The 109,452-nt window shown below is 38.0% G+C and overlaps 1 protein-coding gene across 1 annotated transcript; it reads right to left on the reverse strand.

Moving 5' to 3' along the window:
• Positions 1-6,329: 6,329 nt before the first annotated feature.
• LOC124167549 (protocadherin Fat 3-like) lies at positions 6,330-107,150 on the reverse strand. The gene is made up of 33 exons (XM_046545508.1): positions 107,052-107,150; positions 103,033-103,117; positions 96,748-96,894; positions 93,900-94,147; positions 89,583-89,672; positions 88,993-89,121; positions 87,100-87,216; positions 86,368-86,443; positions 83,437-83,714; positions 79,804-79,983; positions 78,782-78,975; positions 74,077-74,281; positions 68,461-68,630; positions 63,983-64,170; positions 61,434-61,593; positions 60,239-60,389; positions 59,209-59,344; positions 55,827-56,009; positions 51,666-51,787; positions 45,792-46,019; positions 45,532-45,669; positions 42,292-42,421; positions 38,156-38,262; positions 36,387-36,516; positions 35,126-35,224; positions 31,343-31,524; positions 28,526-28,627; positions 18,065-18,260; positions 14,595-14,704; positions 13,070-13,230; positions 8,457-8,654; positions 7,658-7,813; positions 6,330-6,529 (listed from the first exon to the last, which is right to left on the reverse strand). The coding sequence occupies exons 2-33, from the start codon at positions 103,103-103,105 to the stop codon at positions 6,373-6,375; spliced, it is 4,941 nt and encodes a 1,646-aa protein (XP_046401464.1). The 5' UTR covers positions 103,106-103,117; positions 107,052-107,150; the 3' UTR covers positions 6,330-6,372.
• Positions 107,151-109,452: the final 2,302 nt, after the last annotated feature.

Genomic DNA, 109,452 nt, shown 5'->3' on the forward strand with positions numbered 1-109,452 from the left:
GCCAGATTGGTGCCCATGCGATGCCACTCCACGTGACGTCACAGGGACTTAGTTTCTGTATGAGTAAATAGGAGTTTTACATCATCTTAGATTACCAATGCATGCATGAGGCACAGCACAGGGAGACATCTCTCAATAATCACCCATTAAAATTGCCTAAGGTCGGAAAGTTTCCTTCGCTTGATAGGGAAATAATAATCCTTATTTAAGCCAAACGATACCTCTTAGCAGGGTACTCCCCACACAGCACAAAATATCTTCTAGATGTCTTCAAAATATCTAGAACGTCTTCAGCTAATGCCTAGAAAATATCTTGTAATATCTTCTAGACATATTCTGGATATTTTGTTGATACATATATGAATGTCCGCTTTTCTGATATCTACAAGATATCTTTGAGAAGACACTTTCTAGACATTTATGTTCAAATTGGATCCATTGGGAAAATTTAGGATAAATGAGTAAAATATAATACTTTTTGGTATAACAAGTTTATTTTCAACTGACAGCCTACTGGTGGAGCATGAGGTGATGGTATAGGGTGCCTTCTGTGGAATTTTCCTGAATATTGGAAGCTCTCTGGCATTCACTTCTTACTAAAGGGGGCTTCCTCCTCGGATTCCAAATTTGAAGTTACCAAAGCAGCATACAATTTCCCTTTAGAATTCTCTTAGGAGTCTGCAACATTATCAATGAATGTTAATTCAGTGTCTTGCAATACATATAGTGTCTTGAAGAATTTTTAATGCAAGATTTTGCCAACGTATTTAAACACCTTCATTAGGGTTATGAATGAATGATATTTATATGAATGAGTTCATGAATGTGATACTTAAAAGGTTGTGGAAATATTTGTTATGATTGTTTAAAAACAGTTGTAAGTCAATTATAAAATGCAGATTCTACAATTTTGTCATATCTTTCATTCCATTGAATTGGATTTGTTTATTGATGGTAACTAAGCGGAGACAGTTCATAGTTTTACCTATCAATTTTGATTTCACTGGATCCATGTACAATAACATTAGTCTCCGCTCAATATGACATATATATGCTAGACATATATAGTTATAGATTTTTATAATATCCAAGACATTGAAGACATTTTCTAGACTCTAGTATATATTTAAAATATCCAAGACGTTGAAGATATTTTCTAGACATCTAGAAGATATTTAAGATATTTTCTAGTGCTATGTGGGTCTGCTACCTGGTAGCAGCCTGCATCGTATCAGCGCTCAAAGCCTCGCTCCAAGGTCACCTCACACGGTGACAGCTGGAACCAGAACGACGTCACACGGAGTTTTCCTGGCATTCCTACTAAGCCTTCACGTTTTCGCGCACTTGTAAATTTTCACTTTTCGTTTAATCGCGAAAAATAGATATCGTCATTTATAAGTCGAGCGTGAAATCCGTACTCCAGGAGTAATAATCTTTCAATTTAGGCAATAAAAAAATAATAGGAAACCACCCTATTCTAAGGGCTGCGATGATACACCTGAAATCTGTCTCATTGTGACCCAAGCCCAGGTCTCAGATTGTGGCCCAATGTGCAGCCTTTGATTGTTTTGATCATACAACTTGTTTCAAGAGTGATGAAGTCCATGTAAATATAATGGAATGTCTCATTTGAAACACTCTTTAATGCTTTGCTATGATAAATCATAGTACATATCTACCTTACCTGAGTAGTAATTGACAGGGGCAGTTTGGGGTGATTGGGGGCCCTTAGGTGGGGCTCATGATGGGGCCCTACTTACCAGGGGTCCTCCACTAGAAAGTTTTAGGAAATTGCATGCCTGGATATAGATTTTGACGCTATTCTGGCTCTTAGAAGCTAAATAAAAGGACATTTAAGTAGCAATTTTGCAAAAAAATATAATCAAAAGTGAGAATTTTACAGCTTATAAAATTAAATAGGTACTGTATTACGGTTATATTATCTATTTAGCAAATATATTTGAAACTGCACTTAAATCTAGAAGAAACCTCTAAAATAGCTTTTTCCAAATATCCCTTTAACCCTCATATGGATTAACAAATTTAGTTACGTCGTTGGATTTTCGGCGCCGCAGCGGCTTTTATCATTTTTTGCTGTTATCTTTCAAATTTAGCCTGAATTTATAAGGTTTCTGATTGATAATGATAAATACATCTATTATATTTATTTCCCACTGTGTTTTGCTAGATTTAACCCATTCTTGTGGAAGTTATAACAAAAAATCTTGAACACTGCATTCTTTTCCATTTTTTGCCGTAATGCTTTCTATTTCTGCTCCCTTTGTCTGTTATTTTCGAATGAAAGTTTTAATTTTGTGTGTAATGGTTGTTTGAAATATTTTTTCTGATATGCAGAGCTGGACTAACTCCACTTTTTAATGTTAATATTGTTTATATTTTTATGTATCTAAATACTAAAAATGAGTATCGAATAAAATTCGTTTATGCCCATATGACATAATTTTGCTTCACAGCGTCCACCCATATGTTTTATCTTTGCAGTGTATACAGAAGGATAAGTTTTTAAACGTTAATAATGAAACAGCTGTAGGTGAATTGAGAAGAGACGAGTGCTACTTTCGTGATTTTTACAGGATTCTGACGATAAAGGCAAATCTTACGAATATTCTGGGAGCTCATAACCTGCAATAAAAAATAAAGTCCTATAGGTTTTGAAATATAACGAATACGGTATATTTAGCGACGTGTCCAACAACCCAACGCCGCTTCGAATGTGGAGCTAGAAGAGCCGGTATTTTTTTCCGACCGCGGAGCCCCATTCCCTCACTGAGGACGTTTCCTTAGAGATGGACGAGTAAATGTGATGGTATGGGAGAGTACCAGATGAGGTTTTACTCCTGGATTGGTGGGAAATCCAAGAAAATAACTTCTTAGAAGTATAGGTTATAGGTCGTAGGGAAGAAGGAACAGGCGCCTATTTTCTTTCGTCCAGCTCTACGTGAGGGACTGAAGGAAGAATTTTCTGGGGTGACAAAAATACCTTCAAGCTAGGAGGACTTCCCTCATCTTTTCTTTCCGTAGCGTTTCATTGACCCAAGCATTGAGACCATTGAGACTATCCATACCTTCCCACTAAGCTTCCTTATTCGTCATTCACCGCCTTCTTCCCCCGCCCACAAAAGTTGATTGAACTTCTCTCCACCCTAATTACCCACCCGAGCTGGACCTTCTTGGAATGAAGGGAGGGCCACCGCGAGGCGTTTTGACAAGGCTTTTTTTCCCTGTCCCTCATGCAGCGATGGAAAGATAAAGAAAAAGAAGGCTATTGTATCTAATTGTCTTCTTGCACTCCCAACCTTATTTGCGATTAGGGTTTTCTACTCTTACCTGGCCTAACGATCTGGGTATTCCCTGATCCTTGGCAGTCAACACACTACCACCCCTTCACCTCAAAACAGCCTACCTGGCTTTCCCTCTCCTTTCTCTTCCTCACTCACCCCTTCACGTTAATAAAATCCCAATGAATAAAATATCTGTGCATTTGATTACACAAAGAAACGAGAAATATATTTACAAACTTTCACTTCACGGTAAATTGTCAATTCTCCTATTCATCATGAAACGATTTTTACCATGTAAATACTGAACTAATGGTCAGGAAAAAGAAATTATTTTCTATCACACAATTAGTTGGGTAGTAATCTAGATTTCACCCCAATGGTAAACTGTCGCGTCATCGGTAATTATATAAACGTCAGCAATTTACATTGACTATCGTAGTCTCAAAGGAATATTTTCGAATTAGAGGTACAAGACATATAACAGTAACCGTGCAATGTGTTCTTCACGGTAGTCGGTGAAACCTCTGAATCTCCTGGCAAGTTACAGTTGCTCATTCAACGAGAAATATTCACACGACGGTGAGGAAGCATTATTTTGATAATGCATTGTGTTAAAATTTTCTTATAATAGCTTCTTGGTGTAATTCTAAACAGAGTAACACTTGGATTTACTCAAAGGTGACTATAACCATGGCAGGTACGTGGACGCAGAGCGGAGGAGGTGCCCAAGCAAAACTAAGACGGAAGCCATGGAAAAAACAACCTAGCTTAGCCATGAGTTTCTATGAATAATTCTTGCAAAAAGATGAAGTTTTGTCAATTAACATTATAACGAGGCAAACATAATGATTCTTAGCTAAAAGAGAAAGCACAATTGATATTGTAACATTTCCCTTTTGTTAAACAATTTCACTTGGTTTATAAGTTTAAAAAACGAAATAATAGGATTATAAATACATTATAGAATTTCATACGAAACATAATTGCTCTGACATTAGCATTCAGAGTGCAGTCCCTGACGTAGCGACGAGGAAATTCTCGGCCCAAGCAAAACTAAGTAGGAGGCCCAGGAAAAAACAACTTTGGCTAGCCATGAGATTCTATGATTTATTCTTGGGAAAAGATGAATTTTTGTCAATGAAAATTATATCGAGGCAAACATTATTCATTCCTAGCAAAAATAGAAAGCAAAATTGGTATAGTTATATTTTCCTTTTGTTTAACAATTTCATTTTGTTTATAAAGTTTAGAGAATTAAATAATAATATTATAAATAGATTGTAGCATTTCATACGAAACATAATTGCTTTGACATTAATATTGAGAGTGCAGTCCCCGACGTAGCGACGAGGAAATACTGAGCGCCGCAGCGGCGCCGTAAATCCAACGACGTAACTTTTTTCATTAGAGGCCAATAAAATGTAAACTATCGACACTATGCAAACAAAATTTTATATGTATACGAAGAAAGCAGAAAAAATAGACTACTGAAAATTTCAAAATGATCCATTGGAATGGAAAATTTTTACACCACTTTTAAAACCGCGAGCGCCGCTAAGGCGCAGATAATCCATATGAGGGTTAAAAAAGCATCAGGTTTTCTTTTATTTTCTGATGCCATTAAGGTGTTCATGAGGATTCTCTTCTCTTCTACTTTTCATAGTACTTTGTCATTACTAACTTGGTCGATCCATTTCATCCTCATCATTCTTCTGTAGCACCACATTTCGAAAACATCTATCCTTGCTTTCTCTGCAGCTGTATTCGCCCATGCCTCACTTCCATATAGGAGCATGCTCCAAATGTTGGTTCTTATGAATCATTTGCTTACTTCCATATTTAAGTTTCCCGCTGTAAGCAGGTCTCTCTTTTGGTGGAATGCTCTCTTCACTTGGGCTATTCTGCTGATAATTTATTTCTTGCTTCTATTCCGTCACTGGTGATCCTGCTTCCCAAATAACAGAATTCATCCTCCTTCACCAGTGTTCACTCCCCTATTTTAATGTTAGTCTTGAGTTCTTCTCTTCTCCTGAATTATGCTGAGCTACAAAGCTAAAGCTACACTTTGAGACAGCATGCTGACTCATGTCTTAAAGTGGCCCATGTCTCATTGTGGCCCACTCTCCTCTAATTATTATTTTTTGCACATGGAGCTGAAAGGTGGCAATTTGAAAAAGCAACAACTTGATGTAGAAAGAGCCACATGCAGCTCGTGAGGCGTAGGTTGCTGACCTCAGCATATCTGATTGTTAAATTGTGTTTCAATGGCTACTTTTGCTTCTCCATGGAGACTGAGTTCCATTTTTCAATATGGCTACATTCCATTATGTCTACCAAAAATCAATGATGTCATAAAATCAGCCCAACCAACTTTCAGCACTACGCAAACAACATATAATGCATACCTATATTTTGTAAAAGTAAAAACCCAGGGACGCCAACTTACGAAAAATATAGGGGGGTCCCAAACCGGGGATCTTGCCCCGGGAAATTTTATAAGTAGTTAGTTTTAAGTTTTTTAAGCATTTTAGAAGAGCCTTATGATCAAAATTAGAACCCTGATAACTCGAATCTGGATATCTGGACACTACAGGGAAAATTGACAAGCCTGAAACATTTTTTCCTCACACCCATAACGAATTTTTGAGGGGGCCCGAGCCCCCTCAAGCCCCATGGAGTTGGCGCCACTGTATAAACCCATGAATGATATAATGGAATGCATTGTTTTCCAGAGTCTGTGAAATGACAACAAAATATCAGCAGAGGTAACTCACATAGCTATTAGTTTCCACCCAAGCCCCATCTGATGAAAATGTTTGCCATTTACTTACCCATAAGTTTTCTTTATGTATTTCGTGTTCTGGTTTAACTGTTAAAAACAAACTCCCAAACTCCCTTGCTGACTTTACCAAAAATAGCAAATCAACACAAAAAGAGAAAAACACAATTAGAAATACGATTAATTTATTTAAATATGAACAAATAAAGTGGATGTGAGAATAATTATAAAAATAAAATTACTATACAACATGCATACAACATTTTCCAAATTTATTGAATGGGAATATTATCACAGTTCAGTTGTTGGTTCTTGTGGCTTAGCCGCAAAGCTGAAATTCTCATTACCAATGTATTCATCATTCCCATTAGAAGTTCTTTCATCAGCTTGCTGCTTGAACTCAGGGCTATCTTCGATTCCAACCAAATCGGAATCACCACTACCCTGACTGAAAAAAACAAAGAATAACAACAAAATGAGGTTTTTTAATTATGTGGTGTTTATTAATTGCACTGAGAATGTCAAGGAGCTACAACACTCCCTCAACAATTTACTCATTTGGTGTGGTTCTAACCATATGCAATTGAATTTAAATAAGTGCAAGGTACCTTTTCCAAAAATAATGCGCCTTTTCTATGTAATTATGTTTAAGCTGGTACCCCCTTGAAGAGAGTAAATTGCTTCTCTGACTTAGGAATATTATTTGAAAATAATTTAAGCTTTAGAATGCATATTGAACATATAACTATTAAGGCATACAAAATGTTGGGGTTTATCAACCGAATTTGTGGGGATTTTAAAAACATAAATTGCTTATCACTACTTTATGTTACCCTAGTGAGATCTATTCTGGAATATGGCACTGTGATATGGAATCCATACTATGAGACACATATTAATGCTCTGGAAATTATCCAAAAGAAATTTCTCAAGTTACTTGAATATAATCTTAAGAAAAAGTCAGATAATGACCCTGGAATTGAAATTACCAAGCATTTGAATTTGCAATCTCTCTCACTTCGTAGAAGACATATTGGTATGTTCTTCCTTAATAATATTCTGAATAATAAGATTAAATCCCCTGATTTTTGTCCTTAGTAACTCTCCGAATCCCAAGCATCCATACGAGAAATCCATCTACTTTCTGTGTTCCTTTTCAGCCATCCAATTATACAAAAAACTTGATTATTTTCAGAGCAATCGCTGAAATTAACTTATATTGTGATAACTTCGATCTATTCCATTCTTCCTATACTTGTTTTAAGAAATATGTATTAAATAACGTAACAATGTGATACCGTTACATATATATACACTTCGTTATTATATTTCATATATTTTTAAATAAATAAAAAGTTCTTTGTATACTTATGTATTTTATGTATGTATCTTTTAATTTTTTTTTTCTTTCTTTGTAAAACTTTCTGTAAACTGGAAAAAGGGTGTAATCCCGTTGAATAAATATTATTATTATTATTATTATTATTAAAATTACGCATACACATATTGGCATGTACATATTTCCTCAATAAATTATGTAATTTTAATTGCATGCAGAGATTAATGAAATCCATACCTGCTGTTATCATCATGATCAATTTGCTCATTCCACACTGGGTTGGATCCTTCCAAGGCATGCTGATTTGTATTTGGGACATTCATATCCCTATTAAGTCCTGAATCCATGGATCCAAACTTGGTTGCACTTAGGGCTTCAAGTCGCCGGTTAAGCCTGTAAAGAATTTGTGACAGCTAGCTTTGTAGTAATTTAATAACACCTGTACCTGACACAGTAGAACATGCGAATCCTGATACCAAAATTATTATCAAATTATCAAGTACATATGTACTTCCTGTTGGCAAAGTAGTGAATAATGTGGTTCTACAAGTGAATCCACATAATTCTATTCTAATTAGAATTACTCTTAAGCGTAATAGAGATATGTAAGTACAAGGGTGTACCCACGATCAAAATTAGGGGGGGCAAGCCATGGTCGTTCAAGTCTTGACATTTTTGCACGGAAAAGGTGAATTAAATCAACATTTTAAGAAAATTATAACTGCTTAATTTATAAAACTATTTGCTTGTAAAAACATTTAGTTACATGTCTTATTCTAATATCATTTTTCATGGGTTAAAATAAAATTTGTTTCCATCCAGTTCTGATTTTCCTTAAAGACTTCTGCAATTTTTGCTTCTTGGGGGGGCAGCTGGACAAGGAACGTGTAAGCAATAAGCGATGGTCAACTTCTGAGAATAATGTAGACGGCTGCACCGGGTATGTGGACCAACTTTTGAAAGTGACTGTACATTGTTCTTGAAAATATTGGGAAAAGCTGCTAAATTATAAATGGCAAAATGAATATCTACATACCTTCGAGTTTTGAAGTAGAATGCAGCCAGCAGCAGGAAAAGTAAAACTGCTAAGATAGCTGATACAGCTATGAGTATTGTTGCTTGGATGCCATCATCTGATGAAATAGAGGTTGCCTTATTACCAACATAGTCATCCCAATGCAAACCTTCGTGGAGGAAAGCTACTTTAAGATCAACTTTTGTCTTATAAATGTACCTGAAATGAAAAATAGATACGCTCTTATTGATTGACTACCTATGTTCAGTTCAGTCAATATTTACCTACTATTCCACAATATCTGGAAACAAATAGAAAAATGTGCATATAGTCTACCTGAAACATTTTGCACTCATGCAATTAACCAGATATTATGGGAGACAGCTTTAATGATGGGTATTAGTGATAACTAGGTATAATCATAATGTCCATGATTCTACGTAAATTTTCCCATATAGGTAATATGAAAACATTGTAGGGTGTTGAGACTCATGAGGACTGAAGTAGGTATACATTTGGATGTTTAGAAGTATTCAACTTGAGAGTGAGATAATTAAAAGCGATAGAGGTGAAAAACATTGCTTCAATAGAAGCACAAGTTATTATTTCACTTCTAATCAAAGCCTTATTAGTAGTATATATCAGTGGTGCCATGGCAAAATTTGCATTACCGGAACACACTTACAGTGCAGTACATATAACGATTCACCCAGCCACCAATTTTTTCAGCAAATTTAGATGAAATAATTAAAAAAATATTATGCTTTGGTTACGAATGTATATACGTACATGTATATATGTATAAGAAACTTTGCAGCTCCAAAATTGATAAAAGTGTTATTTGACTACTGTCTTTTCTTAACCCTTTTCAGACGGTGAAGTTGACCCTAGCATGACTCCTGCATTGAGCCCCAAGACTATTTGGTGCGCTCTGTATGGAGCATTTTTGCAGGACATTTGTTCAGATGGGCCTTGTGGATGGTGACACACTCTCAGCACCAACCTTTTTCGGTCCTCCTTAGAGGGGACTACGCATTATTTCAGACTCCGAGGGTAGTTGGGCTCCCTCCTTTCTGGGTTTATAACCCTACCAGCGACATTGTTTTGCAATAAACTTATGATTTTTTATGTGAATTAGCTACATGGTTAATTTTTACTTGTACATAAATTGCAGACTTCGAATTGAATTCATTATTTTTTTCTGAGAATAGGGTAGTTTCCTTCATCAAAGAAAACAAAAGGCATTGATTGCGATTCGTTACCCACCATTAGTGTATTCATAATATACGAATTATTTCGTTTTAGAAATACCGGTTTAGACGAATGTCAATGGTCCATTTGTATCCTCATTTGAAAAGGGCCAGATTGGCGCCCATGCCATTCCACGTGACGTCACAGGGACCTAGTTTCTATACGAGAAGATAGGAGTTATACATCGTCTGAGGTTACCAATGCATGCATGAGGCGCAGAGCTCAGGGAAACATGTCTTAATAATCACTTATTAAAACTGGCTAAGGTCGGAAAGTTTTCTTCATTTGATAAGGTATTAATAATCCTTATTTAAGCCAAGCGCTACCAGCCAGCAAGGTACTCAGCTACCCACTAGCAGCCTGCGTTGTATCAGCGCTAAGCCTCGCCTCAAGGTCACCTCACAGGGCGGCAGCGGGAACCAGAAATACGTCACACAGAGAGATTCCCCGACATTCATACTTACGCGTCGCGTTTTCGCGTGCTTGAAAATTTTCACTTTTCATTTAATCGCGAAAAATAGATATCGTCATTTAAAAATCTATAAGCGTGTTATACGTACTCCAGGAGTAATAATCTTTCGATTTAGGCAATAGAAAATAATAGGAAACCACCCTATTGTCAAATTTTTAACAAAGCTCTAACATCAATGAAAACGTATTTATTGCAGCAACAATTTCATGTTGATTTTTATACTGAAATATAGATATAAGTTGGTAAAATTTTGTTTAAAAAATATTAGCATTGCTCAAAGGACAAAGAATTTAATTCTTAGTTTACATTTTTTGAGAAAGGAACATATATTTATTTTGCAATCTGACTGAATGAACAATTGTATGACTGCAGTCCCATTAAGAGGGGTAGGGTAATATAAGACATGGGGTCCGGGTAACTGCACCTCGATTTTGATGGTATATGGGCTAAGCCCTGCTGCGCTGGGTCCTGAAACTAAGACTTTGCGTACCTACGACTGACATAAATGGGGGGGGGGAAAGAAAACTGATATTTGTGGCATTTGTCAGCCTGCGTAGGAAAATCTTGGACGAAAATTTTCTGCTTTCGTCTCCCGGGTCAAGAAATGTCTAGCTGAATATTTTCATCGTTATTAGCAAAAGGGACTAGGGTTAGTTGCAAGGGGAAAGGGTTAGTAGCAAAAGCTAGGACTGGAATGGCGTTCTGGCACCATGACACCAGTGGTAGGAATATAATTTCATGCAGTGAATGACATGTTGGTATGTTAATATGCATATTACTGCAACAAGTTACTATTACAAAACACAATGCAGTTATATTGTTGAAATGGGTAGCTAAAAGATATAGGGAGAGCATTTTGAAACTTATACAACTGCTCCCCAATGTTGTTACAACACAGTACATGTTGAAGCAGAGGGCTGTATCAACATCCTGACAACATATATGGTTTATCGAGATAGGTTTAAAAAATCTTTCTAGCTATAGAATCTTATAGATTGGACAAATATGTTGTGGGTAATCAGGATTACTATGAAGGCAATACGGTTGTAAAACAAATGAAATTTTGCTTAAAAACAAAAATTTTGGTAATTTTTGATAGAGCTTTAGCAAGTGAGGAGGCTGAAGTGGTTTATACCCACAAAAATTTTTAGGGATCTCAAGTGTGGGTCTAGAGAAATCTTGGCATGGGCCATCTTGGTGTGACACCATCTCGGTACTGGCCACCATGGCAAAAGATATCCTGGCATGAGCCACTTTGGCACGGGCCACTATGGCACGAAAGTAGGCACGCTGTTATTACATTTTTTTGGTGAAATACGATGATAGTTTGTAGGTTTTGCTCATAACACACGATAAAAATATGAATTCAAATAATTTTATCATATATAAAGTAATTTGATACAACTGATAACAAAATTCAGTACAACTGGCAAACTACAATGTAACATTACTAATTTACACGCACATTTAGATGGAAAAATACCAACATAAGAGAATATGACCTAAATTCCGAGGCTTTTTCTTAGGTAGATCGCGCCAGCTTATGTTGCTAATATGAATTTTGCAAGGTAAAAGAAGAGTAAAGTTGAATTTACAGCCATTAGGAATGGCAATGTGGTGGCATGTATGTTTTTACCTCTATACACTTTCATAAGCCTAATGATATTTGAAGCAAATAATAATATTTTGAAGCAAAGTAAGCAAGAAGGAGACTGATTTCTCTTATCTGCCCCGTGAAAAAAGAAAGATCATGGTAGTAGTTGTATTGAGATTTAGGGTGCGTCGACGGCTAGGTCATTTTGCACCACTACTACATATATGATTTGATTCCGATATTTCAATGGATACAGAATAAAAAGATAGCCACTGTACTATTTGACTTCGTAAAATGGGTGAGTAAAGTTAAATTTTATTAAATTAAATTTACTTATTTCCTTGAGGAACCGAAGGATATTATTTAAATTGGTAGGGTGGTCCCCTAGAAGGGATTCTAGGTCTCCCCCTAGATTAATCCGTCTCTGCACGTCGCGGTACTTATCACATTCTATGAGGTTATGTCGAATACTTAATGGGCATCTATAATCATTGCATTGGGGAGGTTCCCTATCTCCAGTAAAGAGTTATGCATGAGTCAGAGGGCAGTGTCCTATCCTCAACCAGGGCCGGCCCTAGCAGGTGCGGGGCTAGGGTTGAACCTTCAGTGCGGGGCCCTTCACTTACAATGTTAAACTCTATACCCCATCCACAAACTCGAGCATTTTGAATCCCTACCACTCTCTGGCTAAGTATGTGTTCCCCTCCAAAATTCAGACTTCGTAATTACGCCGTTATGATACCTTGATTCAAAACTATCGTATATTTTAATTTTTTTTTCACGAACGCGGGGCCCCCCAAAGCGCGGGGCCCGGGGCGGTCGCCCCACCCTAAGGCCGGCTCTGTCCTCAACCATGTGATTACTACCTCCTCTCTCCAATTGATCCAGGAAGAAGAGGGCCAAGCTGCTGCTGCTAAGAAAGATTATAACGATAAAATTATTTGAATACTAATCTTTACAGTGCATTATGAGCCAATCCTACAAACTACTTTCTTATTTTGCTGAAAAAAAAACATAACCGTATTTTGCTGGAAAGGAAACGTAATGATACTGTGCCGACTTTCATGCCAATGTGGCTCGTGCCAAGACGTCCAGCACCAAGGTAGCCCATGACGAGATGTCCTCGTGAAAAGACCGCGCCAACATGTTCCATTCCCCTCAAGTGTACACCCTTCAAATGAGTTAAGTAACTCGCTACCTCCTCCTCCCTAAAATACACCCCCTCTCCTAATGAAAACCCCCCCAAGTATTTTCCATTCACAGTCTTAAGTTTTGGGTATTCACAAAGAGAATAATAAAAACTACAATCGAACATACATGTCTATCACTGATGCTTTCACAGGCACATGTTGCAAATCATCCATGAACAAAGTATCCACTACAGTGCTATCCGTAGGATTTCCATGGCTGTCTGGTTTAGCACCCAAATTAGATATGTGGCAAGAGTAATCCAGATAGGTACTCAATATTTTAGCTATCTGCAAAAAGAAGGAGATTATCAGTGGTTATCTTATTGAGTAAATCATTTTTAATATTTTACGGCTCCGAGATTACCCTTCAATGGCTGGGAGAGTCATACATAACTGCAGCACATATAGAAGTTACGTAACTTTTTGAGCCAAAGGGACTAACAGTGGCTGACACGGCATCTGTTAACAGTTTCTTTTGTCATAATTTCAACTTCATCTCTTGAGGCATATTATTCCTAGACTGGTAGCAGCAATGGAAATGTAATGCAGTTACACCATTTTTACACATCGCACAATATTTATGTGTCTACCATGAAGCTATGCATACCTACATGGGGCAGGTATCATGCACCACGTAGATTAGTACCTTTTAATACAGTTTGAAAGTGCTCAACAACCTCTTCAGGCCATATGGAATAATATGTAACTTGCTAAATAAATGAAAAAGTCATGAGCTTCGTTTAAAGATGTAATGAGTTCCACTCTGAAGAAGCCTCCCATACAAGAGGAAAATATCAGTGCAATTGATAAAAAATATATTGAAAACACACTAAAAAGAAGTTTATTTAGACTGTTATGAAATCTCCTGCAAGTATACATATTGTTTGAAAATTCCATTTTCCATGATTAGGATTCGAACCCAGGCTTCTTGAATTTGCCTCACTAGGTACTCTACCACTTATTTCCAATATGACAACTTTGAGCCCGTGTTAATTCAATAAAATGAGTTATAACAATCCCCCAAGACGGTATACCATTTTTAAGGCATGTTATAGGCAAACCAAAACACATTTTAATCTTTTTCTCCAATTAAAAAGTCAGTCGGTTAGACCATGTTATCATTAATAAAGTTAACTGAATAGCATCATTGGCCAATCAGCCTTTTTGGCAGGTGATAACATTGAATAGCAGGTATTTTCCTAACCACAAAAACAAAACACAATCAGAAATCAATAACACAGATTAAAGGTAACAATGACACATAGGTTCCCCATGAACATTTTTGTGCCTTTATCAACAAACTTTTACACTGTCAAGAAAGAGGTATCCCAATAGCTATCCCAATTAGCAAGCTTCCAGTCGAGGAATGAAAATTGTTACACTGGCTCTTTCCTTCCGACATTTGATCATTCTTAGCAATATTTGTAGTTCTTTCCCTTGAATAGAGTACATATTGCACCAGAAATTGAAGTGAAGTGTTTGGAAGGCTTCTTGAATATCCCATTACCAACAGACCAGTGATTACTGACTTAATGTTCTTAAAATTTAAGGACCAGCTTTGGCATTATCAAGCAACTTCTCTTTTCTCTTTTACTTATTTTTACATGCGAATTCAAGCAAAATAATTTATGTAAGAAACTGTCAACACTTACTGCTTCCGTTCGATTATCCACATATTGTATTGTGTTATTAAATTCAAAATGTTCACGATCATCATCTTTGATGACATATATCTGAACAGGCGCTACATCTTTATGGCCAACTGGAATATGAAAACAAAAATTAGTGTATAACATCAAAACCTGAAATACAGTTAATAGCCAATACTTGGGGCATATTTGATGTTCTAACATAAATAAAAATACTGTATGAAATAACAAAAAACGTCTAAGTGTTAACCAATACTCTCAAGAGCCCTTGCACTTTAAGATAAGGAATTGGTTAACCCACCACTATTTTTTATTAATTTATTTTTATTATTTTGTGGTTTCCCAAGTTAGGAATACCTCCCCTGGGACTTAGGACACCTTTGTTTTCTAATGCCAGTACCATGTAAATACTAAAATACTTTATGTTAAACATATATGAAGCGAGGTCAAGATATGAAGAGGAAAAAAATAATTATCTAAAATACTTTAACATGGGACACTGCAGTATGTTTTTTATTAACATTTAACATCACCAAGCCATCTTCAAATCCAGGCTAAGCCAAATATTTTTTCCATGATGAATTTCATCATGAAAAAAATATTTGGCTGTAAAACTTAATGTATATAACTAAGAACCCTTGGGTATGACTGTGTACAGAGTTATTTGTTTCATGCAGTGCTTTAAAAATAGGTCACTTTCATGTTCCACTAATTCTTCCCACAATTAAACCAATTCAAAGCACACTGGAGTTTTCCAAAAATATTTTCCATTCAGCATCCTGGAGAGAGATCCTTCATTGTTGTCTCCTTTATTTTATACTAGCAGGCCACCCGGCGTTGCTAAAGGAAGGGTAGTACCCAGAGGAGTGGGAAACTTGGAATTCATGGTCACATGGCAGGACTTTTAGGTAAAAGAGCAAAGCTCGTATGACGATGTTATACATAGGTAACGGCAAACAATGTAAAAAATGATTTCTATAAACCACACACAAGATCAGTTTATACCCCACTCCATAACTTTGATCATCATGTGTGTCCGTATGTGCATAGACCAAAAATGTCCCGTGAACTTATACCCCAGCGAAAAAGGTTTGTACCAAGAGGATTAATAGTTTACAGTAAAATCCTTTATATTTTCCATTTGAGTGCGTCAAGAGGATGCCCAACCGCAGAAGTTGTATGATATGATGTAACAAACAGTAATGACAAAACAATGCGCAGGGCACATTGGGCACAACCAGATGTAGCATTATGGGCTTTCGGAGTATGAGATGCACCTACATACGTACTAGCTTTCATTGCAATTCGTGCAGCCATATGGAAATGCATGATTGACAGATAAGCAGACATCCTCTTTTATATTTAAAGAAAGATAACTGTTCACCAGTTTTTCAAAGGTCATAGAGGTAAACGTTGGACTATTGTGACAACCAAGGCGTCGAATCATAGGTTTTAAAGGGTGCTCAATTAAAGGATGGAATGGCTCACAAGAGTGTGAACATGCAAGGACAATTGAGGCAGGAAGGAGTAGTTGAGATTCACTACTCTCAACTACTCCTTCCTGCCTCAATTGTCCTTGCATGTTCACACTCTTGTGAGCCATTCCATCCTTTAATTGAGCACCCTTTAAAACCTATGATTCGACACCTTGGTTGTCACAATGGCCCAACGTTTACCTCTATGACCTTTGGCCTCAGTATTAGCCTTGGAGGTCAAACATTGGATAAAAAAAGTATTTCGACAATACCATCAATGACTTGGGCACCCTTTAAAACCCTTGGATCGACACCTTTGTTGGTATCCTATTCATTATGCCACCCTTATGACTTTGACTGTGATCTTACTGGGTCAACAATTGAATTTTTTGTAAATAAAAGTGTTATTTTCGGTTATCTCGTGTCCGAAAACCTAAGAATTGACATCTTGGTCAATGAAATTCACACATTTTTTCTATTTCGAATTTTTTAACATTGAAACCCCATAAGGCAAATTCAAAATTTTGGTTTGGGCCCACATTGTGAGGTTAAAAGGTCAAAATTGTAAAATTATGCTTACACTCAACAAAACTTAGGACCTTTCCCCATAAGTATGCCAATTTTCAAGAAAATTGCTCGAGGGGAAGTTAATAAAATTAGAGGTCAAAAATGACAAACGACCCTTGGGACAGTGCGTATATTAACTTAAGGCTTGCATGGGCAAAATATCTAGGCAGAATTTACTGCAAAATACAGATTTAAAAAAAAAGATGGAGATTTTTCTCAAAAATATAATTCCAGAAACACAGCTCCATAGCCACTCCAACATTCTTCTTGTTCAGCTGTTTTATGCCTTACGTTAGAAGAGATGACATAAAAAGAAATTTATCATATATATCCTGAGGGGTAGGCATCACGTTTGACTCCGGAACTTAAAACAACTGGATGTTTGAGCTTACATTTCATACAGGATTCATTTATGCAAGCTAAGGCTTGAAAATGTGGGGTTTATTAGTGGTTTTGCCTTACTATGTATTAGAAATATTTGAAGCTGTAATATGTTGCACTAGTCAGGTGTACCATTGAGGATTATTATTGAGCATAGTAATCCTTGCCAAATAGTCTGCAAGTTAAGGTTATTTTTGTGCCCCTTCACAGTGGTGTAACTATGAGGGGGATGAGAGGGATAGATCCCCACCAAATCCTAAGGCAAATTTTGTAGTATACTAATGTTTTCCCTGTTGTGATGATTACCTGCGGAAACATGAGTGAAACCCAAATTTTAAGTACCAAAATGATGTAAAATGTATTTCCAGGAATATCATTTTTCAAAAGTTTTACTGGGGGCGACCCCCCTAGGCCTTCCCCTACCCACCCCAAAGCATATTCTTAGTTATGCCCCTGCCTTTTCGAATTGTATCCCTCCCCCAAATTTTTTTCCTGGCTACAGAAATGATTTTTATAATCTTCCAATTGGAGGAGACTAATCAAACGGGCCAATGAGAGAACAGCAGCCACAACTGGCAGGACTGAGTCTGTGTATAAGGAGGATGAGAATCTTGGACCGGTATCTTCGACCTGAAGATGCTGGCAGCAGTGCTGGTGAAACTGTTGTCATTAATCAACAACCAACGCCGTAGCACTGGAAGAATAACCTCAGCCCTAATAACCCCTTGATGGAGTGTAGAGGAAGGGTAGACATATGGTAAGCAGAGGAGTTCCCAGGAAGGGTAGAAGAAGGTTTTCTCCACGGAGTGAAGAGCGTGGGTTGAACAAGGGTAACTACCCACCATGATGGGTACTACCCTTCCTTTACCTTTCTTATATCCACCATGGGGAAGTTTATTTTTATCAGAGATTCAAAATTAGGAGGTAATTATTTATACACTGAGATCATCATTTTTGGTAATTACATACCACTTTGAATGACCCTACAAATACCCATTTTACCCGGTTAGCTACACCCTTAAATAAAGTATTATTCTATTATAAACTTACCTCTATCTGTTACTTGGACATCAAAATTTAATAACCCCGATATGGATTGCTGTGGCTCAAAGTTCAATTTCAGTTCTCCTGTTTCTCTGTTCAATATGAAACCATTCTTTTTATGAGATTCTAAGGTTCCATTAGCAACTATGGTATCATTCAATATGTCGAACGTCAGTACTTCATTTGTGTCGTTATCCTTAGCCTTTTAAGAAAAATGAAGCAAATTTAGCGTAATTAATATAAGCATAGATAATTGGTGAACTCTTTGTCACTTAAACGCAACTTTGTCACTCATGTAAATTTAATAGAGTATTCCCAAACACCTGCTACTTTCACTGATAAAAGATACCTAATTCCCATTACATATTAGTGATGGGCAGTGAGTCAGATCAAATGTGCGACTCATCAGATAGAGCTGTGAGGCAGAGAGTCTCGTTTGGTGAGACGTGACACCCTCCCCTCCGCAGACCGCACACGACTCCCTCCCCTCCGCGCACACTGCGTGCTGCAGTCGTGAGCGGTAGAAGTCCGCTCCATGCGCACACGACTCCTTTAACCATGGTCCTTAAATGCCTTTAACAAACATATTCCGTGTCAGGCTCATCGCACGTTTGTCGGGGCGAAGAGAGCACATGGCACTTTTCGCGGGTAGCCCACTGCTCACCTCTTCACGCTGCTTGAAAGATTCTCCTGATTCATTTTCTGGGTATTACTCCAAAGAATCTCATATGATCCTTATCATAATTCTCTCTCCTGCATGTTTCATGCATCGTGAAAGAAAAATGGAGGAAGATGCTCATGCAAAAGTTTTCAGCAACGGCAAATTAATGAAAATAATACAAGACAAAAATGAAAATTTGTTTCAACACTAACAACTAAGAGTAGTCAAGGAAATTAATTATGAATTTTTAACATGATCATGTAGTTTCGGAGAGAATATTTTGTGACAACAGAATTTTTTTAAATCATCTCCAAGCACAGGAGACGGAATATATTTTCTGTCTTCCATGAAAGATATTACGTATCGGCAGAAATGGTTTCTCAGTTATATATCATCTGTTAAACACTGTGACTATGCAATACTTATTTGATTTGAAATCAAAATTTCAAATTGTGATCTAGGAAATGTTGCATTTTAAATGTTCGTTCAGAAATCCCCTCCCTCACCACGTTCCCCTTTTCCTCTTTCTTCCGCTCCCCTCTTCCCCCTCTCAACTCAGAAGCGGATTGCTGAGTCGCACTGTGCGAGCGGCTCTCGGGAGTGTGCTGTGAGGCAGCTCCACAGAAAGAGTCGTTCATGCCATCACTATTACACATAAAATATTTTGGAAAAAATTTCATTTTTTTTGTACCTATTTTATATTTTTATGTCTATGGATCACTGTGCACCGCGCTGCTCTATCAACAGCACTTCTGGTCTGCCTTATTGCAGACAATGCGTAAGCTTCCCAAGTAGCAATTAATATCCCAATAACATCCATGCAACATTGTCGGCGTTAAGATATTACATCCGTGCAATATCCATGTTAATCCAATTAATATTGTGTGGAAATTCGCCGAATACCCAAAAGACCCGCCAAAGAACGTTGCAGGGATATCCAATAGTAGACATGGAGGTCCAAATTACAACATCTCTTAGATATCTTTACAACATCTAATGAGTAGATAATAGATGTGCTTATTATGGTTTTTGGTAATCCCCAGACATACAGACAAAACATGTGTGCTCTTCAATTCGATACAGAACATATACTAACTATGGATACTCTTTGGAACAACAATTTTTTAATATCACTTATGTTACAACTTGGACATCTATGCAACATTATTTTTACACCTCGTCGTAGATGTCAAAAGTTGTATCTCTATGTAACGTTTTCAAAATATTCATCGTGTAATAACAACGTGTTTTGGACATATCAACCATATTTAGATATCTGATGGATATTGTTTGCTGCTTGGGTCCACTCTAATCCACCACATCAGAGTGGAGAAAATCTCAAAAATCTGGACGAAAACCTTCCAATCAGCATATTATGTCCACGGCACATACGCTTAAAGTAGGGATGGACGGTTCCAGGATTATCTTCGGATCGGATACTTGATTTCAGGGGTTTCAAGTTATTTGACAGTATTCAAATTTTCCTCACGCATGTTTCCCTCGAATTTTGCCACTTTCTCGCTACATGCTGACTTAGGTTCCACCCGCAAATGCTTCAGTTAAGGTGAGGTAGATTTTGCTCTTTCTCGCGATAGTTTCACGCCACAGCATACGTTGAGCTCTCCTTATATCAATAAAAATGTTTCCACACAATGAAATTCATTTTTAGCAATATATCTTTAAATTAAATTGCAACTGCGCAATCTGCGACGTAATTGACAATTTTTAGTACAACATTGACTTTACGTGCGACGAGGTGCGGGAAGAGAACGAGACGACCGCTCAGCGATCTCGAAAGGAAGGGGTGGGTAGCAGAAGCGCGTAAAGGAGAGATGGAGGGGAAGGAGCGCGTTCCCTCAGTCTTTCTAGAAACGAGACTACGAATGAGGGAGTCAAGGACGAACATATCAGATCTCGCTATTTTATGACGTCGTTGCCATCAAAGCCAAGCCGGGCAAGCTACGCGATATATGGAATTGGCTTTAACAGTCCGTCTCTACTTGTTGCAGGGGTTAATGCCACTCCTTCGAAAATTGTGCTATTCGGACAATATTGCATATTAGTATAGTCTAGTTGTAGCTAGAAAACGTAGTGGCAATCAATTAGAGCTGAAAAACTAACATATCGTCAGAAATGCGTCGCGTTTGGTCTCATTCTTTTTTAATCTCGTGCATGTCATCCAATTGCCGAACCCATCGAGGCATCTTCGGGCCGAGAAAGTCACTCACCAACATAGTTACTTTTGACGTGGTTATTATCCTACGAAACTAGGATTGCCCCGATGATTATTCAATTGTACCATCCAGCAGCCATTGCTACGCGTTTGTCGGCACGTAGGCTTGCTAGTCCAAAGTGCAAGTCTACGTACCATCCAGCAGCCATTGCTACGCGTTTGTCGGCACGTAGGCTTGCTAGTCCAAAGTGCAAGTCTACGAGAGGACCCGCTCGTGATCGGCGGATGTCGGTCCAGGGGTAGATAAGAGGGTTTTTTGGACCTTCCCGGGTTAGATAGATTAAAAGGGTATGCCTAGCTTGGCTCGGGGCTGAGTTGTGGCGTGGCGACTGGCTGAGCTGGACCGGCCAGGAGGCTGGGGACATATTTGTTCATAAGAAAGGGGAATAAAGTCACTGCTTTTTATTCAGAGTGACTCCTTTTATTTCCGGCACCAGATCCTTCCATTCGAGAGACGTTCGTATTGTCGCTAATATCTCGTTCGAAGACGAGCGGGATACGACATAATAAAACTGGTGTCAGGTGTGGGGTACGCGGATTGATTGGCAGTCTTAATTGGCGTCGCAGTCGAGGACTCCATCACTCCCTGAGAGCTGTCGTCTTTGGAGAACACGGAAGGATCAACAGGAGTCGCCCGCTATCAGCCAGGAGGGAGCGTTGCCTGTGCCACCGAGGGGACCTTCAGAAAGAGCCGGACTCACCAGAAGAGAAAAAATTGTGAGTAAGCCACACTTGGTCCTCTAATTCCCCCCAATTCCCTCATTGTGTAAAGTGAAGTAAATAAGAGTGTTAAGATGGCCAACGCGGTGCTATCTTCTGAAAATGGCGATTATTGCAGTATCGCAGAAGCGATGAAAATTGTTAGTCAACCCTTTGATGGAAATAAAAGTAAATTACGGGAGTTTGTGGAAAATGTGGATGTAGTATTTGAATTAGTAAATCCCTCTCAGCATGATAGACTTTTAAAATTTGTGAAGGCGAGAATAACCGGTGACGCGAGATCAAAGTTAATGGTGCGAGACCTTACTCATACATGGGCGCAAGTTAAGGCGATTTTAGAAGAGAATTATGCAGTTAGGCGGACTCTTGACTTTTATGCTTGTGCCATGTTTAATGCAAAGCAGCACAAAGGGGAGAGTATTGCGTCTTGGGGCTCGCGCATTGATGCTATGCAAACGGAATTGCGTGACGCGGCTCGCCGAGTATCGAATGAGAGCGAAGAGGCTGGTGCCGTAGCATTGGTGAATCATTTAGCCAAGGCCTGCTTTATTCAGGGGCTGGAGAATGAGCGGATCCAAACCATAGTGCGAAGTAAAGGGGAGGCGCTGCTATTGCCAACAGCTGTAGAAGTAGCTCTAGAGGAAGAAAGCGCTATACTGTCTGCCATTGAGAGAGGAAAATCATCTGATGCTCGAAGTCGGGTACACTGCGATAATTGCGGAAAGCGGGGCCACCTAGCTAGCAAGTGCTATTATAAAAATAAGAAGCCCTGCGAAGAAAAGGGGATAAGGAAAATAGAGGGAATCAAATGCTTTCGGTGCGGGAAACAGGGGCATATGGCGAGAGAGTGCCGATATAAAGTGAGCACGCAAGGGTCCTCCTCCGCAGGAGATAAAGAAGAGATAAAAGAGGGCCAGAGAGGTTTCAACCCGAAAAAGCCTAAGCAGATACACGTCGGCAGCATATCTGGAGTCGGCGATGGAGATTCGATAACGCTGCACTGTCCTGAAAGTAAAAGCGGAAAGTTGTGTCTTTTGCTGGACACAGGTGCTGACGTAAGTTTAATAAAATCGTCAGTATTGAAAAGAGGGACAAATTATTATCCCGCTGAGAAAGTGAGGGTGAAAGGCATCACAGAGGATCTCATTGCCACAGAAGGAAGAGTAACTTTAACGCTAGAAGACCAAAATAAAGAGGCCATTTTAGATTTTCAACTCATTGATGGCTCCCGTTTCTCTCTGAGTTTTGATGGAATTATTGGAAGAGATTTACTGAGGGAATTAGGAGCTGTAATATACGTTGAGCAAAGAAAGGTGTTCATGAGAGGGTTGCAACTTGAGATGGATAAGAAAAAGAAATTTGAATGTGATCCCGTCGTGGAGCGAAGGATTAGAATCCCCGCTCGCTGTGAATGCATAGTAAAAGTACCTACTACTTCCAAAGGAGAAGGAGTATTAGCAAAGGAGAAGTTAGAAGATGGTGTGTATCTGGCTGAAGTTCTGACCAATGGGGTGGACGGAGAATGTACGGCCAGCGTAATGAACACGACCGATGAGGAGGTCGAGTGTAAATTGTCTCCAAGGGTATTGCAAAAAATTGAAATAACTTCCCAAGACGCTTCATCAAAGCTAAAAGAGGGAGGCGCCCGGAGAAATGAAATTTTAAAGAGAGAATTGCGATTAAGCCACCTTTGTGGAAGGGAATTGGAAGATTTTTTGGATTTATGTCAGAATTACAGTGATGTATTTTTCTTGCCGGGCGATAAACTAACCGCTACTACGGCAGTGGCCCATGAAATTCCTACACCATCGCGTGAAGGAAATAATGCCATTAATACACGCCCTTATCGCATCCCCGAAGTGCACAAAAGGGAGGTTAGCCGGCAAATACAAGGCATGCTGCGAGATGGAATAATTGAACCCAGTAAGAGCGCCTGGAATTCACCTATTCTGGTAATTCCTAAGAAGGAGGATGCCTCCGGCAAGCAGAAATGGAGAATTGTGGTGGATTACCGCAAATTAAATGATGTGACGGTGGGAGATGCATTTCCGTTGCCCCTCATTACGGAAATATTGGATCAATTGGGAAAGGCCAGGTATTTTAGTACATTGGACCTTGCTAGTGGCTACCACCAAATCCCTATGGCAAAAGATGATCAACACAAGACGGCTTTCAGCACGTTTCAAGGTCACTATCAGTTTAAGAGGATGCCGTTCGGATTAAAGGGAGCGCCTGCTACTTTTCAAAGATTAATGAACACCGTCCTAAGTGGCTTGCAAGGCTTACGATGCTTCGTGTATTTGGACGATATTGTGATCTTTGGCAATGATTTTCACTCCCATAATGACAGGTTAAAAGAAGTCTTTGGGAGATTGAGGGAATATGGACTTAAATTGCAGCCTGAGAAATGTGAGTTTTTAAGAACTGAAGTTAATTATCTGGGGCATGTAATTTCGGAAGAGGGCGTGAAACCCGATCCAGGAAAGGTGGAAATGATTCATAAGTTTCCACGGCCGAAAAATACTAAGCAGCTGCAGAGTTTCCTGGGATTAGCCGGTTACTACAGGCGATTCATCCACAATTTCAGTCAAATTGCGAGGCCTTTGCATGAGTTGCTGAAAAAGAAAGCGGAGTTCGAGTGGGAAGGGGAGCAAGAAGAAGCTTTCCAGAATTTAAAGGAAATTTTGATGACGGAACCGATATTGCAGTATCCGGATTTCTCTCGCCCTTTCCTCTTGACTACGGATGCCAGCAATAAGGCATTAGGAGCCATTTTATCACAAGGTACGCCGAGAAAAGACCTGCCGATTGCATATGCATCAAGAGCATTAAACAAGGCAGAGAAAAACTACTCCACCATTGAGGAGGAGTTACTAGCTATTGTTTGGGGAACACAATACTTTCGGCCATACTCATACGGCAGAAAGTTTACAATAATAACTGATCACAAGCCGTTGACTTGGATTTTTAATGTGAAGGATCCAAGTTCGAGGTTAATGCGCTGGCGAATTAAGATGGAGGAGTATGATTATGAAATCATATACAAGAAAGGGAAGCTGAACTCAAATGCGGATGCACTAAGTCGCATATGGGCGATAGAAGCCTCAGAGAACGAGTCGTCGGAGGTCGAGACTCGTGAGCAGATCAGTAAAGAGAGGAAGGAAGAAATTCTGCGAGAAATACATGATTCACCCGTGGGCGGCCACCAAGGAATGAATCGAACCTATGAAAGAGTGAAATTGTATCATAAGTGGCAAGGGATGAAGAGCGATGTGGAGAAATACATACGCTCGTGCGATAAGTGCCAAAAGAATAAACTTACTAAACCAAAAAACAAGATGCCAATGGTAATTACTCAAACGCCAGAGACAGTCTTCGAAAAGTGTAATTTGGATATAGTGGGGCCATTTCCAGTGACGTCGCAAGAAAACAAGTATCTTTTGACGTTCCAGGATGATTTGAGAAGATCCAAGATCCAGAAGGAGTTGAAATCGAGAATGCAGGAAAGTCATTTTAAGGCCAGAAAATTATTGATGGAAGCGAAGGAGAGGAACAAGACGGAATATGATAAGAATTCCAATCCTCAACTGTTTTTGAAGGGTGATAAAGTCTTACTGTTCGACGAGACGGTGAGGAGGGGGCGGTCGAAGAAGCTTTCCTCTCAATGGGTAGGACCCTTCTCGGTTGTGGGTGTTGACGGAGTAAATGTGAACATAAAAAAGGCGAAAGGAAAGGAGGTTAAGGTTCATTCTAATCGTCTGAAGTTGTTCTTCTAACTATTCGCAGGGCAAGAGGAGATGACCGTCTTACCCTTCCTGTTTTTGTGTGTGGTGACAGGGGCGATAACAGTAGATTATCTCCTAGAGAAATATGGACGAACTCTAGGGCTATGCCGACGCTGGAAAAAGATAAAAGTGTTTAATGTTAATAGATAAAAGGGGTTTATTTCGCAGTTAGCTGGGAGCAATGCGAGAAAAAGGAGAGGATTCTTCAATTTTGAGTGAAGTGAGTAAGGTATTATTTGGCACCTTAGATGATATTGACGCATCATATTATATGGACATATATCAGCCAATTAGAGAAGGATAAGTCAAAATTTCTGACTAGTGAACAGCATCATGTGACCCTAATCAAGGCGACTGTAGGCGCTGTGAATAGCACACTTGCAGACGTGCAGACCAATGAAGAAAGATTATCGAAAGGTCTGAACGAGCTGAAGGGATACGTGAATGAAGCGACTGGAGAATTAATGAACGAGACTAACTACTTAAAGCTGGCACTAACGGGTCAGGAACATGTGAGAGGACTTGCGTTTGTAATAGAGGAAGTGACCCGTAATTACGAGATTATACTGGACGCTATAATGAACGCGCGACAAGGAGTATTACAACCACAGATAGTTAGTCCAGGAGAGATCTTCAGTGTGTTCAAGAAGGAAGAGACGAAGTTGCCCAAGGAACTGTCCCTTCCCTTCCCGCCAAGTGTGGCTTACAGTAACGCTATGTTAAAATTGTTAACTTTAGATGTATTTTTGTCTAAGGAAGTTTTAGGGTATGTGCTGTATTTACCTCTTTGCAATTCATTGAGATTTAATGTATATCGTGTTTTACCCTTACCCACTTTGGTAAATGGAACTTCTAATAAGTTTATTTATATCAAGCCCCAGAAGGAATATTTGTTAATTGATAAAATGAATAGATATTATGTTAAGTTTTCAAGGGAGGAATTCTCTAGGTGCAAGAAAGTTGCAACAAATTGGAGAGTTTGCAAGCAATTATATCCATTGCAATTATTACAGCTTCACGAAGATTGCGAAGCTAAAATGATGCAGTTTATTAATGAGATTCCTTCTCTTTGTGAGCGTCGACTTGTTGGGTTAAACCAAACTTTATGGGTACAAGTAGACGCAAATGAGTGGTTGTACACAGCTCCAAAGCCGGAGAGTGTGACTATATTGTGCAATCAACAAGATCCGTATGACGTGGTGGTGAACGGTACGGGAAGGTTAACTTTTCTTCAATACTGCAAGGGTTATGGGACGGGGACTGTCCTTCAAGGAGAAATGATAGCTACAATGAATCGCACTAAGAACGATTTCATTCCCCCACTCTCCTTAACATTTGATTGCTGTAATCCAGAGCACGGGTATTCTTTGGATAAAATACATGATCATTTGCCCCTTATTAATTTGGTACAACATGTGGATGATTTAGACTATGCTAGTACTAAAGTAAGGGACCTTGAAAAAATAATTGAGAATGAGAGTCGTGAAAGAAGTAACGTAAAACATCACTTTAATATGTCAGTACTGAGCTATCTGTGTTTGGGATTCATATTTTGCTTAACTGTGTATTGCTGTTTATGTAAATGTTGCATGAAAAAATGTTGTCCAAATGCAAGAGGACGAAGAGGTGAAAGTTGCAAGGACTTGTGCATAATTTTCAAACCCAAGATTGTGAGTAGGTCAGTGGAACATATCACAACCTCAAATAGGGCTAAAGACTGTGTTAGTGGTGAAAGTGCCGAAATGATGAACCTGAGTCAAAAGGAATTAAAACCGCAAGGTTATGAGTCAGGAGAGCCCTCACTTAATAAGAGATAAACACCAGATTGCTATCTGATGCTTTATAAATAATAGTGGTAATAAAGCAATTCAAACTATTGGTAGTGAAATGTTTAGAAAGACAATTAGTTGCCAAAGTGTTTTTGCATTGTTAAAAATTGTGATGTAATCCAAACTTCTAAAGGACCTTTATATTATTGGTCATTGTTCTTTTACGCATTTTTTAAAAAGGGTATAATTTGTGGTGTATGGACTACTTGCAGTTATTTGACATATTATGGGTTCGAGAGAAACAACTTGTCGTGTTTCTCTCTTTCTAAGGGGGAAGGTGTACCATCCAGCAGCCATTGCTACGCGTTTGTCGGCACGTAGGCTTGCTAGTCCAAAGTGCAAGTCTACGAGAGGACCCGCTCGTGATCGGCGGATGTCGGTCCAGGGGTAGATAAGAGGGTTTTTTGGACCTTCCCGGGTTAGATAGATTAAAAGGGTATGCCTAGCTTGGCTCGGGGCTGAGTTGTGGCGTGGCGACTGGCTGAGCTGGACCGGCCAGGAGGCTGGGGACATATTTGTTCATAAGAAAGGGGAATAAAGTCACTGCTTTTTATTCAGAGTGACTCCTTTTATTTCCGGCACCAGATCCTTCCATTCGAGAGACGTTCGTATTGTCGCTAATATCTCGTTCGAAGACGAGCGGGATACGACACAATCTCTTGGGAAGATAATGAAACACTGACTTGCAATTTTCCACAAAAATAAAATTTAATTCGACTCGAGTTTCGATGTTACTACATCATTTTCAAGGTACAACTTGTACCTTGAAAAACCAACAGTTGTACCTTGAAAATGACGTAGTAACATCGAAACTCGAGTGGAATAAAATTTTATTTTTGTGGAAAATTGCAAGTCAGTGTTTCATTATGAATCGATTCCACTCCATCTCGCTTGATTCTTCGAACTCTTGGGAAGAGTCCAACTATGTTCCAGTCGTATTTATCCTTTTTTATTTTCCACGGTAGAAATTCTGCTATGCAACCCCTGCGAAAGCTTTTAAATAAAATAGGTAGTTCATGAGTAGGACAAGCATCGCAGAGCACCGGCGCATTCGAAGAGAGAATCGGAACTCTTTCCACCCCACTGAAGCGATTATTTAAAATTTCGGATCAAGATCCGATGTCATCCACGACTTTCCAATATATCCGATTAAGGGATCCGCGGATATTTGGATCCGAGATATCCGATCCGACCATCCCTAGTATAAAGATATAAAAACCAAGAATTAGGAATACATACCTTCAATGTAAAAATCACCCGATTTATGGCATCACCAGCAGCAATGCCTCCGACAAACGGCTTTTCTGTGAAAGATGGTGGACAGTCGTTCTGATCTATCACCTACGTAAAAAAAGACCAAAACCGTATCTTAATTGTCTGATGATGCTGGCTCCCAATTTATAATGTTTTTACATTTTTTCATTTCTTTGACGTTTGTCACCTTGTCCGGGTCAAATTTTGCGATTCAATTTCAACCCACTTTTCAAAAATTTTACGATAGCTCAAGACCGGATGTCAATGCACAATAGCTATTCCAACACTTTTATCATCATTTTAACTGCATTTCGAATGTTATTCAGAATGTATGATTAACTATGGAGATTCGTTCAAAAAATGGCCACCAAAATCCGATGATGGCGCAGCAATTATTAAAAGGAACGAGACTGATAGAAATTCATAACAGCAAATTTCTTTAGATCAAGTTTATTGAAAAATTGATTGAATAAAAATGTACTAGCAAAGGGAGAAGAAGGTGCTAATACAAAAAGAGGAGCATGTTACACCTAACTTACACCTCAATTTATACTCGACATCATAACATAATGAAACTACGAAACACAGTGAGCCATTAAACGAGTGTTACGGTGGAAAATGCGTCCTACGTTTTAGTGTGCTTGGCACGCGCTTACTAGAAGCCTGTCTTTCACATTCTCCTTCACTAACACTGGAAACGTTACACTGGTCCTTATACCCTTATATTGGCATTATTTAAATCCCTGCGTGCGCACTTTTTCTCTCCGCTGAAGAGGTGGTACATTAATGAACCGTTTATTTTGAAAGTGGCCTAACTTCATTCTTACTTAACTAACATGCTAATAAGAAAACGCTTATTATCCTGACATGTGCCAACTTTATTAAAGCAAACCTTGATAAATTTCCTTCTAATGCCACCTTCCACCATCACCACACAAGATCAAGTAATAATATACACCACAAGCAGTACTCCAGCTCCCTCTGTTTAAACTCTGTGGTACATTAATGAACCGTTTATTTTGAAAGTGGCCTAACTTCATTCTTACTTAACTAACATGCTAATAAGAAAACGCTTATTATCCTGACATGTGCCAACTTTATTAAAGCAAACCTTGATAAATTTCCTTCTAATGCCACCTTCCACCATCACCACACAAGATCAAGTAATAATATACACCACAAGCAGTACTCCAGCTCCCTCTGTTTAAAGGGTCCCAGGCATTCAGCCTCTGCTATATTTAACAAAATCCCTGACGAAATAAAAGATTGCACCTCAATTTATGTATTTAAGAACAAGCTGAAACTCCTTCTTTCTAAAAAGTGCTATTACAGCATATCCGAATATATGGAAGATAATTTGTAAATATGATAATCTCCATGATGCTAGTTGTGACATCTTATTTTGTCCATACTATTGTATTGTACTTATTATTTTCATCAATTCTTATGTATTTAGAAAAATTATTTTTATTGTTTCTATGTAAATTGTAAATCTTGATGACACATCATCATTGTATTTTTATTTGATATTATTATTAGCTTTTTTATGACGTAGCCATGCAATTGTACTTTTGCCAATCGGTGAAATAAATTATTATTGTTATTATTATTACTATCCACTTAATAAATGCCACTATTTTAACAGGAACTATAAATTTAACACCCTTAGATGCGCTTAATCAGCATGACTCATCAGTATCCTATTCGAATATCTTTAAATTCATTGAAGCGCTTAAACCCTTAAATATCTCGATTTGAAGATAAATGGAGTTAGGCCACTTTCAAAATAAACGGCTCATATACCGAATGTCCCACAGGTCGTGTGTCATTTTTGACCTCTAATTTTAGTAACTTCGTCTCGAGCAATATTCATGAAAATTGGCATACTTATGGGGATAGGTCCTAAGTTTTGTTGAGTGTAAGCAAAATTTTACAATTTTGACCTTTTGACCTTACAATGTGGGTCCGAACCAAAACTTTGAATATGCCTTATGAGGTTTCAATGCAGTGGTGTCATGGTGTCAGAACGCGCCGGAACGCCGTTCCGGCACTGGTTAACGAAAGACATAATAATCAAATGACACTTTTATCAATTTTGCTGTCTCAAAATTTCCAATATACAGGGTGTCCCATTTATCTTGACCACACGATGTAACTTTATGTCCAGATGCAAATTCAAAAATATTTGCCAAGCAAACGTTCATGAGCCGTCAGGGGGAATTAATCAGTATGACTGCCTTCCTTGTAGCTTTGTTATTTACAAAGATATGAATAGCGGTATGTCTTTTTAAATGGAGGAAATGAATTGCCGAATAAAAAATATAGGGTGCCATTTATAAAAGAAATACCGCTGTTCATATCTTGGTAAATAACAAAGCTACAAGAAGGCAATCATGCTGATTAATGTCCCCCTGACGGCTAATGAACATTTGCTTGACATATTTTTGAATTTGCATCTGGACAAAAAGTTATTTCGGGGGTTCAAGATAAATGGGACACCCTGTATATACATTCGTGACCAAAAAAATAAAAAAATGTGAATAATAACTATTAATAAAAAAAATCACACAGAGTAACATTTCAAGCTCCGTCCAACGGCATTCGGCGCCTGATGATGAGCGCATAGACGGAGCTTGAAACGTTGGCCGTTATGAAAGAATTAACCCGGTGGGAATCCCGAGAACAGTTTACCCACATAATTCGCCGGGAAAGCATCAAATCATATTTCGCAATACGCAGCTGCTACCATATACCGTAGATACCATAGCGGATACATTTCTGCTACGATTTGTTCTCACTTACAAACACAGTAATATTTAACACTCCATATCCAAACGAGTCAGCAAATGTGTCCTCCTCCGTATCGTTGTTAGATGCTGTGACTAAAACGGAATAGCTGTGCTGTTCTTCATAGTCCAGTCCCTTCACAATACTTATGGTCGCGTTTTCATGGTGCTTAATGGTAAAATGGGTAGTGTCTCCATCTGTAAAATGAAAACGACATTCCTAAATGTATAAAACCTATTGAAATTTCCTATTTCTGAGAAAAAATGTAATATAACAAAAATAAGGATTTATTCCGAAGACGACTCCTAACATCATATCTGATAATTACAATCTTTACGCTAATTTAACTGGAAAAAACTTCCAGCTTGCCGATAAACGTAATGGATATACATTTGAAAATGAAAAACAATTCTTGAGTTCAGATAGTGAAAGTGATACGTACTTGTCGGATAGTAAACGAAAAAAAGTAAGCTTTTTATTGCTGAAAGTGCCAATTGCTGTATTTTAGCTGGGAAAAAGAGTAAATTGTGCTTCCTTTGTTTACGTATTGTTTGTCCAGTAAAATATTTCAAAGATAATGCGCTACTATGAGAAGCGCAGTATATTAAGAATAACGACTGTGATATATACTTAGGGGATTTAAATCAATACTTTAAAATGAGCGTAAAGTATAAATTACAAACTAATTGTATTGCTAAGGAAACATATATTATCCGATATCAGTAATATGCCTTCCGAAACTTGTACAGCTAGCAGGAGACCATACCAAAAACAAGGTCGAAGGGCTCCGCACACAGTGCACGACCCTTGTCGGCAGGCCTTTAAATAGGTATGGGAGGCTAGGAAGAGGAGGCCATGGATCATGGACGGCTCTTAGCTAGAAAGAAAGTTTTTTTTACTAATAAAGAGTCCGTTTTCCTACGTTAAGCACACGATGTAAGTCCATTCTCCGTAGTAGTATATGGAATGCACACAAAGAAAGAAGCCTTTCAGAGTGCCTCTTGCAGTGACCAGCGATTGCATAATAAGAGTCATTCGTAGCGATGTTATTGATTTTACTTTCTGGTGATTATCTTCTTTCCCTTTTATGTCTATTATCCAGATATAAAAGTGAATGTGGCCATATCGCATCCACACGCTTGCCGCGCCGCCGCGCCGTACTCTGGGCGGCCGCGGCGGCGGCGGCCAGAACTGAAGACGACCGCACGCTCGAAAAAACGATGTAAAATTCGGGGTTGCAAGTTGGTGCAAGATTTTTCTTTAGAATCACGATGTAGAAGCTTCATAGAACGACGTCGTATAAGTCACTTGGAGGAAGTATCTACTTATTCTCTACGTTTATGTATAATAACTGGCTGAAAACAGGCTCCGCCATTTTGTCATATATCTATGGTTAATGATGAAACAAAACCTTTGAAACCCCCTAATGAAATAAAAAGAAGTGCTAATTAAGATGGTATAACAGTTTTGTCGATAAAACTATTCATGGAACCACTGCGCGAGAATAAAGTTGGCAATTTTCAGAAAAAATCGAGGGTGGTCGTTTTTTTGCCTAATTTGTTCAACTTTGACCTCAAATATATTGTTAACGTGAAGACACAGAAAAGGTATAATCTGGCAAGTTATGCACAATTTATTTGAAAATATTTATGCGAAGTTGCAACTTCTTAGCTCAAAAAAATCGTTTTTGAGGTTTTGGCCAGCTTTTTTTTTATTCTAGCCCACTGTGCGTCGGCAGCGATGGAGATTGACGAGATAATCCGGATGAAATCCCAAGAAGTTATTGCCATATTTTACTCCTGATATTCGTAATAATTCGATGGAAGAATAGCGATTTAAACATTTCCGTTCCACTATACACTTCGAATTTGTCCATCTCTCGAGAGCTGCATTACGACCCTCGCTGAGATTCTGTCATTAAAATGTTTTCTTGGATAAATATAACTATCAATGTTCCATTTTACGCCAATTTCATAACATTTTAAACAAAAGGTGAGTGAATAAACACAATTACGAAGGTAGTTCAATAAGTCTTTGGAAAAAGTTATAAAAAAATTATATTTTGTCAATTGTTTTATATTTTTCATTATAGTCTTCTTTTAGCCGTATACAATTTTTAAAGCATTTTTAGCCGTCCAAAAAAGTAGAGTTTCGGGATAACCTCAAAATAGGCTTTGGTTTGGGCGATGACATCTTCCTCAGACGCAAACCTTTGTCCGCAAAGCCATTTATTCAAGCTTTGAAATTATTAAAAGTCGCCGGAGGCCAAATCTTATGAATGCGGTGAATTTTGTAATAATTGAAACTTTAAATCTGTAAATGCGATGGTGGGTGGCGTAACATGGTGGAACTCCTTCATGATGCACAAAGGGTAAGAAAAAGACTTTGCTGTTCCACAAAATAAAATATATTTGCGACCGGTTTCGATATGGCGTATGGCCAGTTGATGATATTCCGTATCGAAACCGGTCGCAAATATATTTTATTTTGTGGAACAGCAATGTCTTTTCTTACTCTTTGTGCATTTAAATATGTAATTTTGACTATTGGCTGTGAACAGGTGTGCAGCCGTGCACTGTCTTGTTGAAGGAAGAAATTTTTTGCTTCAAATGAGGGCGCTTTTTTATTTCTAACATAAACCGGTCCAATAACGATGCCTACTACTATTCTGTTATCGTTTTTCCCTTTTCCGACCAATCGATGTTGATGATTCTGCATAAATTCCAAAATATCGTTACCATGACTTGACCGGCCCATTTCAACATCTTCGCCTGCTTAAGAGCCCGTTCATCCTCAAATTTCCATTGTTTACCTGTTATTTTGTCTCTGTAAAGTAGTGATGAATCCACATTTCAGCAAAATTTATGAATTGATGTGGAAAATCCTCAGAATCGCGAAGGAAAAGCGCCGAAACAGCCTTTTGAGTTGACCACACGATTTCGTTTACTCTCTAATGTGAGAAAACGCGGCAGCAATTTTGCCGATATTTTATTCACACCCAAATTTTCGAGCAAAATTAAAGCCATTGTGGATTTCGATATGCCCGCGGCCTTACCTATATCGCGCACATTGATTCGTCTAGCACTTAAAACCATATCGTGGATTTTGTCTATTATTTGGGGGGGGGGGGGGTGGACACTACCACAGAGCGTCCGGGACAATGTTAATTATTTTTGTAGGTACGGCCACGTTTTAACTCATTTACCCAATTGTAAATAGTTTCAAGCACAGGAGCAGAAATTCCATAATCTTCATCAAGTTAGCTTTGAAATATTTCGGCGGTAACCCTTTCAAAAACATGCGTTTGATCACCGCACAAAACTAAATTTTATCCATTTTTAAAAACAAATGAAAAAGGTTCACTACATTCGGCAACAACAATGAAACTATGGGATGAATACAGCTGAAACTTTAACCGCTGACTCGTCACGAGTGCTACTTTCTAGTCAATATTAATATTTTAAACTAGGAGAGTAATTTTATGGATATTCTAAGGACTAATTGAACGACCCTCGTACCACCACTTATGAACATGCAATGCGAATGCGAACAGGTGACATGCCGAACCGAATTTTAAATGTCAGAAAATTTTATTCCTGTTAACTTGAAATATGACGTTCTTCGTGGTTTTGTTTTTTTCATTTATTCACAGTATTTACGTTTTATTGAAGGTCCACCCGAAAATTATTTACTGACGGTTGTTAAGACGAGCAAATTAACCTGTTTTACCAGATGGAAAGTAGTTTTTGATTATTTCTATTATGGTAAAAAATATGACTAAATGGTTACTAAACTTACCCACAATCCTGTAATAAATCTTCTCCTTCTGATTATCAGGTTTGAACAGGTTATCAGCATCATAAGCTCCATCAAAATTGATATCTGTCTTAACGTTTTCTGGAATGAAGCGTTCATACTGATAAAAAATAGTTCAATCAAAATAATGAAAAATAAAACTTGAACAACTCCATCATCGTTGCTTAACTCTCCAAACTTCCTACCGTTGGAGCCGTAGATGTTGGTCACAATTTATGTATGGGTAGTAATTATCTCAAACGTAATGCCACAAGATAGTTTAACGAAAAGAATCTGTGCGTAGTTCATTTTCACTTTTGCATAACGGAACGTGCCTTGAGTCTTTATATATCTCCGCCCTTATCGTAGTAGAGTCGTTATTTTCGCCTCAGTTTTGAGCTCATACTTTCCTCAAGACATCATATTTTAAATTAACCAATTTAATTCACATTTAATTGTAAAACTTTTACTTAACTTATTTCATATAATCGTTATCAGAATAGGGTGTATCTTCTACTTTATGATGTAAACACAATCACCTAAATATAAAAAACCATGGAAAATATAAATGGATTTTTTCAATCTTTAAACAAATACAATTCTCTTCCAAGTAGCGTTTTGGTGTTCAAATTAATTATAAACTCTAGCTGTTCCGTTAAACTCTCGAAAACTGATGCTTTGCGATTTAAAAGTGAATTTATGATTTGCATCCAGCACCTGGGTTGTTGTCATCAAAAGATATTGATTTACTTTGATCCGTCTCGTTTTTATCCAAATTTTAGTGAACTTAATAAGTAATTGACCCATACAAATTATCCCTAGAATGGAAGGTATCCTCCATTGCGATTGTAAACAAATTCACATTAATTCTTACGGCATAGACATAAATGCCAAAAAAGGAGTTGAAATGGATACTGTAAAGAAAACGGGTATCAGATAATCATCGTTATTTTATAATCAGTTTATTATCATTCATTATTAAAGCTGACTTCAGGATTGATACAATTTGGTTGTAAATATTATTGAATGAATCTATCATTGTAATTGTTTTAATGTTTGTTTATAACATTTTAAAGTGCTTTCTTGGTTTCGGGGTACTTGGTTTGAGACAGTTATTCACCCACACAGAGATCTTTAGGATCAAACGTTCGCTTGATGGAGGAGGAGCGAATCGTATGGATTTTATGACGAATATTAAGCAAAGGTTAAGTAAAGAAATATTTTTTAATAAATACTCTAAAGTAAAAAAAATCAGAAATATTACCTTCGATACTCATTGTGAAGCTATCATTCACAAAATATGGCGGATTAGGCTTACTAGTCATCACCTTGAAAGTTAAATTCGTAGGAACTGTAAGTGGAGGAGTGGCGCTATCTGAAGCAGTTAATTGAAGCTGAAAAAAAAACAGAGAAAATGGTCGAGTTACACTCCAAATAACAAAATCAGTAAACTCATTTTTTTCATATTTAGTGGAATAGGGTAGTTTCCTTCATCAAATAAAACGAAAGGCATTGATTGCGATTCGTTACCCACCATTAGTGTATTCATAATATGCAAATTATTTGGTTTTAGAAATACCGGTTTAGACGATTGGCAAGGGTCAATTTTATCCTCACTTGAAAAAGGCCAGATTGGCGCCCATGCGATGCCACTCCACGCGACGGCACAGGAACCTAGATGCTATACGAGTAGATAGGAGTTTTACATCGTCTGAGGTTACCAATGCATGCATGAGGCACAGAGCTCAGAGAAATATGTCTAATAACCACCTATTAAAACTGGCTAAGGTCGGAAAGTTTTCTTCGTTTGAAAAGGTATTAATATTCCTTATTTAAGCCAAGCGCTACCAGCTAGCATGGTACTCTGCTACCTGCTAGCATCCTGCGTCGTATCAGCGCTCAGAGCCTCGCCCCAAGGTCACTTCACTTGCGGCAGCGGGAACCAGAAATACGTCACACGGAGTTTTCCCGGCATTCATACTTACCCGGCGCGTTTTCGCGCGCTTGAAAATTTTCACTTTTCATTTAATCGCGAAAAATAGATATCGTCATTTAAAAATATAAAAGCGTGAAATACGTACTCCAGGAGTAATAATCTTTCGATTTAGGCAATAAAAAAATAATAGGAAACCACCCTATTACACTGAAACCTATTCAGAAGAGCAAACCTTCCACATAGTTCCCTCAAAATTTTTATTTTAGCGCCCAAGGTGTTTCGCCTCATTGTGGCATATTCGTGCGCATTGCACAGGTGTAAGGTGGAAATACATATGCATGTGCGAGGAAAACAATGGGGAACGACGATAGAAGGAATGTATCAGTTGGGCTCGGATTCAGATGCATTCACCAAATATCTTAGGAATGCCACAGAGTGGTGAAGAACTTTGTGAAGCGATAAAGACAGCTCTGGGAAGAATAAAAAGTTTTTAAAGACAACATGATTATAGAAAATTTCTCCTAAGTGAGAACTGAAGTCACCCATTTTTTTTTTTTTTTAAGTTAGCGTTATGTTAAGGAGAAAAGTTAACATTTCTCTAAAGATTATCCAGTGGCAGGAAAGTTATTAACTTTTATCGTCAATCATATTTGCTATTGTAAATTCTCAGCATACGATTTCATGACTGACACGTGATTGTTGGAATAAAATATTCAGGTGGGTGTTATTAAGTCAAGTGGTGCGAGCAAAAATATCTTCGCTATGTTCCACTCCATAATTCGCAAATACTCCACCTCCATAATCGGGCAGCGCATGCCGAAACCGGTCGGGTTATTAATAATTTGTTTGGGATATTACAGATTAGTTATTATAACTCCCACCATGGCGTAATCCGCAAAAAAGATCTAGAAACTGTTGAGTCATCACATCAAGTGGTTGTCAACAGGAAGTGTGAAAAATGGAAGTTATTTACTGAAAATATACATTAGTCACGGGTAAAAAAATTACTTATCTTGAAAAAAAGAAGATTGAAGTTAATAATGTGACTACTCGTGATAACTTTGATAATTATTGCAATTTTTCTTATTATTACATACCTCAAATATTCTCTGCTCCAAAGATGCGATGTCCAGTGGTTTCTTCAATATTATATTACCAGTATTGTTTTTCCAGGAGTCGACTTTGAAATACTGCAGGGCATAATCTGAAATAAACGAAAAAAAGATATTAAAATATTCATAATTTTGGACATTTTCACGGAAGCATCATATACCCTCCTTCATTTTCCGACTAAGAGGAAACATGCCAAAGTAATTTTACTTCCGAAATCCGGAAAAGATCCGAAAATTCGCGCCAACTCGCACCCCATTTCCCTACTCTCTAATTTATCTAGAGTATTTGAATCCATAGTAATGTCCAGTTTGGAATCCCTTTCTTCTCCCCGTCATTTAACCAGGCCTGATCAGCTTGGATTTAGACGCAAAATGTCCGCAGATTAAAGGATTGACTGATTTTTTCCACCAGATTGGTGGAAAAAATCAGTCAATCCTTTAATCTGCGGACAATCAATCCTGTAATCGCCGTATGACGATGGATGCGGTTTTCCTTGATGCTGCGTGCGCGTTTGATCGACTGTGGCACAAGGGACTAATTTTCAAACTCCATGAATTAAATTTCCCTCCTTCCGACATCCACTTTCTAACTTTATATCTTCTAAATCGTTAATTCTGCATAAGTTCAACAGATTCAGGCTTCAATTGGTGGAAGTTAAACATACTTAAATAAATAAAAGATCGTAGCACTTTTCCACAAGATTTTATAATGCGTACAACGCGTTTCGACTCACTGAGCCATCATCTGGTACAAGCATCGTCGAGGGATCTACTTTGTACTCTACTTTGCAAACTGTATAACACAAAACGCTTTCTGTTCACTAGTCGCCATCTTTGCTACTACCGCTTTCTAGCGGATCACGGCGGAAACATTTCACGCACATGTGCATTGTTGCTAACATACAAAACTGTTTGAGCTGCTTTTTCATTTGACACATAATTTATAATTGTTAGTATAATGTAATAAATATTATAAAGCGTTAAAACCCCTATATTCATTTATAATATTTGGTATTTTTTTCAGAATGTTGCTTAAGTGCATAAATGCTAAAGGCGCAGGGTAATGTCAAGTTTGGACAATGAGTTCTCTGAACGGGATTTTGTATCGTTCAGAGAGCTCATCAGGGGCGGTCTGGCCAGGTTGGCTGGTCGGCAATCGCCGAGGGACCCCACAACGCTCGCGTCTATTGTGAAGTGTAAATGACTGAGATTACTTTGACCAATGTTTTTTTGCATTTATGAAATTCTAAGTTTTCATTTGTTGCTTTACACTGTATGTATACTCAGTGTAAAAATATTGCACAAAAAAGAAATAAAATAAAGGCGTCACAATGTAAAAGAGAACCTAATGCATTTTTGAAAGGGTAATTGGAAACGATCATTTAAAGAGGTTTTATTTTTAGATTTCAGCGCAGTTTCAAGGTAAAACTTCACCAAATAATAGATAATATAATCATAATAAATTATTAAATTTTATAAATTGTGAATTTCTCACTTTTTATGGTATTTTTACTTGAAAAATTGCTGTTTTTATTAAATTTTATCTGTTTTTTTTTTAAGACCAAGAGTGACGTCAAAATCCTTTTTCAGGCATGTATTTGCCAAAAATTTTCCCGGGGAGGACCCCATTATCTTTTGGTAAGTAGGTCCTCATCATGAGCCCCAGCCGAGGGCCCCCAAGCACCCCAGACAGCCCCTGGATATTCCCTAGAAGCTAGTGCACTTCGAAGAATGGAATTTGCTCCGTTGGATGAGCCTGGAGAAGCTGCACCCCAACTACATCGCCCTCTGCGAAATTGATGTGGATGGGATTAGGGGTATACCCCTTCCTGCGCCAAACTGGGTGACTATTGTTGTCAACAACAGTGTCGTCTTTCTTTGCGTGAGGTTCAGGTTCCATTGCGAAAAAACAGTTGCAATAAGCGAGAGCAGCTACCTCCTGCAAGTAGGGATGTGCGAGTACTCGAAAATTCGAGTCGGGTCGAGTAGTTGGTACTCGACTCGATTGTTTCGATTAGTATTACGAATGTCGAGTCGAGTAGTTTCGGTTACAGTGCTGTCAAGGCCAGTTAGTTCAGAAATCTGCCGACAGGAGGCGCTATCATGAAACCCAATTAATAATATCGTCGTTTAAGTCAATAATTCGTTATAATGCCTCGGCCATGAAGTTTCAGCTTGCTGTATACGTAGCAGTCAGTAGTAGACGTCGGTGCCAAAAACATTTCCATCTGCCGCGGCGGCGGACCGTCTTCCGACCCGGCGGCGTATTCAGAATAACCTGAGAGAACCTCAGCGTCCCTCATACTTAGCTGTGGGGTACTTTTATAACTCGAACGCTGGGGGAACACGTAAAAATTGTTTAGATTTCTAGAAATTATATAACTTTTCGGCTTTAGCGTACAATGCCGGGATGCCGGTTTTACCTGTTTGACGTCACAAATAGTGCCATCTTTTTGCCTATTGAATATTACTTAGGTCCGATCTTAATTTTCGTTTATTCCTTTGCTGCCTTTTGTTTCCTTCTTGAACTAACAAAACAAGAGTTTCTAAGGTTGATTAAACAAAGTGCGAATTTAAGGAAAAAAATTGGTCGTTAAGGCTAAACCTAAGTTCTATAGTTCGTTCGCATCGTCCAATTAAATTCCACGAAGAGTCATGATCCTTAAAAAACGTTGACATAATTTTTAATAAAAATTCCTAGAGTTCTCAAATATAGTTTTTTTCAAGAAAGCATTTGTCTACCTACACCAGTAGCAAAAGACAATTTTCTGCAGGCAGTAATACTGTAGAATGGAGACGTCAAAGCCTGCTACCTAATCATGTAGAACAATTGACTTTTCTGCATGAGAATTTGAAAAGATCAAATGTTACATAATTCATTTACGTATGTAATCTTAATTATTGTGGTGCAATTCAGGGCAGTTTCTAGCAGTTTGGATATATTTATAAATTAAATTGACAACATATTTCTTGAGGTTAGTTCATTTGAATTGTACTTATGGAACTCTTTAAGACATATTTATTTAAATAAAATACGGTAGCACTTTTCCGCAATATTTATATAATATTGTGGAAACCTGCTACCATATTTTATTTTAATATGTCGGCTATATCTGCTGAACATATAGCGGCTGAATCTGTTGAACACATTAATTTTCCCTCATGTAACAATTCTGACACAATTACCGTCAACATTCCTCATTATCTTTTCCTTTTTACATCAAGCTAAGCATTCAGAATAGAAAATTCTCAATGGGATCGGAAAAATGAGAATATAATGGAGCATTGATTGTAATATTTCCAGATCCAGTAATGACCAAACTCGACTCGATACTCGAGAGTAGTTTTCAACTCGACTTTAGATCAAAAAGGACTACTCGCACATCCCTACCTGCAAGTTAAGGTGAAGAGTTCGTTTTTTTGCACGGTGAACTGTTGTTTATACTGAGGAGCTAGTGCTTCGAATGATTGATTGATATTGGGAGGCGCTCCTACTGGGTTGAAGGGAATGGTTCCTTCGCAGCCTGGGGTTTTCACCACAGTAAAGGGTAACAAAATTTGTCTCAAGCTTAGGATTACGATTGATGTTTGAATGCCCATGGTTGGTATGACGTAAAAGTTCTGGGCGTGATCAAGCCGTCAGAAGATAGGGATTGCTAGTGCATTTGATGTGAATGCTTCCCAAGAAATTGCTAATTACAGGTTCCCTTTTCATTGTCTGCTCTGATTTTACGCTTTGATCGACGACAGAATAGATGGGAGTGTTCCATTTTAGTTGAAATTTGCCTAACTTGCGTCAAATGAGTGGTTAAAGCGATCTATTTTCTCTTTTACGGGCCTCGGTGGCGCTGGGGTAAAGTCCCCGACTGCTAACATAGAGGTCGCGAGTTCGAATCCCGCCTCGGTGGTTTGACCACCATCCAGTGCATGGATGCATTTGATTGCCAAACAAGTTAATTGTAAGAGAGGACTACCTAGTCTTAAATTCGCTGGTGAAATAAAGACGACATTATTATTATCGCCCAGTATTTCCTTCTCTTTGAGCAACTATTTGATCTTAACAAATATAAACGTCATGAACACACACTGTAACCTTTTAGGTTCTAAAACGAGTCTCTTACCGCCACTTAGGGTAAAGAAGACCACGGCATTTTCGCCGTAGTCCTCATCCACGGCAGCCAATGGAGGTAAGTCAGCTGGTTGGCCTGTATTTTCGTTGTAGTATTGCATCGTGCTCCCAACTGTCTGGTTCTGAAAGACGTTTCATTTCACAAAGAGAGCTAATTGAATAATAAGAATAAATAATTATTATTGCACGAACAAGGAATAAGGAGAGACTAGGTTGATTATATAAAACGGATATCAAGTTTTAAAAAAATAAAGTCATCTTTGCAGACTTTATTGTTATTCCATTAACCATTAAGGTATGAGTAAGCTCAAAAATTAAATCATACACGCTAATTTACTGTTTGTTTCCAAATCTTCAGTTTGTTTATCTCATTAATTTCTCGAAAATGCAAGTAATATCATTTGCATATACTTGCGACGTTGTTTATTGAAATAATTGGTTATATAAGTATTAGAAAATAGTACATCAATGGATCCTACCCTTTGATTAATCCTATTGTATGTATTTATAAAGGATGAACCGAAATGCCGTGAGGGAGAACAATGTGAACATTGAAAGATTCTGAAAAAATGATTTTAGAGCTGCCACAAAAATTCGATTTATTCTTAAGGTAAGGCAAATATGTCCACGTAAAAAAAGTTACGACCGATTCGGAAACGGAGTGATTGAGATTAGTCGATTAAAACATTTTTTCTTTCATCTTAGAAGTTATCCAACGAAATTTTTATAATGCGGAGTCACCAAATCCTTATAAGTGGGCGACTTGCTTCGCACATTTTTATTGAAACTTGAGATATAATAGCTGAATGAGAAAGATATTTTTTCCAAGTCACGTATCTTTCCCTCCATCTTATTTTTTCAAAATGAATTGAGCTACCCCATCGAGACGTAGGATACCTCATTGAGACATAAAAACGATGAAAAATGGGAATACAACTATCGATATTTTGATTAATTTTCTTTTATTTAACTAAATAATATGATTTGAACGCAAAGTTTTGGGGTGAAAGTCCCAATTAATAAAAAAATATTTGTTTATTCGGTGCACACATTTCAACGAGAACGAGCCGTTGTATCATATTGACCCACCATTCCTGCCGACGTCCCACGGTCAAATTTGCATCAAAATATTTGCATCAAATTTTGCTACGACTCACGCGCACTGTCTCCCGCGGTCAAAATTTCATCCAACTGGCTTTTGGTCCTATCGTTTGGACCAAACTCAGTATTCTCCAAATGGATAGGATAGGTTCTAAATTTTCATCCAATTGGATGAAACCAACCAATCAGGGCCTTTGAAAAAAAGCATCGCCAAGCGCTGACAAATAGGCCACAAAGATTATTTACCAAACACTATTTATCGTTTGCATAAGTAATATAATTAATAAATATATATATTATGGACACAAAAATAAACTTTGTTGTATTCCACACAGTATGCATCAAATTCCAACCGGTTTTTTCATTGTTTTCAGGTCATGATCCTTATCGTTCACCTCTTGATAAGACCTGAAAGGTCGAAACCGGTTGAGTTTTTTCATGAATACTGTATGGAATACTGAAAGGTTTAGCTCTGAATCTATAATGTCACCAATCCGTGAAGTGAACTCACAAAAATTATTTCAAATATATATATTTTCATCGCCTGATGTCGTAAAAGTAAAAATGAGCAAAAATTGGTCTTGATAGGCGATGGAAAAACTCATAGGAAATCCGTAATAATGAGTTCATGATTAATAAGAATGAAGCGTTCTTTACGACTTGCAATACAAGGAGGGGTGTTTTGGCAAGAATAAAAGATTTACTTAAGGTATCGAGGCCGAATTCTACAGGTTAGCTTTGTGGAGGGCATGCGATTCTGAGCGAGCGAGCAGCTGGAGAAATGAATTCCAGTGAAACACTACAGCTCCCCGTTTCGATCACTATGATAATAGGATAAGGACCTTATTTTGGTAACTGCTCGCTTAGGAGAGAAAAAAAATGTGATTTCAATACACGTTTACAGCACTATTCATAACATCATTTCAACTACATGCTCCATAATTTATTAATAACATTTTCCTTGCGGGAATAAACTGCCTCACGTTTGGCGTTTCCTGGCGTTTTATTCTGACCTCAACCTTGCTGATAAGGGATATGAAAATATCTTCACTCACTGTCAATTGATGTCGATAATTTACGGAAACATCGGCTACCAACTCCTTCTTCAACATGGTTAGCACGTCTATTCCAACGCTTTCATATCCCCATTCTGGCCAAGGCCAAGTCCAACACTCCCTCCGTTTTCTTTCTTTCGACTCTTTAATGTTCAAGAGGCCCAGACAATTTCGACAGCTAAATAAGACAGAATCCTCCACTTCTCAAGCTTCCATATTTGTTTACATAAATATCTTCTTTCGTTTGTTTTTCCTCTTTTGGTCCAAACGAGATGGATCGTGGGAGACCCCCATTCAGTTGCATACAAATTTTTGAACCAAATATTTTGATGCAAATTTGACCGTGGGACACCGGATTAGCATAGATACTTCAAGGAGCAAACTCCTTAATTTAGCCCACGAATTATATTCTAAGATTACTCTCTATTTAAACCAAACAAATGGTCACTCGATCCGGTTTCCCAATGCCCATAGGCGGGCCTAAGACAATACATTCTAATGATTTGGGATTTAGGCCCAACACCTTTGGCCCTATGAAGTAGCTGACCAAAATATCCGACGCATTCCGTAAAATACCGTAAAAGTTCGCAGAAATGTAACAAAAAGTACTTATTGAGAATTAAAATGCATAACGCTTATGTCTGCACTAGAGGGCAAAAGGGTGTCTGCCCGAGTATAGTGAGCATAAAAGTATTCCATTGTCATTAATCCATGTGCTCCGTAAGAAAGTCAATTTTATATTTATTCACCGTGCATTATATACATTTCAAAACTAAAAACCACTTTAATTGAAGCGTCCCAGTCGACATTCTATTCATTAACGAAATAAAAACGAATTATTGGATAAAAATCACTGATGATTAACCTTTCTCTGGGGATATGTATTGCATGTGCATTGAGTACGTCGAACGATATGATACCAAAATGTTTTCGCTCAGTTTTTCTTCAGGGAAGATAGGAAAGGACGAAAATCGTAAATGTATCTATGCCTACTACGGATTTTTATAAAAAAATTATAGATTTCACTTACAGAGGAATTTTAAGTATTATATAACTTACAGAGGACCAGTACTTACATCGTAGATAAGAAAACTCAAGTTGGGCACCGGTGGATACTTAAAGACTGGAGAATGGTCATTGACATCTTCAATGCAAATCGTGTAGGTCCTATTCACAGGATTTGGATTACCTAGTTCATCCAACGAATTACGTGCCTTTTTGGAACACAAGTGAAAAGATTACATATAATTCAATGCAGGTTTTTATTGTATTAAAAATGATTATGTAAGGGCAGCAGCATGATTGTAGAAAAAATATAAAATGTCTCTACACTCACCTCAATGGTCACGTTATATTTTCCAACGTATCCGAGCAGTGAGAGGCCAGCTGTTACTTCACCTTTATATATATGATCATCAATACGAGTAGTCTTAATTTGGAAAAGGTCTTTATCGGGATCTTTTGCATTTTCCAAAGCGGTAATTCCCGCAATAGAAAAATCAATTTTAGTGAAATTAATCTCCTTATCTAAATCTTGTGCAGTGATGGTGAACAGGGAAGTGCCCTGGAATAGAAAATATTGCTTTCATCATTTCACAACGGTTCAAAAGAGCAATTCACATTTTGAATGCTTATAAATGCAAGCACGCTTCTCAAGGGGAAGCACCTGGAGCCACGGCTGCACACATTTTTATTTAATAATAATAATAATAGCTTGCGTTCGTTCCCTGATCTGAAAACAATGGTATGTTTGTCGCTTTGCACATCTCACGAGAACAGTTGAAGCCAAGGCGAAGCCCATTCCAACCCGACTTCCTGTAGTTTAAATGTGAAATTGAACAATAATTATCACTGTTAAACAATCCTAAGATTGGTTTGATGCAGCTCTCCACTCAGTTCTCCCATCAGCTAGTCTACACACGCCTACGTATTCCTTTTCTTCCACATCTTGCTTTACCTGTTCCATATATTTCATCCGAGGTCTTACTTTTCCGTTCTTGTCATCTACTTGCCCCTCGACGATTGTCCTCATCAGGCTATCATGTCTCAGGATAAGGCCTATGATGTTATTCCATCTTATTGTCTTGGATTTCATGAGGGTTCTCTCAGGGGCGCAGCTAGGAATTAAGGCTGGGGGCGTTTATAGGTGCAAGTAATACCGGGGTGTGTGAGGGTATGATATACCCACCAGGATAGGCGGTAGGTGCGAGATTAGTAAATTGCGGAATTATAAGATAAATGGTGAGTTTTACGACTTTTTGAGGTATATTAACGCCCCTTTTTTTATTAATCCTTACAATATTCCAATAGTTATACCAATCCAGTTAAGTAAAATGGATTTAACTTCAAAATTTCTCTGAGCTCTGGGGTGGGGGTGTTTATCCCACCGAACCCCCCCTCACTCCGCCACGGGGTTCTCTTATCTCTTACTCTCTTTTTAGGACTTCCTCATTATTGTGCGAAAAATCCGCAGAGAAAAAATAATTCGATTAGAAGTGTCTGAATTTTCGCTAGTGTTAATGAACACTTTGGTTACCAGTCTTCCGGCTCTGGTACTGGATTAAGGTCAATGCGTCATCATGATACACGGACCAATAAAGGCGCTCCAAATATGCGCGTCCAAATAAATCCGCGACCATGTCTGCGCGTGACTGACCTTGAAATATGACCGAAATATCCATTTTTTCTTTTAATCCGTCAATCATAGCTCTACGATCGTAAAATCAACATTGAGAGATTTTTAAGGTTTAAGGACGAAATTCACGGCTTTTTCCAGGTTTTTTCACGGTATGCGAAATTCACGGCTTATTCGCGGTATTAAGGGTTTCAAGGTTGCGTGGGAACCCTGGAACACGGACCCCACGGAGTGCTTTAGCCAGTTAACCCACCGAGGCGACATTCTTCCCAGTGGAATTTTGAGGACTATGCCGGACTAGGTCAGGGCGAGTGTATTTTTTTTATTTTTCGCACAAAATGTGCATTGCGGGCGACTCCCGTAAATGTATCACCGTGGCTAGTCCCGGTGCACGTAAATAACTTCCTCATTACGTACTCGGTCGATCCTAAGCCTAATCTTTCTATATTTAAAAGATCGTTTCTTTATTTGGGGCCCAAGATTTTTAATAAATTACCTTGTTCGATCAAAGAGTATAAATAAATTTTGTAAAAAGGCTAAAAATTGGTTGCTATCCCATGATAATATAAATGTTCTTTTTTGATGTGTTTATGAATCCATACTCTGAATCTCATACTTTTGATGTGTTTATGAATCTGGTGCCGAAGATGCCTTCAGGACCCTTGAAAACGCCCGAGTAAGCTAAAAAGAATTTCCCGGCTTCTAACCCCCCTTCGTCATTCCTTTTAAACGCTAGAATAGGTTTGATTTTACCGTAATAAACGCACCATGAGAATTTATTGAACTTCCTCAATGTCCTTATTAGATATAAATTCATTGAAATCACCTTACCTATGCTAAACCGTGTGGATTTCATAATAAGTTAATGATAGCTGTTTGCTGAAATGAAAAAAATATGGGTTTCAACTTTTTCCCAGTTGGCATACAAATAAAAAAAATCTGGTGAACAGTAACTTGCCGAAAAGATGAATTTTCACCATACAATTTTATATTGACTCCAGGATGTCAATGAAAATCGCTCTTTAAAGGTTATTCGTCATCCTCTCATTATTCATTGATGCATGTTACTACGTTGTCCGTCAAAATAAATTCTAGTTCTAGTTAAAATCACGGCCGGTCTCGTGATTTTATCTTGATACTGCCTATTGGATAAATAATAAATTGTTGCTGCTATATGAGCGAAACACCCTATTCTTCTATTTCTATTACCACAGTTACAGCAATATTTCAATATGCTGCCATTCGCTGTAAGTATATTCTAAATAAAAATTATAAATCGTAATATATTAATGATATTTTTACTTAATATTACCATCACCTACCCGTCTTAATTTAGCCATGAAATCACAATTTTTTCAATTCTTTTGTCGTTAATTGAGCTCGCATGCCTTTCAGCGTCGGCATCACCACGCTGAACTCTAAATCATCTTCTATATATGACACTACATCCCGAAATCCTCTGTCCAGAAACAAAATGTCACCCTTTTTCATGAAATTTTCACTGGATATGCCGATTGCAAGATTGATTTTAGAGAGTCGGCATCATTTTCATTGGCCAAAAAGGGTCTTGGCATAACAATCACAATCCATCAAGGGTAAAAATAGGGAATGGTTTACAAAGAGCAACTAGTACTGTTCATGTTTCCGGTTTGGAGCTTGAAAAGAAAAACAATCAGCCCTTGAGTGACTGACCTAATATCCGAATTTTTCGTCGACGTTAACACACTAAGTAACTTTGTTACTTTGTCCCAAGACAAACCACTTAAAGTTCGCGGACAATCAGTTCTCTAGAAAATGGAAGTCACCAAGTTTCGCCGTCAAACTGCGGTTAGATAAATATGCGACTTTGTCCACAAATAGACGAATTTTAGAAACATGCAAGGAAATACTTATGCAGTAGATACAGAAAGTGGGAATTTCAGGGGTAAAAACCGCTTATCACGTAGATAACCTTTACAGACCACATATTTGAAAGAAATGATCAACCTCCTCTCACCTGCAATCTAGCTTCTGCAGGATAGAGATAATTTGTAGCGGTATATCCACAAATGAAACAACACTTGCGCGTAGATACAACGCGGGGTAAACTCAAATCAAGCTCATTTTCTTAATCTATATTCTTACATTCCGCCAGTTTTCGGAGGCCCTAAAGCCATTTTCGCCACCAGTATCCATACAATTCTGTCCCTGTGGTGAGCACCTTAATCAGTATAATATTATAATTATTAAAAAAGGGTGTTATGGAGGGCCAGAGCATAGAGACAAATGGCCAAAATTGCATATTTTTAATCTCATTTTCCGCAATGTTCCACCACCTAAAAGTTATATTTTCAATCCGCCAGCCGAAAGTTATTAAAAACACCTCCAGAAAACGTTTTTTCTTTTTGGCCCTTTTTTTTTAGAAATTTTCAAATCGACGCCATATCTTCTTGCCCCGCTCTAAGTTCTTGAAAACAATCGGGTATCTGCTTCATTAAATAAGGTTTCAAATGCCGCAAACCGCGTTAAAAAATATGAATTCTTGACCGAGATATTTAAAAAAGAATTTAAATCTTATTTTCGATCTAGCCGGCCCTGGTGGGCATCTAGCGGGCTGGAAATATGGGGAGGTTTTTCCTATTTGATTCCAAATCGTATATCACAAGTACGGGAAAAATCCGAGAGGGGGGACTTTTCACCTTCTTATTCGGCTATGCCCTTTTGGCTAGCCAACCCAAAATGGAGCATGAATTGGGGTATTCCTAAGAGTATGCTTCAATAACTGTATGGGACATTATAACGCAGGAGTTTTCATCTGCTGGGTACGAAGCCAATGGAAAACAAGAGAAATATGAAATGGTTTGAATAGCATTCGTACTTTTGTTAATCTAAATTATCGGCCCCTTAACTCTGAGGCCCGGGGCAATCCCCCCCTGTGGGCGATTCCGTGCATTATTTATGTTGTTAATAATTTCATGCAAGTGATTTCGAGTTTTGGATGCAGGAGAAGAGAATTTTCTCAAATTTTTCGTATCTTATGTAACCTTTGTGTTTTAGTAGTTGTAAAATTGCATTTTTAATTTGTAGCTTCATTTCAATACTTATTTTTTCACGTTTCTTTTGTAGGTTGTAGCTTCTTTTGTTTCGAAAATACAAAATATCTCCCCTCTTTTGGTAGCTTTAGTGCACCTTCCCTGATTTCTCCCTAAAGACGCTTACCACGCTTTGAAGCATGGGAAAAGGATGCACTCGTCGATGCCTTAATCTGGCGGCCAAGATGGGTGCTTAAATTTGCTTCCTAATGATGCCTAACGACTTGGGACACCCCTCCAAGATGGAATCGTCCTATAATCCTGGGATATAGGCACCCAACTGACGAATATGGACTTGGCTCAAGTGTCTACAACTTTTTTAGGGCATAAATTACCGGAAGTTTGTTCTTGCTCCAGAAGGATGAGATAATATTTAAAGCTCGGAGGTATGCAAAAGTATTCAAATGGAAATACGCATTTTTGAAAACTCCTTACTCTGAGCAATATACCCTTGAATATCAAAGCAGAGGCTAAGGGTGCCTTCATAGCTCTGCGTTGCGTCGACGCCACGAGAGCTCCCGCCCCCCCCCCCCAAAATTTTGCCCTTCACAGCTCTGCGTTGAGAAAACAAATGGAAGGCAATAAGCGTCGGCTCCTAAAAATCGGCCCAGGATCACATAATCTTATGATTTCGAGCCAAACGCACGACACATATCGATGGCTAAGTTCTAACAACACGTATCTCAAAAATAGCAAGTTTTCAGGGGAGCAAAAAAACGATTAATTTTTTTCTAATTAAACGCTAAAATTAAAAACAAAAAAATCATAAAACTGAAAAAGAAGCATACATTTGCCAACATAGAGTTGCTTTTTGCTGGAATTATATTTTTTAATGTTATTACACTTAGTTTAAGATACCTGAGTCAAGCCGGCTAAATTTTGAGATATGTGTTGTTAAAATTTAGCCATCGATACGTTTTTTTGTGTATTTATACGGAATTTCATTTCTTAAAATATTCTTCTCAACTATAAATAGAATTTTGAGTTAATTCACGAGGGCACACTTATAAAATATAAATATAAATTTAAACGACCGTAGTCATCAGTAAGGAGCTCTCACGCTGTATTAAGCTTGTGATACCAATTACGGGCGTGTGTTACTCTAATATATGCGCCTCAGTGATTGTAGCCTGATCTAGGGTTAACATTTGTCTCATGTTTCGGAAATATACGAACTATCTATGCTTAACATTTCCAAATTATATTGAATAATGAAATCAATAGCATTCGTCACTCCCATTAGAGCTAATCTTGCGTATTTGTATACCTAAGCTTCCCATAAACAAACACCAATTCGAAATCGCCGGCGTACTGCCGCCTTGACGCAGCGAAAATCCTACACGATCAGATTTTTCTGTGACGACGCGACGCAGCGAGCTGGCGTCATGACGTCATCAATTCAGCAAGACGGGCTCTGATTGGCTCACGAGCCGCGGCGTCAACAAAACGCCGAACTGTGAAGGCACCCTAAGCAGGCAAAGGATATGTAGAAAGGGAAACTTACCGCTTCTGTTTTTTCGAGAACATCTGCTTGGCAGGTGACTGGCGCCTCAATAAACTGCGGTGCGTTGTCATTCACGTCCAGAAGAGTTAAGGTAACGTACGTTAGCGTAGAATGGGTGTTATCTAGAGTCCAAAAATAAAAATAAAAAGAAAGGATTAGAATATATCCTATGAAGTATGAATAAACTATTGATGTTTCTCGTCGATATGTACTTGTCTCCAATATTATTTAAGGGAACATCTGAGAGTACGAACTAGCCAAGATGTGGAGGCTATAGTAATCATTAATTCACAATTACGCAACCTGATAAATAGGAGGAATGTCAACTGAGCTAGAAGCACCGCTCTAAATTACTCGTTAAGTGGCGAAGCGACAGGTCATCTCTGAATTCGCCGATGACTAAACCAAAAGTAAGACTTAAGAAAAGGTAAGACAACGATTAAAAGTAAGAGAAAGACGGCAGGCGTTCGTTTTTCGCCTCTGAAACGAGGTAAAATATAAAAATCAATCCGGAGAATATCTGCTGACGGCATTTCCTCTCTCCGCGCTCACCTACATCAAACCCCTTCACTGAAGACGGCCATGGCGTGAAGGCAGGCTGTGTAGCTATCGCTGAGGCCAGCGAATCCCTGCGCATACAACTTCCCTCGAGTGGCCCTAAGATGGGCGTACCGCAAGTGAAAAGAGGCAGTGTCTGCATTTGCCCCTTTCGGGAGAACCAAATAGGAATGTGTAGGATTAAAGTCACCGAGTGAAAGGAGATGACCATTCTCGATCTCTCTTTGACATGATGACATCGATTAAGCAGCAAAAGTTGCGATAACTTAGCTTGAGACAGCACTCTTTACGATTGTGCGGGATTTATACCTCGCTGAACCTCAAGAGTTAACCATAAAAGCAATTGCGGTTCATCTAATCAGCTTGTATTAACAGAGCTAGGGTTTGCTTCTTTACCAAGATCGTCGATTCTGCTGTATCTCTGTATCAAATACTTTTTCTTATCTACGTCTTATTTCATTCTTCTCTTATGTTCAATCGTCATTCCTGAACTCCTAAAAACAAACACGGCATTCAAAAGGTATCTTTCGGTGTTCAAGCATTATTTCCACATTCCCGTTAATCATCTACGCTATGGCTGGCACTCAGGAACTTGGGATTAATCATTTGCAACAAAATTAATTTTAAGAATCGTGCCAGGCGAAGTCGGAAATCCCAGTATATTGGTAGTACAATTTTTATATATAGAATTAGTTTGAGGAGGATAATGTTCTTTCCATTACTGCAAGGTGCGAGTAGAAAACACCGATTTATTTCGTTTACCACAGTGCAAACAGAAACAAGATGGTTGCCGTTCTGCGTGGTAGCACAAGCGTCTTTTTCGTTCGGTAGATCTGACAAGACTATCATGGCGCTGCTCCGTTATGGCGTGGACAAGGGGACTGCACAGAGAAGGCCTAATGCCATCAATTACATCGAAGGATGATTTATGTTGCCACTCGGTCGCATTTTAATCGGATTTCAAAATGTCCGCGGCGCGGTGACGTGATTCGTTGCGCCTGCCACCTGGCGGTGGCGTTAGTCAGACATCAGACTGATGCCGATCGCCCGGCGCTCGCTATTGTGACACGTGATTCGTATACGGCACGCTAATCACCGGCAAAATACTAATTATTATGGTATCATTTTTCACTTAATGTGATTCATTTTCAGAACAAAACTTAGCCACCTCAAACTATCAGTCGGTGACCAAGTCCAAAAAATTGTCAAACCAAGATGACGGAAATTTGACCAAGCTAAAAACTCGAAAACAGCGCCTCCAGATCGTTACAACCTCCTCGGTTCTTACCAAACAAGGTGTTTACGTCTTAGGTCCACAATCCCATCCCGAAGTCCGCCCTGGAAGATGGCTTGGTGGTGTAACTGGCTAAATGTCTGACCGGCAATCTGGAATTCCGGTTCCGAATCCCGGCTAAACTAAATATGTTTCATGGTGAACCGCATCCTTGATGTTTATAAATTTACAGCCATATGCGCGTGGCTGCGTACAAATCCACTTGTTTCATGCAGAGCTTTGATCTCTTTTGTTCTTTCATTTTTCAGTTCACGTTCATGCTGTGCCCAAGGAAAATGGATTGTGCTGAGAGAGCCCAGGGCTCTGGCCCTTGGGCCCTCGGCATCGACCTCAGGATTTTTAACAGTTGTTTTATCCAGGTAGATCGTATGTCATGAAAAAGGTGAAACGTACACTCACAAATTGCACACATTAACCCAGCGCTTTCCTCCTTGTCAAACCAAAAAGAACTTCCTTTATTGTTGTCCTTGTTGATACTCTTCCCTTGCTGCACCCCTGTCAACGGTTACCCCAAATAAACTAATTATTTACACTACAACAACCAATTTGAAATGTGTTACCATCACAAAGACCCTAGAAACGGGCTACCCATGCGATGAGCAAGCTTGAACGTCACGCCTCGCCACAGGTTGAGATGTTTTGCGTTGTTAAAAGACGTGTGACAATATTAAAGTTAAATGCCGTAGAACTTCCACAATATGAAAATTAATTATTATCTACAAGATATTAGCAAAATTAAAATTTAATATAATATTTTTATTTATGTAAAATTTAACGCGGTTGATAAATGAATGAGTTTTCATCGTCGATGTGAGATAATCAGACGTTCTTGTGTTCAATTCTTCATGCAGGACTCATAATCAAAACACATACTGGTTTCTGACATTTTGTTATGAATACATTGAGAAAATAAGTCTGTTCCACTCTCTTAGAATGCCGGAAAGTGTATGTATTACAAGATACCTGAAAAAGAACAACGCTAGGACAAGATAACGCAAACAAGATATCGTATCATGGAAACCAATTCCAATCATCTATTTCAAATTTTAAACATAAACTTATCTTTAAAATTATTGCATTATGGTAACCAACTCCGATCATCTAATTCAAATTTCAAACATAAATTTATCTTTAATATATCATTTTTGAGTCGGGTAAAGACAATATGTTGTATGAAATGCAGGCATTATTTTGAAAAAGACAATTATCTCTAAATATAAAGCGTTTAGATTACGTAGAACTACGGAAAGGAAGAACTTGCACATATTACCCGAAAGCTATGAGCGCGAAGAACAAAACCCAACTTAACCCGTCCAAGCAGCAGACGATACGTAACATCTACAACGAGGTGTAAAATAACGTTACATAGATATCCAAGTTTTAATACCCGTGATATAAAAAAATGTTGCTCCAAAGAGCATCCATAGGTAGCATATCGACGGCTAAGTTCTAACAACACGTATCTCAAAAATAGCAACTTTTCAGGAGAGCATAAAAACGATTATTTTTTTTACTAGTGCACTGAAATTAAAAACTAAAAGTTCATAAAACTGAAAAAGAAGCATTCCTTTGAAAACAAAGAGTTATTTTTTGCTTGTATTTTATTTTTTAATGTTATTACACTTTGTTTAAGATACCTGTCTCAAACCGGCCGAATTTAAGATACGTGTTGTTAGAACTTAGCCATCGATATGTTCTTTTTCGAATTGAAGAGCGCATATGTTTTGCCTTTATGGCGGTGAATTCTTCTCGGGTTTCCATCCGGGTGAGCTCCATCTCCATCGCTGCCGACGTTTCGATAGAATCCTTTTCTATCGTCATCAGGGCCGATGATGCCAGTAGGAAAGTGCCAGGTTTAACGACCGAGGATATATAAACCTGGCACTTTCCTACTGGCATCATCGGCCCTGATGACGATAGAAAAGGATTCTATCGAAACGTCGGCAGCGATGGAGATGGAGCTCACCCGGATGGAAACCCGAGAAGAATTCACCGCCATCATACGCCGGGAAAAAGTGAAATCTTACATTTTGCCTTTATATTTGGGAATTATCAAAAACATATTAAGCACATCCACTATCTAATAATTAGATTTTGTGAAGATATCTGAGAGATGTTGTAATATGGAACCCCATGTCCACTGTTGGACATCGCTGCAACGTTGTTTGGCGGGTACTATGGATATTTGATAGCTATCCATGCAACGTTAAATGGATATTACACAGGTGTCATATGCTAATGCCAGCAATATTGTATGGACGTTGCTGGATTATCGATTGCCTTGGGCAGTATTCGGCAAGAGTACTTACAATCTGAATTTTCCTGGTAGTTATCTCTGAGAGAGATGTGTATTGTGTACGTGTCCTGTTTCTCTCGATCAAGGGTATAATTGTTAGTCAAGTTGACACTGATCCATCCACTATCAATGTCAATAGCAAACCAATAGTTTGCATATAGTGGATCCATGAGGTAACTGATCTTGCGGAATGCCTCTGGAAAAAAGAGTAAGTCAGTGGATCACAAAAATGAATAAATCTGCAGCTCCATAAATCATGGCTCAAATTTGCGATAGATAACAGCGTGGTCAGTATATTCATGTACTTTACTGCTAATTCGGGAGCAGAGGCCCTTCATATATTTAAAAAGAAACGTGAAATTGAGATATAATGAGATATGCATGTAGGGGCGGTCTGGCCAGGTCGGCTGGTCGGCAATCGCTTAGGGCCCCGAGCTTGAGCCGCGGTCACACTATGCTGCTCATCAGCCGCTTCTTACTAGCAATACTAGCCGCTGGTAATATCGGCAGCAAGCAGCCCAGTCTGATATAGAACCAGCGGCTGGTGTCTGCCAGTGTTTACTAGCCGCAATTAGAAGTTGAACTCGTTTGAGGCCCGTTTCACATGTAGCGCGCCACGATCTGCGTTCGCGCCGGGCGCCGAGAGCCGTTGCCGTTGTTCACATACTTAGGCGCGGACGAAATCGGCACAACGTCAGCTGTGCGTAGCTTGCCGAGGCAGAAGAACGTCATACTGCAAAGCGCAATTGCCGTATACCACGTAAAACGGAAGAAAAGTGCCCCTTCAAAGGAGGTTTTGGGTGCACCCTATTATGGCACGAAAAAAATTTCAATTGACCCATTGCTTTGGAAGCTAGCAGAGATTTGCGTTGCTTACTAAAAAAATCCGTCAATTTTCGTGGTATAAACTATTTTTTTTCTAAAACAACTGTTAATTATAGATCTGGCTTCCTTATATCAAATTCCAAGTTATTGGTACGATACTACTACGGGAATAGCAAGCGCTCAAAGTTGGGCAACTTGATTTTATGCGCAAAAAAACGGGTACTTTTTTTTAAGAATAAATTAAGTACAGGAAATACCATGGCGCGGAAATTTTTTGAAGTAAATTATCCAATGTAGAAATAAATTCTCTTTTGAATGCTATTTGTTGTATTGAAATTGATTAACTCGTTTAGACGATGTAGCTCCGCAAACTCGGGTGTCTTGCTTTTTTTTACTGACAGTAGTTGGTTTTATGCGGTGTTATTCAGTTTCATTATACTGTATATTCTACTTCTTTATGTTAATAACAGTGTATATGGTTGACACCAACTAATTTAGGAAGTGAAGTTCTTAAAATGTTCGCATAACGATACCTCCACTGCACAAACGCTCAACAATCGCCCACCGAATCAAATCCGCTCATCTAGTAGCCCAACAATACGAATCCGCTCAGCTGGCAGTGTCCGGAGCATAAACGCTCATCTCCTATTCTCCAAGCTTGCTCCGGACACTGCCAACTGAGCGGAATCGTATTGTTGGGCTACTAGATGAGCGGATTTGATTCGACTGGCGATCGTTGAGCATATTTGCAGTGGAGGTATCGAATTGGAGGTGAGCGTTTGTGCTCCGGCTACTGCCAGCTAAGCACATTCGTATTTTTGATCTGCGAAATGAGCGGTGGGCGATTGTTGAGAGTTTTTGCAGTGGATGTATCGATAAAGTGATGGATCTTCCAATGCTTGTTCCTTAAGGAGTCTTGCTGAAACCTCAGATCGTTTCTTCTTAATATCCAGGATCTAACCCACCATCGCCTTTTATTCCTTTTCAAAATCTGTTCGCCCAACCATCTATCTCCATCATTTAACACACGTCTCGAAACGTCACCGCTCACAGCAATAGATGACAAGTTGCACGCACACACACAATGTTCTCAAGTCATCAACATCAACAGTAGTAAGGGCTATTTACTTATAATGTGAACCCTACAGATCCGCTGGCTGATGGCGATATTTACCAGAGGGTGGTTAGTAGCGGCTGCTTAAGTGCCTAGTGCGAACGCATTTTTAGAGGCCCCCACAACGCTCGAGTCTACCTTGAAGCGTATGCGAAAGTTGTAATAAAAAAACTCAGTGCAATTGAATTACGTAATTTTTTTCCATTATAAAACTCTACGTTTTCATTTTTTACTTACTTTACAACGCAGTCAGTGTGAAAAAGAATACATAAAATAAAAAAATAAAGTTGTCATAAGATATGATATAATCTCATGCGATTTTATAACGGTTATATGAAAAGTTAATCATAGAGGTATATTTTTATGTCAGTGCTGTTTCAAGGAATAAAGTACATAATAGATAATAGAACCATGGTGCATGAAATTTTATAAAGTGTGTAATTCTTACTTACACAGTATTTTTTCTTACGAAATGGTTATTTTTTATTAACTTTTATTTACTTTTTTAGATCCACAAGAGCGTCAAAATCGATTTCCTAATTTATTTACGTTTCCTTATATTTTCCGGGCTGAAATTCCCGAATCCCCAAGTATGGAGGGCCACCAATCACCCCAGACCGCCTCTGTATGCATGGATTGAGAGGCGACAAGCAGGACTGGGCAGAATACAGGCCGAGTAGCATTTGAAATAGAAATTACCGCTCGATATGTATGTGAAATATAAAATACCCACGACTTGAGTATTCGGAATGAAAAATACCACTCGAAATGTTTTTGAAATGCAAAATAAAAAATACCTTTGACATGGGTATTTGAAATACAAAACATAAAATACCTTAGACTTCAGTATTTGATATGCAAATACCGCTCGAAATGTATTTGAAACACAAAATATAAAATACCTTGGACTTGGGTATTTAAAATAAAAAATATCGCTCAATATGTATTTGAAATACAAAATACATTTGTATAGAAAATAAGAGAGCTTAAAAAATATATAACCTGCCTTGATACGTTACGGACAGTGGCAAAGATGAAGAAAACGAAGTAATCCATGTAGTATAATGTAACAGAAGTGTTATCAGAGGTACTTCAAAGGTATTTTACAAACGTGTTTTTTATTTTAGAAAGGGAAAATACCAAAACTCTATATTTGAAATACAAAATACAAATTACAAATGTATTTCAAACGCGTATTTTAAAATACTTTTATTTGAAATATTGCTCAGCCATGGTGATAAGTAACTGTGGACATGGTAAAGAAATTATCACAAACGTATATCAAAAGCAATTAAACCAGGCATGGAACTGAAGTGAATATGGAAAATTGGAGTGAATGAAACTTACCAAATGGCAAGTTACGATGATATGATTGTGGGATATGGAAGGCTGAAGAAATGCAATCCAGTTCTCAAGCGGAATTAATAATCATCCAAAGAGAGCAGAATATATTTACCTGTTCTATCACCATCTGTTCCTTTGATTTGGGTAAAATTTTGAGGACACGAGTTCTCATAAATCGGCACACTTAATTTTGTGTCATTCTGGACGACAGGTGCAAGGTCATTGAGATCTTCAATTTGTATGTGAATCTGTAAAGCAGGAATAACTGATAAGGGTCATTCAACCGCATTCAAGAAACATTTTCCCCTCGTGGCCTAAGATTTTGATTCAATGTTTTCTGTATGGGTGATGGGCTATTCACCCCAAGCTTAATATCCCAGAAATATTTTTGCTCTTCATGCACACTAATACTCTTCCTCATTGTTGCAAAAAAGTACATTAAATCAAAGAATCCTTTTATATCCCCACGTCTTTGTCGTTGAGACATAATTTTAAAGGTAATAGATAACCAATTTCCGCCCACCATAGCCACATGGCCACATTCTACCAGGATCTTTAGAAAAAAACTCTCTTTATGTAAAAGGTACAAATTTGATTGGGTTTTACGAATTACATGCAAGTATCATAAAGGTAACCAAGAAATATAATAAACTAGATTATTTCAACTTTACTTCATCCAAAGATACGATTTTCCTGAATATTCATAATTTTCATCAAGTTTACTCGTAGATATTAAACAACATTAGATTCCGGTCACGTCACCACTCAATGTAGCTATAAGGCTACGGGGAATTCTGAAGAAACAAGTTGATCTATCACCAAAATATTTATTTCAAAGGATTTTCACAAGGCTAAGGATCGTGCAGCACAAACTTAAACTAGATGGTTGTGCTTAGAAACTTAAAAATATCAATTAATTCCCACGTTTATGATGATGACTACAATGGCATATTCTTACAATTCAAAAGTAAAATAATTAACCATAAGCCAGTAAAATTTTTGAGGGCAATTGGTGACTCTTGCACACTGAAACCAATCGTAGACGCTTCATTCTTTTCCCAAGACATTAGACATAATATGATTCACTGAGATTGATATGAACTACTATCGCGATGAAATGAACAAAAAATGCAAGCACTTACGTTTATAAATGATTCATGCTTTTGATCGGAGACTGTCACCTTGTAATACAGCACATCAGGATTATAGTCACAGTCAATATCATTAGAACCGACGGACAAAACACCGTTGTCGTCAATCTTTACCCAATCTTCGTGAGTTCCTTTAGTAGGACTGTAGATGAAGAGATTAATTAGGTAAAAGTTTAAATGATCATACTATATAGTTTGAGTTTTTTTTTCGTTTTTTTGACATCAATTTTTAACGTTGATTGGAGTGTTGGAGTTTGGGTCATTAAGAATTAAATGCAAAATTTTTGGCCAACATTTCGGTATATTTTTATACCATCATCAGGCAATGAATATGATTTGTTATTGATTGTTACTGTAAAAGTACAATTGTCTAAGTATTTGATGATTCACAAGCGACGAAACTGGCTTTGTGCACAATATAAATATACTAAAATAATAACAATATAAATATACTAATATACTGAGAAAGACACAAAGGTAGGTACCGTAGATATTCATCATCATGCGTTTGATCCACCAAGAAACCATTAATTACATGAAGCATTTGTGTTTTTGCAAAAAAAACCTTCGTATTCAGACGCTGTGATTTCAATTCAATGTCAATTTAAATATTTTAAATCATATATTATTTAATAACGGAATGACATTTTTACTGCGAATGTAAAAGAGACTAAATGTTTACATTAGACAATAACATACTTTTAGAACTCTCTGAGAATTGATTAATTTCTGGAAAAGATACAAATAAGCATGAAAAACTGTGACTTATTATGCATGCGCTAATTAAATGAAAAGAATATTGCAGTGAATGAACATTAAGAGGGTTGACATATGATTTTGAGAATTTTTGACGCGGAAAGAATAGAATGCCTACAATTGATATTTTTCAATATCAATTGTAGGCATTCGTCACGCATTGTAATGATATTAGATGCAAATATGTACTCGTGTTATCGAATTATCTACGTCTCCGTAAAATTTGCAGCAGCAAAGAAAATAAATTCCACTCAAACAGTTTTTTTTTACATCCAGCCACACGTTTTGCTGAAAAGAAAACGTCTGAAAATGTTAAACCTTTTCACCAATGAAATTATAAATACTCAAGCCACTTAAGGTGCTTGCCGTAGACTCATCATACGGAAGCCGACGTGATGGATTCATTGTCCGTCCGGGAAATATTACTCACGTCAGAGAATATGTCAGGGTGGTGTTGAAGTCCGCATCTGTTACCACTATATTCCCAATGGTTTGCCCAATTTTGGAATTTTCTTGTACTGTCAGATTTTCAGGTTCGCTGATGTTTGGTGCGTTATTGTTGACATCCTTCACGGTGATTGTCAGAGTAGCTAGATTGGAAAGATAATCACCATTAGGGTAGTTTCCTTCATCAAAGAAAAACGAAGTCATCGATTTCGATTCGTAACCCACAGTTAGTGTATTCATAATATACAAATTATTTGGTTTTAGAAATACCAGTTTAGACGAATGTTAATGGTCAATTTTAACCTCATTTAAAAAAGGCCAGATTTGCGCCCATGCCACTCCAAGTGACTTCACATGGACCTAGATTCTATACGAGTAGATAGGAGTTTTACATCGTCTGAGATTACTGATGCATGCATGTGGTACAGAACTCAGGAAAACATTTTTAATAATCACCTATTAAAATTGCCTACGGTCGGAAAGTTTCCTTCGTTTGATAGGGTAATAATAAACCTTATTTCAGCCAACCGCTACCTGCTAGCTGGGTATTCTGCCTCTAGCAACCTGCATCGTAACGGCACTTATAGCGCTCATAGCCTCGCACCAAGGTGACCTCATAAGCCGGCAGCCGGAACCAGAATGACGTCACACGGGATTTTCCCAGCATTCATGCTTAACCGTCGCGTAATCAGCCATTGTCAAGAATTGGAAACTTCACCATGCCAATGCGCCGTGCCATAGTGAAAATGTTGTGCGGCAGATACTAGCAAAATTCGGCGTGGTAACGTTGCCTCACCCTCCCCTACAGTCCCGACATGGCTCAACTTGGCTTTTTCTTGTTCCCGCGAATAAAAAGGGAGCTCAAGGATATCGGTTCGACTCCATCGAGGCGGTTCAAGCGGCGACGACAAAGGCTCTATGCAGTATTCCGGATACCGACTTCCAATGGGCTTTTGACGAGTGGCAGACGCGCCGAACTAAATGTATCGATGCAGGAGGAATTTATTATGATGGTTATTAAGTAAATATTATGATAACTGCAATCAATTTTGAATTTTGGAACCAGTCCCGATACTTATTGAACGGACCCTGTATCACAGCAAAAAAAAGCGATCACTAAGGGGCAAACGGCAGATAAAAATTGTAAGTGGTGGAGGAGTGACTGAAAAATACCGCACGCTCTTTCCGTGGAGGTTGGGGGTGGGGAAAGAGCCCCAAGAGGTTGCTTATGTACTTGATAATGGCATGATGGGTGAAATCGGTCGTCATTTTTTAAATAAATTGGTGAGGTCACATTGCATTTTCATTTCTAACACGCATCTCAGTCATTATTTATCCGAGAAAAATGGCCATAAATTTAAATGGAAGTTAAAATAATTTGCTAAAATGTTAATTTGGAACATTATCCTGGGTTTTGGTTTCGTTGTAGGGAAAAAAGGAGTTACAGGCAGTATATATACCCATATAAGCCCCTTAATAACGTGAGAAATACGGTCCAAATGCCATGTTGTTTTCTTCATTATGTTCCAAATCTATTATGATAGATATTTAAGCAAGCTTTAATATTTTCAAGCTCTACTTATTTACTCAAATTCCCCATGTATACTCCCCCGGATGAAACTGGCGATGAAAGGGAAATATGTTTTCATCACATTACGGAAGTGAAAATGGAATCGAAGGCGGTCCTGCAAGGCATCGGAATCAACGAGTACCAAGGGTGTTGCGCGCCGTGGAAAAAAAAACGTTTTAACCAATGAATCAGTTTAAATGGAGAGTACTTCGAGAGTGACTAGCGTTTGTAACACAAAAAATTAAATTTTTTTTTTTAATTGTTTACTCGGGTGGATAGGAAAAATCGATTTTTATTTTTCAAATTCATGTGGCCCAATGAAAAAAAGTTGTGGAACCGATCAAAAACAAGGCCTGAAAAATTTGAGACCTTTCGGTGAACCCCTGAATATATTGAATATTATAAAAAAATATTATATTTTTCGAATTTTGACCTCCCCCCCCTAAATTGAATTCGAGCGAGGGTCAGGGGTTCAGTCAGTCAGTCAATTTTGAGTCATTATTTTTGATTGGTCCCACAACTTTTTTTCACTGGGCCAGATGGATTTGAAAAAAAATCGATTTTTTCCGATCCACCCTATTGTTTACGGCTATTTTTGCATCCCCCTTGAATACTGTGATTAAAAAATATGGACTTATTAGAAATAAAAGTTCTTCAAGGGGGGTGCTTCCAAATTGCGGAATCATTCAGGGATAATGTGCATCATTTCATATTCAAAATATTAATTTATATTTTAGCACCATTATTTTCTTGGGTTTTTGTGAGTGTTATGTTTGGTCAGACTTGACTGCTGAGACTGAATTGAGGATCTAATTGTGCAAGAGTTTACTCACTAATTTTTGTCATTGTGTTTTTCATGTTTGGTGAACAAGTAACTATTTAAATAAATGAAAATATGGAATTTCTATTAGGACAAATTTGAATAGGGGATTTTCAGAATATTTTCGTGATTCGGTACTCACCACTCCTGGTTGCTCTGTCGGCATAATCTGGCAACTTTGTGTTCTTATCGGTGACAGTGACGTTCAAAGTGATAGAGTCAAATTGTTCCCAGTGGAGTTCCTTCTCAAGTCTCAGCTCGGCTGATACGGAGTCAGACACAACTTCCATGTATCTCCAACGTGAAGAGGCCTTAGAAATACTGAAAAATCTGAAAAAATAACGTAAAATAACTAAAGATCTTTTTTAACCTGGATTAAAAAATACTACAAAAGATGATTCTCCAGTATTGTCACTCATCGCACATAAGATAGCCAGGGCGCTTAGGTAAAAGTAACAAAAAATGGATGAAACTTAGTAGCCTGTATTAATAGCTGCATTTTCCATGCGACCCGCTGCAAAACAAGGGCGTGGAGGTGGAATGATGGCCCAAACCATGTCATAGTCATCACCATGTTTACGTGCTCCTTCAGGGTTCCCACTCTAACTAGATTATAAAATTCACGGTTTTTTCCAGGTTTTCACGGTCTTAATGTTATCTAATTCATGGTTGGTAGATGAGGCATTTTAGGCAGAAATATTGATCACGTAACAATCATCGGCCGGACATTAAAGCCTGAATCACACGATCATTTTTTTTTCGTCGCGAAATTGATCGCTATCGAGATCACTTTTCCCGTCGCGAAAATCAATCGCTCTGGCCATCATTTTTCTGAATCACACGGTCACTCCCGCCGTCGCTTTTCGCATCATTTCCAATAGCACAGCTCGTTGTCATAGGACCCACATCACGGAAATATATAGCGTGTTTGTTTATTTATGTCATTCCCACAATTGTCATGCCTCATTCACATTACGATCGTCCGAGCCGTCGTCCTAACGATAGTTGACCGAACTAGCCGTGTGAATGCAAGTTCTGACTATAGTTGACGTAGTTCCGAACGTTGCCACTTTACGATGGTTAGGCGCTGGGAGACCGGAAACGGAAGCGACAAGAGAAAGACGAAAAGCTCGTGAAGCTCTATTTTTTTCATGGACATTTCATGGATTTGTCCTAGGAAGGAAAAATATGGGCGGAAGAAAAATTATTCGGTAAATACACGTTGAACACAGTAATATCTTGTCCATGCATACCTCAACAGCTTTGCTTACCGTCAATTTCCCATGCACTTTTTATGTCAGCACTAGAGGGCAGCACAGGTTTTAACCATCGTTGTGTGAATGCACGATAGTTCCGACGACGGATGGAACCATCGTAATGTGAATGAGGCATCAAGCGCTGCGCTGCAATCACACCATACGGTCATGCGTTCCGATTGGCTGATATGTGGTTTTATAGACGGTTTTCGCGACGGAAAAAGCGACCGGACGAGTGATGAAAAATAGCGATGGGAATCCTCATCGCGATCGCGAAAAACAATTGCCGCCGACGATCATTTTGCGCAAGGGTGCGTGTGGGACAATGGAGAGAGCAGGGTGGCAGGGAAGTGAAGAAGTGGCTGATTTTTTGCCAAGGTAATGTCTAATGTCAATCACAGGCTTAAGGTCAATATGCTGTCATGGCACACGGACCAATTAATAATTGCGCTTCGAATACACCCCAGACGGCACAGAATCCTCCGTATCTAATTCGTATGCAGATAGTATCCTTTGACTACCGCTCCGTCGCTTTTCGTCAATGGATACTATCTGCATACGAAGTAGATACGGAGGATTCTGTGCCGTCTGGGACTTGTGCAGATAAATGCGTGGGCAGCATCAGCATCTTATCTACACGTGACTCGGCCTTGAAAAGTGATCGAAGTATCGATTTTTCTTTTAATCTGTCTATCGTAGTTCTAAAATCAAGTTTGAGAGATTTATAAGGTTTCATGACGAGATTCACGGCTATTTCCAGTTTTTTTCACGGTAGACGAAATTCACGGCTTATTCACGGTTTTAATGTTTTCACGGTTTAGTGGGAACCCTGTCCTTTCTCTTTGTTTCAGCTTCCATCGGTAAATATGGTCGAATATTCGCCTGTGGCGACGTGTGTGAATGTGAATTTGAAATGTGTTTTAACCTCAATGGTTAGTTTCTTCTTGTTGGGATCGGCGTGAGTAATAATACTATGTGAAAGGGGTACCGCAATATCAACTGTATAAAAAGTTATAATTTTCTTGTTAATCGGCATAATATCTAGTTATTATTGTTATTTTATCTAACCATTCAAAGCGGATGAAAATGCTGAACCTATTGATCCGGTGTGGGATTTCATCACTTTTCATTTGTCTTACCATCATTACCCACATATTGAAAAGTGGATGAAGTCAAAGCTACGTCCACAGATACCCACTTCATGTGAAGAATTTAGAGGGCCACCCAATCCTTAGCGAAAAAGCTGTTGAAATTTCAACAGTTATAACTACAATAGGGTTGTTCACCATATTTTTTTATTTAAGAAATCGAAAGATCGTGCTTCAGAATGAGCAATGACAATAATATTATGCTATTTTCTTCATTGTACATGTTTAGAGAAGGCTTTAAACAGTGACAAATTTTACGTTACGCCAAAAAGCCCTACTTCCATCTTGAATTGATGTGTGACGTCACAAGCCTGTAGATGCCCTACTGCAGTGTTGTTTAAGTGGCTCAGCAGGGTTATTCCACTTTTTTTTAAAGATCTCCAGCGTCTGTCGCCAGATCAGTGTTTATAGAAAATCCAAATTTATCCTTTAATAAGAGTAATAATAAGCAAAATTACCCTTACTTGTACATATTTATTGCTCATCATATCATAAATAGCACTTCAACGTACACATTTCACGAGCTGTCTTTTTGATACTTATAATCAGTATATTCCGAATCAACTTATTCAATGAAAAACTTGACTCACAATAAATATAAAACACTAATAAAACATGATAATCGGTTTTCCAATCACTCTGCACACACTAAAAGAATTTGCACTCCTTGAAGTTCGAAAGGATTCTCCACACCTCACTTCCCACTCATCACTAAGGACTTAGAATCAGTTTACGTTATTTCACATTGACATTTCGAGGACAATGAAATGAATAGACTGAAACAAATTGCTAAACCGGTTATTGTAACATCAAAAAACTTCGTATTTCACTATTACTCTTACCCGTGCTCTTACCGTAACCAAAATATGACCAAAACAAAAACAAACAACAGCGCAACGAAATTCGTGAAATGTAAACACTGGTGAATGCTCAAAATGAATAGGTAATAAAATCAAACAGAACTTAGAAGCGAACAAACGATTGAAAATTAATATGCGTTCGATGTATCCTTAAAATACAACTAGCTCAAATATGAAACATATCCCCTTCGCAATAGTTAGATACCTTAGATCGAAATGTATAGGGTAGATTGAACTAGCATGGAAGAAATAAATAATTTCGTCGAAGATGTTACATTCACAACTCACTTCACTCGTCGCTTCACTCTTTACTTCATCGTCTATATGCAATCATTCACTTAGGGGTACATTAAGGGCACAAATTGTGTTCACTTGCACTAGAGGCACAATGAAAGTTCACTGCACGTAGTTTCCTAGCAAATGCAGCTATACAAAACTTTCAATTCCTGTCAACGCTACATACGTTGCCTGCCTAACTTGAAGAATGGATTTCATGTCGCCTAGATCCATCCGGAAGTTTCATGCACAACATAGGCCTTTTCAAAATAAGGAATAACCTTGGCAAATGTCCAATCGGCATGCAGAGTGCTCAGCTTGGCATCGAGCGATCGAGAGTACAGGCCAGCTGTACAGGCTTGTTTCGTCATCACCTCTATTTCAAGATGGCCGACCGTTTTTGGCGGCGTTGAAATTTTTCGAATTTTGATTGCTAATAATTCCATCATTACTTTTTCAACGCATCTGTCACTCATTCCAATCAAAATGAAATTACATCAGAAGTGATATACATTCGTTTTTTTAGACCGTTCTGATAGGCTTGAACAACCCTATTAAATAACAGTTATAACAACAATGGTCCCAATTATAATTGGGACCATTGTTGAATCCAACAGTAACCGCTGAATTCATCAATAACTGTTGGATTTATCTGTTACTGTTAGAGTTAACAGTTATTGTTAGTTTTAACAGTTACTAATAGTTTTTACACTTACTGTTAGTTTTAACAGTGGTCCTAATTTACTGTTGAATTGCCAATCATCTTCGACACGGCTCGAAGAATAGTATGTATATTTTGATAGACAGAAAGTTATGAGCTAGAGTGAGTTTTTTCCACGTGATGACAGAAAGTTATGAGCTAGAGTGAGGTTTATCCACGTGATGAAAAATTTCCCCGAAATTCTCCGAACCCGAGCACATCAACTGTTGTGCAGGCGAAGGTGAACGATTGTCAAGGGCGAACGTATAGATTAATCCTTCACGGGTTTTACCGAGATTTTACCTAGGTTCAAAACCCGTGAATAATTAATCTACAAAATTGGCCGGAAAAATCTGAAAAACATACATCAACGAACTTACCCTTCGAATATTCCCGACACAGGCACTCCATTTTTCGAAGCAGACGAAGTATCATAATCAATTTGGAAATCTAGATCGGCGGTCGTATCAGGGTCTGAAGCACTTATATCACATCCTGGAACAACAGTTCCCACTTCTCGATCTTCCATTATAATGATTCTAGTAGGAGGCTGTAGAGAAAATGAAACAAGTGAGTTACAAACGGGGATACATAGGGCCCTAAAGTGCCCACGTGATTTTGGTAAGAAGAGCAAAGGACTCTTTGAATTAATTTGTGTCTCTATAAAATCCACAATAACACTTGTAGTTGAACTTCATGCCCCCATCGTTGCCGACGTTTCGAAAACCGAGACAATTTTCATCTTCAGGGCGAGTGACACCTGGCACTAGTAAGCCATGCCATTATCTCATCAGCAATAGCATTAACTACTTGTATACCCAAGAAATGTAAAATTCATATGGTGTACGTTTTATTTCCATAGTGCAACAATGTTTCAGCAAATAAAATCACCCACGTTGACCACGATATCCAAGTGTTTTTTCTTGTGACTTCCGCGGCTAACTAATGTTGCACACCCCATGCAGAGGCGCCGACTCCGTGGGGCCTGAGGGGGCCCGAGCCCCCTCAAAACTTCGTTATGGGTGTGAGGAAAAAATGTATCAGGCTCGTCGATTTTCCCCAGAGTGTCCAGATGTCGAGATTCGAGTTATTCGAGTTCTAACGTTGATCATATGACTCTTCTAAAATGCTTAAAAAACTTAAAACTCACTACTTATAAAATTTCCCGGGGCAAGATCCCCGGTTTGGCCCCCCCCCAATATTTTTTGTAAGTCGGCATCCCTGACCCCAAGTAAATATGCAACCGACATGCACCTGAGTTCAACCTTAAAATTCGGCTTCTTTTAAATGAGGTGCAGAGAACGTAAATGCCCGTAAAAACATTCGCCGGTTCTCCGACGGGAAAAAATTACACCTCTACACCACTACAATGGTTACCAAGAGTTTTTTTTTTGCCATTCCGGGAGTTTTTGGTGGCCATATTGCCATTCATTTGAAATTTAAATATGCACTGGTGGCCGGTTGTAGCAGTATTCTTTACCAACATATATCCTAATATTTATGGGGTTTAATTGCATTTTTGAAGCCGTCAAGACTAAAAATCTAGACCATAGTTGGCATAAAACACAACAAATTCAGTGCTTACGGCTCAATCAATGGGTATTAAAGTAGAGGGAATCCATTTCAAATCACCCAGTCTAAATTAAAATTTTTGCTCAACATTTTTAATTTTCATGACTTTTTTTATCATTGGTTCCCTACAAGTAGACATTCACAAAAAAATATTTGAAAAAATTTACAAGCCATACTTTTTTTGGCAGCCATTTTTAAAAGGGCGGTTGGACAAATTTTGATGAAAAACGTGGTTTGCATAAAGTTTAATTTTGAAGCTATTTTAACCCTACACTGCATGATTTTTTCAAAATTGATAAAATAAATCATAGGTACGTACAATGTACATTAAGCTTATGTTCATGGAAAAAATAATGAAAAAAATTTTTCCAAAATTTTGAGTACTAAAGTTGCAAAATAGTAGCCGTTCCATATATGGCACACCATGCAGTGGTCAGCTAATTTTATTAGTGTTTTCAAAAACCTATGTAAAGCACAGATTACCTCTTTAAAAGACTAAATGATATCATATATGCCCGCTGATGGCTTTCATGGGCCCCTGGGTTACTGATGCATGCGGGCCACTAAATCCTATCCTAAATCCCCCCACCCCCTACTCACTTTAGACGAGATATAGGCACTTTCAGGTTATTTCATACGTACCTTATATAAGTTTTTTAATACTTGCTTTCAGTCAGATTTATAATTAAATCGATTTTTGATCCAGGCCACCAGGCGAATACCCCCACCTGTCTCTCATTGCCGCCGGCCCTGATCACTCAGGAATTGTAAGTAAAGGAGAGAAATTATACAAATAGAGTACGACTTGACTTGCAAAGGAAGTCATTCAAGTGTCACCACCAGATATCGTTCAAATTTGGGTAGGTGATACGAAATGGTTACCCATGAGATGCAGTTTTTGTTCCGCCATCAACGCTCAATAATTTTCGAGATATTAGTAACGGGAAGTACCAGAAAACTCCTGCATATTATGCACCCCGCAATCCAAATAATGGGCCCTTCTACACCCTCGCTATGATGAAGAGCACTGATGGCGTATTGTTGTGCTGCGGATTGCATAACTTCAGCATTTTTTTTTTCCTTCTTTGGATGGAGGATTACTGCCTTTTCCCTCTTGCTTTTCTGTGCAAGCAATGTCAGGAATGGTGACCTAGGGAGGACCCCGGCAAAAAGTTATTTTCTTGCCCCTTTGCACAGAGTAATCCTCAGCTCAGTTCTGAAGTCTGCTAGAGATGTGTATTTTGCGATATGCTTATGAATGAACATTCATCCATATAATAGCCGTGAGTTGATCACAATGACATCAAGAAGGTGGTAGAATAGGCGAAAGTACCACTTTTTTATTACATTTTAATCTCCCTATTATGCTGTCTAGGAGATCTACTCCTCCCATGTAATGGTTATATATCATAATCATTTGTGGGCAGTATGTTTTCTTTTTCTCGTGTCTTTTTGTTTTTTTTTTGGTTGTTTTCTTTTGTTTTGACTTGATTGAGTGACAGCTGGCCAATGAATTTTAGGGCAGAGTGAAATCTATTGCACAGCTGACACATCTACACCCTCTTCTGTCGTGGTACATTTTTCTAAAGTTCCACGTCCCTTTTTTCTCAAATCTATTTCCAAAGAGAGCTTCCGACATTGTACTCTGTTTCTTCGTAATGTCCCCAGTGATTCAATTCCTCATTTGTTTACGTAAACCACCAAGGGCAATGATATGTGCTGGTTGTCAAAGAACACCTTATGGTATTTATGTTGTGGAATATAACTCCAGAGATGCACTACTACATTCGCACTTGCACCCAAATAAAGCTCTTCAGCACACCGATTGGTTTCGTCCCTTTTTTTTTACAGTATATTATGGTATTTGGAAAGACCGCTTCTTTTAGTCAAAGGACTTGATGATGTTGATGGCATATTTATCAGCACCTCTTCATGCCTCACATCCGGTTCATCTGTCACATCTGGTTCAGATTCAGAGCAAAACGTTTTCTCATCATTAGAGAAATATAAACCATCCTCGCTATCTTTCGGGATTGCTAAATCCTGAACAATAGCTGCTGTATCAATTTGTAGTTGATTCTGTAAAAAATATTTGCATCAGCAGTATCATCAAATAACCTTGAAGGCATTGGATACAAACTTGGGGGAGGACATCATCTAAAAACCTATGGAGAGTTGGGATCAACTAAAAGTTACATAGCATTTACAATGCACCTGTTTCCTTTTTTCGCTCGCCAAGCGTAATAAATACTGTAAAATTGAACACAAAAAGGTGCAAGGAGTGTTTCATGTTGGCTATTCTAATTCAATGTAACTGAACCACTGCATCTACAATGTTACGATTGATTATGCCCCAAAATTTACTTCTTTTTATCCATCTCGCAGATTAAATAGCTATCTAGTGACGTCACAGGGGTCATCGATGTAATGGGAATGTCGTTCAAAGATATTTGAACTGATTTAATTTGTAGAGGCAGCGTTACATATTGGAGGGGTAGGATAGGAAAAATTAGTACTGTGATCCATAATGGAGTTTGAAGAGTAACATAATATAGGTATAGCCCACAGGTACCATGAAAAAAAAACAACTTTGGCAGGTCCATGTAGTCCTCGCCCGTCCGAAAAATTTTCAACATTAAATGGCAACAAATATGTGCACTCACTGTTATAATAATTGCCCATGCTTAAAAAAATTACTTTTGAATAATTCAAATCAACATTATTTCAGTATTCACTGAGGTACCTCACTTATATGCTTCGGCTACTTGTACCCACGGGAAGTACTCTTCAATGGGAAAATAAAGCAAAAACTATGCAGAACAAATATTTCACAGCTATGCAACGAAGTGCACTAAATCACGGTGCTGGTATCAGACCGTCACTATCGAACAAAAAGGTAGCATACATATCATTAGGCCAGTGACGAAGAAATCACTCGAAAACAAAAAGGACCACCACTGCATGGTGTGCCATATCAGGCACAGATACTTATAACAACTTTTACGCATCAAACAAATACTTTTGTGCTATTCAAACTACCAGAAATATAGTATACACATATCTTATCAATAATTAAATTATTTTGGCTGCCTGTGTTTGCTAGAACTACAATTTCTAAGGAAGTAAAAATGTTAAAAAATCGCAAAAAAATTTTTTGACGCATTCACATGGATATGAGTACATGAAACAATGGTGCTGCAAAGTAGCGGTAGCCATTGGACTTCATGGTTTTCAGCAGACTACAGGCAATAGGGCTTGAAAATTTCAAGCCGGTATCTAGAATAATACCCGCAGTGCAAGCCATCAAATAAGCTGTGCCATATATGGCACACCATGCAGTGTAGGGTTAAAAGATAACAGAATAGTTGAAAACACCAAAAAACAACTAGGGAGGGGAAGGGGAGAGGAAGGAAAAAAATAGATCAGTACTCACTACAGTGGCTGACACACAGCGCATTTTCTCTTTAGATCAGTTTTTTAATGCGATTAGTAAATTAAACTGCTATTAGTAAATCAAATTGCGATTTTCTACTTACTCTGCGATAGGTTTAGTGCTAAAGTTAACCTAAAAAGTCGTCAAATCTATAATTTGACCTTGGGAGACCTTAAATGACCTTTATTCAAGAGAAATACCAGAAACCTCTACTGCAAACTTATACCTGACACCGCAATCAAAATTATTGAAGTTATTTCGCAAAATTCGTAAAAATATTCATCATGTCGAATCAATGAAAGCCTCAGACTAAGGTCGTGGATTTGAGATCTGGGCATTATGATATGTTTATAAAAATGGCATTCATTTCCGAACCTCGAACCACCATCGAAATCATTTTACATTGCATGGTGTTCTGTGAATTGACGTGGAAGTGATTACAGAGATAGATGTGTGTATATATTAAATAAATGCATAGTTATGGAATGAAAGGAATAGGTACACATAATAGAAAATGGACAAGGACAACGTTGCAGTGGTAGATGGAAAAAACCAGAAATCAGAGGGTGAAAATGCGGCCTGACTGGGACTCAACCCCAGAACCTAACTGTTGCCGGCTTGGTGCTCTACCAATTGCACAACCAGGATGCTTAGATATACCATGATTTCGGTGGGGGTTTACACACAGAAATCACCATGTGCTTTCGCCCACAAGAATAACCAATAGATGGCACTGGGGTAGCTCACCACTTACCAACAGAAGAAAAATGGACAAGGACACAAGAAATAAGGAAAGATACACACTAACACGAGAGCTGGAAAGAAACGGGAACACGCTCAGCCCAAGTGAAACAAGTCAATATGGCCGATAAGTTCTTAAAATTTTCCGTAGATAGAGCAAGTAAGCACAGTAAATTGAACAGAAAAAACATTTGATAACGTAAAAAAACAAAATATCAATGCTTAATAGTAGAATCAGCTGTTGACTAACCATGTATAGAGTTGGAGCTACATCATTTACATCGTCAATTCCAATGATCAGCTGGGCGTAGGCGACATGGTTTGCAAGGTCAGTAGCCATCACCTGAGCTATGACTTTGTGCTGTAACTCATAGTCGAACGAATTACTTTTCCCAGCCTTCACAACACCAGTTTTGGGGTCTATTTGGATAATGCTGGAGCTCGACGTAGAATACCTGGTTTGGAAAGGAAATGAAGTTAGCGCCAGATGAAAAAATAAATGCAGCGGCTACAATATTTTGGAAACATAAACAATCTTTGAGACGTGTAAACTCCATAATCGACTTATTAGGCGAAAAATATTTCGCAGAAATGCATGAAACAAGTGACTTTGAACGCAGTCATGGGTGAAAAATAATGTGTACCAGGGATGAAATTCGCCATGATAAATATTTAGCTTAACCGGTGTTGGAACCCCTGTTTTTCCCAATGCCAGTGAGGCGTTTCAGCCAATTAAACCAGCAAACCATTTTCTCAGAGCGAACTTCATGATGGGCTTTACCAAGATCCGGGTTCGAATCTCGGGTAAGCCAAATATTTTTTCATGGCAAGCTTAATCCTTGGTTTAATGGATGAAACATTTGGGTTGGGCCCTGGTCCCCGATGAAAATCGTGGGGGGTCTACGAATTTCCAGGGTTTCCCTATACATCCGTGTAGATCCTAGAATTATAAAAACTGAAAAAATCTATTAATTGAAATAAATAAGGAAATCAGGCAATAAATATGTCAAGGAAACGGTGCAATTGGGTTTTAAATAGAGAAGGTATATCATAAAGTTTTTTCTTCATAATTATCAAAACAATATCATGATAAACTATTTTTCTTATACACGACAATTTTATACCTCACCCATGTACAAACGCCCATGTGCATTTCGCATTATTTTCATTATTTTGTCAATTTCCCGTTGATAATAATTCTTTATAGTTTTAAAAGGATTTTTTTTATTTTTTCGTGATATGCGTTATCTTTTAAGCTCCTTAAACACGATGTCTCTTTTAGAAAATGTTTAATATTCTTAATAGTTCTTAGATTTTATTTTTAATATCTTTGCCTGCTAATGTTACGTTTCTTTGGATTTAACGCGTTTTTAGACCTTTCTTAAATTTTAGAAAAATAAATATGCGGAGTCGATATAGCTCGAGCGAGTAATCGACAAGGAAAAATCGGTACGGTACGGTATTTGGAGGAGGCGACCGACAGCTGAGGTCATTTGCGCCATGACGGAAAGGTATGAAAGTAAGGGTGGAGAGAAACCCGGCGTCGGCATTAGCCTGCTCTTAACGAAAGGCCCCAAGGGGACCACGGCTTAACGTCCCATCCGAGCGTAGCGCTTGAAATGTCCTCCACACAACACTCAAGCAGGGGTCGGGCAGTCTCTGAAAATTCTCTGCCACTGCCGGGATTTGAACCCGAGCCCGCCGGGTGGGAAGCCAACACTCTAGCCAAAACACAAACCCGATCACCTAGGGAAAAACGAAACTTTTCAATCGATTTAACGGGTAAATAGTTGAGTTCGATATTGAGATTGTATTTTTCGTTAGAAGCCGGTGATTCAACGTTTAAAATGATGCTTCATTTATCAATTCACTTATGGAGCATATACGCAATGATAGAAAAAGACCTTTCTTCAATAATACAGTGTGTCCCAAAAAGTATGACCCGATTTTAAATAAGATTATTTATTAGCAAGAAGGGCTAAACATCAACATATTGTATACTAAATTACTCACAAAAGACAAAATTTTATAAAAAACCATCACAAATGTTCAATATGTCCTCCTATGGCTGCGCGGACGACATCTAGCCGATAGCTGAATTCATCCAAAACTGAGGGTAAGGTGTCTTCTGTCATTGAAGCTACAGTAGCTGATATTCATGTTTTTTGTTCATCAATGTCATGAGGTAAGGGAGGAACGTAAATACGCTGTTTAACATTTCCCAAAAGGAAAAAAATCGCATGGTGTTATGTCAGGGGACCTAGGAGGCCAAGAGTGTAAAGCCAGTTCTCGCGGTCCTGTACGTCATCTTCAGCGAGACTGGCTGCACCTTATTGTTAAGGCCTGGTTACACGGTACATTAGAAAGTACAAGATTCTGTACATTTTTCTGAATGGTTTTCTGAACAGATTCTTGTACATTCATATAAAGTGCTCCGTCGTCTAGTACCTCTATTTACTCGCCGGAGAAGTTTTTTACTTGTTTTCGAAAGGACAAAAATAATAGGAATAAGTGGTTAATGATTCACAGAATGGAGTCAAATACATTATCTATATTGTCAACGGGATATCCTCAACGTAAGTACACTCTTAAATCATGGTTACCGCAGGATTTTATCAAGTTACTTATTTCACTTTGTAAACAACTCTATAAATGTACCTATCATTCTACCCATTGTAGGATCAAATTATAAGGAAAGTAGCTGTTTACGAGAATAAAAACTGATTACGATTAAACCACGGAGAAAAATAAGGAATGTAAGGGGCGGCCGGCCTCTCGTCGAAAGGAGCCCCTAACAAGGAATATTCACGAAATGTCTTTCGCCGATATCGTTCAAATTTTTTTGGATAGTAGTTTTCCATAATAAAAGCACATTTTAAAATTTTCTCGTGCCCTTAAGCCTTGTGATATAAAAAACAGGACATAATAAAGGCAGTTAAATTTTAGACTTGAAAGCGAGTGTGTCGTGATTTCCCTCCATCCTTCTCCTGTGAATCGGCGCACGCTACAGGAATATACTAGAAATGAGGCTTTCGGCAAGGTAAATTCAATATTTATTACTGCGAATCCCATAGCGTTCGCTGCATGTCAACGCAACACCTAAAATTTCGACTCGTTTTGCAGTCGGTCTTGATTCAAAAACAGGAACTCGAGTAAATACAGCGTAAATAGTACTTGAAACATTTCTTTGCCTATCACAGGCTTTTTTTTATGACCTTTTAACGATCATTTGGATCTCATTCTTGGACAATTCTCGCGGTTTATACATTAATGGCCTTTCCATCTGATCCTTCCTTTTACCCATCCCTTTTTCTTGTGTTCCATTCTTTCGCTACCCATATCCAATCAGTGAGATATCCAAGTCAAGCAAGATCATATCAAATCCAAATAACTATTGGGGCCGTACGTAAACAAAGAAGTCGCCTATACAAGCCAGATGAAATGAATGTGTCGTTTTCGTAGTCTGCCACCAGGTGACTCTGAAGTTTTCACTTACCTCCCCCCTCCCCTTACCCTCCAATCACCCAACCACAGAGTATATATCCCGGAAAAATCTTATGTGTATCACTAGTCTTGAAAATGGTACAGTGTACCGAAACTAGTCGGCAATAAAGTGTGTGTTTTGTAGAAAAGCAAAGTAATTTTCTTCCAACCACAGAAAATGTTGATATTTTTCCTCTCACTAAAAATAAACCAAAGGTACGAAAATCGCCATTTTGGTAGTGTGCATTGCCGCTCGGCGATTTTCGTATTTGTCTTAGACGGGGGGTATAAGAGGACACCAGTCGTCAGACATGCGCAAATGCTCAAAAATATTACGAATAGCATTTATTGAAGTATTTTAAGGTTCGGGGAAAAACGAATTCCAATATCCATCCGTTCAGTAAAATATCTTTCTTAATTTATCGCTTCTGTTGGACTTGGAAATATACCGGGGCTCTAAGATGATGTTCGCCCCTAAAGATATCAATTCTCAATTGTTCAAGTAATCTAAGCCTAGCGCGCAGCCTCCGAGTATCGAGCAGCTCCCAGCCTAATTCGCTTAACATCTGGGTAACGCCAGCAGAATTTTTTTGGCGAATCGCGCAGCTTTCCTTTGTATTTTATTCAGTTCACGGATTTAGTCTTTCTGTACCGTTATTGATTCACCCCGAAATTTGGTTTGGATAGGTAAGGTTAGCGGTTACCCCGGACTAAACCATAGGAGAATTTCATCTAACATTTACCAATTTCCTCCCAGAAAACTTTCTGCTTGGGCAGTATATCAACTTGTTTCCTGAGAAGATAAGTAGCCATATAGCTAACGAGGACATAATCCAACGTTGTTCAACGAGTTTCTACAAGTGGCCTCGATGAAAAGGATGAATCTTCAAGGTAGGGCAGATCACCTTAAGTAAAGCACGCATCAAATAATTCGGAAATTCTGAAAAAACACATGTATAACGCGCGCGTTATCCTTGAAAACTTTGGGTAAAAATGTTTAAATATGGGCCACAGATTTTGGCTACGACGCGAACATCGACGTGATGAAGGCTTCTGAACGGTAAAATGCCCGATCGAGTGTTCCCTGATAGATCCATACGACTGATTTTGACGGTACCGTTTCCGTACATGTTGTTTATTTCGATACTTATTTATTCACAAGAATACACCACTAAAGATGAATGGAAAGTACCAGCATCTTCACAACAAATACTTCATATGTCAACTTTTTCCACTTGCCACTGTAATATTGAAAATAGCAGTTTTACTGCTTGCCTCAGCTTTGCTGGGTATTGTATATTTTCGGCAGGCCGTACATGACGCAAAACTTTGGGGCCCTTAAAATTTCAGCCTTCTTTTCATCGCACAATTAGATTGAAGAAATAAAAATACCTTCCCATTTGATATTGGTGAAAACAAAGACAGATTGTTCACTGCTTCATTTTCAGGGCCTTATACATGCTAATGCTTACGTAATGATGTCGTCCATGTCCTCATCAGTTGCGTTCAATGTTGTGATGTAAGTTCCCTCCGGCAAGTTTTCTGTCACGTTGACTTCGTACTGTATTTGGTTGAATTTTGGAGACTGGTCATTTACATTCTTGAGATCGATGGACAACATCAGCTCTGCTGTTTCAATGGGTGGAGCTTTTGGGGTAGCAACTAACTACATAATGAAATTAGAAAATTAGACATATTTGTACCATAACGAGTAGTAGATGGAGCGAATTCAGACGAAATGTTCCATTACTATAACAGATATTATAGAAATGGGCCTATTAAAAATATTTAAACAAACATAACTAAAAATTTGAATGGGACCTTGATTGGCCAGCACTAGAAGGTAAGAGGTGGGTTATCGGACGGTGTAAAATGGATTTTGAGCTCATTAGATTTGCCCGAAGTCTTTTATTTGTTTAAACAGGAAAATATTATTATTTTTATAATACAACAATCCATAACTTTGGCAATGTTTCACGGCATGGACATCACAATCATGCTTATTTTAAGTTATCTAGAAAAAAATGTTGATTTTACAAATTAATTCTAAAATCACGCGCATTTGAATGAGTTTACCATTAATGTTTTTGAAAAATGTGATGCACTTAGATCATAGAATATAAATAGTTCAAGTCAATATCAATAAACATAGAAATTTACACACATGGTGATGTGCTTTATCAAATTCATTACTTTAAAGTTGAAAAAAAAAAAAACATTTTAAAAATTTTGAAAAACATTTTACTGAAAAACTAGAAAAAGATGATCGCATTGCACTCATCACCGCGACGCGGACATTTTTGAAAACCGATTTAAGAGCGACCGAAGTGGCAACAGAAACCAGCCTTATATGGGGTGGAATTGGGCCTCCTCTATGAAGTCTCTACCTCTGCTAATCATCCTTGAGATGGCTCGCAGGGTACTACATAACTGTAAATAGAGCGATTATAATCGCGAAAAGAATAATTTTCAATTCAAGATCGCTTGCACTTACCTTCATTTTAATATGTCTCCATGCTTCATCCTCGTAATCAAGCAACTTTGGATTGACAATCAGCACAGAAAACGTAGCGTCGTGATAGCCTTGTGACGGAACGACGCTGAACGCTTCGGTGAATTTAGTTCCCTCTTCATCCAAGTCCTTCAATTCCACCTCATAAGTCCCGTTCACGGCCTGTAAAACATTTTAATTTACCGTAAACCCAGTGGCGGCGCGTGAATTAAATGTTTGTGGGGGTACACTCCACCGAGGGATCAAAATATTTGAGTATTTTGTGCATTTTAGTGAGTTTTTAAGACAATCTAGGATGCCATATGTTCATTTTTTTCAACAAAAATACCTTTTTTCCCTGATAAAGCTTGATAAAAATATACTATTAGATATATTCAAGCTTAAATATACGATTGGCATCTATCAATTTACTTATTACGTAACGGTTTTTGACATTTATTCGTTTAACTTTTTCAATTCTTAATCTATACGCACTATCTAATTGGACTCTTATGTCAACTTTGCCTAACACGGCATACACAATGTAAGCATTTATATGTTTAACACTCGGGCGCGACGGAGTCAACTCCCTAGATACGGCAATCTGCGCATACTCGGGCGGCGTCCCAAGGCTTCCTTAAGGCACAAGCTTAGACGCGTCATACCACCAGCAGCCCTCACCTCTACCACTCTTCATATAACTGCATGGCGATGGATTGGGACGTCCAGGCCAGTGCCCCGCGGTCACAAATACGAACTTCTCGCGTTATTTTTGCGTGTTTTTACTACATTTTCGATGTTTGTGACTGAAAGAACACTTTGGTTAATTAGATGTATAATTATGATTGAAGGGATATATAATTTATTTCTCCTTTTTCAAACCTTTGGGAAGGGCGGCGTCCGAGAGTCCATATGGGCAAGCCGCCACTGCGTAAACCGGGGACAATGTTGCCACTTTTTTATTCTTCAACTGATTTCTTGTAAGTTAAGGCTTGGTAATGTTTAAAACCATTATAAACCATTAGTGTTGGTCTCTGATTTCAAAACGTGTGAAACAAAGACAACTGAAGTAAACGTTTTAACGTTAACAAAATTAAAAACATATTTAGCAAAGATTCCCTTGAACTTGGTCAACTTTACCGAGTTATAACCAGTGAAAACCTCAGAAAGCAATGGAAGAAAAATATTTCGAACTTTGAAAACTCTTTAATGTGAAGAAAGGGACCTTCCTTCATATTAAGTTGCACATGGTGCATGACAATCCAGTTTATGGTACAGGCCTACGATTCAAATATTCATGCACTCCAGATGCAAGTATACATAATTGAAAAAAATTTAAATATTAAATATTACATACGGAATTCAAGAATATAAGACCTAATACTAGTTAATGAAAAGATTTGATGATATATTGATTACAAAGGTATCAAATGACTGAAAAAGGTAACCGATTAATCTTATACATTAAGCATTTGTAAACCGTCTACTGATGTATTCTAGTTATGGAGGACTTGACATGGTGAAAAAACCGAGAAATCTACACTGCCACCGGGAAAAAGGTCAGACTTAACATAATACAAATTTCACTTGCTAGACAGAGTTTGGTACTGTTTATGCTTAGATATTCTTGCAGATCAGGGGTGGCAATCGAAACAAAACGAAAGTCAAAACCAGTAAAAATTTTAATAGTTCCGTTCCCGGGAGTGAAATTTAGAAACGAAACGAAAAAGAATAAAACCCGGAGAGCTAAACTCAGGGTCGAAACGAAATCGGAGTCAAAACTACTTCAGATCAAAACTTAACTAAACCTCTGGAACGAAAAAAAAACACTGTTTATGTTGCGCACTGGAGGGACCACATGCTTCACCTTCGAATAATAGGGTAGTTTCCTTCATCAAAGAAAACGAAAGGCATTTATTGCGATTCGTTATCCACCATTATTGTATTCATAATACACAAATTATTTGGTTTTTGAAATACCGGTTTAGACGGATGGCAAGGGTCAAATTTTATCCTCATTTGAAAAAGGCCAGATTGGCGCCCATGCGATTCCACTCCACATGACGTCACAGGGACCTAGTTTCTACACGAGAGGATAGGAGTTATGCATCGTCTGAGGTTACCAATGCATGCATGAGGCACAGAGCTCAGGGAAACATGTCTTAATAATCACCTATTAAAACTGGCTAAGGTCGGAAAGTTTTCTTCGTTTGATAAGGTATTAATAAGCCTTTTTTAAGCCAAGCGCTACCATCCGGCAAGGTACTCAGCTACCCGCTAGCAGGCTGCGACGTATCAGCGCTGAGCCTCGCCTCAAGGTCACCTCACCGGGCGGGAGGGGGAACCAGAAATACGACGTACGGAGATATTTCCCGGCATTCATACCTAAGCGTCGCGTTTTCGCGCGCTTGAAAATTTTCACTTTTCATTTAATCGCGAAAAATAGATATTGTCATTTAAAAATCTAAAAGCGTGAAATACGTACTCCAGGAGTAATAATCTTTCAATTAAGGCAATAAAAAAATAATAGGAAACCACCCTATTGTCGACTCCAATAATTCCAGTTTCGACTCACAGACCGAGTACAAAGTATGGTTGAATAGAGTTAAGAGGTTCGCCCTACCGCCTCTAGATGCCTGGGGCGCTATTCCACTCACAATACGCAGTATTCAGTCGCAATGCGAAGAAGCTCCATGTTTTAACCTCTCTACATTCTGTCATGATATGGGTAGAAACTATTCCCCCTTCCCCCCCCCCCTCAACTCAACCCCGGGGATCGAAAATTAAGTACGAGCAGCTAGTTGTGTTTCGATTAATTTAGATTAGTTCCCGGGAGTATAAAGTTTTGTCCCGGGACGAAATTAAACTTTGTCAACGAGGTAAGCAGGAATTTCTTCCGGGGGTCCAAAACCATGGGGGAAAATAAAAAAAAGGGTACTAAGTAGAGGATTTAAAAATATTTTAACACATTTCCAAATCTAAAAAACTTCATCCGCCAAAGAAATCTTTTGTAAATTCATGTTTTTTCAATAATTTCTTTTCTTTCATAAAGGAAAGTTTTTTTTTTTCATATTTCGGGGGAATCCGGACCCCCCAATTTCCCCCTCGCTGCGCCACTATCTTTGGTGATTTTAATTTCGTGAGGGAACGAAACTAAACCCAGGCCTCGTATTTTCGTTCCCCTCCTGGTCCTTGCCATCCATTGGTGTATCCAGCGAGGGGAAGGAGTGGGCAGTTGCCTCCCCCCCAGAATCAAAAATCGCAAATGTCTTTAAGGAAAATAATACTTTGCAAGCAAATGATTTTAAAAACTAATATAGAGCTGTTACAGTTACAGTTGTTCAAGTTATAGGTAGGATTTAAGCATGGAAAAGGTGAATGAAACCAACACTTTACGGAAACTGTAACAGCTCTTTATTAGCTTTTAAAATTATTTTCTTGAGGGCATGCCATGACAAAAATTTCGTCGGATTTTGCGTACCTTTTAGGCTTTATGTATATTATTATTATATTATTATATTTATATTATTAGTATTTATGCTTTGCGCCCCGGTTTTTTTGGGACAGCCTACCTCCCCCCCTAGTTTTGATCCTGTGTACGCCCTTGTTGCCATCCCTGTTGAAAACATTACTTACATCATCAGGATCACTGACGACTATTTCCGGAATGTCGAGGGAATTACTATTTTCATCGATTGTCTTCGTAATAGCCGGCAGGTTAAATTTTGGAGGATTGTCGTTTATGTCTTCAATTATGAAAATGAATTGTTGCGGTGTCTCGGTCTGCTTCTCATTGGCAGGCGCTGGATGCTCATAAGCGATGACGGTAAACGTGAACATGTCATTCCCTGTGTCTCGATCAATGGGGTCAACATTGAGAATATTCCCCTTCACGTGGAAATACTTGTCAATACCTGCGAAAAAAAAATAAACGATAGAATTGGCGGATAGTAAGGACGAGTGCTGCTTAACACTGGAATGATCGGGGTTGATTAGGTACTAATAATAATTGGTTAATAATCCCTAAACGTCACTTCGACGGGTAGTGATTAGGTTAAGATGCGTTTTCTGGGGCTACGTCCCAGGTAGACCCGAGTTGGGCGTGGTACACCCTCCGATGGGTCGCCAATCCCGAGCCCACTCACCAAAGACTACGGCGTTCATTTCAAATCTCCACTTGTCAATCAGCTTCCCCGGTAAAGTAACCAAAGCCTCGGCGTGGACAAGAGCTGTGCGAGACGGCCAAATCATTCACGAAACTCACTTAAATAGCCCCCTAACTTGCCCATTGCGAAGCGCTGTTGCCTTTTTCCAGCGGTCAGCAGCCAAAGTTTTAGCTAAGTTTACAACATCGTTTAACAACATTTTTCTTCGTAGAAACACGGTTAATTACGTGAACACGGTTCAAAGACGTGATTCAACGCAAGATTGGCAGGAGTACGATGCAAACAATAATTATTTGATGATTGAATTGATTGATTGATTTTATTTATTCCAAAACATCACACGCCTCATATGAACAAATCATTCATTGTAACCGCCTCACGAATATGGAACTCTCTCCCAGCCCAATTAAGAAGCATTAAAAATATCAATAAATTTAAACATAGCACATATGGGTTTCTGAAAAATGCCTCCTTAACCTCAAGTTGAATTTCTTTTGTTTATATTCATGTTTAGCATAGTTCTTATTGTTATTTTTATTGATACACATGTGAATGAATGGTCAACTAAATTTAGAATTGTACTAAATCACAGTGTTATCCTAATGTTATGGTTTCTGTAAAAAAAATTGTTTGTTTGACATAATTGTCATAACGAATTATCACCTGAAATTCTTGTAATTAGTCTGTTATATTTAAGTGCGATTATTTATTTTTTTGTTGAAAATATTGTTTTGCTGAATTTTTTTAATGCTCTTGGCGATCTGCACTGGTTGCATTTGTCTGTAATTCTATTAATTTACTCCTTTTCTTTTACTTATCTACCAATGCTGGAAATGTAGAAAGCTGTACGTTTATTTTCTCGTGGGTCCCAGTGCCTTCGAAAATAAACGACTTTATTGTTTTTATTATTGACTGATTTTAAAATTGTAGTTAGAGCGGTCACTCTTCGGGAGCGAGGCCCACCGCTTTGAGGGTCGAGGAGAGAGTCCAGCGAGGGCGAGCGACTCGAGGAAAAAGCTCCGGAGTAGTGACCCTTCGGAGGGTGTACCACTGTACCATGCCCAAATCGGGTCTACCTGGAACATAGCCCCAGAAAACGAATCTTAACCAGAAACTTTGATATACCTAGGCCGACGACTGAAATTTATCGACAGCCACACAAATACCTAGGGCCTAAATTATTTAGTGTGTTACCAAGTAATGGGACTAACTCGGAAAAAAGATGGGGATTTACATCCGCTGTCAAAAAATGGCTTATGAGGTATGAGGAAGTAGAGTTTCTGTTAAGAAATGTGACATAAAAACATTTTCAATAAAATGTATAATGTATGTATGTAATTATGCGTTTATGTAAGAAAGTTAGTTATCTTTGAGTACATTTTTGAAATATGACAAGTGAATGCAACCGGTGAGATAACAAATCACTGAATGCTGAGAAATAAATATACTTTTCATGTATGTTTGCACTAGACCTGTACAAACAGTGTAAGATGGTAGCCCTAAAACTACCTGATGTCCCTAGGAAGAATTTTAAACACTTTTAGAGGTTTTAATGAGATCCATTAATAGATAAGGTACAAGTCTAAAACTTAAGACTTATATTAAGTAACCCTGATGGATAGAATAGGATGGGTAGATGTGAGCGCTTCGTGGATCCGAAAGATTCTGTATTTTAGGAGTAACAATGCATCCTTCTTAAACTACAGAAACTTCGAACCAAGTGTTTCTGCAGTTTCGCAGTAGTAAAGCACCATTTTTAAACTACTTTTAGCCGAAGGTTTCTGTAGCTCAAATAATAGTGCGTTTTTCAACTAAAAATCATCAGTAATTTTGGTTCCTCCGAGAATTAACTATCCAGGGTTGGAATTTCGTATCACAATTTATCTCCACCCTATAGAGTAATGATGCATAATATTTCAACATTTTATTCTAATTTCCACTCCTTTCGATTAACTCCGACCTTTATTAAATCTGAGAACCCTTTAGTACTCATTAGTTTGGGTTTGTGGAACTCGATTGTAAAAGGGGAAACGTAAGATGCATTACAACCAAGAATTATTACCAATATTCATCCTTAAACCACTATGTACATTTCCGTGACTCGGCTCGCCATTTCATTTTTTTAAATTTTGTTAATTCAATTTATTTTTTTCCAATATTTTGTCTTAACTGTATATTACGTATGTATTTCTGAAGGCGATTCCGCGAGGGCTAGGATAGCATGAAAAGAAGGCGAATAATCAAGAAATCGAATTAAACGGGTGTCTCCATCTTTTGAAACTATATTACAATCGGCAAAACATAAAAAATAGCTAGCTAGACAACTAAATCTAAGGGAAAATCCAATAAGGAGCAGTATGCAAAACTTGCAAATATTGCCTCTATCGCGAAAAACACTTACCTTCCTCATTGCCTAGCCTGAATAGTATAGGAGAATTATACTCGATGTCTCCGTCATAGGCCTTTAGTTCAACACTCTGGAAAGGAAAGGAGATTACTTTAATACTGACAGCTAAAAAACTAAAAAAATTATTAACAATTTATTTACTGCGATTTACGCAATCCAAGTGCATATAGGCGGATTTAGGGGGGGGCGAGGGTATATGCCCCCCTCCCCCTGACGCTCAAGTAATAGAAACAAAGTTTTATACGGTAATAATCATTGCATTCTTTTTGTTTTGCATATTAGAGAGCTTAAATAATTTAATTTTATATTAATAATAATAAGATGCCTTTTTTCCGGGCGATGTTGAGAGTAAGAAGTTCCCTCTTCCACCTAACCCCTCGATAGCGTCAATGCAAACGTATTTAAAAACGGTAGATATACGTTTACAATACAAAAGATATACAACATACACTATTGGTGAAAAGTCAAACAAATATAAACAAGTATATGTGTATTTATAGCTTTCATATTAAACTAAAGAGAACATTTCGTACAGTAATTGTTTTTTTTTTTTTTTAACTCGAGCATGAGAAGTTCATTTGCCTGTAAGACCCCTGTATCTCCCGAGTAAAAAATATTGGATCCACCCCTGCAGATACATTCATGAAATTTGGAGAGATTTAACAAACGATGATCGGTTAGCGCACACAGTATCACTTCATGAGCGATATGATAAATTGTACTTACGAATGGATTTTCCTCGGGGATGTTGTAAACGGGATTGATCATGGACCACTTGGGTGGTACGTCCGGTACATCAATTACTTTTACCACGATGGAAACCTCAATGGTAAAATTACTATCCTGTAAATTAAACAAAACAACTTAAGACAAACGAATGTGCACCTGTCATTGACTCCATCGATAAGTATGCTTTATGATAGGCATAATTATAGGACTTAATAATACGAGGGCCGTTTTTTTTTCAACCTCCGATCGCTCTGTGCAGACGCTATGCGGGCAGCAGGAAGCGGGCATGCGCTGTAGGCGACTGCGCAGCTCTCATACTACACACTCCGCCATTGTTGACATTCAGGCGTCAGTCGGCATTTTGCTACAGCCACGTAAACATGTCCGCCATTATTGATGCTCCCGCCAAGTGTGAATTGCGAAGTGTGATTCGTTTTTTACAGGCTGAAGGCCATAGTGCTGCAGAAATCCATCGGAGAATGAGTCGTGTTTATGGGGAAAACCTCATGAGTGATGGTGTTGTGCGTGAATGGTGTCGAAAGTTTAAAGATGGCCGTAATGATGTGCATGATGAAGGGGGCCAAGGACGCAAATCTGTCATTTCAGATGACCTGGTTAAACGAGTTGACAGTAGGGTTAAAGAAAACCGCAGATTCACCATTACTGCTTTGTCTACGGAATTTCCAGAAGTTTCAACGTCTGTTTTGTTCTTTATTGTTACTGAGCAGTTAGGCTACAAAAAACTTTGTGCACGTTGGGTCCCAAAAATGTTGACAGACGGCCACAAAACTGGACGAATGGCGTCAGCTTTGGAGTTTCTTGAGCGTTATCGTGATGAAGGAGGCAACTTTTTGAAATCAATCGTGACTGGGGATGAAACCTGGATTCAATACGACACATCGGAAACAAAACTAAAATCACAACAATTGATGCATTCAAATTCACCAAACAAACCAAAGAAATTCAAACAAACCTTCAACAACAGAAAGACTATGGCTACTGTGTTTTGGGACCAACAAGGTGTGCTGCTTGTGGAGTTTATGGAGACCGGAACCACAATCACTGCAGCTGTTTATTGTGAAACTTTACGACGTTTGCGTAGAGCCATTCAGAACAAACGAAGAGGAAAGCTGACCGCTGGAGTTGTTCTGATCCATGACAATGCCCGTCCACACACTGCTGGAGCAACTCAACGGGTTCTCGAACAATTTGGATGGGACATTTTCGATCATCCGCCATACAGTCCTGACTTAGCACCCAGTGACTTTCATCTTTTTCCTGAACTGAAGACGTGGCTTGGTGGGAAGCGCTTTCAAACCAATGAGGACCTTAAAACCAACGTCAAGGACTACATGAATTCATTGGCGGCAACTTTCTTTGAAGAGAGTATTGAAAAGCTTGTCCACAGATATGACAAATGTCTCAATGTCTTCGGCGATTATGTCGAAAAATAACCATAAGTGTACCAATCTTTTGGTAATAAAATTATTGTTTTAGATGAAATTGCCTATCGAAGGTTGAAAAAAAACGGCCATCGTATAATATAATATAATATGATATGATATAATATAATATAATAAAATATAAATGTAAATTTGCGAAGAAAAACGTACAATTCAATAAAGTTTTTTTATAAGTTCAACGCAAATGTTGAGAAAATGAAATTCCTGCATAAATTATGGCCAAATTGTGGTGAAGTATTATATTTAAAAATTTGAACGATTAATATTTAACTTAGCATGTTTAGAGATGAAAAATGAAACTGAAATTGAGTGAATGAATTACAATAATGGCATGCATATTGTAAGAGACTTTTTCCTCTATATGTAGAGAATTTTATATTTAACTTTTAAATGGATATTTACGAATTGAATTGAAATGTAAACTTACCCGAACTACAGCGTCAATAGGGTAAATATTTTTTTCTTCGTAATTCAATTGCTGAATAACTTTCAACTTCAATGAGCAATTATTGCTGTTAATAGTTTCCTCGAAATCAAAATTTTTACTCAACTGCTCCTGTAAAGATCAACTTTATTAAATAGCTCCAGCTAATAAGAAAGACATGGGTGACGTAAACAGCAGTGAACGAAAAAAATGTATGCATCACAGTCATTGCTACAGACTTAAGCATAAAGTTCGAAGGATAGATAAAATACTTCTTTGATGATGAAGTATATATACTGAACTATATTCATTTATAAAATGAGTAACAAAATAAAATATCGATTATTAAGAAATTTAAAAAAGGGAATTTTATACAGTTATCTTTTAAGTTGCTGAATATTGTTTTTATCGTTAAATTTCATACTGAATTACCAGCCTTCAGAATTTCTTTAACCTCGGTAAATTAAAAAGCTGTGAAATTGCTCTTTGATGCCCCACATATAACATTTTTTCAAAATCACTATATGCCCCTCATATTTTATCTGGTTAAATTTATTACCAATGGAAACAATCAAACGTAATTTTATACTTACATTTTCCTGGATTTCAATTACATAGTCAGTGAAGACATTATCAGGATCTTCAAAAGTTAAGACGCAGTCAAATACTCCTTCATAGTTTTCCTGCCGATCATACATAATCATATCAGATAATATTATAAGAGATAATACTATATATTAAATTTGATTCATTATCACTTCTCCATTTAAATAACAGCTATAATTCTGTATAAAACATTAGATTTCACGAAAACAATTTTCTGAACCCCACGATCAGAAAGTGATGTATGTAAGAGGTTTGAGTTATGTGGTAAGTAAAATTAATGAAATGTAATATACTTGTCAAACGGGAATAAAAACCTTACACCCTTAGTGCCATAGTTATGGTATTTATTAGGTGCGCTACTACGTTCCTGCTGTTTTTAATAGATGACTCAGGCAGTAATTGCTGGTCGAATTAGACATACCGGAAACGTCATGAACCAAGCGTAGACAATTGGCAAACAGACCACTGCACGACAATGGTGAGTTTTTTTATTGCGTCATATCCTAATTGTCGAGTGAATAAATCCGAGTTTGTGCCAAGTAACCGTCATTTGCGGGAAGCGTGGATTTTCATCATTTACTCGAAGAAAACGGTGACTGAAGCGCAACTAGAGCTCCAAAAAGTTTACGAAGATGCTGCTCTAAGTGAAACAACGCACATAGGGCCAAACCCCACTTGAGGCGGACAAAAGTAAAAAATGAAATTTTGAATTGGGGTATCCAATATATTCAAGGAGGTTGCAAATATCTGGAAGCGTTGTATTCGAGTTTTAAGCGTGGTCAGGATTCCCCATCTTGGTTTGACAATTTTCGGACCTAGTCTCAAACAGTGTACGTATATAATCAAGTATTCTATTCCTTATAATGCCTCTGAATTATAAAATGAAAATGCAACAATTACTTTTTGATTGTCGTCGGAGTTTTCCGATCGTTCTTCATACTGCTGTGCATATTAAACTGTCCATATAGTCATATCGTGGTGATAATATATCGTCGTGAGCATACTTCTCCACTATTATTTAGACCAGTCCGCCATCGTAAGATTTCAATTGGCTGTAATCTATTAATTACCAGTAGAAGTGCAGGGGAATGTATAATTAAAATTGTAAAATTTTATTTTCGGCTAAGCTAGTTGCGCCGCGGAACCGTGGTGATTGACAATAATTTTTCCTTCTGAAAAGATATTCGAGGCATATTTTCACGATCCCTTTCCATAATGATAGCAAAAAGGTTTACTGTGTTCGTTTGCGATAGCTTATTTTAACGTAACAACGATCATGACCGAATATTTCACCAAATAGTTAGCATTGACTCTTATGGGGTTATCAATGTATTGGTAAAAGTACCCCTTTTGGCTTTCCTACCCAAGCACCCCCATTCCTGCCACACTGCGCTCAACGCTCGGAACCAGTTGAGCCCCCTCCAGATATTCACAACCTCCTTGCCTTTTCCATGGCTATTCTTGTCTTTATCTCAGTCTCACTCCTCCAGCCTTCAGTCAGCACGCTCCCTAAGATTCCATACCATGTGACTTGCTCTATCTTTTCCCAATTGATTATTGCAAATTCACATTTCCGCCTTCATTCACTCTAATAACTTTAGTTTTCACAACATTTACTTTCATTCCAAAGTCTTTCATTCCTTCCTCTAAACTTTTCATCATTCTTTGAAGTGCCCGGTTATCATCGACAAGAATCATCATACCATCAGAAAACATGATGCATTTTATCTCTCGTCCTCCAATCCCTAATCACTTTTTCGCTATTCATAATGTTACTTCTCCTTTATAAAAGTAACAGAAGCAGGCGAAATATAGTGGAGAGACATCCTGTAAGTATTAAAAGAAAATAGAGATGGAACTTTTCCACAGGTTTATTCAGAGTACGATGCGTTTCGACCGTTAGGTCATTATCAAGTAGAATTGTTATCAAGTACAATACTGTATCCTGACTACCTAACTGACCTAACGGTTGAAACGCGTCGTACTCTAAATAAAACCTGTGGTAAAGTGCCATCTCTATGTTCTTTTAAGACTTACATTTCCTCTATGAATAAAGTACGGAGGGAGCACACCGGCCTTACTCACATGCCCAGGTTCATCCATTCTGTCAATTTTCCATTAAAATTTGCGGCATTTTTTAGTGTACCCCCCAAAATTTCTGGTAACCCCCCAGAAATTCCTCCGAATTCCTCCAAACTTCCTCTGAATTTATCAACAGAAATTCTCCCGCTAAAGACTTTTCGCGCTAAGGTTTTTCGCGCAAAGGATTTTCGCGCAAAGGCCCTTCGACTCAAAGGCTCGGAGACTCTAAGTCTCGGAACTCTAGTCTCCGAACTCTTGTTCTCCGAAATCTGCTCTCCGAAATCAGCCTCCGAATCAGTCATACCTGGAGACCAAGACTTATATAGGCAGTACGGCGGAGGAATACCTACTCTATGGCAATCAAGGGGAAGTGGGAGCTGAGGCATAAGAATGCAATTTGGAGTGAGAAGTACCACTTGTCCTATCACAATTCTCTCTCCCTCCAGCACCTCATCCCACTATGTCTTTCCCCTCCTTGAATTCCAATGAATTGCCTCTACCAGCTATCACACCACTTGCCTAAGTCTCCAACCCAGGAGATAGAGGAGAGAAAACCCGGCGGTACGCGGTTCTACCCCAACCCCGGCTCGGATGACGGACGTTTTGCAGTGGTGTCAGACAACAGGGGCGCCTACCGGCAGATTTACACCGATGCAGCTAACTTGAACATCGCTCTATTACTCCTCGACTCCTTTGCAAATTCCCTCCCCTCCACCCTGACACGTTTCGGAGGTCGGCCAGCTCTCGCCTGCTTCGGCGCTGGCTGGCGGTGGATAGATTGCTCGGCTGAGATGGGTGATTTCTACAACATCATACAGCTTGTACTTTGGTATGAGATCTTTAGTTATCATCGTTGTTTTCTTTAATACTTCTGATTTTGAATATTTCTACTTCTAATAGATATTGATTGAAAATGACTCGTAATTTTGTGACAATTGTTTCTTTGAGTGCTGATTATTCTTGTTTGTGGAGTGTTTCCCTCAACATGCTAGTGACAGACCATCGCAGTTCCCTGTGTCTGGGGCTTACGTTCACAAACTGGAAGATTAAAAGACGTAACGCCACAATTTCATAGCCACAGTCTAGATTTGTACAATTCACTAATCAGCCAACTATCCTTACAATTTGCCAACTTTAATTAGTAATAAGAATACCCATTAGCTTATCCCATTTTTTCCACTTTTCCCCTTTATTTTTCACCAATTGTTCTCAGTAGTGCAATGGCTTCTCTCGTACCCCTTCCTCCTCTGAGGCCAAACTGCTCATCACCAACATCCTCTTCTTTTATTCTATATTCTCATACGTTCTTCCAATCTCTTCATCCTCATATGAAGAATTATACATGGCATATAAACCTGAATTATGATAAAAACCTTTGGCATCATTCCTATTCTTAATGCTATCAGCCGATAGTTTATATACATATCTTTCTTCACTCTTTAATCTATTTCATTTTTCACTATTATTCCCACCCTATTTTTTATTTTATAGTTCCTTGAGTAATATAATGTGACTTCCCAACTCTTCATTTTCGCTTTTTTTTCCATATTGCTTTATGTAATCCAATTACGTTCATTTGATTTTTCCTCTTCCAAAGTTTTAGGTTTCATAACATCCCAGCTTACAACAAGGTTTTGAAATTCTATATACCTAGTCGTATTATCATCATCATTTTCTTTTGACTGATTTTTTGCTGCTTCCCCTGGAGATCCGATTGGGAAATCTTTTTACCTCCGGAGCATTAAAGAAAAGGGGACAATAATATGGTGCTTAAAATATTAAACAATTAAAACGTTTGAAACATAATTATTAACTTGACAGTGTGCCTTGCAGAATGGCTCAGGTGTGTGGCGGCCTTTATACCTCAAGCTTACGGAATAAATTTTCAAAATATTTATTTACCTGGAATCGATGAAATCTCAATCGACTTTATGCAATTTACTGTCGACTATGATTCGGCGACCGAAAATCGATGGAATCGAGAATCGTGATTTGGAATCGACTCAATCCTTAAAACATAGTATTTTGCCTTTTAAACCATGTGTGACCATGATTTTGTGGCTTCTACTGACGAAAACATGCAAAAACTAAAAATGAAAACATCGATTTCGTGTCAGTGTATATTTCTTAAAAACTAGTTTCGGCTGGAATTTACCAATTCTCCGCCGATGGAACAAAAAAATTCAAACAAAAATTGAAAGCCCAATTACATGAAAACCTACCTTGACGGAGCATGCGGTGTCGGCAGACGCTATTCTGGGGGAATTGTCATCGATATTATTCGCAAAAAAGCTGACGTACACATCTTGAAAAGGTGGCATTGACAATGTGATACCGTATCCTACTGCTATATTGGGATCCTCATAATCTTGTCTCTTAGTCACTTTGAGCGTCCAGTATTCTCCGTTTTCGACCACCTTAAACCCGGCTAAATCGGTAAGACCGGGGTTCTGTACATTCGGCGGATCAACTGAAAAAGGAAAAAAAGCAATGAGTAAATTGAAAATTTAACTTCGTATCTGCTTATCCAATGCTATCTGGATATTCCAGATACTAAAAGAAGAAATGGATACGGACACAAGAGTGATAGGGAAATAGACACACTCACACGATACCTGAAAGAGACAGGAACATGCGTTTCGGGGCACGCTGAGCCCAAGTGAAATAAGCCAATATGGCCGATACAATACTAAATTCATTCACACCACTCTTTAAGCGCAAAAGTACAAATTAATTCATAGTTAAAGAAAGAAAGGGATAGGAACATTAGGGTGTGCCGAAAAAATGTTTTTTTTCCTGATCAAATTAGCCCTCAGCGAGAAAGTTGCGAAATGATATAAGGATCTCGTGCACAAAATTTTTTTCAAATCGGATAATATTAACCACTGCCGCCCGAGCTCTAAAGTTTCAGAAAAATCAGGCTGATTTCAGAATCAAACGGCTATGAAGACGAAGTTTATGAAAATATGGGATAATGGATAATATCAAAGAGTGGATACATGTTTATAATTTATAAAAATGAAATTTGAAGTTTATTTGACAAAATCTATGGTTCAAACAATGTATATGAATTAACGACAAAATTAGAGTATAGACCACCCGCACAACACAACTCATTTTTGCCTACGTTTCTAAAATTCCATTTTGGGGGCTAAATTGCAGGGAAAATAATATTTAATTCGATTGAATTTAATTTTTTAGCAAATAAGTCATCATATGGTAGTAAATAATCCCACAAAAAAATAATAAGGTACATTATTTTAAATTAACATCAATCATAATGACGAATAACGTACCTGTGGAGCTATTTTCAATGAGAAACTCAGCCAAGGCTGAGAAAGAACCGAACCTGAACACCAAGCATTTCACTAAGTAGCTCTCTGCTAGTTTCGTGAAGAAAATACCCAGAACTCACCACGAGGAAGAGGCTACCATCGAGTTCCACCCGTGTCCCACCAACCAACCCTCCAAAGGAAATGATTGTTTAAGCACATCAATTACTGTGACAAAATTATTACCCCTGAACTTTTTGGGTGCAACAAATATTAAGAACTCCACTCCACACCTGGTACGCTTTTCCTCTACTTTAACTATTGCGTCAATCCTCCCGTAATCCTTTGGAGGGTTGGTTGGTGGGACAGTCAGTAACCAATAAGCCACTTGGGCAGCGATCATCGCCTTTAGGGATTCAGGTAGGTATGCAATCCCTGAAGATCATGGGCGAGTTGCTATATAAACGTTGGATGGAGACATGGAGGGCCTGACCCAGTTCAAATTCAAGAAATATTTACTTCTAGAGTAAATGATGGGATGATGGTGCCTGGAATAACTGGAGAAAAAGGTGCTGGGGGTTAGTTAAGGGAAGAAGCACGGGAAATGAAGGTTTTTTCGGGGTTGAAAAGATTTTTCTCAGGAACATTCAAAGGTCAACGTGGCGGTCTTACTTTCTGGAGGAATTCGGAAGTGTTATTTTGCAATGCCTGCACTTAAATTCCACGAACCCATTTTTTAAATTAAATTGTCATTTTTGCGGAGATAAGGGTGAATCGAAATTCGAAGGTTCTTTCATGAGTTACTAGAAGTTCACCCGGTATTGTTCGAGAAGGATTATTCTTAGAGAAGAGGGAAACTTTGAATTCGGGGTCACAGGATTTTTAGGTAAAGGAACAAATCAGGTATGATGATGATACACATATTTAACATAAAAAAATTGAAAATATGATTTCCGTATACTGCTCACTGGCTAAGGTTTTATCCCGCTTCACAACATTAATCATTATGTGTTTCCGTACGTACGTAGAGCATAAACGAAGTTAGTTTAGTCAAGTCACGAATACAATGGTGGAGTATTGAGGGACAGGGTGGGAAATCTACAGTGCGTATTTCAGGCTTTTCAATATTTAAATGACGATATCGAATTTCCGCGATTGAATGCAAGAGAAAATTTTCAAGCGCGCAAAAACGCGATGGCTAAGTAAAAATGCTAGGAAAAGCCCTTGTGACGTCATTCTGGTTCCAGCTGCCGCCGTGTGAGGCCACCTTGGTGCGAGGCTATGAGCGCAGATATGATGCAAGCTGCTAGCAGATAGCTGAGTACTCTGCTACCAGGTAGCGCTTGGCTTAAATAAGGATTATTAATGCCCTATCAAACGAAGGAAACTTTCCGACATTAGGCAATTTTTATAGGTGATTATTAAGACATATTCCCCTGAGCTCTGTGCCTCATACATGCTTTGGTAATCGTAGACGATGTAAAACTCCTATCTACTCGTATAGAAACTAGGTCCCTTTGACGTCACACGGTGGCATCGCATAGGCGCCAATCTGGCCTTCTTCAAATGAGGTTAAAATTGACCATTGACATTCGTCTAAACTGGTATTTCTAAAACCAAATAATTTATATATTATGAATACACTAATGGTGGGTTACGAATCGCAATCATGGCCTTTCATTTTCTTTGATGAGAGAAATCGCCAATACCACCCGACTCCACGGTCAACTTGTAACCAATTATTTAATAATAATAATAATAATAAAATAATAATAATAATGAAGATACAATAACTCACCGCCAACTTTCTTCACTCTCAGAACGACGAACGGAATCGGCATTTCTTCATTAAATGTAACAGTCGGGCCACCAGGACTGTCATAATTGATGGTCACATTACCCACGCTAGGATCTTCTGGCGGCAGAATGGGCACCGGACCATTGTCTGTGAAAGGAAGGAAAATGTATCAACGCAAAAACGTCACCACAGACCATCACGATTGGCCATTACGTAACATAAATTTTGTCACGATGCACATAAATTTGTTTTATATTCTAAAATAAGGATTTTTTTGGGCGGACATTTCAAGACATGGTTTCTTTTTACAGTTGAAAATAATACTCTCAAAACAATTCTTTATCCATGTTTTTCAATGACGATTCATGAATGTTGGACTGTAAATATGGAAATTTCATAGATTTTCATTTTCACCCATGTCGTTTGAACATAATTGTAGAAAAATACTAAAAAAATTGGGTACATCAATACATGTATTAAGTATGTGGCATGTCCGTCTGTCTGCATTTTTCGCAGTCACGCTTTAAGGTCTACCTCAGTCGTACAAGTACTACAGGGATGGGGTTTGGTGAGTTTACCCAGAATCTCTGCGCGCACATCTTGGTCCCAGCACTGAAGCTCGATATTGCATAAAGTTGCGGGAAAAATTACATTCAAACACTGACCAAAAACAGCCGGTTCACGAAATGGGAGACAAACAGCGGCAAGCCACAGTTAATTCCCTTCTACCCACTGCAGTGGCTGTCCTTTTCAAAACTGTAGCTACGAGCAACAGGTGCAACACTATGACAGGCAACAGCGCCATAACGATTAGGTGACAAGGCAACAACCGGTACCACAGCAGAGTCAACCTGGATGTGGAGCAGGCAGGTTGGCACTGTTAGTCGTAATTTTATACTTATATCATTGATGGATTTTGTATTGAAAAATATACGACCGAAATTTGCCAATAAACTCCCAGAGCTATGCTTTCCGCCTGAGTAATGTGCCTACTCCAATCACTATCGGATATAAGCTGGAATCATCACTGAGACCGAAAGTGATACGACTCAACAACGGTATCACGTCAACACGTAAACGTCTACTTCGTAACCGACATCTCGTAAACGGACAATTCGTAGCAATTACATCTCGTTACCGCGAAAATTGGTTACCGGACAATTCCGAAATGATTATTTCGTAAATGTGACAGTTCGTATGAAGACGTTCCGTAACCGGAAGTGATGAAATCAACTAATGGAGGGTATAATCAATTAAGGGAGGGTAATACTCAAAAGTACCAAAAATGTTTTCTATCCTCTGAGGACGCTTTCCATAGTTTTTTTTAAGTGTATCCTTGTCTGAAATGTTTGATGAAGTGGTTTTTGTTCCGTTGAAGTCGAATATAATAATAATAATTTATTACACCTACATTTGTTTTATACATCTTAATACAATGAAAAAAGAGAAGGAGCTTTAGGTGTTCTCGAAGGTCATAGGCCCAGAATTGAGCCACCATCAATTAACAAAATGTATGCCAAAACATAATAATTCAGTACATGATACATTAAGTTTTATGTAAATAACATCAAAATAAATTTTCCACTTTTTCTAGCGAGAAGAGCCAGTCTTTAGCAAGTCTCAACATGACATTTGTGGTTTTATTTTAATTTTTCTAGCTGGCAGTAGATGAAATAATTTTGGGCCCATGTAAATAAAACAGCGTTTATATACAGTTAACTTGGGTCTATTTGCAACTATAAATGACTCATTCCTTAAATTATATTTATATTTGTCACTTACACTCGGCATATTTCCACTTCTGGCAAAAAAACAATTTAAGCACTTTGTATAAATACAAATGCCTTAGTGGCAGTCAGCTTTGCTTATTCTTTGACAATTACCTTTATACTTTTAAATTAGTCAAACAATTTAATGTTTAAAAAAATTAAGTATATTGAAATAACCCTTTCTGAATGACCTCGAGCCGCTAAAGCCGGATTTGATATTATTTTTACTATTACTTTGATTATCATTTTTTATGCCATGCAAATATGTAATTTAAACACTTAAATGTTCCTATTCTAAAATTAATCAAAACAGCTGATTCCAGATGATCTCGAACCGCTGGACACAAATCTGCAACCGCGATGGCAATTAAAATTAGGAGGCTGGTATTAAGCCGAGGCACTACTGTCTGTAAAAAAGCAAGACACTCGAGTTTGAGGAGCTCAAGCGTCCAAACGAAGCAATTAATTTCAATGCAACAAAAAGCATACGAAGTAGAATTTACTTCTACATTGTATCATGTACTTTAAAAAATCTTCGGCTCAATAGTATTTCCTGTTTTAATTTTTTCTCAAAAAAGTACCCGTTTTTTTGCGCGTAAACTCAAGTTGCCTAACATTGAGCGCTTGGCATTTCCGTAGTTTTCGTTCCTGTAACTTGCAATTTTGATTATAAAATCCACATCTATTATTAGCAGTTTGCCGAAAACAAATTGTTTATTCACTAAAAACGGAGTTGTTGTAAAAAACGCAAACCTCTGCCATAGAGTAAGTATATTCTTACTCTATGCCTCTGCTAACTTCGAAACTAGTGGGTCAATTGAAAATTAATTGGTACAGTTGTCTTCCGTAGAATGATAGTAATGCAATTACATGTAAAATGTATATTAAATATCAATAATGACGTCAATATCAATTATTATTTATCTAGATGTTTCTATGCGCGTGCCGGCAGCTCCGTCGTGGGAGGGGGATGCAAAAAGAGGCGCGAGGTAGTTCCTTGACAAATTCTATCATTCACGCGCCGCGGTATAAGTGAAGTAGAGATGCGTCAAAAGAGTCTTTCACGCTCTTCGACATGACTTGAACAAGGAACATGGACAATACGTCTTTTCTTTATTTATATAACACCAAAAACATCCCTAAGGCCTTTACATTGGTTTTATTAAACAAAATAAGTTATGTAAATATAATTTAAAAACATGTATAAAAATAATCTCATAAATAACAACCATTTTCAACATATACAATACATACAAAAAGGTGGGTGTCAAAAACATAGTCTTTTCTATTGGTTGATAAAAATTGGTGCGGGAGTCAAAGAGGCGAAGAGAAGAATAAGTATTTGAGATTGAATTGAAAATAGAAGGTAAGCGGTAAAAGAGGGATCTATGGGATATTACCAAACGGAAATTGGACGGAAAATGGGCTGGATTAGAGCTTCAGTATTGCGGGTTTTGCGAGCGGGAATGCGAAGGGAAAAGAATGTTAGGAGATCAATGCATCTGAAGGACCCATTCATGACGCAGTACAGAAATTTGATTTCTGATGTCAATCGGCGGTGGGTGGGGAGTAATAATCCATGTGAATGAAGTATTTCGGCACGTGAAGAGAATCTGAGGTGAGGTATGCGATTTCGAACTGTTGCTAAGAAGAAATTGAGTGGACGGTTGAGTAGTTTTAGAGTGGTGGGAGAAGCAGTTGACCAAATGGGAGAGCAATATTCAAGGATGGGTTGCACACATCCAATGAAGACGGATTTTAAGGCACTCGGTTTGGATATCTCGTTCAGACGATATAGGGTCCCAACCACTGTCATAGCGTTGTTAACAATGGTTTTTATATGTCAGTATAAGGTTTTAATCTACGTCTTGAACGCAGAAATAAGATTCAAGACCATTCGAGGCGGTCTTTCACGAGTTGATTGTTCAACATATCTTACAGGTATGTGAAAGGTCGTTACGATAGTCATGTTAGAGTAACTTACCTCTTAGATAAACTCGGATGGGAATCTCTGTCGCACCGTAGATTGAAAAATAGACTAAACCTTTTAGATAAATTCAAAAGCAGTGTCTTTTCTGACGAAGTTAACCATATCTTAAGGACGCCAACATACTACGGAAGATCAGATCATATACATCTACATAATACCCTGCGAGCCACCTCTAGGGTGTTTGGCAGGGGGTGATCAATCACCAGCATGCAATTAGACTCCCACATGCACACCACACGGTCCAAAAAGCGTCACGTATACTAACAAATTATACTACCAGATGCTGTTATGTTGCTATGCTGAATCTGTCTGTTCTACAATCTATCTCTCTTATTTTATTTATATGATCTGATCTACCGTAGTATGTTGGCGTCCGTAAGATATGGTTAACTTCGTCAAAAAAGACACTGTTTTTGAATTTATCTAAAAGGTTTAGCCTATTTTTCAATCTATGGTCCGACAATATAAATAAAATAAGAGAGATAGATTGTACAACAGACAGATTCAGAATGTCATTTTTTCCACGATCGATAAGAGATTATAACGGCATCGTTAGAACTCATAAATAGATTGCACGACTTGTGGTGTAGCCAACCAACCTATTTAAAACTTAATGCATGCTTCTTAATTTTATTATTATTTCTAACAGCATACAGTAGTATAATTTGTTAGTATGCGTGACGTTTTTTGTACTGTGTGGTATGCATGTTGGAGTCCAATTGCATGCTGCATGCTGGTGATTGATCATCCCCTGCCAAACACCCTAGAGGTGGCTAGCAGGGTATTATGTAGATGTAGATCTTAAATCGAATTTAACAGACTTTAACACTATTTTAGAAAGCTAGAATTGTCTTGAATGAGGATAGTTAACATGATCGACGAAGGAATAACGAAAAGCGAGACCGAAAGAGAATTATTATCATAATTTTGAAATAAAAAATTTGTATCAATTTCTAGCAATTCTGAACATCTCTCCTGCTTCATGTGGTAGTTCACTTCTTACTTAAAATTTAATTGGGCATATCACGGATTTTCTATCCTAAGCGGCCATGATGTCAATAACCATCCCATCAGCAAGGAAGCGCTGGGGAGGCTAGAAAACCTTCATTGATTAGTAGAAACGCTTCAACACCATTAGAGATTCAATATAAATTAGAACCGTACAAGACAAGACGAATTTGATGGAAACGGAGGAGTTCAAGAGCATTCAAGACAAGGTGCCCGTAATCATGGCGATTGATATGAAGTAATAACCATTCGATGAAGCTTGTTCAACGAACGGGATATGATGTGACTATGTCAGTGTGAAACCGCCTTAAGTATCTGTAATCTATATCGTTTCGTAAGTACTAATTCCTTTTAAGCGATTACTTGCTACTCGATACTCACCTACTATCTCGTACCTAGTTACTTAGAAACCAAAGTATCGAGTAAAAAGTAGTTTTAGCAAGTTTTTCGAAGTCGATTAATGGATTTTCGACTATAAATATTTAAATACTACCACAGAGTAAGTATTTGCTTACCCTATGGTACTACGTAACAGACGTGGCGTTTGGTCCCGTATCGTCGAATGTAATTAATTTGCAATGTTGGCGATGCCTAGCTGTATCGACTTTCAGTTTTTGCGACTCGGTACTTGACACTGAAATGTGAGGGGAGATGAGTTTATTTTTCCATATCGGCCATCAACCGTTCAGCTCAGATAAATGCAGGCCCCAAAACAGTAGCCCATTGGCTCGGAGCTTGGACTGCAGGTATAAAGGAAAACTCCGCTTGGCTTGGCTGTTTAGATCAATCTCGCTGCTCATTCTTATGCAAGGCAGAGAAAATGCTATTTTAATTCCTATTAAGTGAAAGTGCAACAGAATTGAAATTTTCTCCCACATTACCCACATCTTATGTCTTTTCCTCCAAGTATGAGAAAATCAGGAAAATGATAAAAGCCTATTCCAATGAACACAACCTCAAAACCGTAATCTTGGACATTACAATGTTTTATTCATAACTCATTAATTTTCAACGGATGGGACTTTAAGTCATGGAAAAAACATTTTGAAACCAGATTTATCGACTTAAATAACTTCTTTCGCGGGTATGATACACGTCGTTTTTTGCAAAAAGTTTTGATTGTGATATTTTTCAAATAAACCATTTTTAGATTGCTTTGAGGCAAAATGTAATTCGCTTCACTTCCTTGGCTACTCCCTAATTTTTAACGGAGTTTGCTTCATGCCACTCTGAAAATTGTCAACATTTTAATACAATTCAAGAAAAAATGGGAATTTATATTTTAATGCATGCGACCTTATTCAGAAATTATCCTTCATTGGAATTACATTACATGGCCTGTGACGTCAGAGTACATTTTCGCTCTACAGCGGTTCGAAAGAATTGCAACTCTAATAGATTATTTATTTACAATATGATTAAAAAGGGTTTTACACGAGGATCGACTCTGACTCAATTTTTTGATAAATCACTCAACACCTAGCTGGATCTTTCGTATTCATTAAGATATTTACTTACCAGCAGTAATACGAAGCACTAAGGCGAGGGAAATGGTGAAAAGGAAAAGATATCCTGCTTGTCCCTCAGCCATTGTGACGCCCTCCTGAAAGAGCAAGAAGAATATAATTAAATTATTTCTATGATTACAATGTTGATAAAATTAATCACTTGAAAAGAAAACCTTTCTCTTCTCATTAATCTAATTAAAATGTTCTGCACTGATATCGAAACATATAGCGCAGGTTAACAGAGCACTGTTTTTGTTTATGACTCAAATCCCTTACCAATCGTAAGGATGCAGAGAAAAAAATGTATCACTGGGAAAGCCAGTCTGCAACAGCAGGAAATATCATACACACTTCCTCTTCCACGGAGATGAAACTATCGGAAAGTTTAGATTCTTTGTAAAAGTGACTGGTTTGGTAAGACAGAATAATTTATCCGTTTATAGATATTTTCGCTCACATTCATGCAGTCATGAAAAAAATTGTTAATATAGTTCTGAGATAATCATCATATTTCAAGGTAAAATATAATATATTATGGCCCTAAATAGCATTTAACACAATAAGGACCGGGGTTATATGCATGTCTACCTAGAAGTACCACTACCCTCATTAATATGGGTGGTAATTATTTTAAATATTTCATTGTATATGTTAAAATGAATTGATAGCTTAATTAATAATAACCTTTCTCCTTATTTATCGATAAAACTGAGATTTATTTTTACAAATTATTTTAAAATACAAAATTTTAAATGAACAGCGGTCACGTCGCTCCAGTTTTCCCTTCCCTGGCCCACCACAAGCCACTCGGTATGGCAAACATGCTCCTTATTTCCTTTAAAAATATAATAGGGAATGTTAAATGCATAAATGTGCTGACTAAAAAATCAAGACGTCCAGATGTAATATAGTGTAGTGATTTCCATAATAAGACACGCGTTACCTTCACAAATAAAAATAGAAACGCTCAACCTGTCATTTTGACGTGTGTTGGTCATTTAAGGTATATAGGTGGTATAACTTAATTTCTACGTTAAAAAAATCAAATTATATTTTAGCAGAAAACGTACTACAAAATTAGCATTAAGAAATATTGAGACGACAGAAAAATATTCTAGGTAATATGATTAAGTAAAGTAAGTACGTAGGTCCTTCTAGTGTTAAAATATTTCTTAGCTTTTTTTCGATACATAAAATATATATTACGTACGAAAAAATGTAAGACGGCCCTCAAATCAGTTCAAATATTCCTTAGACTCAATGAATGCATGCAGTGACTCCAAAAATACATAGAATGATACCTCGCACCCTATTAAATCTGGTACTTTCCAAAACCGCCGCTATATTTTAAGATGGCGTCATTTCCGTGACCTGCGGCGCACGGAGTAAAACTTAAGCCTCATCACTGTCAACACTGGTCTTTTTTGAATGAATACAACACGATACACAAGTCTGGGCTGAAAATAGGATTAAAATAATTTTCTAAAAATATTTCTTCCCCGCTACATTCACTTTCCAGCATCCAGCCCCTATTGAGTGCTGCTGAGGGTGCTAAGAGAAAATCGCGTTGGTAGGTCCAAGGAACAGCTGTACCAAATTTCATGCTTGCTTCATCAAATTCAACGTTTAAAGCTGCGTCACGATGATTAGTTGAGTACTAACTCCATGGTATTGACGATGACTCTGCCACCTAGCGGTTAAGTTTGGTAAATGACTAAAACCCATTTCTCACTTCTGAAGTTTCTTTATCTATCTAATAATCTAGAAAGAACAATTTGGGAATAATTTTGGCGATGAATGTAGATAAATGAGTAAATAGATCAAAGGGAGAGTTAAACAAGCACAATCTTAAATTATGCATCCGTGATGGATGGATCCGTCATGCCAAAATGGTCTGAACTCGTCGATCAACCTTCGGAGTTGGAGTTGGAGTTTTACACGGCAATTTTTTCGCGAAAGTTCACGAAATCTGGCGCATGCGCATGTAATTCAGGTGAGATGGTTCGGGGAATGCGAAGCTTTACTAATAAAAAGCAACTAATTACAGGTAATCCCAAATATTTTATGTCAACTCACAACAACCTTCGCGCAAGGACCGTGCACCCAAATTTACGACGCAAGTCCTGCCTTTGCAAATGTATTCAAAAGAAATAGAAGATATGGATGACATTGTAGTAGGAAGAAGAAATGGATTAGGAAACGTCATAAGACTAGTTTACAGCTGCCTGAATTACAAGGCAAGTTTCCTCACTTGAGTTCAGAGATTATTAACACCAGTGGCGCAGCGACGGGGGGGGGGGGGTTTGGGGGATAACCCCCCCACCCCCCCAGAGCTCAGAAAAATTTTAAAGTTTAATCCATTTCACTTAATTGGATTGATATTACTAATAGAATAGTGTAATATTTGATAAAATATCCCTCAGAAAGCCGTAAAACTCGCCATTTTGAACCATTTATCTTAAAATTCCGCAATTTATTAATCTCGCACCTGCCGCTGCTGGGTATTCCATACCCCCACACACCCCCATATTAATTGCACCTAAACCCTCCCCCCCCAGCCTTAATTCCTGGCTGCGCCCCTGATTAACACTACTCTATTCAATTATCGGGAAAATGCTCTCTCGATTGAGTATGGGGCACTCTTTTCTAATGCACTCGGCTAATATATTATCGAAGAAAAAATAATCCGTCAAATTGAAAATTGCTATTTTCTACTCCCGTGTGAAGCATATCCTAACTGAATGTGGTAACTATGGGACGGTACGAAATAATTTATTTTTCGACGATTTTAATTCCATATTTAATCTTGATTACCTACTTAATTGCAGGAAAAATTTAGAAGTTGATAAATACCGTAAGTTGCAAAATAACCTTCACTTTTGTCGCATCCTAAAACCAAATACTACTATTACTACTACTAGTGTGATCAATTTAAAAAACACATATTTAAGATAGATTAAAAATCTACCAGCCGCAGCAAAATAATTTGTTCATTTTAAATACGCATGATATGGATATAACACATTCAGAGTGGTAGTACATAACGAATTCAATCAGATATTGCTTAACAGAAGTAAAAGTTACGTCAATATACAAAATAAAGATGATATTTAAAAATAATTTACTGAGGACAATATTAATGAAAATGAAAGAAAATTACATTGAGTTTAAATACGACAAACTTAAAAATATTGTCAATGAACAAAAATTTTTACTTAACATTTTAAAGTGTATTGGTGTAAAATATTTCATTTTATACTGGGTAATTTAATCGTATATATTTTATTGTACGATGAGTACTGAAATGGGGTACTGTACGCATGAAAAATGGAAAATTTTGATAAAAAATAATATATTTAAATGATGTCACCTGCTGAGAAATTCTAGACGACTTAGCGATGAACTTCAGATTCCTTTCATTTTATAAGAATGAATTTTTTGTACTTTTTGCGTTTTCTAAATACATTATTATTAATTATTTTCGATATCTTACGACGTAATATGCGTGATTGGGGTCATCACCTCAGCAACAAAGGATGCAGAGCCTTTACTACCATTGCTAAGAGGCGGAGACGTTATATCATAAAATATATGATGGCCAGCACAGATTGGCTACTGCAAAGTTTCACTCTCCTGAGTCACAAGGAAATGGAAACACGGCGGACGCATATTTTGGAAAAAAAATAGACAGTGATGCCTAGTTTAACCACTATTCTTGAATATATTGGCGTCCGTGAGCCGTAATTTGACACATAATTGCTACCAATTACCTACCTTGGACTTGTAATAGAGCAAACTTGTGATGTAGGATGAAGAAGAGAGCCCACGGGCAAGGCAAAGAAATCGGTGCCCTCAATTCGACACTTATAGAAGGCAAAATCACTATAAGCTGATAGAATAAATTTTGAATAGAAAGTGTATATTTTGTCTCCATTTCCTGAAAATGTAACCCACATGATCCCCGAATTCTGGCACTGATAAAGTTGCTGCTGAAACTGTCCTCTAAAAAATAATTTAATAATCGCTCACCTTTTTGGGGAAATATATCCTTGTTAAAAAGAACTCCGTGCAACGCACACCTGAGGTCCACTTATCTCGACGGAAAAGCAACTAAGCGATCGGAATCGAGAGCATCGAAGATGAGTCTACAGTCTGGAAGCTTATCTGAGCATCGGATTAGATAGCGAAGATAAGAGTAAGTACCAACACTGATAATATTAAAAGCATCGGTGTTCCTATCATTTTCTCTTCATCCTCAAAACACACGAAGCCAATGGGTAGTGGTGGTTTGTTGGTCAGAATCCTATCCAGGAGGCCTTGTTTCAAAATTAAAATATTCCGGGACTATCCGCGGTGATAACTTTTCGGAGTCACCCCCAATTCACAAATTGTGCGAAAAATCCGCAGAGAAAAAATCATCCGCCCTGACCGGGATTCGAACCCGGAGAAAAACGACGCCTCCACAGAGAAGAATGACGCCATAGTAGCTTAACTGGATAAAGTACTCGACCGGAAATCGGGGGATCCGGAGTCGAATCCCGGTCAGGGCGTATGATTTGTTTTCCCTGTAGATTTTTCGCTAACTTGTTTCAAAAGCCGGAAAAGGAAGAATTATCAAAGATATCTCGATCATGCAATAGATTCTACTTGAAAATTTTTTTATTCGTACACGCACAATATATTAATTTTAATAAATTAATACAAGCACGAAGATACTAAAAAGAAATACTAGAAATCCCCTAGCCATGATTAGCAATGGCGTGTTGTATTCTATTGTTATAAAAATTGAAAAGGAAAAGCTCCACGAGGAAGACCATGAGATAAGTACTTAAGATAGAAAAAATCAGGCTATCTCGTAGGAAATATGGCAGCTGCATTTTCTTAAGAAATGGATTGATTGCCTCAGATTGATCGCCTTGACCGATCGACAATGCAAATGAAATATTGTAAGAGAAGAATCCAAATAGTGGATTATTTAGCGGAAACCCAACCCATGGAACTCATACGAGTTTGACCAAGTTAGCCTCAACGTAATCCAACGTTGCCCAAGCCTACGGTGACCAAGTTAGCAGCGCATATATGCTCTAACAACTTATTAAGTAAAATTCTTTCCCTGTAGAAAAGAATCCTGAAAGATGAGCCTGTAAAAATAATTTGCTAGTACAAATTACGTCATAGAAGAACCTTCTCATCTGCGATATACTATATTTCTTGAAGAAGGATCTATCGGGCCCCTGTACCCTGTTATCCTCACCTGAGCAGCTTGAGCCTTAGATGGATTACTGAAGAGGCTTCTATCCCTAAAAAATTCGCATATTTCCTAAGAATGCTATTTCCCTGAAAATTTACCCATTTCACATTATGAAACGCTATTTAAAAAAAAAACAAAAAAATCAAGTAGGTATATTTTTTATAGCTAAGTATCCCACCTAACACTGATCACATTCTACAAATAGTTGTACTGCTGTGTAAGAGCAGTTAAGCCAGTTCAGATTCAACCAGTGTGCTACTTAAAAGAATTTGAGGTATGAATTTCTCGATTTTCCACTCGACAACCTTAACTAAGATTGCCATTTGATATTCATGGGCCTCTCAATTAATCAGGAGGCTTCATTCAAAAGATATTTGAGAACAACTGCATTGCGTATAAGCTGTTGAAAAACACAATTAACCCTTAAAAAAATGAGGTACTTCGAACCGTTACATGAAAAAACGTGCGTTTTTCGCATTTTGCCAAAAAATGCCTTGATGTAAATGATGTAAATCCTCTTTTATTTTACACCACTTTGTCACATAGTCATCATTAATGGCTTACTTTATAGACAAGACCGACTAATTAAATATGCAAAATATTGAAAAAACGCCCTTTCTAGTTTTTGTTTTACATTGTTAAATTAATTTTGTTAAATACTCAGTCTCAGAATATGATCAATTTTTTTATTCCATGAACCAAAATTATATACTAAACAACTATAAAACTAACATTACATGACAATCCATATATAGGGTGTTCTAATATTAAAGCACATATATTATTTTCCCGCACGGCGTTTCGGGTCTCTGGTCAGATATATATGAGCTTAAAATAAGGTAGGCTTACAGGGCTATCGATGTGATAACTTCTGCAGACCGTAGTATACGTTAAATTGCTTCAAAAATTAGCTATCAAGGCCGCAAATTATTATTGTTTACACACATAGTCATATGCTTCTCACGAACTTTGTGCGAGGTCTGAGCTAAAGATTTGGCAGCGGGTCTCAATCACAGCCCAAACGAAAGCCATTTGATAACTACCATGGCAACAAAACAGATTTAGCAAAGTTTCCGTCACATCTGGAAAACATATTGATAAAATTTCACCAAACTTGGATCAAGGCAAGATAAAATTTCTTATTGTATTATATTATCTTTAATGAATTTTTCTTCGCGA

This window comes from Ischnura elegans, chromosome 11 (assembly GCF_921293095.1).
Source record: "Ischnura elegans chromosome 11, ioIscEleg1.1, whole genome shotgun sequence".
In the NCBI taxonomy this organism is placed as follows: Eukaryota; Metazoa; Arthropoda; class Insecta; order Odonata; family Coenagrionidae; genus Ischnura; species Ischnura elegans.

Coding starts and splice junctions, on each gene's coding strand:
- LOC124167549 (XM_046545508.1), bottom strand. CDS start 103,105: ATGGCTGAGGGACAAGCAGGATATCTTTTCCTTTTCACCATTTCCCTC. Junction 96,895..103,032: donor AGTGCTTCGTATTACTGCTG/GTAAGTAAATAT, acceptor TTCCTTTCACAG/ACAATGGTCCGGTGCCCATT. Junction 31,525..35,125: donor GATTTATTACAGGATTGTGG/GTAAGTTTAGTA, acceptor TTCATTTTACAG/ATGGAGACACTACCCATTTT.